Source organism: Budorcas taxicolor, chromosome X, assembly GCF_023091745.1.
Source record: "Budorcas taxicolor isolate Tak-1 chromosome X, Takin1.1, whole genome shotgun sequence".
Lineage (NCBI taxonomy): Eukaryota > Metazoa > Chordata > Mammalia > Artiodactyla > Bovidae > Budorcas > Budorcas taxicolor.
In genome coordinates this window covers 27,234,817-27,378,995 of record NC_068935.1, presented here as the reverse complement: position 1 = coordinate 27,378,995, position 144,179 = coordinate 27,234,817, and the positions used below count along the sequence as shown (strand labels likewise).

At 41.4% G+C, this 144,179-nt stretch overlaps 2 protein-coding genes across 4 annotated transcripts; one reads left to right on the top strand and one right to left on the bottom strand.

Annotated features, from left to right (window-relative positions):
• Positions 1-39,472: 39,472 nt before the first annotated feature.
• On the bottom strand, positions 39,473-135,748 carry LOC128069825 (dedicator of cytokinesis protein 11-like). Of its 3 annotated transcripts, none has more exons than XM_052663012.1 (4): positions 135,613-135,741; positions 61,732-61,854; positions 51,247-51,385; positions 39,473-39,699 (listed from the first exon to the last, which is right to left on the bottom strand). In XM_052663012.1, exons 2-4 carry the CDS (start codon positions 61,752-61,754, stop codon positions 39,577-39,579), a joined length of 285 nt encoding a protein of 94 aa, XP_052518972.1. In that variant the 5' UTR covers positions 61,755-61,854; positions 135,613-135,741; the 3' UTR covers positions 39,473-39,576. The 3 variants fall into 3 exon arrangements, 2 of the variants coding, with proteins under 2 accessions (XP_052518972.1, XP_052518971.1); XM_052663011.1 differs by lacking the exon at positions 135,613-135,741 and adding an exon at positions 76,800-76,908; XR_008201576.1 differs by lacking the exons at positions 39,473-39,699; positions 51,247-51,385; positions 61,732-61,854 and adding exons at positions 127,254-127,360; positions 130,542-130,664 and having other exon boundaries at positions 135,613-135,748.
• LOC128069824 (60S ribosomal protein L23a-like) lies at positions 118,858-119,335 on the top strand. The gene has a single exon (XM_052663010.1). It carries the CDS (start codon positions 118,859-118,861, stop codon positions 119,333-119,335), a length of 477 nt encoding a protein of 158 aa, XP_052518970.1. The 5' UTR covers position 118,858.
• Positions 135,749-144,179: the final 8,431 nt, after the last annotated feature.

Here is a 144,179-nt window from a genome sequence, read left to right as displayed (position 1 = left end):
AAAATCTGTGATAAGACTTTGGTGTGAGATTCCCAGCCCTGTTTTATTTTAAAAGTTCAGTCTGAGACTCTATAAATGTTTTAGCAAAATAAAAAGCCTGTGATCAATTATGGTTATAAAAGTCATCAGACCAAAATCAGTGAGAACAGACCTATTTTGCAAACAAACTAGCCTTAATTTGGTTATATTTGATAAAAATGAGGGTAACTTTAAGGAAAAAAAGATATTTCAAAATGTTAAATACCAGTTTGTTAATGGTGGTCTGCATCTAGTAAGACTCATCTCTTAGTTCTTTGCTGTTATGTGATGTTAATGTAAAATTTAATTGAATTCTTAAAAAAACACTCTGTTTGTTTCTGAAGCTTATCTCAGTAATCTATCTTTGGATGAAGATCAGATGCCTCATGACCTGCAACCAGGACTGGAAAAAGACATAATTTAAGAGACTGTCTCCAACCTGGATGGAAGGACTTTTTTTATCAGGAGAAACTACAGTACACCAGGATGAGAAGACAACGACATCAGAGGTAGACAGCTTCCCCGAGATGCTGGACCTGATTCGTATGATAATTTGTTTTCTTGGCTTCTTAGACCTTTGCATATAAGTCAAATGCTTTTCTATCATAGGCCTGATCCTATGCTAGTTTTAAAAATCAGTTGTTGGGTTTGTGGCCAATTACCTGTGTCTAGTTCTGGGTTACCTTGGTAAATTTCTCTACTACCAGACTCTAACTGGTTGGCCCTGAAAAAATTTACTTAAAAATTATAGTCATATTCAGGTCACTATGGTATTACTAGATAGGATCCCCTCACTGGGCCAATTAATAATGCCTGCTCTGACTCTGGCTATAAGTTTGAGCTTTTTTCTACTACCCAAGCTCAATCAGAACAAGAAAAGTTTCCACAAAGAAGGGAAAAATCTCCCACAATTATGGGATGGATTTATATAGATAATACCAGGCTACAATAATTTAGGTTTAAAGTCTCTGTTGGAAAAAATAAATAAATAAATAAATCATACTAAAGATAATCAGTCTAGTAACACTAAAAAAAACTGGGCTATGTGCCTTATAGATGGTGCCAATATATAATTTCCCTAAAAGATAAAGATTCTACAGGGCAGACTAAGTCAGATGACCTGAAGATATACTGGGCTCCATCTAATGGAAGTTCTTAACATAAGTCTTACTTGTGACTTTACTAATACTGCTGGCTATGTTATTTGTATCTCCCCTGTCTTACAAAATTGCTGTTTCTTACACTGTCCAATATGTGTGTGAGGCCTCTAATAGAACAATATATAGTCCCATATGAGATCGATGATGGTAACAGTGGAACTCTAGATATGGCAAAAAGCAACAAGAGGGAATATTTTCCTGGACCAAAAAGCTAGTAAGACAGGTCCAGAGAATTTTAGATACTGTTTTATGGCCTAGTCCAGTAACAGCACATTGAGTGGCCTGTTTACCTGAGAATGGACACTCTCAGCACCACGAGATAAAATAGTCATGAAGTGGCCCCCCTCATAATCATGGTCAAGTTTATGAGCAAAATGGGGCTCTGCCAACTGAAGACTGACACTCGCCATCTGCATCTATGAAGATTAAATCATGGCCGCTGCAACTGCTGACTTTGAACGCCCCTGAAAGGAGTTCAGGGTGAAAATCAGGAATGAGGCACTCTGTGCTCTGAGAAAAACTGGCAGAACAGGCCTTCAGATAATTAGATCTTTTCAGGAAAAGATTTTGTGAGTCCCAATTCTTGTATCTTCTCATACCTAGAGAAACACTGACATCATTAACGGTAAAATCTGCTTTGGCTATTAAAGAAAAATTTACAATTAAAAGTCAAAATAGAGTAGCTATGGTTCAGATATCCTGGAAAATAACTAAGTGATGCTATGGGTGTACTTTCAGATTAGACCTTGTATTGCTAAACACTTGAGTTTTCTGAGTCGTGTCAGGCTTGGATGCCACCATTTTCAAAACAATGTCTGCTGGAAGCTACTAACCTTACTTTTTATAAAACTAGGCAACTGGCTACATGGCTACAAGTCTCCCTGAAGTGCCAGGTCCAGACTGGGTTTCAGGCCTATTCTTCTAAAAAGAAATGAGCCAGTTATCACTCCTCCAACTACTTCTAATTGGGTCTGTTACACCAAAATGGCAAACCAAGGGATTAGGATTTTAATCATACAAGACTCAGATCTAAAACTTGGAACTCAGAAATACTTCCGATTCAGTGTCTATACTCCAAGCTGGGGCAGTCCTATGCCCCATTTTGACAGGAAGTTATCACAGTCATAGTTGCCTAGTTCCCTAAAATTAAAACTGAGCCGGACTCTGTGGGGCTCTGGAGTACAGATCTGTTCTGTGTTCTCCTTTTCTTATCTATACGATATAGACTTGGTTCAGCCTCCTTGGCCTTCCCTGAATTCCAAAACATGGATTCAAACAATTGCTAATCAGGGAAGGGAGGGGATACAAAAACAGAAACAATCAAAGGTTGGTACAGCCTCCAGACAGAGTCCTGGTTCCTACTCAAAGAAATATGCATAACAATGTCTTTGAGCCCCCACCCAGGTGGAAGATGGTAACTTCAGACTGAACACAAGATTCCTGGAGCACAGCTCTGTTGCCTCACCACCAACCCATCAGAAGGGGTCACAAAGCCTGCAACCCTCACCCCACATGTTGCCTTCTGTTTCTGGGGACCAGAGACAACCATCCTGTTAGGTCTCCTGTTTGGCCCTTGTCTATTTCATCTCTGAGAGGGGCCAACTAAATTGTTACTACAAAGGTAAAAGCTGGTTTCAGATGTGAAAAACCCCAACTTAGATCAGGTAGAGAGAGACTTCTGCTCTATTAGGCAGGCCTACGCCCATGCACAGCAGGAAGAAGTTACAGAAGAAAGAGACCTCCGCCCCAATTCCCAAAAAGTATCTTGAGTATGAAGTCTCTCAGGGGGCTTATGTACTGCGTTAGGGGAAAAACGTTGTTTTGATGTAAATCACTCAGGGGTAGTAAAAAAAATCTATGGCCAAAGTAAGGAAAGGGCTAGCCCAACGAAAAAGAGAGCAAGAGGCCCAACAGAGATGGCTTGAGTCCTGGTTCCAACAGTCCCCATGGTTAACAACGCTGATTTCCACCTTGGTGGGCCCTCTCATAGTGCTACTACTGATTCTCACTCCTGGCCCCTGTATCCTAAATAGACTTATCACATTTGTTAAGAAGCACATCAGTACAGTCCAGGTACTAGTACTGAGGCAACAGTATCAGGCCCTGCCCCCAAATAAAGAGGAAGATTCCTCTATGTAGCTGAAGACAGGGGGGAATGTTAGGACCAAACTGGAGCCAGGACAGGCCCTAAGGGGCAGGCTAGGCCTGAGGTTTAGTCTCTAGGAAGGCTGAGGCACTGGAAACTCCCGCAGGCAGTGTAGCTCGACCAATCAGAAAAATCCCTGTAGCCCCCCCGCCCGCGCCAGACCCGAGCCAATCCAGACAGGGATGCGAGGTTTAAAAGTCCTGCGTGTGTGTACGGTTTAACCCATCAGCTATGCTGTTACAGGAACAAAGAACCATCTGTATAAAAGTAGATGTGATTCAGAGCTCGGGGCTCTTGTCGGATTCCACTGTGCTGGATGAGACCTGGGCCCTAACTCGAGCTAGCAATAAACCCCTTTATGCTTTTGCATTGCTGTGGACGTCTTATTCTCTCAGTTTTGGGGACTCGGACTCTGGGCATAACACTCTGTCCATGTGGATTCTCAGGCGAGGGTACTGGAGTGGGTTGCCACGCACTCCTTCAGGGGATCTTTCTGACCCAGGGATTGAACCCTCTTCTCCTGCATCTCTTGCTCTGGCAGGCAGGTTCTTTACCACTAGCAACACCCAGAAAGCCCTTGAAGACCCATAGCACTTGACACATTTCCTCTACTGTAGCAAATAATAAAGAGGTTTGTGGGCATGTCCACTTCTCTCACTGGATTCAGGTTTCTCTAGGCCAGAGACTGTTCAGAGTGATTCCAGGATTTCCACCTAGAAGGAGCTTAGGGCCAGCAATCTGACTGGAAGGGATAACAACCAGGGGCTTCTGAGTTTATTTGTGATGTCTGGAGGGAATACAACATGTGGCACCACAGAGAATATAAAGATGGATGTAGCCTGATCAGTCTGGGTTTAATTGACTCATAGTTTCTTTGCTCTTCAGCAAGTGGTTTTCTTCTAGAAATCTTGTGGGGGTGCACTCAAGGTAGTGCTGTTTACACAAGAGGCCTGTGATGGGATCCTCTGAATTTAACCTAAGGCAGGCTGCAGTCCATGGGGTCACTAGGAGTCAGACACAACTGAGCAACTTCACTTCCAATTTTCACTTTCATGCATTGGAGAAGGAAATGGCAACCCACTCCAGTGTTCTTGCCTGGAGAATCCCAGGGACGGGGGAGCCTGGTGGGCTACTGTCTATGGGGTCACACAGAGTCAGACACAAATGAAGCGACTTAGCAGCAGTAGCAGCAGCAGAGTAGCAGGGTTCTGGGTGAGTCTCCATCAATTTCCTGAAACCCATTGACCTCTACATCTTCACACTTGACAGTAGTGGTTTAAATTGACTCTTTTTAAAAAAAAAAATATTAATTGGGTTATAATTTACCATGCTGTCTTAGTTTCAGGTGTACAGCAAAGTGAATCAGTTATATGCACTCTTTCTTAGCTTCTTTTCCCGTATAGGCCATTACAGAGTGTATGCAGCCAAATATGGAGAAGCTCTATACAGTCAACAAAAACAAGACCAGGAGCTGACTGTGGCTCAGATCATGAACTCCTTATTACCAAATGCAGACTCAAATTGAAGAAAGTAGGGAAAACCGCTAGACCATTCAGGTATGACCTAAATCAGATCCCTTATGATTATACAGTGGAAGTGAGAAATAGATTTAAGGGACTAGATCTGATAGATAGAGGGCCTGATGCACTATGGAATGAGGTTCGTGACATTGTACATGAGACAGGGATCAAGACCATCCCCATGGAAAAGAAATGCAAAAAAGCAAAATGGCTGTCTGGGGAGGCCTTACAAATAGCTGTGAAAAGAAGAGAGGCGAAAAGCAAAGGAGAAAAGGAAAGATATAAGCATCTGAATGCAGAGTTCCAGAGAATACCAAGAAGAGATAAGAAAGCCTTCTTCAGTGATCAATGCAAAATATTAGAGGAAAAAAAACAGGATGGGAAAGACTAGAGATCTCTTCAAGAAAATTAGAGATACCAAGGGAACATTTCATTCAAAGATGGGCTCGATAAAGGACAGAAATGGTATGGACCTAACAGAAGCAGAAGATATTAAGAAGAGGTGGCAAAAATACACGGAAGAGCTGTACGAAAAATATCTTCACGACCCAGATAATCATGATGATGTGATCACTAATCAAGAGCCAGACATCTTGGAATGTGAAGTCAAGTGGGCCTTGGAAAGCATCACTACGAACAAAGCTAGTGGAGGTGATGGAATTCCAGTTGAGCTGTTTCAAATCCTGAAAGATGATGCTGTGAAACTGCTGCACTCAATATGCCAGCAAATTTGGAAAACTCAGCAGTGGCCACAGGACTGGAAAAGGTCAGTTTTCATTCCAATTCCAAAGAAAGGCAATGCCAAAGAATGCTCAAACTACCGCACGATTGCACTCATCTCACATGCTAGTAAAGTAATGCTCAAAATTCTCCAAGCCAGGCTTCAGCAATATGTGAACCATGAACTCCCTGATGTTCAAGCTGTTTTTAGAAAAGGCAGAGGAACCAGAGATCAAATTGCCAATATCCGCTGGATCATGGAAAAAGCAAGAGAGTTCCAGAAAAACATCTATTTCTGCTTTATTGACTATGCCAAAGCCTATGACTGTGTGAATCACAATAAACTGTGGAAAATTCTGAAAGAGATGGGAATACCAGACCACCTAACCTGCCTCTTGAGAAATCTGTATGCAGGTCAGGAAGCAACAGTTAGAACCGGACATGGAACAACAGACTGGTTCCAAATAGGAAAAGGAGTACGTCAAGGCTGTTTATTGTCACCCTACTTATTTAACTTCTATGCAGAGTACATCATGAGAAACGCTGGACTGGAAGAAACACAAGCTGGAATCAAGATTGCGGGGAGAAATATCAATAACCTCAGATATGCAGATGACACCACCCTTATGGCAGAAAGTGAAGAGGAACTAAAAAGCCTCTTAATGAAAGTGAAAGAGGAGAGCAAAAAAGTTGGCTTAAAGCTCAACATTCAGAAAACGAAGATCATGGCATCTGGTCCCATCACTTCATGGGAAATAGATGGGGAAACATTGGAAACAGTGTCAGACTTTATTTTGGGGGGCTTCAAAATCACTGCAGATGGTGACTGCAGCCATGAAATTAAAAGACGCTTACTCCTTGGAAGAAAAGTTATGACCAATCTAGATAGCATATTCAAAAGCAGAGACATTACTTTGCCGACTAAGGTCCGTCTAGTCAAGGCTGTGGTTTTTCCTGTGGTCATGTATGGATGTGAGAGTTGGACTGTGAAGAAGGCTGAGCGCCAAAGAATTGATGCTTTTGAACTGTGGTGTTGGAGAAGACTCTTGAGAGTCCCTTGGACTGCAAGGAGATCCAACCAATCCATTCTGAAGGAGATCAGCCCTGGGATTTCTTTGGAAGGAATGATGCTAAAGCTGAAATTCCAGTACTTTGGCCACCTCGTGGGAAAGTTGACTCATTGGAAAAGACTCTGATGCTGGGAGGGATTGGGGGCAGGAGGAGAAGGGCACGATTGAGGATGAGATGGCTGGATGGCATCACGGACTCGATGGATGTGAGTCTGAGTGAACTCCGGGAGATGGTGATGAACAGGGAGCCCTGGCGTGCTGCGATTCATGGGGTCGCAAAGAGTCGGACACGACTGAGCGACTGAACTGAACTGAGTAGAGTTCCGTGTACTGTACAGTAGGTCCTTATTAGTTGTCTATTTTATATATAGTAGTGTATATTTGTCAATCCCAATTTTCAATTTTATCCCTCCCCTTACCTCCCAGTAACCATGTGTGTAAGTATTTTTGTTTTGTAGATAAGTTTGTTTGTAGCCTTTTACTTTTTCGATTCCACATATAAGCAATATTATACGATATTTTATTTTCTCTTTATGACATCCTTCACTCTGTATGACAGTCTTCAGGTCCATCCAGGTCTCTGCAAATGGCACAATTTCATTCCTTTTTATGGTCGAGTAATAGTCCATTGTGTACATGCGTCACATCTTCTTTATCCATTCCTCTGTTGATGGACATTTAGCTTGCTTCCATATCTTGGCTATTGTGAGTAGTGCTGCAATAAATACTGGGATGTATGTATCTTTTTGAATTATGGTTTTCTCCAGATATTTGCCCAGGAGTGGGATTGCTGTATCTCAGAAGCAATAAGGATTCTTTCATGAGCCAGGTGGTAACATACATAATAAAAGTGATGTATCTTCTAAAAGATCTTGTGGTCTAAGATGAATCATCAAGAGTTCCTTCATTCTTGCCTAGAGGGAAGAAGGTGGAGGAAGGATGATTTGAGGTTTTGGCAGTCAGGGACAGAGTCAGCCTGTAGGCAAACTGCGGGCTCCACCATCAGATCCCAGGGGCCTGGAGGCTGATTTATCCCTGGGCTCTGCTATAAAGAGTACATGGCGGGGGTCCTGGCAACCCTACTCTCTCTCTCTCTCTCCCCTTGAGAGCATTCAATATCCTCTTCAGGGGCTTCATGGCCTCACTTCCTTCAGGACACAAACCCTTCCTCTATGGAACTGACCCTCTTCTGCTTTCTGACTCTTTGGAAGAAGGGCCTCTGTGCCTCGTTGTTAATCCAAGGCTCCTCCTTTGGCCTCAGATTGGGGTGCTGTCACTGGGGCTACTAGCCCAGGTCTCAGCCAGGAACCCTGCCACCTTCTCACTGTACTCTCCACCCTAGAGGTAAGCCCTGTTCAGGTCCTGCCCCTTCCCGGGCCCAGCTATGACCAGTCTACACACCATCAGGCCCAGCCTTCCACAGCCCCATCTGTGCTGGTGCCTCAGGGCTCAGGACTCTTCAGTTTAAACATTCAAACACATCATTTGCATGTTAGTTGCCTGCAGCTTCTGGCCCTGAAAAGTCTTCATTGTTTGTCTAGAATATGTTGGATAGTTACTATTTACATTTGAACACAGAAATTTCTAGTCCCTCATGCCTCTTTGTCTCTTCTCTGCCCCCTCTATCCAAGATGCCTCCCTCTGGTGGGGGCTCTTTGCATTACTGTGACACTGCCCCCAGGCATCAGTGTGCTAATTTGCACTTCCCAGAGGTCACTTTGCCTATCATGCTGTTTGACATTTCCTTCAGCAAGCAAGGAATGGAAGTCTCACTATTCAAGTGGAAAACACCAGGCTTGGGGGAGGGCAGGGGAGCAGCAACACCTATCTTGGTTTGAAAGTGAAAGTGGAGTCCCTCAGTCATGTCCGACTCTTTGCGACCCCATGGACTGTAGCCTACCAGGCTCCTCTGTCCATGGAATTTTCCAGGCAAGGGTACTGGAGTGGGTTGCCATTCCCTTCTCCAGGGGATCTTCCTGACCCAAAGATAGAACCTGGGTCTCCCGCATTGCAGGCAGACGCTTTACCGTCTGAGCCACCAGGGAAGCTAGTTCCCCAAGTTAATGACAACATATCACCCACAGCTTCTTACCCGGATTGCCCTTTCTGACTCTGCTACTTAAAGCAGCATGACTGCAGCTAGACCACGTAGTGGGTCACATTCCTGGTGCTCGGCCATGGTTGTGAGCACTCTGGTTTAGCCTCTCCAATTCTCAGTCACAGAAACCAAGGCCAGAACTTAACTCCTTTTCATCCTCACTTCTCAGGATGGTACCAAGCCTTGCAGATTTGATTAGGTTTGCTTTATGACACAATGCATAGTTGGTATTTGTAAATGTTCCATGAGTGTTTGAGGAACAATTCTCCAATTATGGAGCACAATGTTATGTGTGTTTACATTATATCAAGTTTGTTGGTTGTGTTGGTCAAATCCATGCACTTGCTGAGTTTTTTTTTTCTTATTGAACCTGCCAGTCACTAAGACATGTTAAAATCTCCCACTATGATACTCTGATGGCGGATCTATCAAGCTCTCCTTATAATTCTGTTCATTTTTGCTTTACAAAGATGTATTGTTGAAGCTATTTCATCAGAGGCATGCAAATCTAGAACTGTTATAGCCTCATAGTGAACCATCGAGGGCTTCCTCAATGGTAAAGATTCTGCCACTACTGGTAAAGAATCTGGCTGCCAATGCAGATTCATGGATTCAATCCCTGGGTTGGGAAGATCCCCTGGAGGAGGGCATGGCAACTCACTCCAGTATTCTTGCCTGGAGAATCCCATGGACAGAGGGGCCTGGTGAGCTACAGTCCAAAGGGTCACAAACGACTGCATACGACTGATGGATTGAGCACAGAGAGAACCAAGTTATTAATCACTAAGTTGTAATTTTCATTAATGTATGAATGCTTTTGGCCTCAGGGTCTGTTTTGACTAATATTAGTCAAACTTCATAAGCTTTCTTTTGGTTAGTAGTGTGTACCTTGTATGTTTCCACACATCCTAACTTTCCTGTCTCTGCTATTATGTTTTAGATGTGCTCTTGGAAACAACATACAGTACAAATTTCTTTCTTTTATATCCCAAAGGCAATCATTGTCTTTTAACTGTAGAGTTTAGTTCAGTATGTTTAAATTTATTTCTACCATCTGGTTTTGTGCTTTCTGTTTGTCCCATTTTTTTCTGTTTCTTTTTATTGTCTCCTCTTTTGATTTCTTTTAAATGTTTTGTGTGTGTGGCCAGGAGGCTTTTCATTGCAAGAGCATGTTTTATTTTTTTGTAAAATATGCTTACCACAGGCTTTCTTGTCAGGATTAAATGAGATGAAGAAACTCATATGAAATATTTATCCAGTGCTTAACACAGAGTAAGCACGGCTAAATGGGAACTATTATTAGAGATTCTAGTACTCTTTCATCTGTAGTTTTCCCTTGTCTCTTGCAGTTCCACTTCTGTTGTTCTCCTTTCTGCTGACAATATCCCATTTGTTGTCAGTCCCTTTTCTTTCACTTCTCCTTTCCAGGCATTTGATTTCCTGTTTCGGCTCATTCTTCAATCCCTAAGGCAGCTCGGTGGTGTAGCCCTTCGGGGAGGAGTCTGTGTGCTGCGGCTCTGTGGCACAGTAGGTGCGGGAGAAGACAGTGGCACCTTGACTGAATCCCATTCCACAAGGTGATGGAGGTCCCCCCCAACACGGGGCTGCATTTGCGTGTCATTCTAGGCTGGCCACGGTGAAACTGAATCTGCTGCGATCATCAGTTTCTATGAAATGGGTATAAGGTCCGAGAACCCACCAGCCAAGAAACAGTTTAATTCTTTGTGTCTTTTCCTAGAGAGGATGGCCAGATCCTGGCTGACTGCTCTTAAGAAGTTGTCCCACTGTGAGAGTGTGGGTGTCACCATACTAGGAATTTGTGTATGTACTAAGCAGAGCCTGGAAAGAGGAACCATTTGTACTCAAACACTTGGTGGTCAGAAGAAAACTTTGTCATCATTGTAAAAGAACTGCAGCTAAATTTAGCAAGCTACATATTTTGTGTGTGTGCCTGTGTATGTGTGTGATGCCTGGAGAAAGTAACACATTATGTTTCCAAAAGCAAAAACTCCCCAGACCGAAAAGAAAACCTTCTTCTCACCTGGTATTTGATTGCCATGATGATTCCTCACTCCACTTACTTCATATATTTGCTTTTTCTGTGTCCTGTGTTAAGTTCAGTCTTTCAGTTGTGTTGGCTTCCCTGTCCATCACCAACTCCCGGAGCTTGCTCAAACTCATGTCCATAAAGTCGGGGATGCCATCCAACCATCTCATCCTCTGTCATCCTCTTCTCCTCCTGCCTTCAATCTTCCCCAGCATCAGACTCTTTTCCAATGAGTTAATTCTACGTATCAGGTGGCCAAACTATTGGAGTTTCAGTTTCAGGAACAGTCCTTCCAGTGAATATTCAGGACTCATTTCCTTTAAGTTTGACTGATTTGATCTCCTTGCAGTCCAACGAACTCAAGAGTCTTCTCCAACACCACAGTTCAAAAGCATCAATTATTTGGCACTCAGCTTTCTTTATAGTCCAGCTCTCACATCCATACATGACTGCTGGAAAAACCATAGTGTTAACTAGATGGGCCTTTGTTGGCAAAGTAATGTCTCTGCTTTTTAATATGCTGTCTAGTTTGGTCATAGCTTTTCTTCCAAGAAGCAAGCATCTTTTAATTTCACGGCTGCAGTCACCATCTGCAGTGATTTTGCAGCCCCCCAAAATAAAGTCTATCACTGTTTCCATAGTTTCCCTGTCTATTTGCCATGATCTGATGGGACTGGATGCCATGGTTTCAGTTTTCTGAATGTAGAGTTTTAAGCCAGCTTTTGCACTCTCCTCTTTCACTTTCCTCAAGAGGCTATTTAGTTCTTCTTCACTTAGCATGACATTCTTTCAAGAGAAATTATGTCATTAGGGGAACACTGGAACTTGGTAGAGTTTTGGGTGTTTTTTTGTTCTCTGTGGTTTTTATTCTTGGATTGAAATAAACTGAGGTGTGAACATCCATATTTTGAATGAGCTTCCCAAGATATGAGTATCTAATATTTTTTCTTAATTAATTTTAATTGGAGGAAAATTATGATACTGTGATGGGTTTTGCCATACATCAACATGAATTGGCCATAGGTATTGCATGTTCCCCCCAATCCTGAACCCCCTTCCCACATCTCTCCTTACCCTATCCCTCTGGGTTGTCCCAGAGCACCAACTTTGGGTGCCCTGCTTCATGCATAAAACTTGCACTGGCCATCTATTTTACATATGGTAATGTACATGTTTCAATGCTATTCTCTCAAATCATCCCATAATCTTTTGATAGTGATTTAAGAAAATAATTAATTTATTTTAGTTGGAGGCTAATTACTTTACAATATTGTAGTGCTTTTTGCCATTTTGTATGTACCCCGGTGGCTCAGAGGTTAAAGCGTCTGCCTGGAATGTGGGAGACCCGGGTTCGATCCTTGGGTTGAGAAGATCCCCTGGAGAAGGAAATGCAACCCACTCCAGTACTCTTGCCTGGAGAATCCCATGGAGGGAGGAGCCTGGTAGGCTACTAGTCCATGGGGTCGCAAAGAGTCAGACACGATTGGGTGACTTCACTTTCACTTTCACTTTATTCTTCACAATATGCATTAAATAGATGCTGTCAGTATTTTTTGAAATTTGTTCCAAAATTGCAATATCAACTTACAATGTCAATGAGATGCTATACATCCCTGTTAGCATGTACGGTAACAAAAGGCCTCTCTGGGATTCACATATTCTAAAAATACAAACTATATATAATGTATTATAACTATCTTCACCAAAGAGAATGCTTCTGCCAGTGTGGAAAACAGGAGCAGTTTAATTTCTTGAAATCCACAGAAAAGATGTGGAGAAGAAGGTGAGATAAACATATGCTGGAGGGGCTTCCCTGGTGGTCCAGTGGTTATGAATCTTCCTTCCAGTGAAGGGAACATGGTTTCCATCCCTGGTCGGGGAACCAAGATCCTATGTGCCCTAAGGCAACTAAACCCGCATGTTGAAATGAAGACCCAGTGCAGCCAAAAACAATAAAACCCCAAAATATATGCTGGAGACCTGGTGCAGAGTGAAACCCACCTAGAGATGTGAGATAGTTTTAGGAAAAAGTAGGAAAAGGAATGGAGGAGAGAGAGGGAAGAAATGGGAGAGTGGGTATTAGAATTTTTTTATATTTTTAGGTGCATCAAGTTTTAGTTGCACATTTGGGATCTTTGACCTTCATTGTGGCATGCAGCTTTTTTTGTTTGTCTTTTTATTTTAGTTGCAGCAGAAGGATCTAGTTCCCTGACCCGGGATTGAACCCGGAGCCCCTGCATTGGGAGCATGGAATCTTAACCACTGAACCACCAGGGAAGTCCTGGGTCTTCCAGGTGTAGTAGTCAGGTAGGAATTTGATTTGAAGTGACTCTGAGGGGGTTTTACCTCCCCTAATATGTCCTAGGCCTGTAGCTCTCAAATTTTTTGATCTCAGGTCTGCTTTAAACTCTTAAAAATTCATTATTCACTGAAAGGACTGATGCTAAAGCTGAAACTCCAATACTTTGTCCACCTCATGCGAAGAGCTGACTCATTAGAAAAGACCCTGCTCATGGGAAAGATTGAGGGCAGAGGAGAAGAGGATGAGAGAGGATGAGACGGTTGGATGGGATCACTGACTCAATTGACCTGAAAGTGAAATCGTGTCCGACTCTTTGTGACCTCATGGACTGCAGCCCACCAGGCTCCTCCTTCCATGGGATTCTCCAGGCAAGAATACTGGAGTGGGTTGCCATTTCCTTCTCCAGGGGATCTCCCCGACCCAGGGATTGAACCCAGGTCTCCTGCATTGCAGGCAGACGCTTTAACCTCTGAGCCACCAGGGAAGCCCTGGACATGAGTTTGAGCAAACTCCTGGAGATTGTGAAGTACAGGGAAGCCTGGCATGCTGCAATCCATGGGGTCGCACAGAGTCGGACACAACTGAGCGACTGAACAACAACAACCACCTTAAAAATATTAAGCTAAGTGAGAGAAGTTAGTCACACAAAAACCACGTATTGCAAGATGTCTGGAAGATGCAAGTCCTTAGAGACAGAAACTAGTTTAGTGCTTGCCTAGGGCTGGGAGGAGATGTGGGAAGGAAAGAGGAAAGGCTGCAAAGTGGTGTTAATGGACACAGGGTTTTTTGAGGCAGAGTGATGGTAAGGTTTTAAGTTGATTGTGGTGATGATCATACAACTCAATGGCAATACTGAAAATCATTAAATTCACTTTATATCTCAATAAAGCTTTTGTTAACAAAAGAATTAATGAAAACCAGAATCATAGAAAAGTTTCTTGAGGAATATCTTTCCTGATTGACCTAGGAAATTAACCTTTTACGCCTCCATGTGGAAAGGTTCATGAATTTTCTTGTATTTCCCTTCAATAATTCAGTAAATATTTATTGACAATATTCTGTGGGCAAATAACTATTGAATGACATAGTGATCTACAAAAAAATATTGTCTTAAAACATGGTGTCTGCCTTTCAGAAGCTTTCTCTCTGATTAAGGAGACAAGCCATAAACACACAAAATGAAATTAATTAAGGCAGTGCTACATTGGAGTTCAGTTATTGACTCATGTCCATTTGCCACACACAACAAACTGAAAGCATTATTATTGTAAAATTAGCGATACTGAAAATAAGATTTCACAGTGGTTAAGAGCAAGGGCTCTGAGCCAGACTGTCTGGTCTGAATCTTGGCTCCATCATTTACCAACTGTGTGACCTTGTACAAGTTAGTTAACTTGTCTGTGCCTCAGCATTCTCCTGTTGAAAATGGGGATGATTATGATAATAACAGCACCTACTTCAGAAAGTGATTGTTAAGACTAGATATGTTAATATAGATAAAGTGCTTAGAACAGACCCTCACACATAGTAAATGCTCAATGAAAGTATTAGTTACTGCTATTTCCAGAAAACTGTGGGTAACCTCTTTGATGAATATGGAATATTTGTGCAGTGAAAAGCTTTAAACCTACATTTTAAAGATACTTCTTAACGAGCTGAAACACTTTGCTGGAGATTTTGGCAAAACGTATGACAGGGTATCATTCAGGATATTATGGTCTTATTGACTCCGGGCATCTACAATGTCCCATATCCTGACTGAGCATGAAGTACAGGCTCAATATAAATATCAGAATTCAAAGAAAATTTTAGATTAAAATGTTAACATTTTGGATGAGGCAATTATGTCAATTTTTAGCCATTTTCTAATTTTTTTTCTCAAAATGACTGGACTACTTTTCAGTTCAGTTCAGTTGCTCAGTCATGTCCAGCTCTTTGCGACCCCATGGGACTGCACCACGCCAGGCTTCCCTGTCCATCACCAATTCCTGGAGCTTGCTCAAACTCATGTCCATCAAGTTGGTGATGTCATTCAACCATCTCATCCTCTATCATCCCCTTCTCTTCCTGCCTTCAATCTTTCCCGGCACAACGGTCTTTTCCAATAAGTCATTTCTTCACATCAAGTGGCCAAACTTGGAGTTTCAATTTCAGCATCAGTCCTTTCAATGAATATTCAGGACTGATTTCCTTTAGGATTGACTGGGTTGATCTCTTTGCAGTTCAAGGGACTCTCAAGAGTCTTCTCCAACACCACAGTTCAAAAGCATCAATTCTTCAACACTCAGCTTTCTTTATAGTCCAACTCACATATTCATACATGACTACTGGAAAAACCATGGCTTTGACAAGTTGGACCTTTGTTGTCAATATCTCTGCTTTTTAGTATGCTGTCTAGGTTGGACATAACTTTTTTCCCAATGAGCAAGCGTCTTTTAATTATATGGCTGCAGTCACCATCTGCAGTGATTTTCGAGCCCCCGCAAATAAAGTCTCTCACTGTTACCATTGTTTCCCCATCTATTTGCCATGAAGCGATGGGACCAGATGCTATAATCTTAGTTTTTTGAATGTTGAGTTTTAAGCCAGCTTTTTCACTCTCCTCCTTCATTTTCATCAAAAGGCTCTTTAGTTCTTCATTGCTTTCTGCCATAAGGGTGGTGTCATCTGCATATCTGAGGTTATTGATATTTCTCCCGCCAATCTTGATTCCAGTTTGTGCTTCACCCAACCCTGCATTTCCCATGATGTACTCTGCATATAAGTTAAATAAGCAGGGTGACAATTTATAGCCTTGAGGTATTCCTTTCCCAATTAGGAACCCGTCTGTTGTTCCATGTCCGGTTTCTAACTGTTGCTTCTTGATCTCCATACAGATATCTCAGGAGGCATGTCAGGTGGTCTGGTCTTCCCATCTCTTTCAGAATTTTCTACAGTTTATTGTGATCCACACAGTCAAAGGCTTTGGCCTAGTCAATAAAGCAGAAATAGATGTTTTTCTGGAATTCTCTTGCTTTTTCTATGATCCAACAGATATTGGCAATTTGATCTCTGGTTCCTCTGCCTTTTCTAAATCCAGCTCGAACATCTGGAAGTTCATAGTTCATGTGCTGTTGAAGCCTGGCTTGGAGAATTTTGAGCATTATTTTGCTAGCATGTGAGATGAGTGCAATTGTGCAGTAGTTTGAGCATTCTTTGAGATTGCTCTTCTTTGGGATTAGAATCAAAACTGACATTTCCAGTCCTGTGGCCACTGCTGAGTTTGCCAAATTTGCTGGCATATTGAGTGCAGCACTTTCACAGCACCATCTTTTAGGATTTGAAATAGCTCAACTGAAATTCCATCACCTCCACTAGCTTTGTCCCTAGTGATGCTTCCTAAGGTCCTGTTGACTTCACATTCCAGGATGTCTGGCTCTAAGTGAGTGATCACACTATCGTGGTTATCTGGGTCATGAACATCTGGTTTGTATAGTTCTGTGAATTTTTCCTACCTCTTCTTAATATCTTTTGCTTCTGTTAGGTTCGTACAATTTCTGTCCTTTATTGTGCTCATCTTTGCATAAAATGTTCCCTTGGTATCACTAGTTTTCTTGAAGAGATCTCTAGTCTTTCCCATTCTATTGCTTTCCTCTATTTCTTTGCATTGATCACTGAGGAAGGCTTTCTTATCTCTCCTTGCTATTCTTTGGAACTCTGCATACACATGGGTATATCTTTCCTTTTCTCCTTTGCCTTTCACTTCTGTTCTTTCCATAGCTATTTGTAAGCAATCCTCAGACAACCATTTTGCCTTTTTAGATTTCTTTTTCATGGGGATGGTCTTGATCACTGCCTCCTGTACAATGTCATGAACCTCTATCCATGGTTCTTTAGGCACTCTGTCTATCAGATCTAACCCCTTGAATATATCTGTCACTTCCACTGTAAGGGATTTGATTTATATCATACCTGAATGGTCTAATGGTTTTCCCTACTTTCTTCAATTTAAGTCTGAAGTTGGCAATAAGGAGTTCATGATCTGAGTGACAGTAAGCTCCCAGTCTTGTTTTTACTGACTGTATAGATGGTCTCCATCTTTGGCTTCAAAGAATATATCAGTTTGATTTAGGTATTGACCATCTGGTGATGTCCATGTGTAGAGTCTTCACTTATCTTGTTGGAAGAAGATGTCTTCTACGACCAGTGGGTTCTCTTGACAAAACTCTGTTACCATTTGCCCTGCTTCATTTTGTACTCCAAGGCCAAATTAGCCTGTTACTTCAGGTATCTCTTGATTCATGGACTTAACTTTCCAGGTTCCTATGCAATATTGCTCTTTATAGTGTCAGACTTTACTTTCATCACCAGTCACATCCACAATTGGGTGTTGTTTTCACTTTGGCTCTGTCTCTTCTTTCTTTCTGGTGTTATTTCTCCATTCTTCTCCAGTAGCATATCGGGCACCTACTGACCTGGGGAGTTCATCTTTCAGTGTCATATCTTTTTGCCTTTTTGTACTGTTCACTGGGTTCTCAAGTCAAGAATACTGAAGTGGTTTGCCAGTCCCTTCTTCAGTGGACCACGTTTGGTCAGAATCTCCACCATGACCTGTCCATCTTGGGCAGCCCTACATGGCATGGCTCATAATTTCATTGAGTTAGACAAGGCTGTGGTCCATGATCAGTTTGATTAGTTTTCTGTGACTGTGGTTTTTATTCTATCTTCCCTCTGTGGGATAAGGATAAGAGGCTTATGGAAGCTTCCTGATGGGAGAGACTGACTGTGGGCAAACTGGGTCTTGTTCTGATGAGGAGGGCCATGCTCAGTAAATCTTTAATATAATTTTCTGTTGATGGGTGGGGCTGTGTTCCCTCCTGGTTGTTTGATCTGAGACCAAACTGTGGTGGAGGTAATGAAGATAATGGTGCTCTCCTTCAAAATGACCCATGCACACACTGGCCCACTCAGTGCCCCTGACCCTGCAGCAGGCCACTGCTGACCCACGCCTCTGCCAGAGACTCCTGGACCCTCACAGGCATGTCTGGCTCAGTCTCTTGTAGGGTCATTACTCCTTTCTCCTGGGTCCTGGTGCACACAAGATTTTGTTTGTGCCCTCCAAGAAATCTGCTTCCCCAGTCCTGTGTAAGTTCTGTAGTCAAATCCCTCCAAAGTCAAATTCTCTGGGGGTTCTCAGTTGCTTTGCCAGATCCCCAGGTTGGGAAATCTGTAGCGGGTCCTAGGATTTTCTTAACAGTGTAAGAATTTCCTTGTTATATGTTGAGCAGTTTGTGGATCATCTGCTCGGTGGCTCCATGGTGGGGTTAATGGCGATCTCCTCCAAGAGGGCTTATGCCACAGGCTGTATGACCCAGGACTGTTTTTATTTGTTTATATACTTTATTGTTAATATTTCAAGCCTATGGAAATATATAGAGACTAACATGGTGAGTGCACATATACCCATTACTTAGCTTTGTTAAACTGTAAGCCTAGGAACTTCCTTGGTGGTTCAGTGGCTAGGACTCTGGGCTCCCAATGCAGGGAACCAGGGCTCAATCCCTAGTTGGGGAATTAGATTCCGCATGCCAAATCTAAAAGTTCAAAGGCCACAGCTAAAAAATCACACATGCCACAACTGAGGATCCTGCATTGCACAACTTAAAAGAAAGAAAGAAAAAGATCCCTTCTGCTGCAATGAAGACCAGGCTCAGCCAAATAAATAAATTTGAAAATCTTTTTCAAATACAATAAAAAGTATGGCTGGAGCTTTTAAATAAAATCAACTTATAAATAAAAGGCCACTTTAAATAAATAAATAAAAATAAACTGTAAACCTGTGCCTTATTTACCTGAGTTTCCTTTCTTAAGAATTAAAATGTTATAGAGTTGACAGCCTGTATGCATGTTTCCCAGTCTCTCAGATACCATCTCTTCCTAGAAGTGCTGTTATCTTGAGCACTTTTATATTACTACTGCAGTGAGGGTATTCATAAATAATATAGAGGTTTTTTTTGCATATTTTAAACTATATACACAGAGAATGAACTTATGCTTGGAAGGGATAGTTAGGGACTTTGGGATTGGTATGAACATACTGCTATATTTAAAATGAGTAACCAACAAGGACCTACTGTATACATGGAACACTATTCAGTGTTATGTGGCAGCTTAGATGGGGGGAATGGAGTTTGGATACATGTGTACATATGGCTGAGTCCCTTTGCTGCTCACCTGAAACTATCACAACTTTGTTAACTGACCATTCCTCAATACAAAATAAAAAGTTAAAAAGAAAACTATATACAAATGGTAACCTGTACATATATCATTCTGAAACACCTTTTTCACTCAGCATTTTCTGAGACTTCTTCATGTTGATACATGTGTCACACTGATACATTTTTCTTTCTGTAGAGAATTCCAGAGTGTGTATGTTTACTTATCCTTTCTCTTAATAAAGGACATTTATATCCTTTACATTTTTTCCCTATTCCAAATGGGATTGCTCTGAAAATTCCTGGGCATCTGTATAGATTTCTTTAAATGTCCATCTAGAAGAGATATCTGCATCTTCAACTTGACCAGAAACTGCCAAATTGCTCTGTAAAGTACTTCTATTCTCACCAGGAATCCATGGAAGTTTCCATTGCTTCAATCTTTGCCAAAAATTGATATGTGTTGTGCTTTTAAATGTTTTTCCAGTTTGATGGATGTAAAATGATATCTTATGTAAAGCACTTAGAATGTTGCCTGGCACATAGCAAGGTCTCAGTAAGGGTGAGTTACTATTTTAATGACCATATCCATAATCAGTACGATAATCAATATGGGTTGGGCACCTTTTCATTTGTTTGTTTGTCATTAAAAGTTTTCTGTAAGGTACCTCTTCATCTTTTTCCCATTGTTCTACTAGATTGCCTTTTTCTTATTGATTTATAGAATTCTTTTTATTTTTCTTGCATGAATCCTTTGTTGCTTATGTATTCTGTGGCATGTCTTTAACTTCATTTATGGTGTTTTTAGTCATTCAGAATTATGTTTTTAAATTTAATATACTCATATTTATAATTTCTCCCTTGGGGTTGTGCTTTTTATATACTATTTTTAAAAATCCTTCCCTATTAGTGGGGCCTACCAGGTGGCTAAAGTGGTAAAGAATCCACATACCACTGTGGGAGACACAAGAGAAGAGGGTTTGATCCCTGGATCAGGAAGATCCCCTGGAGAAGGAAATGGCAATTCACTCCAGTATTCTTCCCTATTAGTGGTTATGAATTCCCAAGGGAACTCTATTTTTCTGGACAGAGCCCAGGTCCAGGTAGGCAATCCTTCATTTAGTCTCCTCTGCCAGTGGACACATGGTTTTCCCTAATTTTCCATTTCACTAAGGGAATAACTAATTAATGGTCCAAGGCTAGTATGAGGGTCTTGGTCCCAAAGCCTTGGCTCCTCTCTCTGTATGTACATTGAACTGATTAGTATTAGGCTCAGCTGAGAGCTGAACCTGATACTCCAAAATAATAGAGACATTGATAAGAGCAAAATTGTCTCATATATCAGTCCAGAGAAAGGCAGTCCACACTGGCATAGAGTGTTTCTCTTCACCATGTCCTCAGGTACCCAAGCTCTTTCTATCTTGTTGTGCCAGTCTATGTCTCCTCTGTATCTGAGGTCACTTCATAGTCCAAGAAGGCCCTAGCTTTCACGTTTACATTCCAGCCAGCAGAAAAGAGCAAGAGGTCAAGAAAAAGGGACATGGCAGCTATCTTTTAAGGAAGATTCTCAGTAGCTTCCAAATGACATTTTCTTTAATATCCCATTGGTCAGAACTTAGTCATGGTCGTCTTTATTCTGGGTGACTGTGTCTAACTGAAAAGTAAGGAGTTCAGATTTATATACAGAGGAGAATGGATATTGGGGACCTAAGTCTTGGCCACAGAGATCTAATCTCAAGTCATTAGATGACAAGTTTCCCATATACTACTCTAGTTTTTAGTTCTCTCATCCTTTCTGGTACCTTATTTTCTTGTACTCTCAACTGTGTCTTTCAGACAGTCATTCAATAATTATTTATTGAGCATCTACTGTGAAGCCAGGAACTGTTTTCAGAGCAAGACTTACACCAGTGAAGAAGACAAAACCCCTGCCTACATGATGCTTACATTCTAATTGAGGGAGGCAGACCACAAGCAAACCAGAAAATGCAATACCATAATGTCAGAGGGTATGAATTGGAGAAAAGTAAAGCATGTTTACTAAGGGGATGAGGACTGCTGGGAGTGGAGTGAGTGGTTATTATTTCAGGGAAAGCTGACATTTGGGTAGAAACCCTAATGAGATGAGGAAGAAAGCTATGGTGTTATTTTGGGTGAGAGCGTTTCAGGCAGAGGTAAGACCAAATGCCCTGAGGTGTAAGTGGACACTCTGTGTTCAAGGAACAGCAAGAGGGCATGTGTGGCTGGAGCATGGCAGGAAAGTGGAGAGAGAGAGAGAGATCAGAGGTATACCAAAGATGACAAAGCACCAGATCAGCCAGAGCATAGCAGGCTTTTGCTTTTATTGGAGTGAGAAGAGAGATCATTGGAGGGTTTAAACAGAGGGGAATGCCATGATTTGACTGGTGTTTTATTTCTTTACTTTGGCCTCACCATGCCTCATGTGGGATCTTAGTTTCCCAACCAGGGATTGAACCTGCACCCCCTGCAGTGGAAAAGTGGAGTCTTAACCACTGGACCACCAGGGAAGTCCTTGTCTTAAGTTTTATGAAGACCACTTCAGCTGTAGAGTTGAGAATAGACTCTAAGGTAGTAAATGGTAGAAGGGGGGAGATAAGCGAGAAGACTACTGTGGTTGGCCAAGCAGAAGATGAAATTCACTCAGATGAGGATGGTAGTAATGAGGTGGCATTCCTGGTGGCTCAGTGGTAAATAATTTGTCTGCAATGAAGGAGACAGGAGGCCCGGGCTCAATCAGTGGGTTGGGAGGATGCCCTGGCAGAGGCCATGGCAACTCACTCCAGTATTCTTGCTCAGAGAATCCCATGGACAGAGGATCCTGGCAGGCTACAGTCTGTTGGGTCCCAAAAAGTTGGACACGACTGAAGTGACTGAGCACAGCACAGCACAATGGAGGAGACAAGAAAGGGTAAAATTAGAGGTATATTGTGAAGGTTCAGCCAAAAGTATTTGCTGAAGTATCAAGACAAGGTGTGTGTGAGACAGAGAGAGGGGGTAGAACCAAGTCTTATGTTTCTGGCTTGAGCAAACATTGAGTGGTGATGTCATTTACACAGAAGAAGAATTCTGGGAAACAAACAGGTTTCGGGGATGGAAATCAAGAGACCTGGTTAAATTTGAGACACACAAGGAGAGACATCATGATACATTTGACCATAGCATTTGCAAGTTTAGAGATATCTGGGTTGGAAATACACCCATGGGAGTCATCGGCAGATACATGGCCACGAGATGGGAGAAGATCAGGAGGAAATGCATCATGGAATTTGGGAGAGCTGGTAGCAGGGAATATGGGAAATCCTCTTCGGATTCGTATTTTTTCAGTGAAATCAAGAGAAAGATCATTTGCTGACAGTGGTAGAGAAGAAACTGGAGGTTTGAGGACAGGGGAAAGTGAAAGTGAAAGTCTCTCAGTCGTGTCTGATTCTTTGTGTCCATGGACTGTAGGGTGCCAGGCTCGTCTGTGCATAGAATTCTCCAGGCCAGAGTACTGGAGTGGGTAGGCATTCCCTTCTCCAGGGGATCTTCCCAGTGTGAAATATCTATGTGTGATGTTATATTTTATACAACATTTCTAGATGTTTCTTGTGGGAGGGAGTTTTGTGTTATCCAAGGAGCAGTTTGCTGTCATAGCTCACTTTTATAAAGAGAGGAAAAGGTCATTTTAAAAGACATGTAGACACCTTAAAAGACATTCTAATCATCCTATCTATCCTTGGCAATATAGAAAAAAGAATCAGAAATCGAAAATGTTTCTTACATACTTTCAGTTGCCAAGAGGGAGTGGGCTGCGGGAGGGAAGTTTGGGAATTAGGGATTAGCAGAGGCAAATTACTATATATAGCATGGATACACAACAAATTCCTACTGCATAGCACAAAACTATTTTCAGTATCCCATGATAAATCGTGTGCAAAAGAATATGAAAAAATATATATTTGTGTGTATAACTGAATCACTTTCCTATATAGCAGAAATTAACACAACATTGCAAATCAATCACACTTCAATAAATATTTTTTAATGTAAAATGCTTCTTAAATTCCAGCAAATGAATAATATCAACCAAAACCAAGCTTCACCCAAGAGCCAGCAAGTTCCAGTACAAGATACATCATGCTAATTCTCCAGCAAAACAGGAACACAACTCTGAACATTAAAAGGTGGGTTGCCCAAAGCCATGCTAAACCAATAAGCACCCCAAAACACACTACTGGACACTTTATTGTGCTCCAGTGAGAAAAGATCTAGTTCCACTCACCAGAACACAGACATAAGCTCCCCCAACCAGGAAACCTTGACAAGCCATTAGTCCAACCCCACCCACAGGGAGCAGACTCCACAATTAAGAGGAACCATGAACTCCCAGTCTTCAGAAAGGGCACCCCAAACACAGCAATTTAAACAAAATAAAAAGGCAGAGAAATACTCAGCAGGTAAAGGAACATGATGAAAACCCACCAAACCAAACAAAAGAGGAGGAGATAGGGAGTTGACCTGAAAAAGAATTCAGAATAATGATAGTAAGATGATCCAAAAACTCTTGAAAACAAGATGGAGTTACAGATAAATAGACTCAAGACAGAACTGAGGAGATGCAAGAAATGTTTAACAAAGGACCTAGAAGAAATAAAGAAGAATCAATCAATCATGAATAATGCAATAACTGAGATCAAAAGCACTCTGGAGGGAACCAACAGTAGAATAACAGGCAGAAGAGAGGATAAGTGAGGTGGAAGATGCTGCTGCTGCTGCTAAGTCACTTAAGTCGTGTCTGACTCTGTGTGACCACATAGACGGAAGCCCACCAGGCTCCCCCGTCCCTGGGATTCTCCAGGCAAGAACACTGGAGTGGGTTGCCATTTCCTTCTCCAATGCATGAAAGTGAAAAGTGAAAGTGAAGTCACTCAATTGTGTCCGACTCTTCGTGATCCCATGGACTGCAGCCTACCAGGCTCCTCCATCCATGGGATTTTCCAGGCAAGAGTACTGGAGTGGGGTGCCATTTGTGGAAATAAATGAAGCAGAGAGGAAAAGAGAAAAAAGAATTAAAAGAAATGAGAACAACCTTAGACCTCTGGAACAATGTTAAATGCCCCAAAATTTGAATCATAGGTGTCCCAGAAGAAGACAAAAAGAAAGGGCATGAATAAATACCTGAGATAATAGTTAAAAACTTCCCTAATATGGGGAAAGAAATAGCCACCCAAGTCCAAGAAACTGAGAGAGTCCCAAACAGGATAAACCCACAGCAAAACACCCCAAGACACACATTAATCAAGCTGCTGCTGCTGCTGCTGCTGCTAAGTCGCTTCAGTCGTGTCCAACTCTGTGTGACCCCATAGACGGCAGCCCACCAGGTTTCCCTATCCCAGGGATTCTCCAGGCAAGAACACTGGAGTGGGTTGCCATTTCCTTCTCCAATGCATGAAAGTGAAAAGTGAAAGCGAAGTCACTGAGTCCTGTCTGACTCTTCGCGACCCCATGGACTGCAGCCTACCAAGCTAACAAAGATCAAACACAAAGAGCAAATATTAAAAGTAGCAAAGGAAAAGCAACAAATAGCACACAAGGGGATCCCCATAAGGATAACACCTGATCTTTCAATAGAAAATCTTCAGGCCAGAATGGAATGGCAGGACATACTTAAAGTGATGAAAGAGAAAAACTTACAACCAAGATTACTCTACCCAGCAAGGATCTCATTCAGATATGAAGGAGAAATCAAAAGCTTTATACAAGCAAAAGCTGAGAGAATTCAGCACCACCAAACCAGCTCTTTGAAAGTGAAAGTGAAAGTGAAAGTGAAGTCGCTCAGTCGTGTCTGTCTCTTTGCAACCCGTGGACTGTAGCCCGCCAGGCTCCTCCGTCCATGGGATTCTCCAGGCAAGAATAATGGAGTGGGTTGCCATTTCCTTCTCCAGCTCTTTAGCAAATGCTAATACGTGAACCGTGAACTTCCTGATGTTCAAGCTGGTTTTAGAAAAGGCAGAGGAACCAGAGATCAAATTGTCAACATCTGCTGGATCATGGAAAAAGCAAGAGAGTTCCAGAAAAACATCTCTTTCTGCTTTATTGACTATGCCAGAGCCTTTGACTGTGTGGATCACAATAAACTGTGGAAAAATCTTAGAGAGACGGGAATACCAGACCACCTAACCTGCCTCTTGAGAAATCTGTATGCAGGTCAGGAAGCAACAGTTAGAACTAGACATGGAACAACAGACTGGTTCTAAATAGGAAAAGGAGTACATCGAGGCTGTATATTGTCACCGTGCTTATTTAACTTATATGCAGAGTACATCATGAGAAACGCTGGACTGGAAGAAACACAAGCTGGAATCAAGATTGCCAGGAGAAATATCAATCACCTCAGATATGCAGATGACATCACCCTTATGGCAGAAAGTGAAGAGGAGCTAAAAAGCCTCTTGATGAAAGTGAAAGAGGAGAGTGAAAAAGTTGGCTTAAAGCTCAACAGTCAGAAAATGAAGATCACGGCATCCGGTCCCATCACTTCATGGGAAATAGATGGGGAAACAGTAGAAACAGTGTCAGACTTTATTTTTGGGGGCTCCAAAATCCCTGCAGATGGTGATTGCAGCCATGAAATTAAAAGACGCTTACTCCTTGAAAGAAAAGTTATGACCAATCTAGATAGCATATGCAAAAGCAGAGACATTACTTTGCCGACTAAGGGCCATCTAGTCAAGGCTATGGTTTTTCCAGTAGTCATGTATGGATGTGAGAGTTGGACTGTGAAGAAGGCTGAGTGCCGAAGAATTGATGCTTTTGAACTGTGGTGTTGGAGAAGACTCTTGAGAGTCCCTTGGACTGCAAGGAGATCCAACCAGTCCATTCTGAAGGAGATCAGCCCTGGCATTTCTTTGGAAGGAATGATGTTAAAGCTGAAACTCCAGTACTTTGGCTACCTCATGTGAAGAGTTGACTCATTGGAAAAGACTCTGATGCTGGGAGGGATTGGGGGCAGGAGGAGAAGGGGATGACAGAGGATGAGATGGCTGGATGGCATCACTGACTCGATGGACGTGAATCTGAGTGAACTCCGGGAGATGGTGATGGACAGGGAGGCCTGGCGTGCTGCAATTCATGAGGTCGCAAAGATTCGGACACGACTGAGCAACTGAACTGAATAGTCATGTCCGACACTTTGGAATCCTATAGACTGTAGCCCTTCAGGCTCCTCTATCCATGGGATTCTCCAGGCAAGAATACTGGAGTGGGTTGCCATACCCTCCTTCGGGGATCTTCCTGACCCAGGGATGGAACCCACGTCTCTTATATCTCCGGCATTGGCAGATGAGTTCTTTACCACTAGCATGACCTGGGAAGCCAGGTATGCAGGAACACAAGTGGGTAAACAGTTGCAGTTGAGGTTAAAAAGTCCATAGTAGGAAAGAGATTTCCCAGTGGACTTACAGATGGGAAGACAAGCAAAAGGGTCCTTGAGGAAGAACCAGCTGGTGGAGCAGCATTCAAGGAGTCCAGTGAGGCAGGCGGTAGCGCAACTTCTGCACTCCTGACCTTAGAGGCCAGGTATATTTTTGTTGTGGGTGGCTGCCTGTGCACAGTAGGGTGTATAGCAGCATCTCCAGTCCCTATCCCACTTCCCAAAATGTCTCCAGTCATTGCCAAATGTTTTCCTGGGGAGGTGGGCAGGGAGGGTCAATTCCAATTAAGAACCACTGTTCTAAGATCTAAGGGACCAAGGAGCAAAGGAATAATCAAAGAAGTGAGCATGTGTGAAGTCGGCCAGCAGGGTGATGGTGGGGAAGGTCAGGGTCTAGGCAATGCAGTCTTGGCCTGTTGGGCTCCTGGAAAGACGAAGTGCAAGATACCCACCCCACTCTGCTCCCTCCTGGAAGAGGGGGTGGGATGATGAGGTAGCTGACTTCCTAGGGATGTCCCAGCATCGGATCAGGGGGAGGAAGCAGAGCAGGGCCAGGGACTGATTTGCTGAGAGCCATCCAAAGGAAGAAATCCATGCTGCAGAATACCTGGCCGGGAGGGAGCCTGAGGGTAGAGAGGTATCCATCTGCGAGATAAATTTCAGATTTGGGGTAAAGAGAGGGAAACTACAGCCAGTTCCATCTCAAGACATTTTCCTAGTGCAGGCTTCTCAGATCCTGACTAACTAAATGTCAGTTTCCCCCAAGTTGCAGTGGCTGCAGAAACTTGCTGAAATGCCCTTCAGTGAGATGAGCTGGAGTTATGGGTCACGGTGCGGGAACTGGTTCATCCAGACAGCGAGCACTGAGCAGCTAGTGTGAGGAGAGCACACAGCACAGGGGGGTGGGGAGCTCTTGGGGAGAAGAAGAGACTGAGCAGAGGAGGACAGGACCCAGGAGGCCCTGGGAGGGAGGGGCCAGCACTCGCCGCTAGACACAGAGACTGCAGACCTCACTCCAGGTCCCATCACCCAAAGTGAGGATGAGATGTCTTTAAACAAGATTGGTTGGGCAAATTTTCCCCTACAGGATTTCTATAGCTGCAGAGAAATGGGTAGGAAATGGGGACAGAAATTGAAAACTTTTTCATCTTTTTTAAGAGAGCTGGTGATCTGTGAATGTTGACAGAAGAAATCCAAATGAGAAACACACATTAAATTCAACTGAAGGAGGCTATGGCTTTAGAGACTCTCCAGAGTGGAATCCTGAGGGAGTAACTCCTATCAGTTCAATCACAAATCGAAAACCACTTCTGTGTAATTCTGATAGTGGAAGGAAGACAGAGGAAGTAAGCAGAGGGGCCCAAGAGTTTGGGGGCATAAGGGATGGATGGTCGATGCTCAGATGTGTGTGGAAGCTAAAACGATCAATAACTGGCTACTGTTCAGGAAGACAGACACAGGGCAGGGTTCATATGCAGTCAGCATGTGCCAGTATGGCAGCGTTGATTGCTATCAGCCGGCAGCTTTGTATGTTTTGCCGGTGGCTTCCGTGGTGGCTCAGATAGGTAAAGAATCTGCCTGCAATGCAGGAGAGCCCGGTTCGATCCCTGGGTAGGGAATGTCCCCTGGAGGAAGGGATGGCAATCCACTCCAGTCTTTTTGCCTTGAAAATCCTATGGACAGAGGAGCCTGGTAGGCTATAGTCCATTGGGTCGCAGAGTCGGACATGACTGAGTGACTTTCACTTTCCACAACAAAGGAGGATGTGGTGGTGCTGGTGGTGGAGGGATTACCCTATTTTCAAAACCAAAACATTCTGTGTAAATACCCCAGATTACCTCTTTGAACATAATTTCTCTTGCATGTGACCTGACTTGTATTCAGCTGACCCTGTACCTACTTGGGGTTCCGGTGGAACAAGTGCAGCCTAGTTTCCTCCCAGAAGCCTTTCACTTTCACTGTACTTGTTCTGGTAGGGATAATTCTGTCAGATCAGCCCTTTCCCTTCACTCAACCTCTTTCATTTTGTGTGTTTGTCTATCTAGATTTAGTTTCAGCTATGGAGGGAAGATCTAGTACTATCTCCATGATACAGTGCCTCTGGAAGCATCGCAGATCTTGACTATGGCAAGGAAGAATTATGAAATAATTCAGTGCAGGAGCACTATAGGACCTGGTCAGCTTTGCACTGAACAGAACTCCACGTCTATATTAGCTGTGCTTTTGCTTCTCAGTATCAAACATCCAAATATAACAGTGCTAGCCACTATTACTTACATCTCTCAAACGGATACAGAATCGAGAAGACCCAGTCCAGTTAATGACAGAGAAAGGCCACCCTTGGAACAGCTACTGGATTATAATTATAATCTCTTACCTGTATATCCCAGGTGGCTCAGTGGGTGAAGAATCTGCCTGCAATGCAGGAGACACAAGAGTCTTGGGTTGGGTCCCTGGGGTGGGAAGATCCCCTGGAGGAAGGGATGGCAATCCACTCCAGTCTTCTTGCCTGGAGAATCCCATGGACACAGGAGCCTAGCAGGCTACAGTTCATGGGGTCGCAGAGTCGGACACCACTGAAGTGACTGAGCACGCACCTGTGTATCTACCCGCTGAATACAGCCTTGATCGTCTGTATAGCTGGCTTACAATGGAAGATCAAAAAATTGTGATAGATGGTCGACAATTCCCAGATTACAGCCCTCAACAGTTCATATGATAGCTTTCCTTGGTTTCCTATTCGAGGCACACACTCAGCATGCCAGATGAGGAGTCCAGAGCCTGTAAGACTCTCAGCCCTAGGCGATCTACAGAATTGGTGATTATTACAAAATGCTGCAATACACAAAGAATACAAAATGCTGCAATACACAAAGAACAAGACTTGTTGCTCAGAATTTGACCGAGGTTGGCTTCAAAATTTTTCTAACCTGGGGACCAAGCAACTAGAGTGCAAATGTACTGACAGAAAAAAAAAAAAAAAGCTGCTTTCCTGAGTTTGAGTCTAAGGCAAAAGGATAAGGAGGTCAGAAGAACAAGATACTGTTACCTGCTTTTATATGCAGGTAACATATCATTTATTTTTATTATTTATTATTTATCTATTATTATTTGTCCTTTGCATGGCTCTTATTCTAGTGATCGGTTCTAAGGGTCAGTGTTCATTTAATAGTTACAATGAAGTTTTTAACTACCTTGCCTAAGGTCCTTCCTTAACACACACATGCTGGTTACCCATCCCTCAAGGCTGTCGTCTTTCATGAAGCCTGTTTTGTTCTACATCTAAAAAAGCTCTGCCTGTTCAAGCACTTGTCATGACCACTGATTTGCTATTATCAGACCTTCTCTTATCTCCTTATGTGACTGTGTCTTATCTTCCTCAACCACAAGCTCTTTGTGGGCTGGGGGATTTTTCACACTGCCTTGCCCATACTAAAAGCTCTAGAAGGATCTGCTTATCTAAACTGGCTTTCTTGAGACTGCTCAAGTGCTTATTCTTTGGCAGGTGCTTTTATGTTTCAGGGAAACAGAGACAAAAAATCAGAAGAGACTCTACCTTTAAGGGGCTTACCTTCTTAGTAAAAAAGTGGAAGAGTAGAACGTTTTCGGGTGCTGTTTCTGCATCTATTTGCCATGAAGTGATGGGACCAGATGCCATGATCTTAGTCTTCTGAATGTTGACTTTTAGGCCAGCTTTTTCAGTCTCCTCTTTCACTTTCATCAAGAGGCTCTTTAGTTCTTCTTTGATTTCTGCCATAAAGGGTGGTACATCTGCATAGGATGCTGGTCCCATTGTAGGTATAATTATGCAAAGCTAAGAATCCAGGAAAGACTTGCAAGAGAAGGAATTAAAATAAGATTATATATGAAAGTGCCCATCTTGATCCTGAAAGAAAACAAATCAGTGGCAGCAGCAGCAACTGAGCATAGGAAACAACTCTCTTCAGTGTGAACAAGGCTGAGATCAACTTCAGAAAACATTTTATGTACCATAAGACTTGCAATTTGTAAATAAAGTATGGGTAGGTAGTCAAATACAAAATTAATTTAAACTCAAAGAAAATTAGGTATAAATCTCCATGACCTTGGTTAGGCAATGTCTTCTTAGGTACAACATCAAAGCACAAATGACAAGAAAACATAGAGAAATTAGACTGCAACAAAATTAAAAACTTTTGTTTCAATGAACACCATTACAAAAGTAAAAAGTTAACCACAGAAATGTATGGAAATCATATAGCTGATAAGAAACTTGCATCTAGAACATATAAAGAACTTTTTAACTCAACGATCAAAAGACAAACCAGTGTTTAAAAATGGGTAAAGAATCTGAATAGACGTATTTCCAAAGAACGGATAAGAATGGTCAACAAACACATAAAACAATGCTCAACTTCATTAACCTTTGAGAAATGCAAACAAAAACCCCAATGAGATACCACTTCACACCTACTAGGAAGGTATAATCAAAGAGGCAGAAATAACAAGTGTTGTTGAGAATATGGGGAAATTGGAACGCTTATTTAGTGCTGCTGGGACTGTTCAGTTCAGTTCAATTCAGCCGCTCAGTCGTGTCCGACTCTTTTGCGACACCATGAACCGCAGCACGCCAGGCCTCCCTGTCCATCATCAACTCCCAGAGTCCCCCCAAACCCATGTCCATTGAGTCAGTGATGCCATCCAACCATCTTATCCTCTGTCGTCCCCTTCTCCTCCTGCCCTCAATCTTTCCCAGCATCAGAGTCTTTTCCAATGAGCCAGCTCTTTGATTCAGGGGGCCAAAGTATTGAAATTTTCAGCTTCAACATCAGTCCCTCCATTGAACACCCAGGACTGATTTCCTTTAGGATGGACTGGTTGGATCTCCTTGCTGTCCAAGGGACTCTCAAGAGTCTTCTCCAACACCACAGTTCCAAAGCATCAATTCTTCAATGCTCAGCTTTCTTTAGAGTCCAACACTAACATCCATACATGACTACTGGAAAAACCATAGCCTTGAGTAGACGGACCTTTGTTGGCAAAGTGATGTCCCTGCTTTTGAATATACTGTCTAGGTTGGTCATAACTTCCCTTCCAAGGAGCAAGCGTCTTTTACATTCATGGCTGCAGTCACCATCTGCGGTGATTTTGGAGCCCCAAAAAATAAAGTCAGCCACTGTTTCCACAGTTTCCCCGTCTATTTGCCATGAAGTGATGGGACCGGATGCCATGATCTTAGTTTTCTGAATGCTGAGCTTTAAGCCAACTTTTTCACTCTCCTCTTCATAGTGCAATTACTGTGGAAAACGGTCTGGCAGTTCTTCAAAAGGTTAAACATCGTTACCATATGACCCAGTAATTCAACTTCTAGGTATATGCCCAAGACAAATGAAAACATATCCATAGAAAAACTTGTACGCAAGTGTTCCTAGCAACATTATCAACAATAGCCAGAAAACAAAAATAACGCAAATGTTCATTAACTGATGAACAGACAAAATATGACATATTCATACAAAAGGAGTTATTATCCAGTCATAAGGAGTGAAATTCTGATACAAGTTAGAACGTGGATGGACCTTGAAAACATGCTAAATGAAAGAAGCTAGTCACAAAAGGTCACACAGTATGTGATTCCATTTATATGAAATTGCGGGGAGCCAGCACAGGAGATCCCACCCATGACAAGGTCATGTGGAAGAGACCTGACGAGCAAGGTGGATCAGGACTCGTGGGACCACCTGGACCTGCTCGAGCATCTACCCCAAAACCAGAATCTGTCTGTCTTACTATTTTATGCCTTTCATCAACTCTTCTGACATTAACAGGGGGCTATCCCCGACCACCTTTTTTCTGGAGACAATCAACTTATGGCTCTAGCTAATAAGTCTCCTGGACATGAAAGGAGTATTTTAAACCAAACCACTCTGATGGCTTTCTAGCTTGTCTGACAGGTATATCCAGACTCTTGCAGCTATGCATGTGATTATTCACAGCCTCCCAACTGTGAGAGGCACGGGAAGCCTAAAACATTCTAAAATATATAGAGCCTGTTGAAGAGTTAAAAACTATTAGAGTAGTCCTGGTGTAGGATTTCATTGCTGAGCCAATGCTTGCTGCCAAGTTCCCATATCTCTTATCCACTGTGCACCTGGGAGTGCAATAGTTAATGTAGTTGGAATATAAGAAAAACAAGTAATAGCCTTGGAATTAACCACATCAGACCTTTGAGCTAATTGGTTCTTTCTTTGTTGTAACTCACTGCACCTTTGCTCCGTGAGAATGTAACTCTCTTTAATACTTTCTGAGGCTGACACAGATTAGAAATATAAAGAAAAAACATTTCAAGGGAAAATAAGTTTTCTGGTTGGGCAGCCTTTATCAAAAGAGGGTCATAAAATGTCCACAGGCCTCCAAGGCCAGAAGATAATGTACACAACATTGTTTATGGGAAAGGTATGCAGAAAAAAATCCTGGTTTCCATAAAGACAAAACAGATGTAATGTTTGGGCTGACTCTGCATGACTTTGCATCTTTCATTTCCCTCCATGTACAAGTCAAGGTGTAAAAGTTCCTTTGGAAAATAAAGTTACAGGCCTCACTTACTGAAGCTTGGTCTCCCCGTGTCAGTCATTCTTTCTTTCTCTCTCTTTCTCCCTTTCTCCCTCTCCCTCCCTCTCTTTTTCAGGCTGATCCCTTGGAGCACAGAGGCTCTCTGTGTTCACTTTCCTGCCTGGGCTTCTAAGACCGATCCAGAAGGCACTCTGCGTCTTCATTCTGGGGAGAGGGCGCCTGCGGCCTCCGTGAACAGAACAAGTCTCTTGTCTGGGGCTTAACTGGCTTTCTATGTAAACCAAGGAATACTAGCCTCTATTCTTTCTTCTCTCCCCTCCCCCCTCGCCAACGCCTTCCATCCTGAGGGTACCCCTGGATCGTGCTGGGGCTGGACCCTGGCATGAAATGTCTAAAATACTAATCTATAGATACAGAAAGTTGATTACTGATTGTCAGGGGCTGGGGGCTGGTTGGTGGGCAACAGAGAGTCACTGCTTATGAGTATGGGATTGTCTTTGGAAGTGATGAAAATATTCTAAAATGAATTGTGGTGATGGTCACACAACTGTGAATATACTAAAACACACTGAATTGTGCATTTTAAATGGGTGAGTAGTATGGTGTACAAATTACAGCTTAACAAAGAGGAAAAGAGAAGACAAGAAAGTATGTTGGAAAAAGTCTTAAGATGCCATACACAGAGGCACAATCTTTGAAGAATTTAGTTGCAGCATCAATCCAGACTTGGATGAATGTACATATACACTTTTCTTAGAGGAACCATTATGTGGCTAGGGACTAGAAAGAAAGCATTGTCACTGGAACAAGATGAACAGAGCACTCTTACTGGCCACTTCCCAGGACAGGGGAATAGGCCTGTGGTACAGACCCATCCCCACCGCTAATCGTCTTTTATTCTACTCCTCTCCCTGTGTTTTGATAGCTGAAGTAGTGTACTGTTAGTAGAAGACTGAAGGTGGCCCACCATTTTGTGTATGAGAAGCCTGAAATATGTATCTCATTATTAAGGTTTTCAAGAGTTAGGAAATTCCTAAGATTTCAATACATTGCTCAGGTTCTGCATTACAGATAAACTAGTATTTATAATCACAGGCTTAGGTCTTTATGATGCTGACCTATTTAGTTTGTTAACCAGTGAGTCATCTCTAGTTCTAGGATATGTTGGTTATGGTTCCAAGGCTGTTGCTACTACTGCTGTTTTCTGTTTCATTTTAAAAAAGATGTTTCAGTTCAGTTCAGTCACTCAGTTTGTGTTCAACGCTTTGCAACCCCATGGACTGCAGCCCGCCAGGCTTCCCTGTCCATCACCAACTCCCGGAGTTTGCTCAAACTCATGTCCATAGCAGATCAGTGATCCATCCAACCATGTCACCCTCTGTCATCTCCTTCTCCTCCTGCCCTCAGTCTTTCTCAGCATCAGGGTCTTTTCCAATGAGTCAGTTCTTCGCATCAGATGGCCAAATTATGGGAGTTTCAGCTTCAGAATCAGTCTTTCCAATGAATATTCATTTCCTGTAGGATGGACTGGTTGGATCTCCTCGCAGTCCAAGGGACTCTCAATAGTCTTCTCTAACACCACGGTTCAAAAACATCAATTCTTCGGTGCTCAGCTTTCTTTATAGTTCAACTCTCACATCCATATACGACTACTGGAAAAACCATAGATTTGACTAAATAGACCTTTGATGGCAAAGTAATGTCTCTGCTTTTGAATATGCTGTCTAGGTTGGTCATAGCTTTTCTTTCAAGGAGCAAGCATCTTTTAATTTCATGGCTGCAGTCACCATCTGCAGTGATTTTGGAACCCAAGAAAATAAACTCTGTCATAGTTTCCATTGTTTCCCCATCTATTTGCCATGAAGTGATGGGACCACATGCCATGATCTTAGTTTTCTGAATGTTGATTTTTAAGCAAACATTTTCAGTCTCCTCTTTCACTTTCATCAAGAGGCTCTTTAGTTCTTCTTTGGTTTCTGCCATAAAAGGTGGTACATCTGCATATCTGAGGTTATTGATAATTCCCCAGCAACCTTGATTCCAGATTGTGCTCTATCCAGTCTGGCGTTTCACATGATGTACTCTACATATAAGTTAAATAAGCAGGGTGACAATATAGCCTTCACGTACTCCTTTCCCGATTTGGAACCAGTCTGTTGTTCCATGTCCAGTTCAAACTGTTGCTTCTTGACCTGCATAAAGATTTCTCAGGAGGCAATTCAGGTGGTCTGGTACTCCCATCCCTTGAAGAATTTTCCACAGCTTGTTGTGATCCACACAAAGGCTTCGACATAATCAATAAAAAGAAGTATATGTTTTCCTGGAATTCTCTTGCTTTTTCTATGATCCAATGGATGTTGGCAGTTTGATCTCTGGTTCCTCTGCCTTTTCTAAATCCAGCATGAACATCTGGAAGTTCACCGTTCACATGCTGTTGAAGCCTGGATTGGAGAATTTTGCTCATTACTTTGCTAGCATGTGAGAGGAGTGCAATTGTGCGGTACTTTGAACTTTCTTTGGCATTGCCTGTCTTTGGGATTGGAATGAAAACTGACCTTTTCCAGTCCTGTGGCCACTGCTGAGTCTTCCAAATTTGCTGGCATATAGAGTGAAGCGCTTTCACAGCACCATCTTTTAGGACTTGAAATAGCTCAACTGGAATTCCATCACCTCCACTAGCTTTGTCTTAGTGATGCTTCCTAAAGCCCACTTGACTTTGCACTCCAAGATGTCTTGCTGTAGGTGAGTTATCACACCATCATGGTTATCTGGGTCATGAAGATCTTTTTTGTATAGTTCTTCTGTATATTTCTGCCACCTCTCCTTAGTATCTTCTGCTTCTCCTTTGCCTTCAGCGTCTCTTCGTTTCTCAGCTATTTCTGAGGCCTCCTCAGAGGACCATTTTGCCTTTTTGCATTTCTTTTTCTTGGGGATGGTCTTGCCCACTGCCTCCTGTACAATGTCACAAACCTCTGTCCGTAGTTCTTCAGGCACTCTATCAGATCTAACCCCTTGACTCTGTCTGTCACTTCCACTGTATAATTGTAAGGGATTTGATTTAGATCATACCTGAATGGTCTAGTAGATTTCCCTAGAAATTTCCATTAAAAGGTACAGTATTTATATATGCAATCAATTCCTATAAATATGGTAACAATAACAAAGCAGCTATAGACTTGATGCCATTGGTGCATTGGTTACTCAGAAAATCTGCATGGAATTGCTTACTTTCTCTATGGGTTCTCATTGTCGTGATAAACTAATACTACTAATGGTGACCTTATTCACATTTTACAAGCTGTTCAAAGACTATCAAAACAGTAGTTTCCAGGGAAACCTGGAGTCAAGCTTAATTGCAAAAATAATCAGTATAGCAGACATGTATTCTTTGATATGAATTCATCTGTAGAGGCCAAATCAATTCATGAAATCTTTATTTTTTTAAAATTTATTTTAGTTGGAGGCTAATTACTTTACAATGTTGTAGTGGTTTTTGCCATACATTGATATGAATCAGCCATGGGTTTACAATGTGTTCCCCACCCTGAACCCTCTTCCCACCTCCCTGCCCATCCCATCCATCTGGGTCATCCCAGTGCACCAGCCATGAAATCTTTAAACTTTATAAACAGTAATAGCTAACATACACAGTGTTTCAAGGCCTACTTAGCTGGCTTTCTCTAGTCTAACCCACCTTGTTCTCTCTATATACACTTCTGCCCTCAGTTTGGAAGCTGGTGAAAAAATCCTAGGGAAATTGTGCCATGACCTGGAGGCCTGTGGCCACAGGACACAAAATTCTCTTTACTTTTTCCTTTTCTCTCCTTGGCCATCAATGAATCATGTCCAATCTTTCCACATAGTATCTCTTGCACTTGTCCTTTCTTCTCCATTCTTGTTCACATCTATGGGCTTATGGACTCATAATTAGATTACTACAATATCTATCTAACTGGTTTCCATATATCCATCTCTCTTGGACTCAAAAGCTTCTGGCAGCCATATAAAAGATTACATTCATAAAAGTAACGTTTAGTCAAGTAATCTCTCCATTCACAAACCTTGACTGGTTTCCTTCTGTTTATTGAGTAACGTCCAAATGCTATTGCTGCTAATGCTAAGTCGCTTCAGTCGTGTCTGACTCTGTGCGACTCCATAGACGGCGGCCCACCAGGCTCCCCCGTCCCTGGGATTCTCCAGGCAAGAACACTGGAGTGGGTTGCCATTTCCTTCTCCAATGCATACAAGTGAAAAGTGAAAGTGAAGTCGCTCAGTCATGTCCGACTAGTAGCGACCCCATGGACTGCAGCCTCCTCTGTCCATGGGATTTTCCAGGCAAGAGTACTGGAGTGGGGTGCCACTGCCTTCTCCGCCAAATGCTATTCTCCTGGTATTGAAGGCCTTCCAAAATCTAGGTGTGAATTTTCTTTCTAGATTCAGAATCCATTACTCCCTTAAACAAAACTGGCCTCTTCACCATCCCCTGAACTTTTACACATTATTTCTGCACCTTTGCTTGTGACGGTCCTCCTGCCTAGAATAGCTTCTCATCTTTGAAAGCCTGTTCAAGGCTTTCTTTTCCCCATGAAGTCATCCCTGAACATTAACACTCACAGCAGCTTCTCATCCCTTGAATGTGATATGAGTTTTGGACAGCGTCATTCATCTGGCAGTCCTCAGAGACAACTTATCTTGTCTTATATTGTTAATTCTTGTATTATTTATTTTTGTGTCTATCTTGCCTCCTCAACTAGACTGCAACTTCCTTGAGGGCAGGGGTCATTTGTTCTACTTTTTAAAATGACCCACAGGGCACAATGCCATGCTGGGGGATAAGATAGGGACTGGTCATTGACAAAAGAGCACTCACGTGTCCCTAAGACGCCTCATTCTCAGAAGGCAGCACTCTCTCTGGGTGATGATTTTTTACACATATGTGCCAAATACAATAGTTTTAAAGGTGAAACTAACTTTTCACGTTACTCCAAGATATTAAGGAATTACCAACTGCCTCTGGAATTTCTGAATCCCTTATTAAAATACAAAATTAACCTTTCATAAGTAATTTAATGTTCCCCTGAACGCTTACAAATAACATGTAAAGAAAAATGGCCAAGCCAGGTGCATAATAAGCTCTAAGATTTACTTAATCACAGAGTATTAAAAAAGCCAAAGCTCCATGCAATCCACTTATATTTCAGTGTCTGTTTTTTCCTTTTTTGTCGATAAAATAGGCTAAACTACATATGAACAATAAATCGAGGACTTAATGTTTACAAGAAAGGCAGCCAAAATTTTATGGATAGTTCAAGGTAAAAATGTCCTTCACATCTTGGTTTCTCCTGAATTATTTAGTTAATCTGAAGTTTCTTCATAGTTAGAGATGTAATCCTTAGCCAGAAACTGCTAAATACGTGTTATATACTGACCCAAGGAATGCTGTGATCATCAAGTTCTATCAAAATACTTACTAACCTTGTAAACTGAACAAATCATTATTACAAAATCCCTACCCTCAGATTCTGCTGCTAAAACTTTGAAGTAACTGCAAATCTCAGAGATGTTTGTTTAGCTTTATGGACAGCCTCAAAGGATGAAGCTTCGGCAACAAATGCTGCTTGCTAGGCAAACATAGGCCAGAAAGGAATCCCTTGCCTAGTATGTTAGAGAGACCACTGACTGGAATACCTAGCATAATTGGATCAAAACTTGAAAGATGGGGAAGCCTGGTATTTGTATATATTTGTCCTTTCTTTGTGAAAATTTCCTTGTTTACATAATGGTTTTGTTTCCTTTAGCTCAGTCTAGACCATTGGTAGGCAAGGTTTCAAATGATCTCAGTTGGAAGTATCCATGTTTCAAGAAAAATTTTTCATTTTTTTTTCCTCAAAGGACTAGTATAATAATGAATTTAGCTTCCTGTCAGGAAAAATGCTAAGTTCAAAGTATTATTTCCTTCTCTTCTAATTATAAAGAAGTTTTACTTTTATTGAGTGCCATTATACAATTTTACACAGTGCCATTAATATTTTAAGTAACAATTAAGCAAATCAAATGAAAGTTTTTGAGCTCTACTCTTCAGTATATAGATCTACCTTAAAAAGTACAAACTAAGCACAGTGGTGCAATTTTCCAGGCACTTTCAAGTTGCTTAAATATTTACAAATATGTAAGCACCCTGTATGAAAGCATGAAAGTTTTGGTGTCAGGAAGAAACACTCCGTGTATAACAAATCTTTAAATTTTAAACATTTGCACAGCTCCAAATATTCCTGAGATGTTCAGTCTTGTTGTCACTTGACATCTGCATGTCCTCATATTTCAGCAGTGTATGTTGGGGAACCATAGTTTCGGTCCCTTGACGTACCACTAATTGCACAAAATACACGTAATGTGTTGCTCATCCAGGGAGAATGCATTGGGTCTTCTTGTATTATCTAAAACGAAAGAAATGGCATGTTTATCACAAAGCAAAATAGCCATGGCCAAAAAAGTATGTGTATACAAAATCACAGGCATATTCCAATTTATCAGTGACATTTAGCTAGTTAAAATGATGTAAAGCAGAAAGAGCCAAGAAAAACATTACCGACTCAAGTCTTCAAAGCTGTATTACAAAGGCAGCATATCAAAAAAGCAGAAAAGATCTGGTTACTCATTAAGAAAAATGAAAGGTTGTAAAATGCAAAATTCAACAGAAAATGAGAGGTAATAAAATGTTTAAAATTTTTTTTAATAGATGGTCAGAAAAGAGCCTCAACAGTGAACTTTTTGATATGAGTTTACAGATCATCTTCTAAGAGTGGTTCTCAAGTTCCCTTGGGGGCTATTCAATATGCAGATACCCATGCCCCTTTCCTGGAGACTTGGGAAATAATTTTAAGTGAAGAGAAAATAAGTCAATATTTCCAAATATACACCATAATTATGTAAATTAATTGATGTAAAAAGTTTTTTAATGAAGAACTTCACAAATGTATTAATAATTTTATAACCTATAAGCATAGAAACACATATATTCACAATAGTATAGACATTTTAAAAATTATCCGTTTTGTGTGATCAAAGGCAACAGATATCTCATGCATGGATTAGATGAAAGAATAGCATACCAAACTCTTTACTGAACAATCTCAACTTAGCTTTCGAGCTTTCAAGACTAGGTTCTCAAGTTAGCTCTGAAACTTCAGTAGGAAGCCTGCAAACGGCTTCTGGTGGCAGTAATGGGTCATATCATCTGTATTGCTACAAATCACATCTCTATTATAAAGTACATAATAGAAGAATTTCCTCTTATAAAAGCATGAAGAAGTTTTAAAAGGACTTCATATTTTGATATAGTGTAACAGATAACACTAAAAAGGGCTGAGGAATATCCAGGCCATATCTTTTTGTCAAGTCATCATTTATGGAGCTAAACAGATAATTGAGATTTCAATGCACAGCTATATTTTATCTTATTTTATATTATTGTATTTACCTTTGGGAGATAATAAATTTCAAATTTTGTGACTAAAAATAGTTATTATATATATATTTCTATTATTTTATATATATATTTGTGTATATATATATGTATTTGGAAATACTGATTTATAAAACTTCACTAAAAACTCAACATTTGCCTAAACTAAGGTACACCTAAATATGATACATCACGACCATACAGCTTTCATAAATATAAACCAATAGAAAGCAAGATTTTCTTGGTTAGCTATAAATATATTATATATAATATATGATAGAAGAATGCTTAACATATAATGTATAACATATAATGCCAAGGGTTTATTTTATTATTTTTTTTTTTTTAATTTTTATTATTTTTTTTTAATTTTAAAATCTTTAATTCTTACATGTGTTCCCAAACATGAACCCCCCTCCCACCTCCCTCCCCAATTTGGTCTCTAGAACTAAATATAAGAGTCATGGTTTATAGACATTAAATGAGAAAGATAGGTGGGAAATATGACAGCAGATTCATAAAACCCAAGTTTGGGGTGTTAAAAAAGAGACAAGGAACTTCCCTGGTGGTCCAGAGGATGGGACTCTGCTCAGGGGAGTAGTGGGATCAGCCCCTGCTCAGGGAGCTGGATCCCATGTGCCACAGCTAAGACATGGTGCAGCCAAATACATTTTTAAAAAGAGAGAGAGAGAGATAAGAGGCCCAAAGCGGAGTCACTTGTGCTAAACCCACATCACCTGAGTTATAATATATAGCCTAATTGTAGTTTTGGCCTTTTTCAGGTAGGTAAACTTAACTAGTCAAAAATGTACATATATTATTTTCAAGTCTGGAATTTCCTGGTCAGCACTAGTGAGGTAATCCAACTGACAGACACTTGCTGTGCTCCAGAGGAAGGTGACCTTGTCTGAAACAATCAGGTCTCTTTTAGAATAACTTCCTTGACCGGACTCCTTCTACCTGTACAAGGCTTCCATTTTCTATGGCTCTTCAGAGCTCCTTTCAGTCTGCTACATGGGATCCTGCTGGACTCGTGAATCACTGAATAAAGCCAAAAGCTTTAAAACTGACTCACCTGACTCTGAATAAAAAGCAGAGACATTACTTTGCTGACAAAGGTCCATATAGTCAAAGCTATGGTTTTTCCAGCCTTGGACCAAAAAGAAGGCTAAGTGCCCAAGAATGGACACTTTCAAACTGTGGTGTTGGAGACGACTCTTGAGAGTCTCTCGGACTGCAAGGAGATCCAACCAGTCCATCCTAAAGGAAATCAGTCCTGAATATTCACTGGAAGGACTGATTCTGAAGCTGACACTCCAATATTTTGGCCATCGGACTCAAAGAACTGACTCACTGGGAAAACGCCCTGATGCTGGGAAAGATTGAAGGCAGGAGGAGAAGGGGATGAGAGAGGATGAAATGGTTGGATAGCATCACTGAATATGTGGACATGTGTTTGAGCAAACTCCAGGAGATGGTGAACGACAGGGAAGCCTGGTGTGTTGCAGTCCATGGGGTTGCAAAGAGTTGGACATGACTGAGCAACTGAACAACCACAGTTGAATTTTGTTTGCTAACAAGGAAAAAAGAACTGTATAGAAAGCTCTAAATAACTTGATCATCATAATAGCAGTAAATTGAATAATTTGCTTTCAATTTGAATAATTTAGAGTTCAAGGCTAGGTGATACACTTGCATGCAATTTCTATAACTGTAATATATATTGCCTTAAAATGCTATAATTGTTTTATATTTTTGTAAAGGAGGAGTTTTGCTGTTTTCTCCTATGGACAATGGAGAACAGAACCCCGTAAACTGGACAGTTTCTAGGAACAAATTATGTAGTCTACCTGATTAAAGTACTCCCCAGATGGCTCAGATAGTAAGGAATTCACCTACAATGCAGGAGACCTGAGTTTGATCCCTGGGTTCAGAAGATCCCCTGGAGAAGGAAATGGCAACCCACTCCAGTATTCTTGCCTGGAGAATTCCACAGACAAAAGAGCCTGGTGAGCTACAGTCCATGGGGTCACAAAGGGTCGGACATGACTGAATGACTAACACTTTAACATACCCCAGAAGAGTGAGGGTGAACAGAGGCATGTCCCCACTGTACTCAGGGGCTGAACCGGAGCTACAGACAATAAAGGAAGTGGAATGATTCCCTGCCTGCCTAGTCCTGATCACCAGACTGCTTTGGCAAGGAGACAAAAACAGACCTCGGAAAACTGAGCTGCAAAGGTATGCCTTGGACGGTTTACACTCATGCCTAATTGGGCTAACAGAAGTCAAGATGACAAAAAGAGGAAACAGATCACGGAGTCCAGACTCCTCAGGCCGGTGAGAGTCCCTGTCACGAGAACAGGAGAGGAGACTGGGATGACTCACTCACTGAAAGATGGGATGAGGAAAGGCTAGCTGCCTGGCTTCTCCATGCTGAGAAGATGACCATGGTCAGAGAATTGGACTCCTGGTCATGCAGTGCAACTTTGGACTAACTGTAATAGATTTCCCATAGTCCTTTCTAACAGAAAGCATACAAGATACCATGAGAAAGAGAGCTTGCAGTCAACTAGCTCTTGTTTTCCTTGAAATCTCTCTTCTGCCCCTTCCCACCATTACACTGCAGTCCTTTGGCACTAACCATGGTCAGTCTATTTGTAAGGACACCCTCCATGTGATGGTCTCACCCAGGGAAGTGTCTTCAGGCAAGCAGTGAAATGCTCATACCAGGACAGAGGAGGCTCTCCTTTCTGGAACTAGCAATAAGAATGTGTTCTCTAAAGGGCTGTAGTGATCCTTGTTTCTTTTAAGGGGTCTGAATTTCATAAAAAATTGAGAGTCTGAAGAGTTTCTGAAGCAAATATTGATCTTATTGGATGTTTTCCTTTTTAAGGAAAGCAAAGAGACATTAGGTAAGCTCAATAGGGCTCAGGCACTGAGGGACCAGACCATCAAGCCATGGCTTTTACATCTGTGGTGAAGACGTTAAAACAGTCAAGTGACAATCCATGTACAGAGTGGTTGTAAACACAGATTTCAGGAGCCTAATATAGGAATGACATTTACCAGGATAATTCAGGAGTACTCTGGTTTTAAGGTAAGTAGATGTATAAAAGTCTTAACTACTTAATTATGACATAATTTGGCTGTCAGTGGTGAGCACATCTTTGCTTCTATATGTTTCACATTGTGGACTAGATAACTTAGTTATAACTGACATTAACAGTCAGTCAAACATTAGAATGCTAGGTATTATGAAACAAGAGTTTTGCAGGCTGTTTGGGTATTAAGAGCTAATACAATGTAAATGTTATGTAAATAGCTGCCTACATGCAGGAAATACAAGTTTTACTTTTTTGGAACTTTCTGGAAATTTTTTTCAAATATTTTCAATCTGCAGTTGGTTGAATCCCTGGATATGGAAGCTGCAAATATGGAAGGGCAACTGTAACTAGTTTCTTACAGCTAAAACAGAGATATTCATTTAGGGATCTGGCTACTGAGCCAATCATTTCACTTCTCTAGGACTCTTCTTGAGAGACTCTCAGCCATGCTCACAGTAGATCAACTCAGACTTGCACAGCTACTCACTTCTTATGGCACAGTGGTGCAAAGATCAAAATAGTTTACTACCTGAACAACTGCTAAAGCAACTGTCAGTAATTGCTTCAAACCTGATTTGCGGTGTAGAACAAGATGGCAGAGGAGTAGGTGGACGCGGAGTACATCTCTCTCCATGGATACATCAAGACTACCCATTCAGACACAGAAGTGTTTGCCGAACACCAGCTGAGAGCAGACGGGAGCACCCGACCACTGGAAGAGTGTATAGAACCATGCAAACACTCGGTAGGACAAAGAAACTAGGGGGAAGAGCAGGAGTGTTACTAGGACTGGACCTGCCCTCGGTGGGTGCTGGAACTGAAGCAGGGGTCCAATCCCCACACTGGGGCAATCGTCTGGGTCAGAGGAGAAACATTTGAGGCTGAGAGTGAAACAGCTGATCTGTGGCAGACTAAATGGAGTGAGAATCAGACAGCCCTTGCCACAGCCATACATACCCTGGACAGGGAAGCAGGACCCCTGCAAGGCACAGCAGCTGGAAGCTGGAGCACCGGGATTGTGGAGCAATTCCAGGGTGAGGGCTGCTGTCGACTGTGGCAAGAATGACCTAGGAGATGTGAGGGAGGTAATTGTGTTGGAAAGTGCCTGTGGCAGAAAGCCAGGCAGCCATGGAAGCCAGACGATACTGCTGGAGCCATCACCATAGCCTCTCTCTCCCCACAGGCCAGCACTGGCAGCTGAACAATAGAGACGCTGACCCATCAAACCCCTGACTGCACTGAACTACAGAGCAGGACCCCATCCAGGGTGTTCCTCGAAGTGACTGATGTGCTGAACTACAGAGTAGGACCCTCGGCTAGCAGGGCCTCTCTCTGTGCCTGACACGCTGAACAACAGTGAAGGACCCCAGGCAAGGGAGATCGCTAAGTGCCTGAATGTGTGGAGCTACAGAGAAACACAAGTCAAAGAGATCTTCTGATCGCCAGCGACCAGAGGCTCAAAAAAGATTCTGATAGGGCAGTAACTCCTACAGCAGAGGCAGTCCGTATCCCTGAACACTTGGTGCCGCCATGGTTCCTGTGACCCAAGCAGCTGCGCCACCTTCATGCTCAACCCTCACTGGGGCAGAGCTGCCACAGGCAAAAAAAAAAAAAAAAGAAAGAAAAATCTTGCATCTATTGACATGGTGTTGCTTCAGTTGTGTCCAACTCTGTGACCCTGTGGACTGTGGATTGCCAGGCATCTTGGTCAGGGGGGTTCTCCAGGCAAGAATATTGGAGTGTATTGGCAAATATTGGTTGCCATACCCTTCTAGAACACTGTATTTATTGCTGCCCTAGCTTCCAACTATCCTGAGTACTCGGTGCTGCCAGAAACCCTGTGACCCAAGCAGCTGTACCACCTCCACAGCTGGCCCTCACTGGGGCAGACCCAAGGCCTCCAGGGTAGCCTCAGGAACAAACCCAAGTGGACGACCCATGTACAAAGGTGGAAATAAACCACAACTGAAACCCAGGGGCAGTGTGGCTAAGAAAGAAGACCCAAAGCCTTCCCACTAGCTGTACAAGCTGCAGATTAAATCCACATGATCAACTAGGCAGACTCTGTGTCTATGGGAGATATAAAAGGACACTGAGCGCTCCCACCAAAAAAAAATGCACTATTTCCTATAGCTGTGTACATTGGAGGCAAGAACACACAGAAGTAGGACCAGATTAGAGTCTGAGTTGCCCCCACAGCAGGCCCAGAGACCAGCACAGTGTTGGAAGGCACCCCAGGAGGGCGAGGTGGACTGTGACTCCCAGCGATGGAAAGGACACTGACAGCACTGACTCAGGAAAAATATTTACTCTTCTTATATTTTGACTTTTTCTGCAGTTTCTTTTGGAATTTTTCTTTTTCTTTTTTTCCCCCTCTACTGTAGTTGTCGATTTTATTAGCTCTATGAAATACAATTAAATTTTTAAGGTTTTTTTTTTCAGTCACACTTTTTATTGTTGCTATAAATCTCTACCTCTACATTGGCCTTCTGCAGTTTTGTGGAGTTTTCCATTCTTTTTTTTAATCGCTTTTTAAAATTTTAATTAAAAAATTTAAACATTATTATATTTTTCTATATTTATTAATTTGCTTGCATTTCCTACTTTACTTTTCCTCTTGCAGTTAATCTTTAATGAATATATACTTTCCTTATCTACCTTTATTTAACTTTGCATATCTTTTCTTTCTTTTCTTTATTTCCTTTCCTCTCAACATGTTTATTAGTTTTGTTTTCATTGCTTTACTCCCCACATGGCACGTTGCTTTAGTTTCGTTTTTTCGTTTGTGCTTTAGTTAGTTTGATCTTAACAGAAGTCCAAATAAATGAAGAAGAAATAGGCAAACTACCTGAAAAAGAATTCAGAATGATGACAGTAAAGATGATCAAAAACCTTGAAAACAGAATATAGAAAATGCAAGAGTCAATTAACAAACACCTAGAAGAGTTAAAGAATAAATATACAGAGACAAGAATACAATTACTGAAATTAAAAATACTCTAGAAGGTATCAATAGCAGAATATCTGAAGCAAAAGAATGAATGAGTGAGCTGGAAGATAAAATGGTGTAAATAACTGCTGAAAGCACAATAAAGTAAAAAGAATTAAAAGAACTGAGGAAAGTCTCAGAGACCTCTGGGACAATATTAAACACACCAATGTTTGAATTATAGTGGCCCTAGAAGAAGAGAATAAGAAAGGGTATAAGAAAATTCTTGGAGATTATATTTGAATATTTCCCCAACATGAAAAAGGAAATGGTCAATCAAGTCCAAGAGTTTCAAAGAGTCCCATACAGCATAAACCCAAGGAGAAACACACCAAGACACATACTAATCAAACTAACAAAGACTAAACACAAAGAAAGAATATTAAAAGCAATGAGGGAAAAGCAACAAGTAACATACAGGGAAACCCCATATGTTTAAGAGCTGATCATTCAGCAGAAACTCTGGAGGCCACAAGAGACTGGCAGGATATTTTTAAAGTACTGAAATGGAAAAATCTACAACCAAGATTACCTGGCAAGGATCTCATTCAAATTTGATGGAGAAATCAAAAACTTTGCAAACAAGCAAAAGTTAAGAGAATTCAGTACCACCAAACCAGCTTTACAACAAATGTTAAAGGGACTATATAGTCAGGAAATACAAGAGAAGAAAAAGTTCTACAAAAAGAAACCCCAAACAATTAAGACAATGGCATTAGGCATATATCAATAATTCCTTTAAGTGCAAACGGATTAATTGCTCCAACCAAAAGACACAGACTGGCTGAATGGATACAAAAACAAGACCCATGTATATGCTGTCTACAAGAAACCCATTTCAGACCGAAAGATACATATAGACCAAAGTGAGAGGATGGAAAAGTATATTCGATGCAAATGGAAAGCAAAAGAAAGCTGGGGTAGCAATCCTCATATCAGAAAAAGTAGACCTTAAAATGAAGAATATTATAAGAGATAAGGAAAGACTCTACATAATGATCAAGGGATCAATCCAAGAGGAAGACGTAACAATTGTAAATATCTATGCACCCAACATAGGAGCACCTCAATACATAAGACAAGCACTAACAGACATAAAAGAAGAAACTGACAGTAACACAATAAGTAGGTGACTTTGACTCCCCACTCGCACCAATGGAAAGATCATCAAAAGAGAAAATTAATAAAGAAACACTAGTCGTAAATGATTCATTAGATGAGATGGATCTCATTGACATCTTCAGGACATTCCAGCCACCTGCAGAAGCACACACCTTCTTCTCAAGTACCCTTGCAACATTCTCCAGGATAGACCACATCTTGGGTCACAAATGAAGCCTCAGTAAATTTAAGAAAATTGAAATCACATCAAGCATCTTTTCCAACCACAATGCTATGAGACTAGATATCAATTATGAGGAAAAAAACGTAAAAAGCACAAACACAAGGAGCTTAAATAGTACATTTTAAAATAACAAAAAGATTATTGAACAAATAAAAACGGATATCAGAAAATTCCTAGAAACAAGTGACAATGAAAACACAGCAACTCAAAACCTATGGGATGCAGCAAATGCAGTTCTAAGAGGAAAGCTTATAGTAATACAACCTACCTCAAGAAACAAGAAAAACATCGAACAGACAACCTAACTTTACACCTAAAATGTAAAAAGAAGAACAGAAAAACCACAATTAGTAGAAGGAAAGAAATCATCAAGATCTGAGCAGAAATAAATGAAAAAGAAATGAAAGAAACAACAGTAAAGATTAATAAAATGAAAAGGCGGTTCTTTGAGAAGATAAAATTGACAAACCATTAGGCAGACTCATCAAGAAAAAAAGAGAGAAGAATCAAATCAACAAAGCTAGAAATAAAAAAGGACAGGTTACAACAGACAATGCAGAAATACAAAGGATTATAAGAGAGTATTGTGAACAATTATATAGCAAGAAAATGGATAACCTGGAAGAAATGGACAGATTCTTAGAAAAGTTTAGTCTTCAAAGAGTGGATAAGGAATAGAAATTATGAACAACCCAATTACAAGCACTGAAATTGAAGCTGTGATCAAATTTCTCCCAAAAAACAAAAGCCCAGGACCAGATGGCTTCACAGGAGAATTCTATCAAACAGTTAGAGAAGAGCTAATGGCTATCCTTCTAAAACTCTTTCAAAAAACTGCAAAGGAAGAAAAACTTCCAAACACATTCCATGAGACCACCATCACCCTGATACCAAAACCAGATAGAGACAACACAAAAAAGAAAACTACAGGTCAATATCACTGATGAACACAGATGCAAATATCCTCAACAAAATTTTAGCAAACAGAATTCAACAACACATTAAAAAGCTCATACACCATAATCAAGTTGAGTTTGTTCCAGGGATGCAAGGATTCATCAATATACACAAATCAATCAATGCGATACACCATATTAAAAAACTGAAAGATAAAAAACCATATGATAATCTCAATAGGTGCAGAAATATCATTTGACAAAATCCAGCACCCATTATGCTTAAAACTCTTCACAAAATGTAATCAATACTATACTACCAAATGTAATCTACAGATTCAATGTGATCCCTATCAAATTACCAATGGCATTTTTCACAGAACTAAAACAAAAAATTTCACAACTCATATGGAAACACAAAAGACCTTGAATAGCCAAAGCAGTCTTGAGAAAGAAGACTGGAGCTGGAGGAATCAACTTTCCTGATTTCAGATTATACTACAAAGCTACAGTCATCAAGATAGTATGGTACTGGCACAAAAACAGAAATATACACCTATGGAACAAGATAGAAAGCCCAGAAATAAACTCACGCACCTGTGTGTACCTTAGTTTTGACAAAGGAGGCAAGAATGTACAATGGGGCAAAGAGAGCCTCTTCAATAAATGGTCCTGGGAAAACTGGACAGCTACATGTAAAAGAATCAAATTAGAACACTTCCTAAGACCATACACAGATAAACTCAAAATGGCTTAAAGATCTCTAAATGTAAGACCAGAAACTATAAAACTCTTAGAGGAAAATATAGGCAGAACACTCAATGACATAAATCAAAGCAACATCCTCTATGACCCACCTCCTAGAGCAACAGAAATAGAAACAAACGTAAACAAGTGGGACCTGATTAAACGTAATAGCTTTATCACAGCAAAGGATATTTTAAGCAAGGTGAAAAGACAACCCTCAGAATGGGAGGAAACAATAGCAAATGAAACAACTGACAAAGGATTAATTTCCAAAATATACAAGTAGCTCATACAACTCAATACCAGGAAAATCAAACAATCCAATCAAAAGGTGGCAAAAAGACCTAAACAGACATTTCTCCAAAGAAGACATACAGATGGCTAACAAACACATGAAAATGAGCTCAACGTCACTCATTATTAGAGAAATGAAAATCAAAACTACAATGCGCTATCATCTCACTCCACTCAGAATGGCCATTGTCAAAAAGTCTACAAACAATAAATGCTGGAGAGGGTGTGGAGAAAAGGGAACGCTCTTGCACTGTTGGTGGAAATGTCAATTGATACAGCCACTATGGAAGATGGTATGGAGGTTCCTTCAAAACCTAGGAATAAAACCAACATATGACCCAGCAATCCCACTCTTAGGCATATACCCTGAGGAAACCAAAATTGGAAAAGACACATGTATCCCATTGTTCATTGCAGCACTGTTTACAATAGCTAGAACATGGAAGCAACCTAGATGTCCATCGACAGATGAATGGATAAAGAAGTTGTCATACATATACACAGCCATAAAAAGGAACACATTTGAGTCAGTTCTGATGAGGTGGATGAACCTAGAGCCTATTATACAGAGTGAAGTAAGTCAGAAAGAGAAAGTTAAATATCATGTACTGATGCATATATACCGAATCTAAAAGTTGGTATGGAAGACTTTATTTGCAAGGCAGCAATGGAGAAACAGACATAAAGAATAGACTTATGGACACGGGGAGAGGGGAGAGGGGAGGAGAGGGAAGATTTATGGAGAGAGTAACATGGAAACTAACATCACCATATGTAAAATAGATAGCCAAGGAAATTTGCTATATCTCTCAGGAACCTCAAAAAGGGGCTCTGTATCAATCTACAGGGGCAGGATGGGGAGGGACGTTCAAGAGGGAGGAATTATGTATAGCTATGGTTGATTCATGTTGATGTGTGACAGAAAATAACAAAATTCTGTAAGCAATTACCTTTATATAAAAAATAAATAAATTTTAAAAACTCTAATTTTCATTACATCATTTAATGGTTAAAGAATATACAAACAAACTAAAATAACAAACTTGATTTCAATGTAACACCATTTCAAACTAACAGGTTTGCTAAGTAACACTTTAGGGACCCAGATCATGTTTTCATTTTCATTCACTCTAATACTTGCCTGTTCATAAATAACGTCAGACAATTCTTTCACCATGTCTTCGAAATTTGATGTGAGCTCTTCATGGTATTCAATCTGATCCTCTTTCATTAACCACTCATTTAGTTCCAGTGCAATGCTGCATGCTTGGATGACCTTCCTGTAGATGAAGAGCAAAGATAAAGTGTTTGTTACTTATTACTCAAAAGTCTCACTGATCATTTATATTTACTTTAACCACGGCTTGCCTAGAAGGAAGATTAGAATCCCATATTTTCTCAGTGTGTTTTTTCTAATGCCATCTCCCAAGTCTGAAATATCCGTTCTTTTCCATCTTTGCTTCTGGTTTCTTATCTCTTTCAAAACCTAGCTCAAAATATATAACCTCTAGGAAGCCTACCTGCTTAGTCATTTACTTGATATGATATCAGCTATGGTTGTGCTCACAGTAGTTTATCTCTGTAGATAATGTCATTTATTCAAAAATAGCTAATTTGGGGCTATGTACCCAGTACAGTGTTATAGGCATGAAGTATCTGCCCTGGGTTGGTAAGAGTGGCGACAGGGAGTTGATGACTTATCATAAGAATATTTTTCCATTATTTCATATGTTTATGTTTAATGTCCATAATTAGAATGCAAAACTTGGGGGACAAAGTACCTCACTGACCATTTGTTCTGTATCCCTATGACAGCAACTAGTAGAATCTTTTCGTACATGCCAGGCGTTAATACGGAGAAGGCGATGGCACCCCACTCCAGTGCTGTTGCCTGGAGAATCCCATGGATGGAGGAGCCTGGTGGGCTGAAGTCCATGGGGTCGCTAAGAGTCAAACACGACTGAGCGACTTCACTTTCACTTTCACTTTCATGCACTGGAGAAGGAAATGGCAAACCACTCCAGTGTTCTTGTCTGGAGAATCCCAGTGAAGGGGGAGCCTGGTGGGCTGCCATCTACAGGGTTACACAGAGTCGGACACGACTGAAGCGACTTAGCAGCAGCAGCAGGCAGTAATAAATATTGAATGAAATGGGAAAGTATGGCCCTTTCAAACAGAAAAATAAACCAATAGACAGTATCACTGATCTCCTAGAAAAAGACATTAAAACAACACTATTCATGATCAAAGAACTAAAAGAAGTGGTGGGAAAAGTCAAGGAAATTATCTATCAACAAAATGCTGATATCAATAAATAGCTAAGAAAATCTAAAAGGAAACCAAAACCTTTTTCTTTCAGAGCTGAAAAATACAATAACTGAAATGAAACATCACCAGAGGGATTCAAAGACACATTTCAGCAGTGTAGCCAATGTGAAGATAAGACAATGTCAATGATGGATCAGAGGAACACAAAGGAAAAAAACTGAAGAGGGACAGAGGCTATGGAACCTGAGGAATATCATCCAGCAGGTGAACATGCACACTATGGGAGTCTTTGAAGGAGAAAAGAGAGAGAAAGGGGCAGGGAGACTATCTGAAGAAATAATGGGTGAAAACTCAAATCTCATGAAAGACACAAAAGTCAACAAACTCCAAGCAGGGTAACTCAAACAGATCCATGCTGAGACTTATTAAAATCAAATGTCAAAAGTCAAAGCCAAAGAGAGAATTTTTTCTTTTTAAAAAAATTAATGTTTTTTAATTGAAGGCTAATTACTTTACTATGGCAAAGAGAGAATTTTGCAAGAAGCGAGAGACAAAGACTTGTCACATACAAGGGATCCTGAGTAAGAGGGTCAGATTTCTCATCAAAACTTTGGAGGTCAGAAGGCAGTGGACTTTAAAGAAAAAACAAATCTATTAACCAAGAATTCTATATCTTGCAAAACTGTTCTTAATAGTGAGGGAGAAATTAAGACATTCCCAGATAAAGAAAAGCTGAAGGAGGTCATTAGCACTCAGTTTACTTCAGTTACTCATCGAGTCCTACTCTTTGCGACCCCATGAAATGCACCACGCCAGCCTTCCCTGTTCCTCACCAACTCCCAGAGCTTGCTCAAAATCATGTCCATTGAGTCGGTGGTGCCATCCAACCATCTCATCCTTTCTCATCGCTTCTCCTCCTGCCTTCAATCTTTCCCAGCATCAGGGCCTTTTCCAATGAGTCAGTTCTTCACATTAGGTGGCCAAAGTATTGGAGTTTCAGCTTCAGCATCAGTCCTTCCAATGAATATTCAGGGTTGATTTCCTTTAGGATGGACTGGTTGGATCTCCTTGCAGTCCAAGGGACTCTCAAGCATCTTCCCCAGCACCACAGTTCAAAAGCATCAATTCTTCTGTGCTCAGTTTTCTTTATAGTCCAACTCTTACATCCATACATGACTACTGGAAAAACCATAGCTTTGACTAGATGGACCTTTGTCAGCAGAGTAATGTCTCTGCTTTTTAATATGCTGTCTAGGTTGGTCATAGCTTTTCTTCCAACAAGCAACCGTCTTTTAATTGCATGGCTGCAGTCACCATCTGAAGTGATTTTGGAGCCCAAGAAAATAAAGCCTGTCACTGTTTCCAATGTTTCCCCATCAATTTGCCATGAAATAGTGGGATGGGATGCCATGATCTTCATTCTTTGAATGTTGAGTTCAAGCCAGCTTTTACACCACTAGGCTTGCCCCATATGAAACACCAAAGGGAGTCCTGCTGGTCACAATGAAAGAACATCAGACAGTAATTCAAACCTGTATGAAGGTCTTGGTAAAGGTAAATCCGTGGGTAATTATAAAATCTAGTATTATCATAACAATAGCAACATATTTCTGTTTTTTGATTGCCACATGATTTAAGAGACTTTACATTAAAATATTGTTAGTCTACAGAACTTTCCTGGTGGTCCCGGTTGTTAAGAATCCTCCATCCATTGCAGGGGACGTGGGTTCAATCACCGGTAGGGGAACTAAGATCTCGCTGCAGGACGACTAAGCCAGGGCACCACAACTAAAAAAGCCCCTGTACCACAACTACTGAACCCATGTACTCTAGAGCCAATGCTCTGCAACAAAAGAAGCAATACACTGCATTAACAGAATGAAGGAAAAGAAAAACACGATCATCTCAAACAATGCAGAAAATGCATTTGACAAAATCTACACCTTTTCATAATGAAAACACTCAACAAACTAGGAATACAAGGAAATGACTACAATCTGACCAAGGGCCACTGTGGAAAACCCATAGCAAACACTGTATTCAGTCTTGTGACAAGGGATGGAAATTGTCTTAGCAGCTTTTAAAACTTCTCCAAAAAGCTTATATTCAAAAATTCTTTCTTTTCTTTCCCATTAAATATCTAGATTTCTCCAGAGAAACCTAAGGAAATAGTTGAAGTTAATTATCTGCCTAAGACAAAACATAGAAAAGAAATAAAAAAGAGGTCAAGACTGATTTTAACCTTATAAAAATAAAGTATATGGTAAAACATTCAAGCAGTACATGAGGCTACACTTGAAAAATAAATGTTTTTCTTCTCCGGAAGACTCTAGTCTATCTCCTTAGGGATAACTATTAACACTTTCGTATCATTCCATCTATGGCTGATTCATACTGAGGTATAGCAAAAAAAAAAAAACCCACAATATTGTAAAGTAATTATCCTCCTATTAAAATGAGTAAATTAAAAAACAACTTTGTATCATTCCAGAAATTTCCTAAGCAGACACAAGTGAGTGTATGTAAATATCAGTTTTCACAAATGTAATCATCCTGCCCATAATGTCTGCATCTTACCTTTTTCTCTCAAGAATGTATCTTGGTTGGTTCATATCAATACTTATACATTTTTTAAGTAGTTTACCTATATCCATCGTGAGGGTAGTACCATTTCCTTAATAGTATGGACACAGATTGTTTCCAGGTTTTTGTTATATAAACTTTACAGCAATAAACATCTTAAATGTACATCTTTCTGTACATTCACAAGATAAAATCTTAAATGCAAAATTATTGGGTCCAACAAAACATACGTTTAAAATACTGGAAAATATTGCCCACTGTGTTTAAATTGTTTGTGCCCTTAAGCAGATTTTGTTCTTTGGCAAGTAAAAGAGTGTTTTAAATTTTTAACTTCACATATTAACAAAGAAGAAGGATTTTAAAAGTAGCAACTGCTTCTTTTCTCCGTTGCCTATGAAGAGTGACTGAAATATTGTGTTTACAAAGAGGGTCAGGAGTCCAGCTGCCTGATGGTGGTTTCTCATTAGTGCCTGTTGGCCAGGTTTTCAGAGGCAGCATAATGTAGAAAACTGCATGTTTTTCTGCAAGCCTGGCTTTCTAATAACTTTCCATTTATACTATCGGTAGTGTGGTAGCAAGCCTAAAACTTGCTGGCTACAAAAGAGAAATTTCTCTATGGTCTTAATTCAATAAAACAACACAGAAGGCGGAAACTGATAAGAAGCAGAGAGGTTTTGCCAAATATTAGTGAATTCTGGGCCTGTCAGTATACCTACTTTTAAACGTCCAAGGCATATGTTCAAGGAAAAATCATCTCCATAAGATATAGCTAAATTTACAAAGTGAAGAGATCATTTCCATGGTAGAAAATGAAGTGTCTTTACCATCGCCAAGGGCTTTTCACTCTGGCAATGCTGCAAGTGTTTTGCAGAGCACCATGCACATCACAGTCACTCGGTACGTATTTCTGGGGCCTGCAGATCTTGCACTGTATTAAAGGTCTTTCCTACCTTAAAAATCAGCTCTCATCCTGAACATGCCCATGGTGACTAAGGACAATCAGTCATTCCCATCGTGCTCTTCCGCAATTCTGTCTATCTGGAACTATGCGTTTCTAAGAAACAGCCTCTCTTGCTGGAACCTTTCTCATCCTTGCCTTGGCAGGGTCTAGTGGGATGGATCATCTTTAGATCAAGGCATCTCTCCTAAACCTACATCACTGCAAATATAACTACTGAACTAAGGCTATCTTAAGAGTGAAAGGTGTGTCATAAAATGATATTTCTTTTAAAAATCGCATTTATTTATTTTTATTTTTGGCTGCATTTGATCTTCTTTGCTGCGGTGTGTGGGCTTTCTCTCATTGTCATGAGCTGGGAGTACTCTCTAGTTGTGGTGTCCGGGATCCAGAGCGCAGGCACAGTAGCTTGGCGCACAGGTTTAGGTTCCCCACAGCATGTGGAATCCTCCTGGACCAGGGATCAAACCTGTGTCTCCATCATTGGCAGGCAAACTCTTGCCCACTGGACCACCAGAGAAGTCCCACCTGAGATGTTTTTAATCATAAAGTATGAAATTGACACTCATGTGGCACAACAACATTAACAATAATGGCTAACTTCTATTGAGCATGCTAGTTTCTATGTTATTATCAAATGCCTTCCTATATATCAGGAACTCTAATCACTTTCTATACACTGAATAATTTAATCCCTACAGCTATCAAGGATGTACACTGTCACCCTGCTTATTTAACTTATATGCAGAGTACATCATGCAAAATGTCAGACTGGATGAAGCACAAGCTGGAATGAAGATTGCCAGGAGAAATATCAGTAACCTCAGATATGCAGAGGACACCACCCTTATGACAGACAGTGAAGAGGAACTAAAGAGCTCTTGATGAAAGTGAAAGAGGAAAGTGATAAAGTTGGCTTAACACTCAGTATTCAAATAATGAAGATCATGGCATCCTGTCCCACTACTTCATGGCATATTGATGGGAAAACAATGGAAACAGTGACAGGCTTTATTTTCCTGGGCTCCAAAATCACTGCAGATGGTGACTGCAGCCACGAAATTGAAAGATGCTTGCTCACTGGAAGAAAAGCTATGACCAATCTAGACAGCATATTAAAAAGCAGAGACATTACTTTGCCGACTAAGGTCCATCTAGTCAAAGCTATTGTTTTCCCAGTAGTCATGTATGGATGTGAGAGTTGGACTATAAAGAAAGCTGATGCTTTTGAACTGTGGTGCTGGAGAAGACTCTTGAGAGTCCCTTGGACTGGAAGGAGATCGAACCAGTCCTTGCTAATGGAAATCAAACCTGAATATTCATTGGAAGGACTGATGCTGAAGCTGAAACTCCAATACTTTGGCCACCTGATGCAAAGAACTGACTCATTGGAAAAGGCCCTGATGCTGGGAATGATTGAAGGCAAGAGCAGAAGGGTTGACAAAGGATGAGATGGTTGGATGGCATCACTGACTCAATGGACATGATTTTGAGCAAGCTCTGGGAGTTGGTGAGGAACAGGGAAGTCTGGTATGGTGCAGTCCATGGGGCTGCAAAGAGTAGGACACGACTGAACTGAACTGAATTCATGCAACAACTTTATGAGGAAGGCACTATTATTCAGTTCATTTTACTAATGAGAACAATGACGCCCAGGGAGGTTAAGTATATTCCCCGTGGTCACACAGCTAGTAAGTGGCAGAGAATGGAGATCTGAATCCTTCTCTCTGATTCCAAAGCCCCTGTCCTTTCTTTTAGGATCTGGAAAGACTCTATTTCCCATTCTTCTCCACCACCAGCTAAAAAAGGAAAAAGTCAGAAGCAATGTGCCACATCTGGAACTAATAATGATTTCAAAATGCAGGGCAAGTTACCTTGTCTAAATCCTGAATTCTTTTGACATTCTCTGTACCAAATTTTTCACCATAAAGTTTAACAAGTCTCAGGGAAATCTCTGAGAAGCTGATGAGCTTTGGCTCTTTATAGATGTACTCCTTTCAGTCCTCTTCTTCAAAAAAGACTATTATACAATTAAACATAGAATACTTTATAAACATTATGAGCAAATGCAGCATTTAGAGAACATCTACTAAGTAATCAGAAATAATGTATTTGCTAGATTTTAAATAATAGTTCTAGAAGCCATATGCATATATTGTACCTGAAATAAATGAGAACGTTCAAACTAACCGTCATATGAGCATGTCATTGGCCTGAAGGATTTTACACTCGATTTTTCATCACTTGCATACTTACCTGATTTTTATTTGAAAACTTTCAGTACTAGGTATTAAAGAAACATTTAAGAAGCTTGAATGAAACTGAAACTGAAGGAAACGTTCAAATCTTATATGCTGTGGTCTGCCCTCGTGGACTAAATGTGGAAACTAAAGTGAACATTACAAGAGAAAAGTGTCACACCTGCTGTTGGGACAGGTGCTTTACCCAGACAGAACCCTAGAACCAGTAACTGCTGCTATGGTAACCTAATAATTCAAGGTGAATGTTTAAAAAGGAAAGCAACTTGATGAACGACAGTATACTTACTGGGCCATAAAAGGCAACTCTGAAGAAGGTGCCTCAAAGTCTTTTCTTTGCGTGCATAACCTCCAAAATTTTTGTGTAAGCTCCATGAAGAGTTCTATAAACTTAAGTTTCCGAAAATATGAGAATTAACAAATTAGCTTTATCTTTTGGTTAGTTATGAAATGTCTACAATAGATGCATAAGGGGAAAAAAGCAACCCCATTTCCTTTTCAAAATGGTTTTGGTGGGTCACTCGCACTCCCTTCGCCCATGGTCACAGAAAAAATGCCTTAACAAATTTAGGTGAGAGGGTAGAGCTTAAAATGGTCAAATAACACTATAATTCTAAATATCATGCTTCATGTCATTCATATCTCAATGGCAGCATATACATTAAAAGCACTGTGTTATTGACTACTTTTTTCTTTATGTCTGAATTGTTGTAACTGAAAAAGAAGCAAAATGCTTTGCTTGAGCCCTAAGGTGGAAAGATGCGGATAAACAATCATGCAAACACTTTAGGAGAGGAAAGTAAAATGCAGACACAAAAATAACAGCAAAAGCCTGAGTGGGGAATGCTTTTATAACAAGTTCACAGACACTTCCAAAAATTATATTCTTCTACACACCCAGAAAAGGGAACGTACTCTGCAAAGAACATTATCTCGAATGTGAAAAGACACCATACAGACCAGGAGAAAATGTTTGCAAATCACATATCTGATATTTTCTTATCCAAAAAATATAAGGAACTCTCATAGTTCAACATCAATGACAAACAACCCAATTTAAAAGTGAGCAAAGGACCTGAAAGATATCTCTCCAGAGACTATATGAAAATGGCCAACAAAGACATGAAAAGCTGTTCAAAATCGTGAGTCATTAAGGAAATAGAAAGTAAAACCACAATGTGACACCATTTCACATTCACTAGGTTCTAAGAAGAAGCCTCAAACACAAGTGCCAATCAGCTCTGCTGGTGGGAAGGTAAAAGGGATAACAATTTGGTGGTTTCTCAAAAGTTAACAGAATTACTCTGTGACTCAGCAATTCCCCTCTTAGGTATTTATCCAAGATAAACAAAAACATGCCCACACAGAAACTTACTCATAACTGTTTAGAACAGCTCTGTTTGTAAGAGCCAAAATGTGGAAACAACCCAAACATACAAACAAATTTTGGCGTAGCCATACCATGGAATATCATTCAGCCATGAAAAAGGAATGAAGTTCTGATCTAAGTTACAACTTGAATGAATCTCTAAATATTATGCTAAGTAAAAGAAGCCAGACACAAAAGGTCACATCTTGCATTCATCTTTTTTATCACACATCCGGAACAGGCAAATCCATAGATGGAAAGCAGATTAGTGGTCACCAGTGGGGTGAGGGAGGGGGTGAAGAGTGATTCCTGGAAGGAGACAGAGATTTTCCTGGGAAGATCAAAATGTTTTGAAACTACAGACAGGTGGTTGGAGCATAATATTAAGACTGCGCTAAATGCTACTGAACTGCAAACTAGAAAACGGTTCATTGTATGCTGGTGAATTTCATTTCAATGCTAAAAGGGGAGCCCAGAAGCAGATGTTCTTTCTTTCACATTCTTTCCATACTATCTTGTGCAGTTGAAGCCAATTTGAGGGAAGTGTTCCTCCCTTTATGGCTACTGTGGTTGACACTTTTCAGCCCATCCCATAAAGAACATTGAAGAATTACTTCATCCCATCTAGGATGCTTCAGGATCTATTCAGATGCTTGCCTCTCTACAAGGAAATAGGAGTAGTTCCCCAATAGAAACTATTGTTTCCTTTAATGTGTAGGGAAGACATATTTTTCTTTTTTCCCTATCAAGTGAGTAGCAAAATGTTCTCTGGGTTTCTAATAACCTGGTCTTCACCTTAAGAGTAAGAGAGTAGGTACTTTGCCACTTTTACAAAGGTTCTTAGGAGGCAATGCTTTGACAGAAAGAGCAATGCCAATTCTTGTCTTGTCTCATAAGTTATTCTTTGTCATCAGCATGACATAGATTTAATTACTTAACTCATTTTTAATATAATCACTTGAAATCCACTATGATTTTTCAGCCATGTCCCCATATACAGCAAAAGCAGGGCAAAGAGTAGGAAGACCCAGAACCCAGGAAGAAAAAGTGAGTTTGATAAGAGCCAATTTTGAAAAGAGATTAGAACGCTACACAGATGACATTAAATGTATTTTTTCACTCTGGGACCCTTCAACAATGAAAGGCTACTTGCTACATATATTTAAGGAGAAATTGCTTTGCTTTTAAAAATGGCTTGAGTCTTACATCACCCCTTTCCAGCATAGCAGGGGTAGAAAATTATGATATAGACTCAGATTCTTGAATATAAAAAGTCCTGTTGAGTGCTGGTGGCAACAGCTATACTACTGTTCTTTAGTAATTCCCCTTGATCAAAGATTTATGTGGCAGACAAAACTGGAAAAGCTCCTCATAAAAGGGTAATTCCTAGTAACTTATTATCTCCACTACTGTCATCTGCTAGCAACTTTAGTCTCAACATCAAATTGCAAAGCATAGAATTACACCTATATCTCCTCCCAGACATCATGGAAATCCAGTAACTTTTTGTTTTTCATGAGGACAACATGGATTATTCTCTGCCATGAGTGGAGAAGATTGCTGGTAAAAATGCTGTAGGAACAACTGGCATAATGTTAATTCCAATACAGATTTGGAACATTGTATCCTTAATTTCACTTGGTTTTTCCAGTGGTCATGAGTGGATGTGAGAGTTGGATTGTGAAGAAAGCTGAGCACCGAAGAACTGATGCTTTTGAACTGTGGTGTTGGAGAAGACTCTTGAGAGTCCTTTGTACTGCAAAGAGATCCAACCAGTCCATTCTGAAGGAGATCAGCCCTGGGATTTCTTTGGAAGGACTGATGCTAAAGCTGAAACTCCAGTACTTTGGCCACCTCATGCAAACAGTTGACCCATTGGAAAAGACTCTGATGCTGGGAGGGATTGGGGGCAGCAGGACAAGGGGAAGACCGAGGATGAGATGGCTGGATGGCATCACAGACTCAATGGACGTGAGTCTGAGTGAACTCTGGGAGCTGGTGATGGACAGGGAGGCCTGGCATGCTGCGATTCATGGGGTCGCAAAGAGTCGGACACGACTGAGAGACTGAACTGAACTGAACTGAAGGAAGGACTGTAATTTTAGGACATTTCTGCGTTTTTTTAAGGATAGCAACTTAAAACCAAAATAAAATATATAGGTGAATGATGCAAACATATCAGTTACTTACCTCAAACTCTCGATGATTCTCATAAATTGGAATGATCAACTTGGAAATTTCAGAAATTCCTTCGTAACGCTCTGCTTTCCATAAGCCATCCACACCATGTTCCAGCAACTCCAGCAAAACTTCCTGCATTGAGAAAAAATGGAATGAGGAATTATTGATACTTTTAGAGCTTTGGGCAAATGTAGTTTGAACTATTTCAAATAAATAAAAAACAGAATGTACTACATTTAAGGAAATGTACAGGAGGAGTATTGTTGTGTGATTATATTTTCTAAATGACATACACGAAGTATTTGGTATTGAACCCACATTCTTAAAAGTATGAAAAGAATACTGACAATAGTAAACTACTATTTGCTTGGTTTTGCATATTATCAAGATGTTAACCACAGTTACACATGGTAAAATGTTCAGAAGTATTTTCCAAACTGAGGATATTAAATGTCTAGCAGGGTAAATTCCACTAAACCTATAAAAGTCCATGAGTTTTGCTTTCTACTAAAATTATGCTTACACACAGTTAATATGAGTCTTAAGGGAATTTCACAATATTCAAGCTGCTGCATCAGTGACATCAGTGTTCATTAACATGATGTGATTTTGGTCAACAATGCTTCCTTCCTAACTGTAGGTTCTAAAACTAGTGAGAATGATAATATAATACCTCAAGATAGAGATCTCTTTGCCATAATAACAGCTTCTATAAAACAACCATCATCTCATGTTCTCAACAATGAAAGGATGATGCCAATTACTCATACTATCCATAAGTCTTAACAGTTTGTTTCTATCTTAAAGAGATGAATTTCAGACCTATAGAAGTGACTGCTACAATGCCTCTTAAAGTATGTCCTGTAGTTAATTCTGAATTCATCTTTTTTCTAAACTAGCTCTTTCCCTTGCACTTCCTATCTAGCCAGGGGTCATATCCTATAGACTCTGAACTAGAAAACTAAAAGCAATTTTGACTTTACTCTTTGTTGTAAGTTGAACTGTGTCCCTCACAAAGATATGCTGAAGCCCTAACTCCCACTGCCTCCGAACGTAACCTTATTTGGAAATATCACTGGTGATAATGGTGAGAGAAGTTGATGTCATACTGGAGTGACTTACTTGCAGCAGTGATTTACTGGGTGAGCCTTACTCCAAAAGGACAGAGACAAACAGGGAGAGCACCATGTGACTACAGAGGCAGTGACTGGAGTGATGTCGCTACGAGCCAAGGAAATCCAAGACCAACAGCTACCATCAGAGCTAGGAGGCGGCAAGGAAGGCTGCTACCCAGAGTCTCAGAGGGAACAGGGCCCTGCTGACACCTTGATTTCCAACCTCTGGACTCTAGAACTGTGAGACAATAAAGTTCTATTGTCTTAAATCACCCAGTTTGTGTACGTTGTTATGGCAACTCTAGGAAACTAATACACTCTCAGTCTTGACTCATCCTCTAATCAGTTCATCGTCAAGTTCTGCCACTTTCACTTCCTAAATATTTCTCAAATCTGACCCTTCCTCTCCATTTCTACTCTCATTGCTAAGGTTCCAGATGTCATTATTGTTTTCTAACAGATCTTCCTGCCTCCAGCCTTGGCACTTTCAAATCTATCCTCCACACATCTGCCAGAGGGTTTTGATTAAAATCCAAACCAGACTACATCCCTCTTCCCTTGTGATCTCATGGCTCCCCATCATTTGCAGAACTAAGGACAAATTCCTTCATTTGGCACACAAGGTTTGCAGCGATCTGGCTGATAGTTTATGAAATCATCACTCCTCAAGCTAGCCTTGTACTTTATGCTCCAGCAGTGATGAACTCTATTAGTTTCTCGGAAGCACCATGGTGTTGTCTTAACTTTGTGCCTTTGTCCATTCTGTACCCTCGTGTCCTTTAATCCCTTTCACTTAGTTAACCCTGTAAGGAAAGTCAGATTTCACCTCTTCCAGGATCCTTCGCCTGATTAACACAGAGCAGCGCCACAAGAGGCCTATTTTTCTTACTATGATACTGCATTGGGTGGATATTTATCACTATATTTGCCCGTTATATACGTATCTGACTTTACAAGTAGGCTGTGACTCTTTACGTGTAGGGACAACATATTTATTATATTGTATTTTTCAGTCACTAGCAGGGTGGTAGTAAATAGATGTTCATTAAATGTTGCTACTTGAATAACCTATATATTAACATTTAATAGCTAAATTTTCTATAAACAGTAGAAAGGAGGAAGTCCGGTGAAATTAAAAAAAAATCTATTAAAAACTAGTAATGTTTGTCCCAGGAATGTAAAGTTGGTTTACAATTAGGAAAAACTCCAATGTAAACAGAGAGAGCCATGTAAACAGAATAAAAGAGAAAAACTGTGACACCTAGCAATAGTTGCAAAAAAAGAATTTGAAAATATTCCATATCCCTTCGTAATGTTAAAAAAGAATCCACCCAGAATAGGGAATCGAAGAGATTGTTCTCAATCCGATAAAGAGCATTTATTAAAAACCTGCAGCCTGAACACTCTTCTCCTCAATTTGGGAACAAGTCAAACTGTCTGCTCTTCATTTCTATTCAACATTGTGCTAAAGGTGCTAACCAGCGTAATAAGGCAAGAGAGAAAGAAAGAGAGAAGGGAAAGAGATCAGGAAATGTGAAACTATCTTTCTGTGCAGATGACATGATGGTGTATGTAGAAAATCCTAAGGAATATACAAACTACTGAAACAAGTAAGAGGATTTAGCAAGGTTGCAGATCATAAGATCACCATATAAAATCACTGTATTTATGTATGCTGTTGCTGCTGCTGCTGCTGCTAACTCGCATCAGTCGTGTCAGACTCTGTGCGACCCCACAGTCGGCAGCCCAACAGACTCCTCTGTCCCTGGGATTCTCCAGGCAAGAATAGTGGAGTGGGTTGCCATTTCCTTCTCCAATGCATGAAAGTGAAAAGTAAAAGTGAAGTCGTTCAGTCGTGTCTGACTCTCAGTGACCCCATGGACCAAGCTTACCAGGCTCCTCTGTCCATGGGATTCTCCTGGCAAGAGTACTGGAGTGGGTTGCCATTGCCTGTTCCAATTTATGGATACTAGCAACAACAAATTGAAAAATAAGATTAAAAGCCCAAACAATACTATTTCCAGCAGCATCAGAACATCCATTATCTAACAAAATATCCAGGAAAGGACTTCTACTCTGAAAAAGCACAAAATATTGCTGGGTGAAATTAAAAATCTAAGTAAGACTTGATTGAAAGACTCAGTATTGTTCAAGCTATCCATTCTCCGTGTAGTGATATATAAATGTAACAAAAGCTCGACAAAGCTTCTAGCAGGCTATTTTGAGGAAAGAGAAAAGATGATCTGAAATTCTATATGGAAATCAAAGGATGCAGAATAGCCAAAGTGACTTTGAAAAAGAACAAAGTTGAAGGACTAACACTATATTATTCCATAACTGACCAGCTTGCAGCAATCAAGACAGTGTGATATTGGTATCAACATGGTCAAATAGATCAGTGGCACAAAACAGAGTCTAGAAATAGATCACAAACATATAAAGAACTGAAATTTAACTAAGGTGCCAAAGCAATTCAGCAGGGGTGAAAGAAGTTTTATTTCTCCGCAAATGGTGTGGACAATGTAAAATACCTATCTACAAAAAATGAATCTTGACTTCTATCTCATTATATGCTGAAAAATGATATCTAAAGAGATTATAGACCCAAACATAAAACTCAGGAACAAAGTTCATAGCAGAACATGTCAGGCAATATCTTCACAGTTTTGAGGTAAGAAATGATTTCTCAGACCAAATATACACACCAACACACTCCCCCCCCAACACACACACACAAATAAACCATTAAAAAAGAGTCAATTGGACTTTATCAAAACCAAAACTTTCCGCTCAATAAAAGACTTAGTGAAGAAAATACATAAACGAATCCAACACTGGTAAATACTCTGCAGCACATATATCTGACGATGGACTTATATGCAGAATATAGAAATAACCCCCATAAAACAACAACAACAACAAGAATAATGTAATTTCTAAAATGCGCAAAAGAATTGAACAAACATTCCACAAAAGACAAATGAAAGACAAAGACCGCGTGAAAAATGCTCAACACCATTAGGCATTAGAGATATACAAATGAAAACACAGTCAGATACCACTTCCTGTCTACTAGGATGGCAAAAATAGGAAAAGATTAGCAACAGCTAATGGTGGGGAGGAAGTGAAGCAGCTGGAACTCTCATCCATTGTTGGTGGGATATAAAATGGCCCAACCTCTTTTAAAAACTGACAGTTTCATATAAAGTTACATAGAAAACTTCCCGAGGAACCAGCAAGGTATGTACTCAAGAAAAATTAAAGCATATGCCCATAAAAGGTCACAGATAAGAATGTTTAAAGCAGCCTCATTGATAACAGTCCCAAACTGGAAGCAATCCAAAATCCTTCCACTGGAGAATGGGTTTTAAAATATTATATCGAGAGAATAGAATATTTAGCCATGAAGAAGAACTTATGATTTACTCCACAACATGGATGTATCTCAAAAAATTTCTGCCAACCAAAAGAGGCAGATACAAAAGGTAGACACTGAATGATTTCATTTTTATGACACCAAATACTGTTAAAACCAGTCTACATCAGATATTGGGGCCGGGCAGACTGACGGGAAATGGGCGCAATGGAACTTTCTGGGCTAATGCACATGTCCTACTTTTTGGTTTCTCGTGATAATGTGGTACCACGGTGTTATATGGGTGTAGACAACTGTCAAAATCCATCAAGTTGTCCACCTAATATGTGTGCATTTTACTGTATGTTAATTTATCTTTAAAACTACTTCAACTCAAAAGTCAGAAATGCAATCTTAAAAACAAATTAAATTATTAATGGGTTAATTCACCTACTTAAAGAAGCCACTAAATGAACAATAGTTTGTATCTTTCATTTCAATAAAACTTGTAAATCAGTGGGAGTTATTTTCCATTGGCTAGGGCACGAGGAGGGAGAAGGCAATGGCACCCCACTCCAGTGCTCTTACCTGGAAAATCCCATGGGCGGAGGAGCCTGGTGGGCTGCAGTCTATGGGGTCGCTAGGAGTCGGACATGACTGAGCGACTTCATTTTCAGTTTTCACTTTCATGCATTGGAGAAGGAAATGGCAACCCACTCCAGTGTTCCTGCCTGGAGAATCCCAGGGACGGGGGAGCCTGGTGGGCTGCCGTCTCTGGGGTCGCACAGAGTCGGACACGACTGAAGCGACTTCACAGCAGCAGCAGCAGCAGCAGGGCACGAGGAAGAAGCCCTATTATATAAACCGAAACATAAAATGGCACTATGGAGAATATGATTCTATCTGTATGCCTGAAATGAAAAGCACATATAAATTATTACTGTAGAACACAAAAGAGTTCCAACAAATGTGTTTACACAAGAAACTGATTATAGTTCTTGACTAATAAATATTACTACTTTCCGTTAGAGCACAAAAAAGGGTCAGGCTTAAGACCACTTCTATGACGAAGCTGAAGCTGCTGTTTGGAAAAAAGGACATAACTGCAGTTGTGCTAATCCATTTATCTCCCGTGAACTCCCTGGAATCTTCCTGCTCTGAGCCTACACAAACTGGAGATCTTACACGAAAATCATCTAAGTCTAACTAAAACCCCCAAAATGAATTAATTTACCCCAGGCTTCACAGTCAAGCAATGAACTGGGATTAAAATTCAAGGATCTGATTCTCGGTTATGATTAATTGATCCAGCAAACACGTTTTAAACATCAAGTCTTCTAAGTTCTGGGAGTGAAAGCCAAGTTTACTATCAGGTTGGTCAGTGATAAAGCCTGACATTTACGTAGCACCTAATGACTTATAAAGAATCTTCATGCTTATTGTGAAGTGATAAGGATAGTATTATTATCTTTATTATTTTTCACTTAAGAAATATCTATTGATTTCATACTATGCGCTAATCATTTGGGGCTTCCCTGGTGGTGCAGATGCTGAAGAATCTGCCTGTAATGCAGGCGACCCAGGTTTGATCCCTGGGTCGGGAAGAGACCCTGGAGAAGGAAATGGCAACCCACTCCAGCATTTTTGAGGCTAGACGGGCTCCTACTGTTATGAATCTTTTTTTTTTTAATTGGAGGATAATTGCTTAAACAATGTAGTGTTCATTTCTGGCACACAACATGAGTCAGTCATTAACTGTGTGTGTGTGTGTATGTGTGTATATACATACCCTCTCTCTTGAGCCTCCCTCCCACCCCCAGTTCCTAGCCCTCTAGCTCATCATGGAGCACTGGGTTCAGCTCCCTGTGTATACAGCAACTTCCCACTAGCTATCTATTTTACATATGGTCAGGTATGCGTTTTAATGGTACTCTTTCAATTCATCCCACCCTCTCTTTCCCCCGACTGTGTCCACAAGTCCGCTCTCTACATCTGTGCCTCTAGTTATACTGCTGAGGAGACTCATAGAGAAGTAGTAGGCAAAAAACAAGAGGTAGGAGGTAAAGCTTCTAGGCATAGATCATGTTAGCGAAATGAACCAGAGCTAGCTTGAAATTGCTTATATTTAAAAAATACAGTTCATAGAGTACAAAGTGTGTCTCTATCACTTTAAACTGCTGCTTTTTATGTTTCTTAGTAGTTTGTCGCTCAGTCCTGTCTGACTCTTTGCGACCCCATGGACTGTAGCCTACCAGGCTCCTCCCTCCATGGCATTCTCCAGGCAAGAGTACTGGAGTGGGCTGCCATTTCCTTCTCCAGGGAATCTTCCCAACCCAGGGATCGAACCCGGGTCTCCCGCATTGCAGGCAGACGCTTTAACCTCTGAGCCAGTACTACCTTAAAAAAATTCATTTCTGTGGGCCTGCAAGCACTTCAGTCGCCCTCCTTTGGTTGTTTCTCTGTTTGGTCTTCACATTCCTTAAATGTGAACGTCACTGTGATTCAGTTCTTGGTTCTCTGGTCTTCACTTGCTATATTATCTCCCATTATCAGTGTGCTTTGCTTCTCACACAGCTATGACTTCCAGATGTAGCTCCCCAACCCTGATCTCTCTCTTTAGATTCAGTTCTTAATGTCTAATGACCTGATGTTGTTTCCATTTCAATAACCTTCTACTGATACTTCAAATTCAACACTCATCAAAACATGGAATTCATCACCTTCCCTGTAAAATCGTCCATCCATCATTTCTCTATAAATATCCAAACCTGAAATCTCAGTGCTACTTTTGACTCTTCTCCTGCATAGCCAGCAAGTCTTCCTCTTTTCCTCAGTGGTCCCTGAACCTGTCACAAGCTGGGTTTAGGTCTGGCTTCTTCACATTTGGACACTTAGGGCAGCCCACATTCCAGCCTCTGCCCCCAGCCGCCATCCATCGACCTCCAATACATTTCCCACATTACCACCAACTTAAACTTTCCTCCTCCTTGCTTACATCTCGTTATTATTCTGCTCAAAAAGTCTTTGACAGCAACTCAACATTCTAATCAATAAAATCCAGACATTCAGTTTCTCAAAATCGGACCTCCACTACTACTCTTCCCTATGCGAACCCAATGGCTTAGCCAAAATGATCCATTCACTCTGCCTCCTAAAATATGCCTTACACTTTCCCACTGCTTAACTTTTAACCCTGCTATCCTCTGCTGCTGAAATGCCTTCAGGGCATCCTCATTCTTTAAACCTCTCTCTAATCCTAACTCTCTTCAGCCCAAAGTTATCGCTTACCTTTGATTCTGCAGGGAACACACTGTCTGTATCATTCAAATGGCACTGTCTGTCTTCTCTCTATTTTGTGTAGGTGGGTAGTCTCTTTCGGTAGACACTGGAGGTCAGGGAATCAGCATATCTAATTACTTTATAGCTCTTCTATCACCAAGTCCAAAGCGTTGCTCATGAGTCAGTGCTCAACAAATATTTATTGACTGAGTGACAACTGCAGCAGTTTACTATCCATCTGAAACTCAGAGCAGAAATTCTTCATCTTTAAAACATCTTTAAAAGAGGAGAAGTTGCCTCCTCTCCTTAGCTGTTACATTGTTAACTCGATTTTTTACGGAGATGTCTCCAGAGTATTGTGACTGCGGTCTGGTTCTGGGAAGGTGATTGGACGATGATATATGGTATATTTCTAAAACTAGACAGTAAGAACTGTTGCAGAGATAGGGCTGCACATTCCAAAAAGGGACATCTGTTACCCCGGTAGTTTTAATCCTTACAGTTCATCAACCCTTAGTTACCTTTCAAATTAAGTTAGCTGTAATAATTTCTTAATTTTAAATATGTTAAAAGAAGTTACATTTATCTAACTGGCAATGGAGGCCCTGGAGTCTTACTTCACTATAATGGACATCCAACATTCCAGCATCCTCTATTCATTGCTCCTTCTTCATCAGTGTTGGGAGCAATATTCTTGAAGGCTGAACATCCATTAAGGAATAATTCTGTGTGAATAAAACGCAGTGAAATAAATATACTTTTTAAAGTGTTTTGTAAATGAAAGACTTGCATTCATTAGTTATCCTTAAAAATATACACATATTTTTGGTAAGGAACATAGCCATAAGTGTAATGTGCAGTTACAAACCACCCCCCAACCCGCAATTTTAACAATTCTCTTGCTCTGCTCTACCTCCAACCAGTCTTTTCCCCAAACATTGAGCTCAAGGTACTTACAAATAAGTGTCATTCTCTGACTATGCCTCATCTGCAATGCCTACTATAGTAAATGTTTTCCTAATGTGATCTAAAAATCGTTAGTAGCACTTTGATCCTGTGTATGTTTATCATCTATTGCCTAAACAAAAAGGCATGGACTTTTCAGGTAAACAGTGATGAGCTTTTGTAATCATCTCTAGTTCCTTGTTTTACTGAATAATTGGAAAAGTGGCCTAGGACTTGTAAAGAGAGGCAGGAAATAAAATTGATGCCAGGGATGAAGCATCCTCGGACGGGGCACTGGAAGAACTAGAGTTTTTGGCGTTAGATAGACCCAGTTCTATCATTAACTGTGTGATTTTAAATATGTTTATCTCTCTAGGACTGTATCTGTAAAACAGATGGCAACTTCTTGTAAGAATTTGACGAAATGTAAAGAATTCCATGAAATGAACAGTACCTAACATAAAACAAGTACCTAACATACAACAAGTATTCAATGAATTAGTTTTACCAAAGCTACCATCAAGGAAACTAGGTGTCTCGAGATAAAATTAAATAATTGCTAGCAGTTGGTATAGTAAGTGACTGCAGTTGGACTGCTGGGACGGAAGAAGTGAGCTCAAACTGAGAACAGCTGCTGTAGGATTGTGGACCAAACTGTTACCATCAAACAAGAGTCTGGGGATAGAAGGCCACATGGTTGCCCTACAGATTTTGCACTTAGGAACATGTCCCAACACTCTTGCTATGCTTGCATTTACCCCTATATAAGTGGGTTGTCACTTTCAAGGAAAATTCAGTCTCCTGATAACAGAAGCTGCTAGTCAGTAGAAAGTCACTGGTTGCAAAGGGGACAAACAGCTTTTGCCATCTACTGTTCTACAATCTAATAGTGATGCTTAGAAATGATGATGTTCTCACGACTAAATATTTGGTAAGCTTCCTGGTGTTAGAGGCTGGAGAAGGAAGAAGGCAGGTTTAAGAAAGCCAAACCTCATGCTGAGATTTCTCAGCATTGGGATCATGCATCATGTCTTGGTCTATGGGACACTCATTGAGTAGCAGTGCACTGAGAGAACTTTTTGAAATTTAGAAGAAAATATCCCACTTGATTACCTTTATAAAGTGAAGAGTTAGGCAGTTAAGGATAAGGGCCCAAAACTTGAGTGAACACATAAAGAATATAGTCCTTAACAAAGAAAAGAGTCAACCTACTGGGGCCTCAGGCAGCTACATCCATGACTGGGGGAAAAATTCTGTCTACTCTGAGGATCGTTTATTCTAAAAGATTCCCACATCCAAGGGTTCTTCAGAAGCCTGGGATTTAGGAGAGGACAAAATGGGGCCAAAGCATCTTGGGAAAGTTCTTTTGGTGTGTATCTCACATACAGGGAGGGTAATTATGGTTCCTCTCAGAAACAAACAGGTAAAGAGTTACTGCAATCCATTCTTCTTGCTAAGGGCATTATCTTGATTCCTATGCCTGATGATGCATCTCCAATTAGAGATCATCTCCTGTGTGTATATATATACATATATACAGATATATATATATACATACTGCCCTTGCCGCTCAGCTGGTAAACAATCTGCCTGTTTTGCAGGAGACCTGGGTTAGATCCCAACACACACACACACAAACACACAAACACACACAGATATATATGAATATATATATACATACACTCACCAAACTATCCAATGATAAGAGGACTCTTTTTTGTGGGTCTTCAAAATGCCTGGGGAAAACTTTGATTCCCTTTAGTCTTGTTTCAGACGAAACAAGTTACTAAATCTAGGCCAGTGTATACCTGTGTGAGGGCTCTTCTCCAGCCCTATGGAGCATTATGTCACATGGTCTTGAAGAGTCTGCTTTGAATCTTTCTGGTATGTGGCCTGGATTCCTGATTCTGCCCTTCAGAGCTGTGGCTTCTGTTTTCCTGATGTTATCCTAGGGCAAGCAAGATGCAAAGTGTCCAACTAGACCACTACCTTGAGCACGAAGGGTCCCGTGAACAAAGTGGAGGAGAGTTTGGAGGGTGGGAAAGCTACCCGTGCTAAAAGAAGACTGCTAGTTAGAAGAGGATTAGCACATAAGAGCCCCAGGCGGAGGGCTAAAGGGGAAAGGCTGTAACTGGGAAGGAACCGAGGAAAGGAAACGCTACGCAGAACGGAAGCTGTCAGATCCCGGGTGTAGAGACTTGGGAAAGGGACCAACATTACCCTATAAGGCATGACAAGAACAGACTCTATGGGAAAGGAGATTCCATTTCCTGGGGTGATGGGGGAGCTCTACAGGCCTGAAGCTTTGCTGAATCTCAGATGGTCTGTGGTGGGGAAGAGTGCACATTTGATTCTTGTCTACCCTGGGGGAAACAGCTGTGCACTGTCTCAGGAAGACAAGAGGAAGAGGTACAGGAGGCTAGTCTCCAGAGAATGACACCTCGAACATGTTGAGGTTTGCAGACAAAGTAGAAGTAAGGAAATTTAGATCTGTTTTTTGATCATGTATTTTGGGGACTGGGAGTAACTAACACCTCCTATCACCGCTTAGAGGTAACTTAGGAAAAGAGAAGAAAATGCGATCCCTGAGATCTCTGGTACAAAGAGCCAGAGCTCTGGCTGAAGGAAGTCTGCGGGTGGGGGTGAGGCAGGGCGCGCTGCGCCTCTCTCCCCACCTTGCCTTTCAGTTCAGCGCCTGAAGCCTGAGAAGCAGGAGCCAGAAATGGCCATGCTCTGCTGATCTGCGGTCCCCTCGGGATGCCCGGGGACCAGGCCTTTGCTCACTCAGCCCACCACCCAATGGCACAAACTGGTTTTTCCCTTAAAAATTCTAAACAGGCAAACATCTGTCTCCAATGCGTCAGCTGTAGCGTTTCATTCCATCTTGATGAAAAAGAAAGCTTTATGATGACTTCAACAGAAATGGCATAGAACTTTGAGAAAACTGAAAAATTTTGGCAATTGATATGTCAGAGATTTTCTTTTAATCACAGAAGGTTATTTAAGAGGAAGCAAAGGGTTCTACAATTGCTCTATTATTTTTGATAAATAAGTTTGTCTTAAGTGTAAATGGAGATTTTTCTGTCAGTCCTGCACTCAAATGTACTTTTATTTACTCTGAATATCCAGGTCTTACCTAGGTTATGGATTTCTCAGACTGGAAGACAGGCTAACAGATTAAGATTTTAACTTGTGTTTTAACACTAGTGGTTACCTTGGCATGACTATGATACTTTAATTACAAAATTTACAAAATCAGGTGTTTCAGATCATTGGAATCAAAGAGGCTAAGGGAGAGAAACACTAAGGATTTACTACTGCAACAATTTCAGAATAAGATTTTCTAGTTTAAGTGAGTAGAATTTTCCAGGCTTAAAAATAGATGGTACCTATAAATAAATATGTAAATTTCTAAATTTAACATTCAGTTCAGTTCAGTTCAGTCGCTCAGTCATGTCCGACAATTTGAGACCCCATGAATCGCAGCACGCCAGGCCTCCCTGTCCAACACCATCTCCCAGAGTTCACTCAGACTCACATCCATCGAGTCCATGACGCCATCCGGCCATCTCATCCTCGGTCGTCACCTTCTCCTCCTGCCCCCAATCTCTCCCAGCATCAGAGTCTTTTCCAATGAGTCAACTCTTCTCATGAGGTGGCCAAAGTACTGGAGTTTCAGCTTTAGCATCATTCCTTCCAAAGAAATCCCACGGCTGATCTCCTTCAGAATGGACTGGTTGGATCTCCTTGCAGTCCAAGGGACTCTCAAGAGTCTTCTCCAACACCACAGTTCAAAAGCATCAATTCTTTGGCACTCAGCCTTCTTCACAGTCCAACACTCACATCTATGCATGACCACAGGAAAAACCATAGCCTTGACTAGACGGACCTTAGTCAGCAAAGTAATGTCTCTGCTTTGAATATACTGTCCAGATTGGTCATAACTTTTCTTCCAAGGAGTAAGCGTCTTTTAATTTCATGGCTGCAGTCACCATCTCCAGTGATTCTGGAGCCCCCAAAAATAAAGTCTGACACTATTTCTACTGTTTCCCCATCTATTTCCCATGAAGTGACGGGACCAGATGCCATGATCTTCGTTTTCTGAATGTTGAGCGATAAGCCAACTTTTTCACTCTCCGCTTTCACTTTCATCAAGAGGCTTTTTAGCTCCTCTTCACTTTCTGCCATAAGGGTGCTGTCATCTGCATATCTGAGGTGATTGATATTTCTCCCAGCAATCTTGATTCCAGCTTGTGTTTCTTCCAACCCAGCATTTCTCATGGTGTACTCTGCATAGAAGTTAAATAAGCAGGGTAATATACAGCCTTGATGTACTCCTTTCCCTATTTGGAACCAGTCTGTTGTTCCATGTCCAGTTCTAACTGTTGCTTCCTGACCTGCATACAGATTTCTCAAGAGGCAGGTCAGGTGGTCTGGTATTCCCATCTCTTTCAGAATTTTCCACCGTTGATTGTGATCCACACAGTCAAAGGCTTTGGCATAGTCAATAAAGCAGAAGTAGATGTTTTTCTGGAACTCTCTTGCTTTTTCCATGATCCAGCGGATGTTGGCAATTCGATCTCTGGTTCCTCTGCCTTTTCTAAAACCAGCTTGAACATCAGGGAGTTCGCGGTTCACGTATTGCTGAAGCCTGGCTTGGAGAATTTTGAGCATTGCTTTACTAGCATGTGAGATGAGTACAATTGTGCGGTAGTTTGAGCATTCTTTGGCATTGCCTTTCTTTGGAATTGGAATGAAAACTGACCTTTTCTAGTCCTGTGGCCACTGCTGAGTTTTCCAAATTTGCTGGCATATTGAGTGCAGCACTTTCACAGCATCATCTTTCAGGGTTTGAAACAGCTCAACTGGAATTCCATCACCTCCACTAGCTTTGTTCCTAGTGATGCTTTCTAAGGCCCACTTGACTTCACATTCCAAGATGTCTGGCTCTAGATGAGTGATCACACCATCATGATTATCTGGGTCGTGAAGATCTTTTTTGTACAGTTCTTCCGTGTATTCTTGCCACCTCTTCTTAATATCTTCTGCTTCTGTTAGGTCCAGACCATTTCTGTCCTTTATCAAGCCGGTCTTTGCATGAAATGTTCCCTTGGTATCTCTAATTTTCCTGAAGAGATCTCTAGTCTTTCCCATTCTGTTGTTTTCCTCTATTTCTTTGCATTGATCGCTGAAGAAGGCTTTCTTATCTCTTTTTGCTATTCTTTGCAACTCTGCATTCAGATGCTTATATCTTTCCTTTTCTCCTTTGCTTTTTTAAAAGTAATTTAACATTACTTTTGTTAAAATGCAAAACATCCTTTTTTCCTACACAGAGAAGTGCTCTTTGATTTCTACGAAGGATAAATTCAGAAACAACAACAACAAAAAAACAACAACCCTTGAAGGTTTTGTAAAATAAGTATTTCAATGATCGGTTAAAAGCACTGTTTCCATTTCTTGAAACATGTCATATTGTTTGCTGTTCAGGCTGGCCGCCTCAAGCTAATGTCTAAAAAAATTCACAGCAAATTTATATATTTCAGTTCCTATCTTCTCCAATCCTATAGTTATAATTCTAAAGCTTAAGAACTGATAATGGAGAGAAATAATTCCTGATATTTTCTAGTTTGAAGGTTTTTGCCCCTCTGAAAATATTCTAAGGAAATACTTTAATATAGTTAACTATCTTCAGTATCTAATGGGTGTAGGTTTCTACTTAGTAGACATAAAACTCTTATTTCAAATTTCTACTAATTGAAAAGATGAGATAATATTCAGCTAATATATCTGAAAGACACACCTAAAACCTTAATTAGTTGTGTTTCAGTTCAGTTCTGTTCAGTTCAGTCGCTCAGTCGTGTCCTACTCTTTGCGACCCCATGAATCGCAGCACGCCAGGCCTCCCTGTCCAACACCAACTCCTGTTGTTCACTCAGACTCGCGTCCATCGAGTCAGTGATGCCATCCAGCCATCTCATCCTCGGTCGTCCCCTTCTCCTCCTGCCCCCAATCCCTCCCAGCATCAGAGTCTTTTCCAATGAGGGGTTTCATATCTGTTCGTTTAACTGCAGGTGTGTAATTTCAGTATTTGTTTTTCTGGCAATTTCACAGGCATACCAGTGATGTAGGGAAAAGAAGCCTCAAACAAGGCCTTCTTTTGATACTTAATCTTCTTCTCCACTTTAAAAGCACATATTGTACTAAAAAAATTACTGCTGCTGCTGCTGCTGCAAAGATGCTTCAATCCTGTCCGACTCTGTGCGACCCCATAGACGGCAGCCCACCTGGCTCCCCCGTCCCTGGGATTCTCCAGGCAAGAACACTGGAGGGGGTTGCCATTTCCTCCTCCAATGCATGAAAGTGAAAACTGAAAGTGAACTCACTCAGTCGTGTCCAACTCTTAGCGACCACATGGACTGCAGCCTACCAGGCTCCTCCGCCCATGGGATCTTCCAGGCAAGAGTATTGGAGTGGGGTGCCATTGCCTTCTCCGTCTGTAAAGCAATTATCCTGTAATTAAAAAAAACATTAGAATGAGATCTAAAAAAAAAAACCAAAACAATATGCAACTTGTAACAGATTTATTGGTAACGATGATAGAATCCCGGGATGGTGCTCCATCTGTCTGGCTTTTTCCTTAGTCTACTTTTTTAAAGGAATGGGGTAGTGTTTAGAAGCATGGACTCTTATGATAATTGGCAAGATCAGAATCCGGATCTGTTACCAACTAGCTATGTGACATTAAGATCCCTGTGAGCTTCACTTCTCTCACTTTAAAATGGGAAACATAGAGATGTCCCTGGTGGTCCATTCGTTAAGACTCCGCACTGTCAACGTGAGGGGCCTAGGTTCAAACCCCAGTCAAGGAACTAGATCCCACACGCTGCACCTAAGAGTCTGCATGCCACAATGAAAAGATCCAGCATCCCGAGAAGATCAAAGGTCCTGAGTGCTGCGACTAAGACCCATGGAGCTAAACAAGGAAAACAAAAATTAATGGGAAAAATAACAGCATCTACATCGCAAAGCTAGTGTGAGAATTAAAGGTCAGTTCCCATTTGTACTTTTACTTTGACTGAGGTTTTATTTACATACAACAAAATTTACCGATTTTAAATTAATCATTCAATGATTTTTAGTAAATTTACGGAGTTGTCCATGTATTACAATCTAGTCACTCCCATCATCTCAAAAAGATCCGTGGTGCCCATCTGCAGTCCCCTTTTCTATCTCCAGTCCCACAATAAAAAATGAGCGAATATTTCTAAAACACTTAGGAGAGTGCCTGTCATCTACCAAGAGATGTATGTTACATCAATAAGAAATGTCTGAACAGGACGAAGAAATACAATGCAAACCATGAAACCAAATGTCTTATTTACTGGCATAATAAAAAATGAATTTGGGTTGCATTTTCATCAGAATAAACTTAATTCTTCATATAAAGATACTGCAGCTTATTTCTGATTAGTATCTAATTTAGTTTTCCCTTATAAGCCTCTTTGAAAAGCACAGGCCTGGTTTCCATAGTAAATCTGGAGGCTTGAGCAATTAACTGAATTACTTTGAGAAAGGGAAAGAAAAGAAAAAAATCTGTGTAACTCAGATGAAAAGCCAGCAAGACTTTTCACTTTTGACTTCTCCCACTACTGTTACCTCACATTATGGTTATATGGGCTCCCGTGGTAGCTCAGCAGGTAAAGAATCCTCCTGCAATGCGGGAAACCTGGGTTCAGCTCTCAGTTGGGAAGATCCCCTGGAGGAGCAAATGACAACCCACTCCAGCATTCTTGCCTGGAGAATCCCAGGGACAGAGGAGCCTCTTGGGCTACAGTCCACGTGGTCCCAAAGAGTCAGACACGATGGAGCAACTCAGCAAAGCACATAGTTATATAGTGTTTCTTCAAAGCTCTCTAACATCCATTATCTCATTTTACACCTTCAACAACCCTGCAAGATAACTGCTTTCAATTTCTTCTTCTTCTATTTTTTTTTAATCCTAGCAATGATGCTTTCCACTGAGAGGCAAGCATCTGAGTAAAACCAACAAGCACCTGACAAGGGAAGCCAGCCAGCCAGCCTGCCTGGACATCGTCTGGCTTCACAAGACACCTCATTTCAATAGGTATTTGGATAAACGGACTCAATCATAATTTGGGCTAAAAATGACTGGATATTTTCATAAAAGTATGAAAAAACCCTGTTTTTAAACACAAAAATAACAGAGAAGGAGAATAAGGAACAAATTATTAACAGTCCAACTCTCTCATTATAAGGCTGAGTCTCTGTGACTTCCTGAGGTCACACTAGGTCTGCCACCCAAGTTTCCTGACTGCTCACTGGGGGCTTTTCTACTGTACTAAGCTTCATCTGCCTAGTTGACTTTTGTGTATTTTCTTTGCAATGATACTGACTAAATTCTACCTTTTCATTTTTACCTTGAAACACTGAGTGAAAAATGATATGGTATCTAACACTGTTAGGGAAACTTCGGTAGCAGTATTTCCTTCAAGAAGTGCCTGATGGAAATGCTTCAGTTGTTGTAGAATGTGAGATTTTTTTAAAAAAGGAAATTAAAACTGTATGACACAGGGATTCACATAACAGTTTGGAATGACTTTCTCTCCCAAAGACTGAGAGAGAGAGATAAGCAAAAAGACACCAGGCTCTCAGTACCTGCAGACTTAATGAGTTTCGCTGTATTTACTCCTTAATCAAATACGATCTGGGTTAATCAATTCTGCTATTGTTTACTTCAGCTCTGTATCAACAGCTCTGTAGCTAATAAATAGGTGCCTACTTCTTTGCAGACAAGATGTGAGTGATGATCTAGGTATGTACCTAAGAAATAACGTGGGAGGCATTTTAGGCTGTTCTGCTCATTATATGTGCAAAAATGAGAAATCATAGAAAAGCAGCTACGTTATGTACAGGGGTTCCCTATGGCCTGATGTTTTCAATGATGCCAGTGGTGTGAGACTTGTTTCTAAATCAGAAGGAAAACAAAGCATCTGGGCCAACTGAAAGACACAGGTTCAATACATTGTTACAAGAGACAAAGAGCAAAGCTGAAGGCTGTAGCCCTCCCATTTGTTTTTTGAAAGGTCCTGAGTCTAGTAGCTCAGCATCCATCTGCTCGAGACATTTGTGTTTATTAGTAGTCCAAATCGCAAAGCCAGTTCTGCTTGCTTCCTCTTATGCAACCTCTAAAGGACTGTCTGGTAATGAACATTCTCTCACTCTTTGACTTTTTATTAAGATTTGCTTTCAGAGAATAGCTTTCATTTATATAACCCTCTAGCTTCCTATTGAACTTGTTAATATTTTCAACCTGTGTGAAATATGGCTGTGTCAAAATAGCATTTACCTCTGCAGACAGCTCAGCATGGGTAACCCCTGAATAAATCACTAAATGAAAAATAGTCATTCTAAACAAATATTATATATACTATTTTATTCAGATTCATTATTTTCATTAAAGTACAGATAAAGGATATTGACTGTAAAATCACATAATTATAATAGTTCTATGAGAATATTAATCTCCTTCATATTAAACTAAGAACTCACTATTAACTAAAATTGCCAGAAATAATCCATGCATATTTGATCTTATATTCACATATGATGAAATGACTACAGAAACAGATATGCAAATGTATCAATGTATGTAAAATGATCTCCAGCTGTACTGGTGATTTAGGTTAAATAGTATTAATGCCTGTTTCAAATGAGTACCCTACCTACATTTTGCACTGACTGTGATTAAGTGTAAATAAACTTTCCAGGCTATTAAGATGCTGAAGCCTGGCCTGCATTATTCCTGATCTGTTTCACAGAGCTGGCATGGTTTGTGATTTTCAGGTTACTCCAAAGTGTTTTGACAGCCAGGCATTATGCACCCTAAAATAAAGGTTAAAGTTAGGAAATGAAGTTCTTTAATACTGTATCTCAATGTTAGATTAACTAATAAATGACTAGATTTCCACATAAACACTGTGCTACGCTCAATATCCTACCATCTGTTACTCAGCTTAAATGAGACATCACTGGAAACTGTATGATGCTTACCATGTATTTAAAATAGCTTATGCTACAAGAATACAAGTAAGGAATTTAGAGAAATTTCTTACTTTCCTTCCTCTCCTCAAAAATATCAGAGTAGAGTGGACAATACTCCAATAATTTTCCATCTTTTTCTCAGGAGATAAGGAAAGGCAAGAGTCAGAGAAAACAGTGAGAGGGACACTCAGAGACACAGGTTGCATGCAGGGGTGGGGGGTGGTTTCCTGAAGTTAGATGTTTAAGAATGAGGCCGATCTAATCTGTCTCTGGGCCGGAGTTAAACTTGGATCAGAACGTTTTTACTCGATAAACATGTTTATTCCCACATTTTTATTTTGTTCTCCTTGAATTTTAGGGTTTCATTAAAAAATTAACAACTGGGTAATACAAGCACTGAGGAAAAAGCCTTTGTCCATCCTCTACTAAACACAGAGCGCAGGTCAGCAGAATCTTAGTGATTAAGATTGATGGTGGTAGTTACCATAGCAGTTTCCAACCAGTTCCCAGTGCTGGGGAGACACTAGAAATTGTCATCTGAATTATTAGGATGTCCCAGAGACTCAGCAATAAACCCCATCCAAATTGCCTCTTTAGTTTTTCCAAGTGCTATGAAAGTTATTTTAAAAAAGAAAAGAAATCTATTTAACTTCCTTTAATGACTAACTACCTCTGACACCTATCTATTCCAAATAAGCAAGCAATCTTTTCCTTAGGGTCGCACAAACGTTTCCTTAAGTATTTATTCCACTAAGACTTACACAGCAAAAAGAAGAAAGAAAGAACATATAGCATCTGTCTCAATTGCTGTTGGGGATTTCTGTTTACATTAGTAACTGAAGTGAGTATCGATAGGTTGTAAACAAAAGTACTGCCGCTGCTGCGTAGCTTCAGTCCTGTCCGGCTCTGTGTGACCCCCATAGACGGCAGCCCGCCAGGCTCCCCCGTCCCTGGGATTCTCCAGGCAAAAACACTGGAGTGGGTAACAAAAGTACAGACCTGACAGTTGTCGTCACTTGATGATTTCCTGCCTTCCCCTGGATCTAGCCCTTTCTCACGAGCTTCAGTAGAGACAAGCAACTGTTCTAGGATTAGACCGGAAACTGTGCACATCAGTCTAACCATTACCTTCTGGAAAACTTTTAAAAATGTATCACTTCCCATCAGGTTAATTTCAACTTTGAGTTGAGAAGCATTCGATAAATCATGGGTATCTTAAGGCTAACTCAAAAGGAAGCATCTAGGTTTTGCATGGCATGATTAAGACTGCCCTCTGTTGGAGGAGAAGAAAAAAAGAGGAAATTGCAGTGCTATGGGAATTACCTTGCTATGATTCTTTGCCCCATGTATCTAAAGTGAAACAAACACACTCTAGGAAGAAAAAGAGTAGCATCTTAGTCCTATATTACCATACTTTGCATTTTAACAAATAATATTTGAAAATTCATGTGTTAGGCTCTTCTATCCCTGGAATTCTCCAGGCAGGAATACTGGAATGGGTTGCCATTTCCTTCTCCAGGGGATCTTCCCGATCCAGAGTTTGAACCTGGCTCTCCTGCATTACCTACTGAGCCACCAGCAAAGCTCTAGCATGGGTGGCAACACTAAACAGTTACAGAATTGCCAGTCTCCCGAGAGACTCCAAATCTAGGAATGGATGACTAAGCAATGTTGCCTAGACGGAGGGGTGACAGGGAGGAAAGAGTGCATGGCTTTTGACTTTACGTCCAACTTGCTAATGACCATGGGTATTTGTGCTTTTCCATGATTATAAAATACTGACTGTCAGGAAGAAAGATGCTAAAATTGGGTCAAATTAATTTGTTTCAAAAATAAACCAAGGGGTAAGTTTCAACACCCCAACCCCCACCCCCGCCTTTTGGGATGCACTTCAGCTCCGTGGGGCTTTCCCAGAAGTCATTGCGTTTCCGGTCTCTCGAGTCTCCGGTCCGGCACAGGGTGCCTTGAAGGCGCCATCTTCCCTTCCATGTGCCTTCGCTCTTCTCCGCAAAAGGAGGCTGGTGGCTCCTTCCAGGCCCCCAACCGTGCCCTCCTGTCCACCCCGAGCCATCTTCGATCCATCCTCTTGCCCGCCCGATCGCCCACCCAGTGCCCTGAGGCCGCTTCACAGGTCTGTAAAAGAGTTTAAACTGTCATCCCGTCTGGGGCCCTTCCGCCATTTTTTGGTGGTGCCTGTCTCCACTGTTTCCCAACCCCAGTGAGGGAATCAAGATGAAGGCAGGGGACGTGGGTGAAGAAGACAGGGAAAGTGGGCAGAACTCTTCCGAAGGAGATAAAATACAGATTAGACTCTGTGATGTGTCTTCTGAAGATTTAAAAAAAACCTGGCAAACACTAAAAGAGCTCCATGACAGAGAGCCATGCGGACTGCAAGGGAAAGGAACCAGTTTGAGGAAAGAGCAAGTGTCAGATGGGAGGTGGACAGGCTCCATATCCAGAATTAAAGAGTCTACGGAGCAGCGGAGAGCCCTGAATGACCCTATCCATGACCTGCGAGGTCAATTAAACGCCAAATTATGTGATCGCTCTACAGGAAACGAAACGGACAGAAATACGCTACAGCAAGAATCTTATGATATCCAACAACAAAATCTGAAATTTACTGGTGAACTCACAGCAGAAAGGAATAAACTAAGACAAGAAAAGAAGCAGCTTTCGGCTAGGCTCAAGAGGAAAACGCCACAGTGCGAGTCAGTTATTTCGATCAGGGACCCTCCACCCGGACCTGAGAGGTATGTGGCTGTCAAACTGATAACGGAAACAAATACCAAACAGATGAAATCTAGAGGGAAAAAGAAACAGCCACACAGTTCCGAGCTTCAGGTTCCATTTTACAGTCAGGACGTCTTTGAGGTGCCAGAGCACCCTCAGGAGATTTCCTCTAACAGCAGTAAGACGATCACAATAAGCAGTGGCAGTCAGAAGTCGTCTAGCACTGTTCCTTCAGCGCCTACACTCGGCCCTCAAACAGTGGATGGATTTCAAGATGACTCCAGCCTTCCCGATGCCAGGCTTGGCCATCCACAAAGCCAATCCATTTTTACACAGAGGACCTCCCCACAGAGGCTCTCCACACCAAAGCATGAAACTGAGATTGATTTCCCTTGGAGCCTTTCCATTATTTCTCCAGGAGAAGACCTACCTACTGAAATATTAGCTGAAACTTCAGAGGAAAGTATGATTGATTATACCAAATGCATATTTTCTCCTTCTACACAGAGAGATGAAATCACCACTTTACACCTATTTCCTTTAGACTCTACTTCAAGTGCTAATGTGAAAAGACCATCATTGGGTGTGTTTCACGTTTCAATGAGAGAGAGCAATAGCCAGACACCTTGCAGTGAACAGTCCACAGCAAGCAAGAATACGAATGGAGCTACAGCTGCAGCCCATGATGCTGATAAGCCACAAGGTGAGACTGAGGCTTGCACTTCGCATCTTCAATAAAGAGAAAAGTCAAGATACAATTAGAAAAAGGGGGGAAGTAGCTATTGCTCCATCTCTCTCTTAAGGAGACTGCTTTGCTTTTCCAAGAGGACAGTCTTCCTATCGATTCAGACTATTTAACATTTGCATTCAGACTATGTACCTGATAATTCCTGACTTTGATTCTACTTCCCAGAATATAATATACAGACAATAAAAAGTTGGGCAAATGACTAAGACTTTGAAACAGTGACTTATTGCCAGTTAATAAAATTCAGCTAGAAAGAGACTTAGTTTTCAGAATGCCTATACTTCTATATAAAAGTGTAGAGGTCTATCATCTTTTTGTTGAAATTAAGCTGCTAGTGTCTGTGAGTCAGTGTGTGCCATGCTGAGTTGGTTTAGTTGTGTCCTGGTTTTTGCAACACTATGGACTGTAGCCTGCCAGGCTCCTCTGTCCGTGGGATTCTCTAGAAGAATGTGGCAGTGGGTTGTCATGCCCTCCTCCTGGGGATCTTCCCATCCATCCAGTCTCTTAGACTCTTGCATTGGCAGGTGAGTTCTTTATTACTAGTGCCACTTGGGAAGCCCTTATGAGTCAATAAGAAGGCTTAAGAAAAAGAAAGCCAAGAGAACACCTAAAAGGCCTGGACTGTAAGAGTTCAACCCTGTAATACTTGTGAAATACTTACTTGACTTGACAAGGTAACTATAATACTTACACTGAGAAAGCTTCAGAAGCAGATATTTTTCAGAATAAAATGAATATGACTTTACAGATACCACAGAGCATGACTTAAATTAGAGAAGAGAAGATGTGACACAGGCTGTATACTAGTTATTAAAATTTGCATTTAAAAATCAAAAAGTGAGAGCAGAAGAAGGAAAAACCTCATTAACAAAGACCAACTATTTAGCAAGCAAGGTCAGCATTTATAAGATCAGGAGACCTTGTCAAGAAACAGAGCAGTATGGTTTTCTCCGTAACAGAACTCAGCCAGTTGCTTGTCCCTGGTTATCACTGTGTGTGTGTGTGTGTGTGTGTGTGTGTGTGTGTGTGCCCGTGTGTGTGCGTGTGTGTGCGTGTGCCTGCGTGTGTGTGTGCATGTGCGTACATGTGCAAGTGTGTGCACATGTATACTGAATGGAGGAGGGGAGAACTAGTCAGCGATGCATGTCGCTCTCCTTCCTCTCTTCTGTCCTCCCCCTACCACCCTCCTTACTTTCCCTGGGCCGTGGTGGTATTCAACTCCTTTTTTCTTTACAGTTTTTTTTTCCCCGATGTATCCTTGAGCATGTAGAAAAAAACAAAGTTATTGAGTGAATCCATGTGCCATAAAACTCACCCTTTAAAATAGAGTACAATACAGTAGTTTATATGGTATATTTTAAAACTTGTAAAACCATCACCACAGTTTTAGAATATTTTCATCACCCTTTAAAAAAGCCCATACATAATAGCAGTCACTTTCTGCATTCCCCCACGTTTTAGCTTGTGGGGAGACAAAAACAGTCCGCTGTGGTTGTGGTTGTTAATTTGATTCAATATCTCTTGGAATGAAGTACCACCAGGGTTGAATATTATCTCCCTTTACATATTTCTTTCCCAAAACATGGAGGCTTATAACATAGCATCAATAATCTTTGACTTTTACTCTAAATCATACATTCTAAGTAGTTGAAGTTTGTGGTTATTTAAAACTGTTTTATTAACGTACTTTAGAATTCATATCTAGCTTTTGATGTGTTTCAATCTCTCTGGCAAGTTAACTATCAACTTATTTTATGTTTTTATATCCTGCATTATGACAAAATATTTAAAATATTTACTAAAAACAAAATGGAAAAGAAGTAAAATTTACTGTATTATGATTTGACTTTTACTGTAAATCATACATTCTAAGTACTTAATTCTAGTTATTTAAAACTTTTATTAATGTACTGTAGAATTAGTTATTCATATCTAACATTTGATGTGTTTCAATCTCTGGCAAGTTAACTATCAACTTATTTTACGTTTTTATATCCTGCATTACTAGAAAAAATGTTTAATATTACTAAAAACTAAATAGAAAATAAGTAAAATTTACCTACTGTATTATGCTGATCAAAACCCAGGTACTTTCATGTTCTTCATGCTGTTTGCCTTTTTTTAAGTATTTTTTTTTTTAATTTAGCTTCATGGGGGTCTTAGGTTCAGCATGTGGGATCTATTTCCCTGTCCAGAGACTGAACCCAGGACCTCTGCATTGCCAGTGCAGAGTCTTAGCCACAGGGAAGTTCCCAGGGATTTTGCTTGTTTTGTTTTCATGGTGGGGGGGGGGGTGTTTTTGTGTGTGCTTTATTTATTTTTTTTTTAGCAAAAGTAGAAAAAAGAAAGGGGAAGGAATTGTGTAAACAAGTGTGGTACTGGGAATGAGTTAACCTTCTGATTGTACTTCCAGAGGACATACAGTTTATGAAAACCCTTTGCTTGTATTCTATCATATATAGTAAAGAGGAAATGGTAAATTGTAAATAATACAATTATACATCAAGGTAAAGAGAACAGAGTCTGGAAAAGAACCTGACACCATACAAAACTGTATAATGGTCCTGTGAAGACAGCAACAGCATTCCTTACTCTCAAAGAACCCTTCCTGTCTTTTTCTTTCCTTTGACTTTGTAAATCCTGGGTCAAATAAAAGCTGCAATGTTAAATATGACTCTTGGATATTATTATTTTCTTCTGTTTACCTTGGTCATTTAATGTATTCTGTGCTCTGCTATGAAAAAATACTTTAGCACTTCTAAAACTATTGCCTGACTTTAAAAACTAATTTTTTTGTCTTTTTAAAAAATCCTGTTATTAAAAATAAATTTTGATAACCTTATTTCTTTTTACAAACCCTTGTGTCGAGGGCTGACTTTCAACAGATTGAAGCAAGAGAGCTGCTCTGCTACATGCAAAACCCCAAGCCAGAAACAGGTCATCTAGGAATGGTTTCGCACCAGGTTCCCCCAGGCTCCCCACAATTGAGTGGTGCAGTGTTGGGCAACGGGGCTGCTGCCTTTCTGGTCGCGTGCGTGTTCCAGGATGAAGAGTTCTCTGTACTGGACCCGGTCCCAACACGAACAGGGGCGTGCCACGCCATGCCCCAAAGGACCTAGGCAGTGGCCCCATGGTGGGGGACTGGTTATCTGAGGCCAACCGAGGCTCCCGTGGCATTGCCAGAAACTAATTCTTAAAATTATTTCAAAGGCTCAAATCTGTATGCTGGAAATAAGTTTAAGTTAAAATATAGGAACATTCTAAGGTCAAAGTCTACCAGCTACCGTCCCCATGTCCAGCAAAAATCAGCGAGAGAGGAATGCTAAAACTTCAGTCCTTGACCGCTCCCTTCCCGGATCTAGCCTACGTAGTTTGCCCACTCCACCGATTAGCCATGCAGTCACTTAGATGCAGTCAATCATAAAGGAACTCAATCATGAATAGTCACTGGAAGGACTGATGCTAAAGCTCAAACTCCAGTACTTTGGCCACCTAATGCAAGGAACTGACTCATTGGAAAAGACCCTGATGCTGGGCAAGGTTGAAGGCAGGAGGAGAAGGGGACGTCAGAGGATGAGGTGGTTGGATGGCATCACCGACTCAATGGACATGAGCGTGAGCAAGCTCCAGGAGATGATGACTGACAGGGAAGCCTGGCGTGCTGCAGTCCCTTGGGTGGCAAGGAGTCAGACACAACTGAGCGAATGAACAACAACACTTAGTTGGGAAACCACCTCTCAGATCTACTCTTCCCCCATCCTCACCTGCAGTGATCTGTTCAGGTCCTTATCGCCTCGCTCTTATAGGTCACGTCTGTGCCTGTGTGCTGTGTGCTAACTCGCTTCAGTCCTGTCTGACTCTGCAACCCACTGGATTACAGCCCACCAGGCTTCTCTGTCCATGTGGATTCTCAGGCGAGGGTATTGGAGTGGGTTGGCACACACTCTTTCAGGGGATCTTTCTGACCCAGGGATTGAACCCTCTTCTCCTGCGTCTCTTGCTCTGGCAGGCAGGTTCTTTACCACTAGCGACACCTGGAAAGCCCTTGAGTACCCATAGCACTTGACACATTTCCTCTACTGTAGCAAATAATAGAGAGATTTGTGGGCATGTCCACTTCTCCCACTGGATTCAGGATTCTCTAGGCCAGAGACTGTTCAGGGTGATTCCGGGATTTCCACCTAGAAGGAGCTTAGGGCCAGCAATCTGAGTGGAAGGGACAATAACCAGGGGCTTCTGAGTTTATTTGTGATGTCTGGAGGGAATACACCATGTGGCACCACAGAGAATATACAGATGGATGTAGCCTGATCAGTCTGGGTTTAATTGACTCATAGGTTCTTTGCTCTTCAGCAAGTGCTTTTCTTCTAGAAATCTTGTGGGGGTGCACTCAAGGTAGTGCTGTTTTACACAAGAGGCCTGTGATAGGATCCTCTGAATTTAACCTAAGGCAGAGTAGCAAGGTTCTGGGTGAGTCTCCATCAATGTCCTAAAACCCATTGACCTCTACATCTTCACACTTCTAGCACAAGATCCCATTCTAATTTCGAATGAATACGATCAATGCTGTCTCTAAAGGCTTAACTCAAAAGCTTGTGCTCTCTCTCGTTCAGTCACAGGAGCTGGCAGAAGCATGCATATGTCAGGAAAAGTCAAGGACATCACGAGTCATACGTGAGCCATCCATCTCCTTCCTTTACATCTTAATCATCAACCTCTTTCAGTGCTTTCCTTGCAACACCTCTCTTAGTTATCCTGATCATGCTCAGGTGCTCTGCTGGGTCTCGTGAGGCAGGCAGACATACAGCAGTTAGGCCCGAGCCTGGACAGAAGGCACGCATGACCCATCTTTCTAGGGGCCACCTCCAATTCTAGATGCCTGTGGAGCTTTGCAGTCTGCTGAGTCCCCCCTCCCTCCAGCCAGTTCTCCCTGTTGACTTCTCCTCCAGTGTCATTACCCTCCCTCTGCACCCCAACTCAGCTTCAAGGGCAAATGAAGCCCTTCTGCCTTGACTGCTTTGGCCAATGCACCCTCCTGCCACACTGGACTCCTCCTTGAGCCCACAGGGGCACCACTACCATTACTTCTTGGCCTCTGCTCCTGCTCGCCTCCCAAAATGGGAATAACTTCTCCTCCACCAACTCAAATGTCACCCACCCTAAAAGTCTAGCTCAAATTTCAGTTCTTCCTCAGAATTCCCAGCCCTCAGTTTCCCCTCTTCTGAATGCCTATGGTACTTATTGTTTGGACTACACAGTCTGGCAGTCATAAAGCAAGTCTCCAGTACATGATCATTCGCTTTCTACCAATGGCCTGTACATACTTGGGTGAATGCCCACCAGTCCTGCCCTGCTGCTCTGGGAGACGCCCAGCTCCCCTCTCAGCCAAGGACTCCCCTCCTTTCTGCAGAGAGAGGCAATGAATGCAGTGGTTAGGGGCATGGTCTCTGGAAGCGACTGCTGGGGCCAGCAGCCTAGTTCCCTCCTGCAGTCTACCACCTACGAGACTCTGGGCAAGCCTCTGGGCCTTGCCGTGCCTCAGTTTCCTCCTGTACAAAACAAGAATGGTAACAGCACCAACAGGAGAGGTTCTGTGGAAGGATGAAATAGGTCAAGTGGAAAACTTAGAACACTGCCCGGCATAGAGTAAACACTATAGAAGTGCTACTTGTTATTAAGAATGCCACAATGTGGGCTTACCAATCTAAACAGACTAAACCTAAGCTGGTAACCTAATCATTTTTCTAAACACTCAAAACATTAGAGCTGGAGGAGCCCTTGAAACTCATGGAGTTCAGTCTCCTTTCACAGAGAACACTGTTGCACAAGGGAGGGAAATGACCAGTCCTGAAGTCCCACAGCTGGGTAAGCTCAGACCATTATAAGAGTCAGGTCTCCTGTTTTGTTTTGCTTTCCCCCCCCAAATATCTTAATGCAATTGTATCAATATTTCCAAAGGGAAAAAGTTTCTGTATTTCTAAGTAACCAAGTCACCAATGAACCTCTGTGACACACCTGGTGAGTTGGGGATTGCCAGTATTAGCTAGGGTCAGCTGTTTGTTGTTCCAGGGGTGAGGTGTGTGGGAGAGGGAGTCTGGAGGAGGGAGGGGGCTGGAGTGGCACTGTGAAAATCAGGGGACTAAGGACATGGGTGGCTTCCCTGCTGGCTCAACAGTAAAGAACCCACCTGCAATACAATGTAATGCAGGAGATGCGGGTTTGATCCCTGGGTCGGGAAGATCCCCTGGAGAAGGATATGGCAACCCACCCCAATATTCTTGCCTGGGAAATTCCCATGGTCAGAGGGGACTGGAGGGCTACAGTCCATGGGGTCGAAGAAGAGTCGGACGCGACTGAGTCACTAAATGACAACAACCAAGGGGATGGGTGACCCCCCTCCCTTCTCTGGACTGTAGCTGCCCCATGATTATGGAAATCAGATCCCCCCAAGTGAACTAGGAGCATGGGGGGCACAACGATTACACAGTATACTCTAAGGCTCTAAGCCAATGCACAAGACCTGGCTCAGTACTGAAGAAGGCAGGCACTTGAATGAATGACTGACAAACTACAAACTTCCCTCAAGTCTCTACTCAAACGCTGCCTTTTCAGTGGCAGTCTACGTAGTCCACCCTATTTACAATGGCAACCCCTGGACTGCTTTTTCTCCATAGTACTTACTGCCCTCTAACATACCTCATATTTTACTACCCCGCCCCCCCCCCCTTACTCTGACTCTAGCAATAGCATGCCAGCTCCAAAGGGCAAGCACTTGATCTGTTTTGCTCACCACTGTATTCTCTGCGCCTAGAACACTGCCTGGCACAGGGCACGCAGAGTGGGCATAGGTTTTGTTGACTGAATCAATAGAGGGCATCCGAGTTTCCTAATCAACCTTTCAACTTGGCTTTCAAAGCCCAACGCACTGGCTGAAAAAGCAATAAACAAATTGTGGGTGTCTGTGTCAACCGGACACTAAAACCTATCAACTTTGGAGCTACTATCGTCACCAAAAAAACGTCCAGAAGGTCGCTCAGGCCAAAATCTGTCCCTCAGGAATTCATTAGCGCCCCTCCCCCCAAGTTTTCACACTAACTCTGCTTGATTAATTTAAACGGCCGCACCAGGTGAGGAGTAAATGAGAGCTCGCCTCTTTGCAACTTTTCTGTAAATCGAAAGTTATTCCAAAATATAAAGGTTACTAGAGAAAAAGGCATCCACGCGGATGGTGCTCCGGATTTGCCATGGATTTCTTGTACGCCAGAGGAGACCCGTCCTTTGCTACAGGGAGGGACTAGGCGCTTCAGAGGTTCCCTTCGACTGCCGCCACCTCGCTGGACCCGCCGCGCAAGGAGCCTCGGCGCGTCACCCGCACTCCCGGACCTTGGTCGCCGGCCCCGCGGGCTCCCGGCCCCTCATCCCCTCTCCGGGCCACGGGCGACACTCCCGCCCCCGACCCCGCGAACTCCTTTCGGGCCCCAGGCCGTGGCGCCAGGCTCCTCGGCGCTGCCCGACGGCCAAGGGAAGTGCGGCGACAAGTCGTCGTCCTCCGGCCCCGCCGCCCCCGCCGCCCCCGCCGCCCGGGATCCCGGAAAGCCCGGGCGCCCCGGGTCCCCCAAGCTCGAGCCGGGCGCGGGAGGCGCCTGCCGCCGCGGCCGCGGGATGTCCCGAAGAGGGCCCTCGACCCCCACTCCCGCCGCGGCCCTCGGCCCCAGGCGCCCCGGCGGGCCTCTCGGCCGCGATTCCCGCTGCCCCGGCCGGGGGACCGTACTCACCCGCGGGCGCAGCCACGCCGCCGCGGCCGGCGTAGAGCAGCAGCGCCCACAGCCCGCAGAGCCGCGCCGGCCGCTCCATGTAGCCCTCGCTCGGAGCCCGGCCGGGCTGCAGCCGCCGCAGTCTCCGCCTCTTTCGCTCCCTCTCCCACTTCCCGGCTCCGCCGCCCTGGAGGCTGGCGGGGGGGCCGGCGCAGACGGGAAGGGCCGTCCCGCCCACCGGCCGCAGGTAACCCCGGGGCCAGCGCCGGCGGAGGTTCCGGGCGCCCGCGGCTCCAGCAGGGGCTTCCGAGGGGCGACACCTGGCCCCGCGGCAGCCGAGCCTCCGTCGCGCCCCGGGAGTTCGATCGCCGCCCAGGCAGAGCGGCCTCGACCTCGTCGCGTCCCGGCTCCGGCGCCGCCGGGCTCAGTGCGAATGGTGTGCAGCCAGGAGGAACCGTGGACATGCCCAACTGAGCACCCGGGCAGAGCAGGGCGGCCTCCGGGAAGGAGCCTTGAGCTGGCCTTCTGGAGTCCGAGCTTGCAGGCGCTGGCCTCTGAGCCCTTGTTTCCTAAAACTCTGACTCCAGGGTTAGAAGTCCCAGGCCTGACTTCACAAGGTGCACTTGGAAGACCAAAGAGGGCACTTAGTGGGAGCGTGCTTTGTGAATGCGACGGAAGGTATATTTGAAAGCTGGTGATACATAATAATAAGTTGAACATAGAAGAAAGGAAAAAGCTACATTTTAAATACGAGAGACAGTGCCATACTGGGCTTCCCTGGTGGCTCAGTTGGTAAGAATCCCTCTGGAATGCAGGAGACCCAGGTTCCATCCCTGGGTGGGAAGATCCTCTGGAGGAGGGCATGCAACCCACTCCTGTATGCTTACCTGGGGACTCCCATGGACAGAGAAGCCTGGCGGGCTACAATTCATGGGGTCGCAAAGAGTCAGGCAGGACCGAGCCTCTGAGCACAAGAGAGCACCATACTATGTCCTTGGATTTTTCCAAACTCACAGCCAACTTTCTACACACTTCTTTTCCATAGATATATATTGGGAGATGGAAGGTGAGCTGAAAATGTAGGCACTGAATACGTTGAAAGTGGGTGATTGTGAGGATTAAGGATGATGAGGATGGAGGAAGAACGCTTTAGTTTTCCTGTGGCTGCTGTAACAAATTATCACAAATTTAGTGGCTTTAAACCACCCATTTTACTTTATTCATATTAGAATTCTGTAGGTCAGAAGTCTCACTGGACTAAAATCAAGCTGTAGGCAGACCTGTGTTCCCTTCTGGAGGTTTTGAGGGTGAGTCCATTTCCCTGCCTTTCCCTGCTTCTAGAGACCGCTACATGCCTTGACTGGTTCCTGCACCACTCAGACCTCTGCTTCCCTTGTCACATCTCTTTCTCTGACTCTGACCCTCCTGCCTTCCTTTTTCATTTATAGAAATCCTTGTGATTTGATTGGACCCACCAGCTATAGAGAAGCTAGTGGTTGGGGTAGGGGAATGGCAGGTACAAACTACTGGGTGTTAGGTAGGTGGCAAGGAGGTATTCTACAACACCAGGAATATAGCCAATATTTTGTAAGAACTGTAAATGGAGTGTAATCTTTTAAAATTTGTGTACAAAATGTTTTTAGTGTAAAAGGAAAAAATATATAGGACCTACCAGATAATCCGTGATCATCTTCCTATCTCACAATCTTGATTTCTATTAATATAAAGCTACTGTATAGCACAGGAAACTACTCAATACTCTGTAGTGAGCTATATGGGAATAGAATCTTAAAAAGAGTGGATATACGTATATGTATAACTGACTCACTTTGCTGTACAGTAGAAACTAAAACAACATTGTAAATCACCTATATGTCCATAAAAATTAGTTTTTGAAAATCATTGATATAATCACACCTGCAAAGTCACTTTTGCCATATAAGGTAACAAACATATGCACAGTTGTCTGGGATAAGGTCATGGAACCATTGGGAGGGGATTATTTTGTCATTGTGTGCTAGGTGCTTAGTTGTATTCAAGTCTGTGACCTCTTGGACTGTAGCCAGCCAGCCAGGCTCCTCTGTCTATGGAATTTTCCAGGCAAGAATACTGGAGTGGGTTGCCATTTTCTTCTCCAGGGGATCTTCCTGACCCAGGGATCAGACCCCTTGCTATTTTTTTGGAATTCTGCCTTTAAATGGGCAAATTTTTCCTTTTCTCCTTTGCCTTTAGCTTCTCTTTTTTTTCTCGGTTATTTTTCTCTCAGGTTTTCTCTTCTTTTCTCAGGGATTCTGTGCCTTATTGATCGGAGAAGGCAGTGGTAACCCAATTCAGTACTCTTGCCTGAACAATCCCATGGGTGGAGGAGCCTGGTAGGTTGCAGTCTATTGGGTCACTAGGAGTGGGACATGACTGAGAGACTTCACTTTCACTTTTCACTTGCATGCATTGGAGAAAGAATTGGCAACCCACTCCAGTGTTGTTGCCTGGAGAATCCCAGGGATAGGAGAGCTTGGCGGGCTGCCATCTATGGGGTCGCACAGAATCGGACACAACTGAAGCGACTTACCAGCAGCAGCAGCAACTGTGACTCATTGTTAGTCCAGGGCTTCTCCTTTGGCCTCAGATCAGGGTGCTGTCATTGGGGCCACTAGCCCAGGTCTCAGCCAGGACCACTGCCACCCTTCTCACTATGCTCTCCACGCTGGAGGGAAGCCCTATTCAGGTCCTGCCCCCTTCCCTGACCCAGGCAGGGCCAGTCTGTACACACCATCAGGTCTTCAACAGCCCCATCTGTGCTGGTGCCTCAGGACTCAGGACTCTTCCCTTTAAAGATGCAAATACATCATTGGCATGTTGGTTTCCTGCAGCTTCTGGCCCTGAAAAGCCTCCATTGTTTGTCTAGAATGTGTTATGCTTTACATCTGAACACCAAACCTCCAGTCCCTCCTGCCTCTTCTCCATCCCCTCTATCCAAGGTGTTTCTCTGAGGAGGGGGCTCTACATAGCTGTGACACTGCCCTGGGCATCAGTGTGCTAATTTGTACTTCCAAAGAACAGAAGGAAAAGGCAAAGGAGAAAAGGAAGGATATACCCATTTGAATGCAGAGTTCCAAAGAATAGCAAGAAGAGATAAGGAAGCCTTCCTCAGGGATCAATGCAAAGAAAGAGAGGAAAACAATAGAATGGGAAAGACTAGAGATCTCTTCAAGAAAATCAGAGATAGAAAGGGAACATTTTAGGCAACGATATGCACAATAAAGGACAGAAATGGTGTGGACCTAACAGAAGCAAAAGATGTTAAGAGGTGACAAGAATATATAGAAAAACTATACAAAAAAGATCTTCATGACCCATACAATCGAGATGGTGTGATCACTCACCTAGAGCCACATCCTAGAATGCGAAGTCAAGTGGGCCTTGGGAAGCATCACAATGAACAAAGCTAGTAGAGGTGATGAACTTCCAGTTGAGCTATTTCAAATTCTAGAAGAGGATGCTGTGAAAGTGCTGCACTCAATATGCCAGCAAGTTTGGAAAACTTGGCAGTGGCCACAGGACTGGAAATGGTCCGCTTTCATTTCAGTCCCAAAGAAAGGCAATGCCAAAGAATGCTCAAACTACCACATGATTGCATTCATCTCACACGCTAGCAAAGTAATGGTCAAGATTCTCCAAGCCAGGCTTTCACAGTACGGAAACAGTGAACTTCCAGATGATCAAGCTGGATTTAGACAAGGGAGAGGAACCAGAAATCGAATTGCAGACATCCCTTGGATCATCAACTAAGCGACAGAGTGCTGGGAAAACATCAACTTATGTTCTATTGACTATGCCAAAGTCTTCATTGTGTGGATCACAACCAACTGTGGAAAATTCTTCAAGAGATGGGAATACCAGACCACCTGACCTGCCTCCTGAGAAATCTGTATGCAGGTCCAGAAGCAACAGTTAGAAGTGGACATGGAACAACATACTGGTTCAAAAATCGGGAAAGGAGCAGCTCAAGGCTGTATATTTTCACCCTGCTTATTTAACTTATATGCAGAGTACATCAAGAGAAATGAAGATCCTGGCATCCGGTCCCATCACTTCATGGCAAATAGATGAGGAAACAATGGAAACAGTGACAGACTTTCTTATCTTGGGCTCCAAAATAACTGCAGATGGTGACTGCAGCCATAAAATTAAAAGAAGAAAAGCTCCTTCGAAGAAAAGTTATGACCAACCTAGACAGCATATAAAAAAGGGGAGACATTGCTTTGCCAACAAAGGTCCTTCTAGTCAAAGCTTCGGTTTTTCCAGTAGTCATGTATGGGTGTGAGAAGTGGACTATAAAGAAAGCTGGGTGCCAAAGAATTGATGCCTTTGAACTCTGCTCTTGGCGATGACTCTTGAGAGTCCCTTGAACTGCAAGGAGATCCAACCAGTCCAACCTAAAGGAAATCAGTCCTGAATGTTCATTGTAAGGACTGATGTTCCATCTGAAACTCCAGTGCTTTGGCCACCTGATGCGAAGAACTGACTCTTTTGAAAAGACCCTGATGCTGGAAATGATTGAAGGTGGGAGGAGAAGGGGACGAGAGAGGATGAGATGGTGGGATGACACCACCGATTCAAACAGTCATGAGTTTGGGTAGGCTCCAGGAGTTGGTGATGGACAGGGAAGCCTGGCATGCTGCATTTGGTGCGGTCGCAAAGAGTCAGAGCGACTGAACTGAACTGAACTTAGAGGTCACTTTGCTTATCAGGCTGTTGGACATTTGCTTCAGCAAGCAAGGAATGGAAGTCTCACTATTCACGTGGAAAGCACCAGGCTTGGGGGAGGGTGGGGGACCAGCAACACCTATCTTGACTTAGTTCCCCAATGAAATGACACCATATCGCCCACAGCTCCTTACCTGGATTGCTCTTTCTGACTCTCTGCTACTTAAAGCAGCATGACTGCAGCTAGACCACGTTGTGCGTTGCATTCCTGGTGCTGGGCCGTGGCCTTGGGCTCTCTGGACCAGCCTCCCCACTTCTAAGTCACAGAAGCCAAGGCCAGCACTTAACTCCTCTGCATCCTCACTTCCCAGGATGGTACCAAGCCTTGCAGATTTGATTCGGTTTGCTTCATGACACAATGCATAGCTGATATTTGTAACTGTTCCACGAGTGTTTGAGGAACAATTCTCCGATTATGGAGCCCAGTGTTCTGTGTGTTTACATTATATCAAGTCTGTGGGTTGTGTTGGTCAAATCCATGCACTTGCTGAGTTTTTTCTGTTCTTTTTGAACCCACAGTCACTGAGACATGTTACAATCTCCCACTATGATACTCTGATGGTGGATCTATCAAGCTCTCCTTACAATTGTGTTCCTTTTTGCTTTACAAAGATGTATTTTTGAAGCTATTTCATCAGAGGCATGCAAATCTAGAACTGTTATAGCTTCATAGTGAACCATCGAGGGCTTCCCCAATAGCTTAGTGATAAAGAATCTGCCTGCCAATGCAGCAGACACGGGTTCGACCCCTGGGTGGGAAGATCCCCTGGAGGAGGGCATGGCAACTCACTCCAGTATTCACTCACTCTTGTCTGGAGAATCCCATGGACAGAGGAGCCTGGTGAGCTACAGTCCAAAGGGTCACAAACAACTGGATATGACTGATGGATTGAGCACATAGAGAACCGAGTTATTAATCACTAAGAAGTAGGTTTCAGTAATCTGAATGTTATTGGCCTCAGGTTCTGTTTTGGCTAATATTAGTGTAATTCATAAGCTTTCTTTTGGTTAGTAGTGTGTACCTTGTACCTTTCCACACATCCTTACTCGCCTGTCTCTGCTATGTTTGAGATGTGCTCTTGGAAACAGCATAGAGTGCAAATCACTTTGTTTTCTATCCTATAGGCAATCATTGTCTTCTAACTGTAGAGGTTAGCACTAGTATGTTTCAACTTATTTCTACCATCTGGTTTTGTGTTTTTTGTTCGTCGCATTTTTTCTGTTTCTTTTTATCACCTCCTCTTTCGATTTCTTTAAATGTTGTGTGTGTGGCTGGGGGCTCTTCATTGCAAGAGCATGTTTTATTTTCTGTAAAATATGCATACCACAGGGTTTGTTGTCAGTATTGAATGAGATGAACAAAGTGACATGAAATGCTTATCCAGTGCCTAACACAGAGTAAGCCCTCCTAAATGGGAACTATTATTAGAAGTCCGAGTACCCTTTCATCTTTAGTGTTCCCTTGGATCTTGCGGTTCCGCTTCTGTTGTTCTCCTTTCTGCTGACAATATCCCATTTGCTGTCAGTCCCTTTTTTTTTCATTTCTCCTTTACTGCCATTTGATTTCCTGTTTCTGCTCAGCCCTCCATCCCCAAGGCAGCTCGGTGGTGAAGCCCTTCGGGGAGGAGTCTGTGTGCTGCGGCTCTGTGGCACAGTAGGTGCGGGAGAAGACAGTGGCACCTTGACTGAATCCCATTCCACAAGGTGATGGAGGTCCCCCCCAACACGGGGCTGCATTTGCGTGTCATTCTAGGCTGGCCATGGTGAAATGGAATCAGCTGCGATCATCAGTTTCTGTGAAATGGGTATAAGGCCATAGACCCACCAGCTAGGAAACAGTTTAATTCCTTGTGTCTCTTCCTAGAGAGGATGGCCAGATCCTGGCTGTCTGCTCTCAAGAAGTTGTCCCGCTGTGAGAGTGTGGGTGTCACCATACTAGGACTTTGTGTATGTACTGAGCAGAGCCTGGAAAGAGGAACCATTTGTACTCAAACACATTGTGGTCAGAAGAAAACTTTGTTATCATTGTTGTGACAGAACTGCAGCTAAATTTAGCAAGCTGCGTACTTTGTGTGTGTGCCTGTGCACATGTGTGATGCCTGGAGAAAGTAACACATTGTTTCCAAAAAGCAAAATGTCACCAGACCAAAAAGAAAAGCTTCTTCTTACCTGGTATTTGATTGCCATGACCATTCCTCACCCCACTTACTTCATATCTTCGCTTTTTCTCTGTCCCGTGTAGCATGACATTCTTTCGAAAGAGATTATATCACTAGAGGAACACTGGAACTTGGTGGCGTTTTGGGTCTTTTTCTGTTCTCTGGTGGTTTCTGTGCTTGGATTGAAATAAACTGAGGTGTTGAGCATCTGTATTTTGAATGGGCTTCACACAAATATGAGAGTCTAATCTCTTTTTAAATTAAGTAATTTATTTTAATTGGAGGATAATTACAACAGTGTGATGGGTTTTGCCACACATCAACATGAATCAGAAGCCCCTTACCACCTCCCTCCCCACCCTCTCCCTCTGGGTTGTCCCAGAGCACCGGCTTTGGGTGCCCTGCTTCATGCATGGAACTTGCACTGGCCATCTATTTTACATATGGTAATGTACATGTTTCAATACTATTCTCTCAAATCATCCCATAATCTTTTGATAACAATTTTGTATATACTTTTATTCTTCCTGGTAAGCGGTAAATAGATGCTCTCAGTATTTTTTGAAATTTGTTCCAAAATTGCAATATCAACTTACAATGTGAATGAGATGCTATACCTCCCTGTTAGCATGTACAGTAACAAAAGGCCTCTCTGGGATTCACATGTTCTAAAAATACAAACTATATATAATGTATCATAACTGTCTTCACCAAAGTGAATGCTTCTGCCAGTGCGGAAAATAGGAGCAGTTTAATTTCTTGAAATCCACAGAAAAGATGTGGAGAAGAAGGTGAGATAAACATATGCTGGAGGGGACTTCCCTGGTGGTCCAGTGGTTATGAATCTTCTTTCCAGTGCAGAGAACATGGTTTCCATCCCTGGTCGGGAACCAAGATCCTATGTGCCCCAAGGCAACTAAACCCACATATTGAAATGAAGAGCAGTGCAGCCAAACACAATAAAACCCCAAAATATATACCGAAGGCCTGGTGCAGAGTGAAGCCCACCTAGAGTCGTGAGACAGTTTTAGGAAAAGTAGGAAAAGGAATAGAGGAGAGAGAGGGAGGAAATGGGAGAGTGGGTATTAGAATTTTTTATATTTTTAGGTGCATCAAGTTTTAGTTGCACACTTGGGATCTTTGATCTTCATTGTGGCATGCAGTTGTTTTTTTTTTTTTTTTTTTTTTAGACGCAGCATGAAGGATCTAGTTCCCTGACCCAGGACTGAACCCAGAGCCCCTGTATTGGGAGCATGGAATCTTAACCACTGAACCACCAGAAAAGTCCTGGGTTTTCCAGGTGTAGTAGTCAGGTAAGAATTTGATTTGAAGTGACTCTGAGGGGGTGTTACCTCCCCTAATACGTTCTAGGCCTGTGGTTCTCAAATTTTTTGATCTCAGGACAACTTTAAACTCTTAAAAATTTTGGGAACTGCAATTCACCTTTGTTTCCCCGTCTCCCACAGGTGTTCATCCCAAGGGCACTCCTTCCTTAACAGCCTGCACTCTGAACTACCTCAGAGTTCACTTCCTGGGAAGATTAACCTATGACAAGTGTCTAGCCCAGGAACTTCCATATTTATGCAATTTACTTTCCACAGTAAGGGATATACGTGACTTCAAATAACTAAGTTTAATAATATGTGTGGGGATTATTTGTGTTATAAACAATTTTTTTAAAATCTCCTAAGGTAGTTCTTGGATACTATAGCTTAGGAAAATATGGCATAATCATTAGGGAAATGCAAATCAGAACCACAATGAGGTACCTCTTCCCACTCATCAGGATGACTATCATTTTAAAAAGAAAGGAAAAGAACAAGTTTTGACGAGGATCTAGAGAAGTTGGAATGCTGGGTCACTGCTGGTAGGAATATAAAATGATGAAGCTCCTGTGGAAAACTGGCTGCTGTGAAAGTCTGGCAGTTCCTCAAAAAGTTAAACAGAGTTGTCATATGATCCACACATTCTACTCCTAGATATATATCTAAAAGAATTGAAAGCAGTGACTTTAACAGGCATTTGTACATCCATGTTCATACCAGCGTTTTTCACAACAGCTGAAACATGGGAGCAGCCTAAACATCCCTTGACAGGTGGATGGATGATCAAAATGTAGTGGAATATTATTCAGTCTTAAAAAGGAAGGAAATTCTGACAATGCGAAAACAATGATGAAGACTGAAGACTTTATGCTACATGAAATAAGCCAGTAACGAATGGACAGATACTGTATTGTTGCTCTTATCTGAGTTATCTAGAAGAGTCACATTCATAGAAACAGAAAGAACAGTGGTGGTTGCCAGAGGCTAGAGAGGAGGGAAGAGTGGGGAGCTTTACTTAATTCACACAGCATCTCAGATTGGGATGATGAAAAAGTTCTGGAGATGGATATTAGTGATGGTTGCACAGCAAGGTGAATAGTCTTAATGTCAATGAATTGTACACTTAAAATGGAAAAATTTGTGTTACAAATATTTTATTACCAAATACTTTTTAAAAACTAAGTATAAATATGTCTGGAATCTTGCAATCCATTAGTAAGTTGGTTGCATAAAATAGTTAATGAGTCATTCCTTTTCATTGCCAAATAATAGTTCATTGTAGGGATATTCATTGGAAGGACTGATGCTGAAACTGAAGCTCCCAATACTTTGACCACCTCACGTGAAGAGCCAACTAATTGGAAAAGACCCTGTTCCTGGGAAAGATTGAGGGCAGAAGGAGAAGGGGATGAGAGAGGATGAGATGGTTGGATGGCATCACCAACTCAATGGACATGAGTTTGAGCAAACTCCTGGAGATTGTGAAGTACAGGGACGCCTGGCATGCTGCAATCCATGGGGTCGCACAGAGTCGGACACAACTGAGCGACTGAACAACAACCACCACCTTAAAAATATTAAGCTAAGTGAGAGAAGTTAGTCACACAAAAACCACGTATTGCAAGATGTCTGGAAGATGCAAGTCCTTAGAGACGGAAACTAGTTTAGTGCTTGCCTAGGGCTGGGAGGAGATGTGGGAAGAAAAGAGGAAAGGCTGCAAAGTGGTGTTAATGGACACAGGGTTTTTTGAGGCAGAGTGATGGTAAGGTTTTAAGTTGATTGTGGTGATGATCATACAACTCAATGGCAATACTGAAAATCATTAAATTCACTTTATATCTCAATAAAGCTTTTGTTAACAAAAAGATTCATGAAAACCAAAATCATAGAAAAGTCTCTTGAGGACTATCTTTCCTGATTGACCTAAGAAATTCACCTTTTATGCCTCTGTGTGGAAAGGTTCATGAATTTTCTTGTATTTCCCTTCAATCATTCAGTAAATATTTATTGCCAATTTTCTGTGGGCAAATAACACTATTGAATGACATAGTGATCTACAAAAAAATATTGTCTTAAAACGTGGTGTCTGCCTTTCAGAAGCTTTCTCTCTGATTGAGCCAAGCCATACAGACACGAAATGAAAATAATTAAGGCAGCGTCACATTGGAGTTCAGTTATTGACTCATGTCCATTTGCCACACACTATAAACAGAAAGCATTGTTATTGTAAAATTAGTGATACTGAAAAGAAGATTTCACAGGGGTTAAGAGCAAGGGCTCTGGACCAAGACTGTCTGGTCTAAAATCTTGGCTCCATCATTGACCAACTGTGTGACCTTGTGCGAGTTAGTTAACTTGTCTGTGCCTCAGCGTCCTCCTGTGGAAAATGGGGATGATTATGATAATAATGGCACCCACTTCAGAGAATTGTTGTGAGGATTAGATGTATTAATACAGATAAAGTGCTCAGAACAGATCCTCGCACATAGTAAACGCTCAATGAAAGTATTAGTCACCGTTATTTCCAGAAAACTGTGGGTGACCTCTTTGATGAATATTGAATATTTGTGCAGTGAAAAGCTTTAGACCTACATTAAAGATACTTCTTAATGGAGCTGAAACCCTGTGCTGGAGATTTTGGCAACACATATGGCACGTGTCATTCAGCATGTCATAGTTTTATTGGTTCAAGGCATCTACAATGTCCCATATCCTGAGTGAGCGTAAAGTACAGGCTCAATAAATATTAGAATTCAAAGAAAAAACTTGGATTAAAATGTTAACATTTTGGATGATGCAATTATGTCATTTTTTAGCCATTTTCTAATTTCTTTCTCAAAATGACTGGATTACTTTTGTTTATATATTTTATTGTTAATATTTCAAGTCCACAGAAATGGACTCCATAGAGACTAACATGCTGAGCCCTTATGGCAGAAAGGGAAGAAGAACTAAAGAGCCTCTTGATGAAAGTGAAAGAGGAGAGTGAAAAAGTTGGCTTAAAGCTCAACAGTCAGAAAACAAAGATCATGGCATCTGGTCCCATCACTTCATGGCAAATAGATGAAGAAACAGTGGAAAGAGTGTCAGACTTTATTTTGGGGACTCCAAAATCACTGCAGATGGTGACTGTAGCCATGACATAAAAAGACACTTACTCCTTGGAAGAAAAGTTATCACCAACCTAGACAGCATATTAAAAAGAAGAGACATTACTTTGCCAACAAAGGCCTGTCTAGTCAAGGCTATGGTTTTTCCAGTGGTCATGTACAGGTGTGAGAGTTGGACTGTAAAGAAAGCTGAGCGCTGAAGAACTGATGCCTTTGAACTGTGGTGTTGGAGAAGACTCTTGAGAGTTCCTTGGACAGCAAGGAGATCCAACCAGTCCATCCTAAAGGAAATCAATCCTGAATGTTCACTGGAAGGACTGATGTTGAAGCTGAAACTCCAATACTTTGGCCAACCTGATATGAAGAACTGACTCATTTGAAAAGATCCTGATGCTGGGAAAGATTGAAGGCGAGAGGAGAAAGGGATGACAGAGGATGAGATGTTTGGATGGCAGCACCGACTCAATGGATAGGAGTTTGACTAAACACTGGGAGTTGCTGATGGACAGGGAGGCCTGGCATGCTACAGTCCATGGGGTTCCAAAGCGTCAGACACCACTGAGCAAGTGAACTGAACTGAACTGAACATGCTTTGCACACATACACCCGTTACTTAGCTTTGTTAAACTGTAACCCTAGGAACTTCCTTGGTGGTCCAGTGACTAGGACTCTGTGCTTCCAGTGCAGGGATCAGGGTTCGATCCCTGGTCAGGGAATTAGATCCCACATGCCCCAACCAAAAGTTCGAATGCTACAACTAAAAAATCACACATGCCACAGCTGAGGAGCCTACATTCACAGCTTCAAAGAAAAGAAAGGAAGAGATCCCTTGTGCTGCAATGAAGACCAGGCTCAGCTCAATACATAAAATTGAAAAAATTTTTGAAATATAATAAACAGTATGTCTGGAGCTTTTAAATAAATAAAAGCAACTAGTAAATAGAAGTTCACCTTAAAAAAGAAGTAAAAATAAACTGTAACCCTAGGCCTTGTGTACCTGAGTTTCCTTTCGTAAGAATTAAAAGGTTACAGAGTTGACACCCTGCATGCACCTTTCTCAGTCTCTCAGACACCATCTCTCCCTAGAAGTGCCCTTGAGTATTTGTATACTACTACCACAGTGAGGGTATTCCTAAATAATATAGGGTTTTTGCATATTTTGGAACTATATACACAGAGAACAAACTTGTGGTTGGAAGGGATAGTTAGCAGTTTTGAATGGGCATGTACACGCTGCTGTATTTAAAAAGAATAACCAACAAGAACCTACTGTATAGCACATGGAACTCTGATCAGTGTTATGTGCAGCTTAGATGCTGGAGGCTGGTGGGGGACGTTTGAATACATATGGCTGAGTCCCTTTGCTGTTCACCTGAAACTATCACACCATTGTTCACTGACTATACCCCAATACAAAATAAAAAGTTAAAAACAATTATACACAAAGGGTAATCTGTACATGTATCATTCTGAAACACCAGTTTCATTTAGCACTTTCTGAGACGCCTTCATGTTGCTACCTGTAGCTCTAGTTCATTTTCGCTGTTGTAGAGAATTCCAGAAGGTCTGTTTATTTATCCTTTCTTTGGATGGAGGACATTTATATCCTTTCCATTTTTTTGCCTATTACAAATGGGGTTGCTCTGAAAATTCTTGGGGATATGTAGAGATTCCTCTAAATGTCCATCTAAAAGAGATATTTGCATCTTCCACTTGACCAGATATTGCTAAATTGCTCTGTGAAGTACTTGTATTCTCAACAGCAGTGCCAGTTAGTTTCCATTGCTTCACATCCTTGCCAAAAGTTGATATGTGTTGTGCTTTTAAAAGTTTTGCCAGTTTGATGGATGTGAAATGATATCTTATGGAAAGCACATAGAATTTTGCCTGGCACATAGTAGGGTCTGAGTAAGGGTGAGTTACTATTTTAATGACCATATCCACAATCAGTACGATAATCAATATGGGTTAGGCACCTCTTCATTTGTTTGTTGGTCATTAAAAGTTTTCTATAAGGTACCTCTCAGGTCTTTTTCCCATTGTTCTACTACATTGTCTTTTCTTTTCTTTCTTTTTTTGATTTAGACTGTGTTTACATAAACGCTGAAGATGGAACCAGGCCCCAGTTGAAAAGCAAATGCCTTGTTTACTAGAAAGATGTTGGCTGTTCATTACAAATAGATATCAGATCAAGCAATCAAATACATGAATGTAATTTTTCCCTGATATGAAACAGGTTGGACAATGAGATGTTATATTTCATTGTTTAATTGACCTGTTTGGGGATTTGTCTGAATACAGGTCAAATTTTAACAGTGTCAAGTATTTATAAACTGAGCAAGCACACTTTGTTTTAACAACAATTACATTCAACTCAATTATGCTTACAAACATAGCATGTTTTTACTCATATAAGATAGTGCATCAAAATTCTACATTTCCAAGACCCTGTTTAACATATTTGAAACAGTCATAGAAATTGGTATACATTGCCTTTTCTTAGTGGTTTATAGGATTCTTTATGTTTTCTTGCACTAATCCTTTGTTTCTTATGTATTCTTTGGCGTGTCTTTAACTTCATTTATGGTGTCTTTTGTCATTCAGGATTATGTTTTTTTACTTTAACATCCTCAGATATATCATTTCACCCTTTGGGTTGTGCTTTTTAGGTCTTATTTTAAAAAACCCTTCCCTATTAGTGGGGCTTCCCAGGTGGTGACAGTGGTAAAGAATCCACCTGCCAATGTAGGAGACATGAGATGCAGATCTGATCCCTGGATCAGGAAGATCCCCTGGAGAAGGAAATGGCAATTCACTCCAGTATTCTTCCCTATTAGTGGTTATGAATTCCCAAGGGAACTCTATTTTTCTGGACAGAGCCCAGGCCTAGGTAGGCAATCTTTCATTTAGTCTCCTCTGCCAGTGGACACATGGTTTTCCCTAATTTTCCATTTCACTGAGGGAATAACAAATTAATGGCCCACGATTAATGAGGGTCTTGGTCTCAAAGCCTTGGCTCCTCTCTCTGTATGTACATTGAACGGATTAGTATTAGGCTCAGCTGAGAGCTGAACCTGATACTCCAAAATACTTCAGACATCGATAAGAGCAAAATTGTCTCATATGCCAGTCCAGAGAAAGGCAGTCCTCGCTGGCATAGAGTGTTTATCTTCACCATGTCCTCAGGTACCCAAGCTCTTTCTATCTTGTTGTGCCAGTCTTTGTGGCCTCTGTATCTCAGGTCACTTCATAGTCCAAGAAGGCCCTAGCTTTCACGTTTACATTCCAGCCAGCAGAAAAGAGCAAGAGGTCAAGAAAAAGGGACATGGCAGCTATCTTTTGAGGAAGATTCTCAGTAGCTTCCAAATGACCTTTTCTTTAATATCCCATTGGTCAGAACTTAGTCATGGTCGTCTTTATTCTGGATGACTGCCCAACTGAAGATTAGGAGTTTGGTTTTAGATACACAGGAGAATGCATACTGGGGGCTAACAGCCTTGGCCACAGAGATCAAATCTCATCAAATCTCAAGTTGCCCATATACTACTCTTGTTTTAGTTCTCTCATCCTTTCTGGTACCTTATTTTCTTGTACTCTCAACTGTGCCTTTCAGACAGTCATTCAATAATTATTTATTGAGTGTCTACTATGAAGCCAGGAACTGTTTCAGAGCAGGACTTAGACCAGTGAAGAAGACAAATGCCCTGCCTGCATGAAGCTTACATTCTAATTGAGGGAGGCAGACCACAAGCACACCAGAAAATGTAATACCGTAATGTCAGAGGGTATGAATTGGGATGGAGAAAAGTAAAGCATGTTTACTAAGGGGATGAGGACTGCTGGGAGTGGAGGGAGTGGTTACCAATATTTGGGTGAGAGCATTTCAGGCAGAAGTAAGACCAAGTGCCCTGAGGTGGAAGTGGACTCTGTGTGTTCAAGGAACAACAATAGGGTGTGTGTCGCTGGGGCATTTGGGAAAGCGAAGAGAGAGAAAGAGATCAGGGGTACACCAAAGATGCCAAAGCACCAGATCAGCCAGAGCATAGCAGGCTTTTGCTTTTATTGGAGTGAGAAGAGATCCACTGCAGGGTTTGAACAGAGGGGCATGCCACGATCTGACTGACGTTTCATTTATTTATTTGACCTCTCCACACTGCATGTGGGACCTTATTTTCCCAACCAGGGATCAAACCTGTGCCCCCTGAAACAGAAGAATGGACGCTGAACCACTGGATCACCAGGGAAGACCTTGGCTTAAGTTTTATGAAGACCACTTCAGCTGCAGAGTTGAGAATAGAGTCTAAGGTAGTAAATGGTGGATGGCGGGAGATAAGTGAGAAGACTACTGTGGTTGGCCAGGCAGGAGATGAAAGTCACTCAGATTAGGATGGCAGTAATGGAGGTGGCTTCCCCAGTGGCTCAGTGGTAAAGAATCTGCCTGCACTGCAGGAGACTCAGGAGACCCAGGTTCGATCCCTGGGTCAGTAAGATCCCCTGGAGGAGGGCACGGCAACCCACTCCAGTATCCTTGCTTGAAGAATCCCAGACAGAGGAGCCTGGCTGGCTACAGTCTATTGGGCTGCAGAGTCAGACATGACTGAAGTGACTTAGCATGGGACAGCAGAATGGGGGTGACAAGAAAGGGTAAAATTACAGGTATATTGTGAAGGTTCAGCCAAAAGTATATGCTGAAGGGTCAAGACAAGGTGTGTGTGAGACAGAGAGAGGAGACAGAACCAAGTCCTTGGTTTCTGGCCTGAGCAAACATTGAGTGGTGATGTCATTTACAGAGACGAGGAATTCTGGGAAATAAGCAGGCTTGGGGGATGGAAATCAAGAGACCTGGTTAAATGTGAGATACGCAAGGGGAGACATGATTCAGTTGGGCATAGCATTTGCAAGTTTAGAGATATTTGGGTTGGAGATATGCCTGTGGGAGTCATCAGCATACACGTGGTCATGAGATGAGGGGAGATCAGGAGGAAAGGCAGCATAGAGTTTGGGGGAGTTGGCAGCAGGGAAGATGCGGACATCCTCTTCTGATTCCTATTTTTTCAGTGACATCAGAAGAAAGATCATTTGCTGCGAGTGACATGGTAGAGAAGAAACTGGAGGTTTGAGGAGAGGGGAGCCAGTGTGAAATATCTATGTGTGATGTTGTATTTTATACAACATTTCTAGGTGTTTGTTTTCGAACAGAGTTTTGTGTCATTCAAGGAGCAGTTTGCTGTGGTAGTTCACTTTTACAGAAAGGAAAAGGTCATGTTAAAAGACATGTAGTTACTTCTAATCATCCTATCCTTGGCAGCATAGAAAGAAGAAACAATCAGAAATCAAAAATGTTTCTTACAGATTTCCAGTTGCCATGAGGAAGCAGGGTGGGGGAGGGAAGTATTGGGAGTTTGGGATTAGCAAATGCCAACTATTATATATACCATGAATACACAACAAGGTCCTACTGCATAGCACAAAAAGCCATTTTCAGCATGCCATGATAAACTGTGTGGAAAAGAATATGAAAAAATATATGTGTGTGTGTATACTGAATCACTTCACAGCAGAAATCTGTGTACAACAAATCTTTAAATTTTTAACATTTGCACCCCTCCAAATATTCCTGAGAAGTTCAGTCTTGTTGTCACTTGACATCTGCATGTCCTCATATTTCAGCAGTGTATCTTGGGGAACCATAACTTTGGTCACTTGACATACCACTAATTGCACAAAATACACGTAGTGTGTTGCTCATCCAGGGAGAATGCATCGGGTCTTCTTGTATTATCTAAAATGAAAGAAATGGCATGTGTATCACAAAGCAAAATAGCCATGGCCAAAAACAGTATGTGTACACAAAATCACAGGCATATTCCAACTTTTCACTGACATTTAGCTATTTAAAATGATGTAAAGCAGAAAGAGCCAAGAAAAACATTACCGACTCAAGTCTTCAAAGCTGTATTACAAAGGTGGGGTATTAAAAAAGCAGAAAAGATCTGGTTACTCATTAAGAAAAACGAAAGGTTGTAAAATGTAAAATTCAACAGAAAGTGAGAGGTAATAAAAGGTTTAAAAATGTTTTTTAATAGATGGTCAGAAAAGAGCCTCAACAGTGAACTTTTTGATATGAGTTTGTAGATCATCCTCTAAGAGTGGTTCTCAAGTTCCCTTGGGGGCTATTCAATATGCAGATACCCATGCCCCTTTCCTGGAGACTTGGGAAATAATTTTAAGTGAAGAGAAAATAAGTCAATATTTCCAAATATACACCACAATTATGTAAACTAATTGATGCAAAAAAGTTTTAATGAAGAACTTCACAAATGTATTAATAATTTTATAACCTGCAAGCATAGAAACATATATATTCATAATCATATAGACATTTTAAAAATTATCCATTTTGTGTGATCAAATGTAACAGATATCTCATGCATGGATTAGATGAAAGAATAGCATACCAACCTCTTTACTGAACAATCCCCAATCTCAACAGCTAAAAGCTTTTGAGCTTTCAAGACTAGGTTCTCAAGTTAGCTTTGAAACTTCAGTAGGAAGCCTGCAAATGGCTTCTGGTGGCAGTAATGGGTCATACCATTTGTATTGCTACAAATCACGTCTTTAATATAAAGTCCATAATGGAAGATTTTCCTCTTATAAAAGCTTGACGTTTTAAAAGGACTTCATATTTTGATATAGTGTAACAGATTACATTGAAAAGGGCCAAGAAATATTCAAGGCCATATCTTTTTGTCGAGTCATCATTTATGGAGCTAAACATAATTGAGATTTCAATGCACAGATATATTTTATCTTATTTTATATTAATATCTTTACCTTTGGGAAATAATAAATCTCAAATTTTGTGACTGAAAATAGTTATTTTATAAGGGACTGTATTTGGAAATATTGATTTATAAAACTTCACTAAAACTCAACATTTGCCTAAACTAAAGTACACCTACATATGATACATCATGACTGTATAGCTTTCATAAATATAAACCAATAGAAAGCAAGATTTTCTTGGTTAGCTATAAATATATTATATATAATGTATAAGATAGAAGAATGCATAACATATAATATATAATATCAAGGGTCTAATATTTGGTCTCTAGAACGAAATATAATAGTCACGGTTTATAGAAATAAAATGAGAAAGACAGGTGCAGATTCATAAAACCCAAGTTTGGGGTGTTAAAAAAGAGACAAGGAACTTCCCTGGTGGTCCAGAGGATGGGACTCTATGCTCAGGGGAGTAGTGGGATCAGCCCCTGCTCGGGGAACTGGATCCCACATGCCACAGCTAAGACATGGTGCAGCCAAATACATTTTAAAAAAGAGAGAGAGAGAGAGAGACAAGAGGTCCAAAATGGAGTCACTTGTGCTAAACCCACATCACCTGAGTTATAATATATTAATTGTAGTTTTGGCCTTTTCCAGGTAGGTAATCTTAACTAGTCAGAAGAGTACATATATCACTTTCAAGTCTGGAGTTTCCTGGTTAGCACTAGTGAGGTAATCCAACTGACAGACACTTGCTGTGCTCCAGAGGAAGGTGACCTTGCCTGAAACAATCAGGTCTCTTTTAGAATAACTTCCTTGACCTGACTCCTTCTACCTGTACAAGGCTTCCATTTTCTATGGCTCTTCAGAGCTCCTTTCAGTCTGCTACATGGGATCCTGCTGGACTCGTGAATCACTGAATAAAGCCAAAAGCTTTAAAACTGACTCACCTGACTCTGAATAAAAAGCAGAGACATTACTTTGCTGACAAAGGTCCATATAGTCAAAGCTATGGTTTTTCCAGCCTTGGACCAAAAAGAAGGCTAAGTGCCCAAGAATGGACACTTTCAAACTGTGGTGTTCGAGAAGACTCTTGAGAATCTCTCGGACTGCAAGGAGATCCAACCAGTCCATCCTAAAGGAAATCAGTCCTGAATATTCACTGGAAGGACTGATTCTGAAGCTGACACTCCAATACTTTGGCTATCTGATGCAAACAACTGACTCACTGGAAAAAGCCCTGATGCTGGGAAAGATTGAAGGCAGGAGGAGAAGGGGGTGACAGAGGATGAAATGGTTGGATAGCATCACTGAATACGTGGACATGTGCTTGAGCAAACTCCAGGAGGTGGTGAACGACAGGGAAGCCTGGTGTGTTGCAGTCCATGGGGTTGCAAAGAGTTGGACATGACTGAGCAACTGAACAACCACAGTTGAATTTTGTTTTCTAACAAGGAAAAAAGGACTGTATAGAAAGCTCTAAATAACTTGATCATCATAATAGCAGTAAATTGAATAATTTGCTTTCAATATGAATAATTTAGAGTTCACGGCTAGGTCATACAGTTGCATGCAAATTCTATAACTGTAATATATATTGGTTTAAAATGCTATAATTGTTTTATATATTTATAAAGGAGGAGTTTTGCTGTTTTTTCCTAAGGACAATGGAGAACAGAACCCTGTAAACTGGACAGTTTCTAGGAACAAATTATGTAGCCTACTTGATTAAAGTATTCCCCAGATGGCTCAGATGGTAAAGAATTCACCTACAATGCAGGAGACCTGAGTTTGATCCCTGGGTTCAGAAGATCCCCTGGAGAAGGAAATGGCAACCCACTCCAGTATTCTTGCCTGGAGAATTCCACAGACAAAAGAGCCTGGTGAGCTACAGTCCATGGGGTCACAAAGGGTCGGACATGACTGAATGACTAACACTTCAACATACCCCAGAAGTGTGAGGGTGAAGAGAGGCATGTCCCCACTGTACTCAGGGGCTGAACCGGAGCTACAGACAATAAAGGAAGCGGAATGATTCCCTGCCTGCCTAGTCCTGATCACCAGACTGCTTTGGCAAGGAGACAAAAAAGGACCTCGGAAAACTGAGCAGCAAAGGTATGCCTTGGGACGGTTTACACTCACGCCTAAGTGGGCTAACAGAAGTCAAGATGACAAAAAGAGGAAACAGATCACGGATCCAGACTCCTCAGGCCAGCGAGAGTCCCTGTCACGAAACAGGAGAGGAGACTGGGATGACTCACTCACTGAAAGATGGGATGAGGAAAGGCTAGCTGCCTGGCTTCTCCATGCTGAGAAGATGACCATGGTCAGAGAATGGGACTCCTGGTCATGCAGTGCAACTTTGGACTAACTGTAGTAGATTTCCCATAGTCCTTTCTAACAGAAAGCATACAAGATACCATGAGAAAGAGAGCTTGCAGTCAACTAGCTCTTATTTTCCTTGAAATCTCTCTTCTGCCCCTTCCCACCATTACACTGCAGTCCTTTGGCACTAACCATGGTCAGTCTATTTGTCAGGACACCCTCCATGTGATGGTCTCACCCAGGGGAGTGTCTTCAGGCAGGCAGTGAAATGCTCATACCAGGACAGAGGAGGCTCTCCTTTCTGGAACCAGCAATAAGAATGTGTTCTCTAAAGGGCTGTAGTGATCCTTGTTTCTTTTAAGGGGTCTGAATTTCATAAAAAATTGAGAGTCTGAAGAGTTTCTGAAGCAAATATTGATCTTATCGGATGTTTTCCTTTTTAAGGAAAGCAAAGAGACATTAGGTAAGCTCAATAGGGCTCAGGCACTGAGGGACCAGACCATCAGGCCATGACTTTTACATCTGTGGTGAAGATGTTAAAACAGTCAAGTGACAATCCATGTACAGAGTGGTTGTAAACACAGATTTCAGGAGCCTAATATAGCAATGACCTTTACCAGGATAATTCAGGAGTACTCTGGTTTTAAAGTAAGTATGATGATGATGAAGTTGCTCAGTCATGTCCGACTCTTTGCAACCCCATGGACTATAGCCCACCAGGCTCCTTGGTCCATGGGATTTTCCAGGCATGAACACTGGAGTGGGTTGCCATTTCCTTCTCCAGGGGATCTTCCCAAGCTAGGGATTGAACCCAGGTCTCCCACATTGTAGGCAGACGCTTTACCATCTGTGCTACCAGGGAACTTAAGGTAAGTAGATCTATAAAAGTCTTCACTATTAATTATGACATAATTTGTCTGTCAGTGGTGAGCAGATCTTTGCTTCTATATGTTTCGCATTGTGGACTATATAACTAAGTTAGTTATAACTGACATTAACAGTCAAACATTAGAATGCCAAGTATTATGAAACAAGAGTTTTGCAGGCTGTATGGGTATTAAGACAATTCCTGAGTTTTGGAATCCGCTCAGGATCTCTCCTAAATGATCATACAGTTGTCCCTCAGTATCCCCAGAGGATTAGTTCCAGGACCACTGTGCCCCTTCCCCCATGGATATTAAACTCTGAAGATGCTCAAGTTCCTTATATAAAATCACACAGTATTTGCATATAACTTTTGCATATCCTCCCCTGTACTTTAAAATCATCTCTAGCTAATGTATAATAGCTAATACAATGTAAATGTTATGTAAATAGCTGCCTACATGCAGGAAATTCAAGTTTTGCTTTTTTGGAACTTTCTGGAAATTTTTTTCAAATATTTTCAATCTGCAGTTGGTTGAATCCCTGGATATGGAAGCTGCAAATATGGAAGGGCAACTGTAACTAGTTTCTTACAGCTAAAACAGAGATATTCATTTAGGGATCTGGCTACTGAGCCAATCATTTCACTTCTCTAGGACTCTTCTTGAGAGACTCTCAGCCATGCTCACAGTAGATCAACTCAGACTTGCACAGCTACTCACTTCTTATGGCACAGTGGTGCAAAGAACAAAATAGTTTACTACCTGAACAACTGCTAAAGCAACTGTCAGTAATTGCTTCAAACCTGATTTGCAGTGTAGAATAAGATGGCAGAGGAGTAGGTGGACGTGGAGTACACCTCTCTCCATGGATACATCAGAACTACCCATTCAGACACAGAAGTGCTTGCCGAACACCAGCTGAGAGCAGACGGGAGCACCCGACCACTGGAAAAGAGTGTATAGAACCATGCAAACACTCGGTAGAACCAAGGAACTAGGTGGAAAAGCAGGAGTGTTACTAGGACTGGAACTGCCCTCGGTGGGTGCTGGAACTGAAGCAGGGGTCCAATACCCACATTGGGGCAATCGTCTGGGTCAGAGGAGAAACATTTGAGGCTGAGAGTGAAACAGCTGATCTGTGGCAGCCTAAATAGAGTGAGAATCAGACAGCCCTTGCCACAGCCATACATACCCCAGACAGGGAAGCAGGTCCCCTGCAAGGCACAGCAGCTGGAAGCTGGAGTACCGGATTGTGGAGCAATTCCAGGGTGAGGGCTGCTGTTGACTGTTGAAGAACGACCTAGGAGACCTGAGGGAGGTAATTGTGTTGGAAAGTGCCTGTGGCAGAAAGCCAGGCAGCCATGGAAGCCAGACGATACTGCTGGAGCCATCACCATAGCCTCTCTCTCCCCACAGGCCAGCACTGGCAGCTGAACAATGGAGAGGCTGACCCATCAAACCCCTGACTGCACTGAACTACAGAGCAGGACCCCATCCAGGGTGTTCCTCAAAGTGACTGATGCACTGAACTACAGAGTAGGACCTCCAGCTAGCGGAGCCTCTCTCTGTGCCTGACACGCTGAACAACAGTGAAGGACCCCAGGCAAGGGAGATCACTAAGTGCCTGAATGTGCGGAGCTATAGAGAAACACAAGCCAAAGAGATCTTCTGATCGCCAGCTACCAGAGGCTCAAAAAAGCTTCTGATAGGGCAGTAACTCCTACAGCAGAGGCAGTCCGTATCCCTGAACACTTGGTGCCGCCATGGTTCCTGTGACCCAAGCAGCTGCGCCACCTTCACGCTCAACCCTCACTGGGGCAGAGCTGCCACAGGCAAAAAAAAAAAAAAAAAAAAATCTTGCATCTATTAACATGGCGTTGCTTTGCTCGTGTCCAACTCTGCGACCCTGTGGACTGTGGATTGCCAGGCATCTCTGTCAGGGGGGTTCTCCAGGCAAGAACATTGGAGTGTATTGGCCAATATTGGCTGCCATACCCTTCTGAAGATGAAGTCGCTCAGTCGTGTCCCACTCTTTGTGACCCTATGGACTGTAACCTACCAGGCTCCTCCGCCCATGGGATTTTCCAGGCAAGATTACTGGAGTAAGTTGCCATTCCCTTCTCCAGGAGATCTTCCCGACCCAGGGATTGAACCCGGGTCTCCCGCACTGTAGGCAGACGCTACAGGGTGTAGGCAGATGCTATACCCTTCTAGAGCACTGTATTTATTGCTGCCCTAGCTTCCAACTATCCTGAGTACTCGGTGTTGCCAGAAACCCTGTGACCCAAGCAGCTGCACCACCTCCACTGCTGGCCCTCACTGGGGCAGACCCAAGACCTCCAGGGCAGCCTCAGGAACAAACCCAAGTGGACGACCCATGTACAAAGGTGGAAATAAACCACAACTGAAACCCAGGGGCAGTGTGGCTAAGAAAGAAGACCCAAAACCTTCCCACCAGCTTTACAAGCTGCAGATTAAATCCACACGATCAACTAGGCAGACTCTGTGTCTATGGGAGATATAAAAGGACACTGAGAGCTCCCACCAAAGAAAATGCACTATTTCCTATAGCTGTGTACATTGGAGGCAAGAACACACAGGAGTAGGACCAGATTGGAGTCTGAGTTGCCCCCACAGCAGGCCCAGAGACCAGCACAGTGTTGGAAGGCACCCCAGGAGGGCGAGGTGGACTGTGACTCCCAGCGATGGAAAGGACACTGACAGCAGTGACTCAGGAAAAATATTGACTCTTCTTATATTTTGCCTTGTTCTGCGGTTTCTTTTGGAATTTTTCTTTTTCTTTTTTTTCCCCTGTATTGTAGTTCTCGATTTTATTAGCACTATGAAATACAATTAAGCTTTTGATGGTTTTCTTCTCAGTCACACTTTTTATTGTTGCTATAAATCTCTGCCTCTACATTGGCCTTTTGCAGTTTTGTGGAGTTTTCCATTCTTTTTTTTAATCCCTTTTTGAAATTTTAATTTAAAAAGTTTAAACATTATTATATTGTTCTACATTTATTAATTTGCTTGCGTTTCCTACTTTACTTTTCCTCTTGCAGTTAATCTTTAATGAATATAAACTTTCCTTATCTACCTTTATTTAACTTTGCATATCTATTCTTTCTTTTCTTTATTTCCTTTCCTCTCAACATGTTTAGTAGTTTTGTTTTCATTGCTTTACTCCCCACATGGCACATTGCTTTAGTTTCGTTTTTTAGTTTGTGCTTTAGTTAGTTTGATCTAAACTGGCAGATATCATTTTCAGTTCCTTTTGTTCACTAGGTCAATCTATTGTACTTTATTTTTGTGGGACTGTTTTCATTTTGTTTATAGGTGTATATGTGTATGTGTCTGGGCTTCCTCTGCCCACAATGCGGGAGATCTGGGTTCAATCCCTGGGTCGGGAAGATCCCCTGGAGGAGGAAATGGCAACCCAATCCAGTATTCTTGCCTGAAGAATCCCATGGATGGAGGAGCCTGGTGGGCTACAGTCCATGGGGTCGCAAACACTCGGAGAAGACTGAGCAACTTCACTTCTTCTTCTTCTATGTGTATGTGTATATTCCATTAGTTTAATTATTATTTGTCTGATTCTGAAACTGCCATTTGTCTGGGGTTCATCTTTGGTTTCTCCTGTTTGGGTATTGATTTTAATCTCACTTAATGCCATAACAAACCACTTGTAGAATCTTTGTTCCTGGCCAGAGATCAAGCCCTGAGCCTTTGGAATGGGAGCACTGACTCCAAGATCCTAGATTACCAGAAAATTCCTAACACTAGAGAGTATCAAATAGAGAGAACTCTCACAAAAGAAACCACTTGAATACAAGACCCAGCATCACCCAACCACCAGTAGTACCAATGCAAGATGCCTCCTCCAAACAACAAAGACAAAAATACAAACCCAGTCATCAACAGACAAGATTACCACCTCACTAGCCCTGCCCAACAGAGGAAAAAAAAAAAACTCAGCATAAATCTCACCCCATAGGAAGCTTACGCAATCCACTGGACCAACCTTAGGAGGGCAGAAACCAAAAGGAAGAAAGAGTTCAACCTTGAAGCCTGGAAAAAGGAGACCTCAAACACAATAACTTTCAAAAAATAATGAAAAGGCAGAGAAATACTACACAAATGAAGGAACAAACTAGAAACACAGAAGTCCAAATAAATGAAGAAGAAATAGGCAAACTACTTGAAAAAGAATTCAGAATGATGAGAGTAAAGATGATCAAAAACCTTGAAAACAGAATGGAGAAAACACAAGAATCAATTAACAAAGACCTAGAAGAATTAAAGAATAAATATACAGAGACAAACAATACAATTACTGAAATTAAAAATACTCTAGAAGGAATCAATAGCAGAATATCTGAAGCAGAAGAATGGATGAGTGAGCTGGAAGATAAAATGGTGTAAATAACTGCTGAAAGCACAATAAAGTAAAAAGAATGAAAAGAACTGAGGAAGTCTCAGAGACCTCTGGGACAATATTAAACACGCCAATATTCAAATTATAGGGGCCCTAGAAGAAGAAGAGAAAAAGAAAGGGTATGAGATCACACATTTCCTCACTACGTAAATACCATTAGAAGGTAACTTAAACGTTATAAAGGGAACCAATAAGTTTTTTAGAGGGACATTATTTGGTGAATATTTTGGTTTCACTTAAGAAGACAATGGAGTAAAAAAAAGAAATAGTGGTCTGAACTGAAAACTACAAAGCACTTACCTAAACATGTCTTTCAACGCATTTACTTTTTTGGGTGGATACTTGCTAGTTTGACTGTCATTTAAGACAGCCCTGGCATATGCTAATGGGCCTGCATTTACCTAAATTACAAAAGGAGAAAAATGAGAGTTGTCAGAATGTAATTAAAAAGTAATTTTTGCATTTCTCTTTTTAAAAAGAATACTATATTAAAGATCCATACCTGAGAAACATATTTTCTATCTTCATATAAATTTATTTGAAAAAGATTAACTAAAGCAAATCATCTGCAAAATTTATACTCTAACAAGGTAGTGAACACTTTCTGCTATCTAAATATAGGACTTGGCTCTAGTCAGAGGGATTTACGTTAAAGCTCTCTGACATAACACAAAATTTATAGAAACTGAACATAATGTCTTTATTAAATTAATAAAAAATGTAGAGGTTTTTGCACCCAGTCAGAGTATAAGACAATTACAATTAGTGCTTGTTCTGTGCCCTTATGAAAGCAAGAGGAACAACAAGAAACACTTAATACACGGTTAGCAACCAACATACCTGCACTCAAACACAGCCCTGCAATTCAAGTTGGAGCTGAATCATGTCCCCGTCAGCAGAAGAGCAAAGCTTTTGCAGCTCTGCAGCTTTCTTTTATCCGTGGCAACATCAATTGGCTTTAAATGAATCTGCTGTTCACAGTTTATAGAAATCCTCTTCTTCACATATGGAAATGAGTTTGAAGCTATGAAAGATTAAGATTGACAGATGAGTTTGTAAGATAGTAAATCAAACAGCCAAATTAAAAAAAAATCTATTGTGCTTAATTCTCCTCATATTTTCTCTGGAAAATCCCTTAGAGACCAAATAGGTCCCTTATTACTTCAGGACTGAAGGAGAAATTCTCTCTGAGACGACTCAGACTAAGCATGAATTACCTAATTACATACGGCAAAGGAATGGTTTATAACATAGCATGTTTGTGGAAGTGAGTGACTGAACGGCAGGACAATAAACGATTAAAATTTCAATTACATTTTCCTGCTGACCAGCTGCTGCTTGTATTGTCAAAAAACATCATGTCAGCCTTTTCATGAAGATGGCGCCGAAGGCGAAGAAGGAAGCCCCTGCCCCTCCTAAAGCTGAAGCCAAAGCAAAAGCTTTGAAGGCCAAGAAAGCAGTGTTGAAAGGTGTCCACAGCCACAAGAAAAAGAAGATCCGGACGTCACCCACCTTCCGGCGGCCCAAAACACTGCGGCTCAGGAGGCAGCCCAAATATCCTCGGAAGAGCGCCCCTAGGAGAAACAAACTTGACCACTATGCTATCATCAAATTCCCCCTCACCACCGAGTCAGCCATGAAGAAAATAGAAGACAACAACACACTGGTGTTCATTGTGGATGTCAAGGCCAACAAACACCAAATCAAACAGGCTGTGAAGAAGCTCTATGACATTGACGTGGCCAAGGTCAATATTCTGATCAGGCCTGATGGAGAGAAGAAGGCATATGTTCGACTGGCTCCTGACTGTGATGCTTTGGATGTTGCCAACAAAATTGGGATCATCTAAACTGAGTCCAGCTGGCTAATTTCAAATATAAAAGTTTTCACTATAAAAACAAAAAAACAAAAAAAACACATCATGTCAAACAAAAAAGTTATGCCAAGTCCTACTTACTAGTCAAGATTGTATGGCCTTTGCACTGTTCCTCCATACAACTTTGCTTTTTGCCTGACAATGTATAAGGAGCCTCAAAAACAAATCTGTTGATATTATGGTTTCTTTCAAACTCAGTTTTTCTTTCTGTGAGTTCTTTATCATCAAAGTAGGGCTTCACATAACTGACTTGGATATGAGCATATTTGGGGTCAAACTCTTTTGACATTTACCTAGAAAGTAAGAAAGTTTTGTTTTTTATTCAACAGAAGGGAAAATGGGGAACAGGTAAGCTACTAACACCTCTGAGATCAACTGAGGAACAGTCATTGAATACACTGTGAGATGAATACACACTTGGAAGAGGTCTTTGCTCTTTCTTCAAGGATTGTTTCCTTCTGATTATTAAGAAGTTACAGAAGCCTATTTGGAGATTATAGAAATGTAGACAAAAAAACTGCAATGCTACCACTCAGCAATGACCGTCATTTACATTCTCATATATTTCCTTGTAATCTTTTTTTCTATGCATATATATTTATTGACAAACCAGAGATCATGCTGAGCATTGCTTTATCATTTGCTTTTTTAAAAAATTTACTTTTATTTGCTTTTATGTTACATTCAATTTCTTTTTTTAAATCTTTATGTATTTTTATTTTTTAAATTTTTTAAATATCAATTTATTTATTTTAATTGGAGGTTAATTTCTTTACAATACTGTACTGGTTTTGCCATGCACTGACTTGAATCCACCATGGCTGTACATGTGTTCCCCATATATTAAAATGGCTAACTGCACATTTGAATTCCACCTCAAAAAATACCTATTACAGAGAGGATTCTCAGAAGATGGCAGAGCATCAGACATCTATCTCCTTACAGAGACAATAGTTACACATCATTACCTATCTGATGGAACAATTTTGGAACTCTGGAGTCTGTTGAAGACTTGCAACTTCCAGGGGAAGATTTGGACAGAAAATTACCTTAATTTTCAGTTTGTTCAGTTTTAACTCTGGGCACAATGGCAGCAACCCGTACCTCATCCCTGAGGTACTACGGCAGATAGCTGTGTGCATATTCCTAGAACAGCTTGTAGGAGCCAGGATGAACAAAGACCCTGTCTTCCAAATATTGTGAATCTGTGCTATGACTGCTGACTGCTGCTCCTGAACACAGGGGGACAGTCAAGGAGGCTGTGGCCATTATTATACCACCTCTTCCCTTTGTTGCAATGCCCTCCCCCTCTGCCTAAAATGACTTTCAGGGGATTTAACAGACCAGCACTTTTCCTCTCCTCTCCTCTTCATTTTCCTCTCCATCCCCTCTTAGGAGCTGGACATCCAATACTAGACTGTTCAAAGGTAACTGCATAAATGAGGGTGACTAGAAAGTCACTGCGCATGCTCAGGGGAAGGCACAGGCTCAGAAAAGACTAGAGAAGACCCCAAATTTACACCTCAGGCTGATTCTTGGGACAGACACAGCTTACAATAATTCAAAACAAAAACAAAACCCAGGAAACTCTGGGACAGGGACAGAATCTGATTTCCAGAGAGATCACAATATTAAATTTAATGTCCAGTTTTCAGCAACAAAAAAAATGCAAGGCATACAAAGAAATAGGAAAGTATGGCCCATTCAAAACAGAAAAATAAACCAATAGACATTATCACGGAAAAAAGTGATAGCAGATCCCCTGGAAAAAGAGATTAAAACAACAGTATTCATGATCAAAGAACTAAAAGAAGTTGTGGGAAAAGTCAAGGAAATTATGTATCAACAAAATGCCGGTATCAATAAAGAGCTAGAAAATCTAAAAGGAAACCCAGACCTTTTGTTTCAGAGTTGAAAAATACAATAACTGAAATGAAACATCACCAGAGGGATTCAAAGACACATTTCAGCAGTGTAGCCAATGTGAAGATAAGACAATGTCAATGATGGATCAGAGGAACACAAAGGAAAAAAATTGAAGAGGACAGAGGCTATGGAACCTGAGGAATATCATCCAGCAGGTGAACATGCACACTATGGGAGTCTTTGAAGGAGAAAAGAGAGAGAAAGGGGCAGGGAGACTATCTGAAGAAATAATGGGTGAAAACTCAAATCTTATGAAAGACACAAAACTCAACAAACTCCAAGCAGGGTAACTCAAACAGATTCATGCTGAGACATATGAAAATCAAATGTCAAAAGTCAAAGCCAAAGAGAGAATTTTTTTCTTTTTTTAAAAATTAATGTTTTTTAATTGAAGGCTAATTACTTTAAATGGCAAAGAGAGAATTTTGCAAGAAGTGAGAGACAAAGACTTGTCACATACAAGGGATCCTGAGTAAGAGGGTTGGATTTCTCATCAAAACTTTGGAGGTCAGGAGGCAGTGGACTTTAAAGAAAAAACAAATCTATCAACCAAGAATTCTATATCTGGCAAAGCTGTCCTTAATAGTGAGGGAGAAATTAAGACATTCCCAGATAAAGAAAAGCTGAAGGAGTTCATTAACACTCAGTTCACTTCAGTTACTCAGTCGTGTCCTACTCTTTGCAACCCCATGGAATGCACCATGCCAGGCCCCCTGTTCCTCACCAACTCCCGGAGCTTGCTCAAACTCATGTCCATTGAGTCGGTGATGCCATCCAACCATCTCATCCTTTGTCATCCCCTTCTCCTCCCACCTTCAATCTTTCCCAGCATCAGGACCTTTGCCAATGAGTCAGTTCTTCGCATCAGGTGGCCAAAGTATTGCAGTTTCGGCTTCAGCATCCGTCCTTCCAATGAATATTCAGGGTTGATTTCCTTTAGGATGGACTGGTTGGATCTCCTTGCAGTCCAAGGGACTCTCAAGAGTCTTCTCCAGCACCACAGTTCAAAAGCATCAATTGTTCTGTGCTCAGCTTTCTTTATAGTCCAACTCTCAAATCCATACACGACTACTGGAAAAACCACAGCTTTGACTAGATGGACATTTGTCAGCAAAGTAATGTCTCTGCTTTTTAATATGCTGTCTAGGTTGGTCATAGATTTTCTTCCAGTGAGGAAGCATCTTTTAATTTCATGGCTGCAGTCACCATCTACAGTGATTTTGGAGCCCAGGAAAATGAAGCCTGTCACTGTTTCCATTGTTTTCCCATCAATTTGCCATGAAGTAGTGAGACGGGATGCCATGAAGTAGTGAGACGGGATGCCATTATCTTCATTCTTTGAATGCTGAGTTTTAAGCCAGCTTTTACACCACTAGGCTTGCCCCATATGAAACACCAGAGGGAGTCCTGCTGGTCACAATGAAAGAACATCAGACAGTAATTCAAACCTGTATGAAGGTCTCGGTAAAGGTAAATCCATGGGTAATTATAAAATCTAGTATTATCATAACAATAGCAACATATTTCTGTTTTTTGATTGCTACATGATTTAAGAGACTTTACATTAAAATATTATTAGTCTACAGAACTTTCCTGGTGGTCCAGTTGTTAAGAATCCTCCATCCATTGCAGGGGACGTGGGTTCAATCACCGGTAGGGGAACTAAGATCTCGCTGCAGGATGACTAAGCCAGGGCACCACAACTAAAAAAGCCCCTGTACCACAACTACTGAAGCCATGTACTCTAGAGCCCACGCTTTGCAACTAAAGAAGCAATACACTGCATTAACAGAATGAAGGAAAAGAAAAACACGATCATCTCAAACAATGCAGAAAATGCATTTGACAAAATTAACACTTTTTCATAATGAAAACACTCAACAGACTGGGAATACAAGGAAATGACTACAATCTGACCAAGGGCCACTGTGGAAAACCCATAGCAAACACTGTATTCAATCTTGTGACAAGGGATAGAAATTGTCTTAGCAGCTTTTAAAACTTCTCCAAAAAGCTTATATTCAAAAATTCTTTCTTTTCTTTCCTATTAAATATCTAGATTTCTCCAGAGAAACCTAAGGAAATAGTTGAAGATAATTATCTGCCTAAGACAAAACATAGAAAAGAAATAAAAAGAGGTCAAGACTGATTTTAACCTTATAAAAAATAAAGTATATGGTAAAACATTCAAGCAGTACATGAGGCTACACTTGAAAAATAAATGTTTTTCTTCTCCATAAGACTCTAGTCTATCTCCTTAGGGATAACTATTAACACTTTCGTATCATTCCATCTATGGCTGATTCATACTGAGGTATAGCAAAAAAAGCCCCACAATATTGTAAAGTAATTATCCTCCTATTAAAATAAGTAAATTAAAAAACTACTTTGTATCATTCCAGAAATTTCCTAAGCATACAGAAGTGAGTGTATGTAAATATCAGTTTTCACAAATGTAATCATCCTGCCCATAGTGTCTGCATCTCACCTTTTTCTCTCAAGAATGTATCTTGGTTGGTTCGTATCAATACTTATAAATTTTTTAAGTAGTTTACCTATATCCATCGTGAGGGTAGTACAATTTCCTTAACAGTATGGACACAGATTGTTTCCAGGTTTTTGTTATATAAACTTTATAGCAATAAACATCTTAAATGTACATCTTTGTGTACATTTACAAGATAAAATCTTAAATGCAAAAGTATTGGGTCCAACAAAACATACATTTAAATACTGGAAAATTTTGCCCACTGTTCTTTAAATTGTTTGTGCCCTTAAGCAGATTTTGTTCTTTGGCAAGTAAAAGAGTGTTTTAAATTTTAACTTCACATATTAACAAAGAAGAAGGATTTTAAAAGTAGCAACTGCTTCTTTTCTCTGTTACCTATGAAGAGTGACTGAAATATTGTGTTTACAAAGAGGGTCAGGAGTCCAGCTGCCTGATGGTGGTTTCTCATTAGTGCCTGTTGGCCAGGTTTTCAGAGGCAGCATAATGTAGAAAACTGCATGTTTTTCTGCAAGCCTGGCTTTCTAATAACTTTCCATTTGTAGTATCAGTAGTGTGGTAGCAAGCCTAAAACTTGCTGGCTACAAAAGACAAATTTCTCAATGGTCTTAATTCAATAAAACAACACAGAAGACGGAAACTGATAAGCAGCAGAGCGGTTTTGCCAAATATTCATGAATTCTGGGCCTGTCAGTGTACCTACTTTTAAACGTCCAAGGCATATGTTCAAGGTAAAATCATCTCCATAAGTTGTAACTAAATTTACAAAGTGAAGAGATCATTTCCATGGTAGAAAATGAAGTGTCTTTACCATCGCCAAGGGCTTTTCACTCTGGCAATGCTGCAAGTGTTTTGCAGAGCACCATGCACATCACAGTCACTCGGTACGTATTTCTGGGGCCTGCAGATCTTGCACTGTATTAAAGGTCTTTCCTACCTTAAAAACCAACTCTCATCCTGAACAAGCCCATGGTGACTAAGGACAATCAGTCATTCCCACTGTGCTCTTCCGCAATTCTGTCTATCTGGAACTATGTGTTTCTAAGAAACAGCCTCTCTTGCTGGAACCTTTCTCATCCTTGCCTTGGCAGGGTCTAGTGAGATGGATCATCTTTAGATCAAGGCATCTCTCCTAAACCTACATCACTGCAAATATAACTACTGAATTAAGGCTATCTTAAGAGTGAAAGGTGTGTCATAAGATGATTTTTCTTTTAAAAATCGCATTTATTTATTTTTATTTTTGGCTGCATTTGATCCTCTTTGCTGCGGTGTGTGGGCTCTCTCTAGTTGTCGTGAGCTGGGAGTACTCTCTAGTTGTGGTGTCCAGGATCCAGAGTGCAGGCACAGTAGCTTGGCGCACAGGTTTAGGTTCCCCACAGCATGTGGAATCCTCCTGGACCAGGGATCAAACCTGTGTCTCCGTCATTGGCAGGCAACTCTTGCCCACTGGACCACCAGAGAAGTCCCACCTAAGATGTTTTTAATCATAAAGTATGAAATTGACACTAATGTGGCACAACATTAACAATAATAGCTAACTTCTACTGAGCATGCTAGTTTCTATGTTATTATCAAATGCCTTCCTATATATCAGGAACTCTAATCACTTTCCATACATTGAATAATTTAATCCCTACAACTATCAAGGATGTACATTGTCACCCTGCTTATTTAACTTATATGCAGAGTACATCATGCAAAATGTCAGACTGGATGAAGCACAAGCTGGAATGAAGACTTCCAGGAGAAATATCAGTAACCTCAGATATGCAGAGGACACCACCCTTATGACAGACAGTGAAGAGGAACTAAAGAGCTCTTGATGAAAGTGAAAGAGGAAAGTGATAAAGTTGGCTTAAAACTCAATATTCAAGTAATGAAGATCATGGCATCCTGTCCCACTACTTCATGGCAAATTGATGGGAAAACAATGGAAACAGTGACAGGCTTTATTTTCTTGGGCTCCAAAAGCACTGCAGATGGTGACTGCAGCCATGAAATTAAAAGATGCTTGCTCCACTGGAAGAAAAGCTATGACCAACCTAGACAGCATATTAAAAAGCAGAGACATTACTTTGCTGACAAAGGTGCATTTGGTCAAAGCTATGGTTTTTCCAGTTGTCATGTATAGATGTGAGAGTTGGACTATAAAGAAAGCTGAGCACAGAACAGTTGATGCTTTTGAACTGTGGTGCTGGAGAAGACTCTTGAGAGTCCCTTGGACTGCAAGGAGATCCAATCAGTCCATCCTAAAGGAAATCAACCCTGAATATTCATTGGAAGGACGGATGCTGAAGCTGAAACTGCAAATCTTTGGCCACCTGATGTGAAGAACTGACTCATTGGCAAAGGCCCTGATGCTGGGAAAGATTGAAGGCAGGAGGAGAAGGGGATGACAATGGATGAGATGGTTGGATGGCAGCACCAACTCAATGGACATGAGTTTGAGCAAGCTCCGGGAGTTGGTGAGGAACAAGAAAGCCTGGAGTGGTGCACTCCATGGGCTCGCAAAGAGTAGGTCACAACTGAACTGAACTGAATTCATGCAACAACTCTATGAGGAAGGCACTTTTATTAAGTTCATTTTACTAACGAGAACAATGAGGCCCAGAGAGGTTAAGTATATTCCCCATGGTCACACAGCTAGTAAGTGGCAGAGAATGGAGATCTGAATCCTTCTCTCTGATTCCAAAGCCCCTGTCCTTTCTTTTAGGATCTGGAAAGACTCTATTTCCCATGCCTCTCCTCTACCAGTTAAAAAAGGAAAAAATCAGAAGCAATGTGCCACATCTGAAGCTAAGAAATACTGATTTCAAAATGCAGGGCAAGTTACTTTGTCTGAATCCTGAATTATTTTGACATTCTCTGTACCAAATTTTTCACCATAAAGTTTAACAAGTCTCAGGGACACCTCTGAGAGGCCAGTGAGCTCTTTATAGATGTACTCCTTTCCACCCCCTTCTTCAAAAAAAGACTATTATAAAGTTAAATATACAGTACTTTACAAGCATTATAAGCAAATGCAGCATTTAGAGAACATCACTAAGTAATCAGAAATAATGTAGTTGAAATAAATGAGAACTCTCAAACTAACCGTCACATGAGCATATCATTGGCCTGAAGGTTTTTACACTTGATTTTTCATCACTTGCATACTTACCTGATTTGTATTTGAAAACTTTCAGTACTGGATATTAAATAAACACATAAGAAGCCTGACTGAAAATGAACCTGAAGGAAATGTTCAAATCTTATATGCTGTGCTCTGCCCTCGTGGACTAAATATGGAAACCAAAGTGAACATTACATGAGAAAAGTGTCACACCTGCTGTTGGGACAGGTGCTTTACCCAGACAGAACCCTAGAACCAGTAGCTACTGCTATGGTAAACCTAATAATTCAAAGGTGAATGTTTAAAAAGGAAAGCAACTTGATGAACTACAGTATACTTACTGGGCCATAAAAGGCAACTCTGAAGAAGGTGCCTAAAAGTCTTTTCTTTGCGTGCATAACCTCCAAAATTTTTGTGTAAGCTCCATGAAGAGTTCTATAAACTTAAGTTTCTGAAAATATGAAGATTAACAAATTAGCTTTATTTTTTGGTTAGTTATGAAATGTCTACAATAAATGCATAAGGGGAAAAAAGTAATACCATTTCCTTTTCAAAATGGTTTTGGTGGGTCACTCGCACTCCCTTCGCCCATGGTCACAGAAAAAATGCCTTAACAACTTTAGGTGAGAGGGTAGAGCTTAAAATGGTCAAATAACACTGTAATTCTAAATATCATGCTTCATGTCATTCATACCTCAATGGCAGCATATACATTAAAAGTACTGTGTTATTGACTACTTTTTTCTTTATGTCTGAATTGTTGTAACTGAAAAAGAAACAAAATGCTGTGCTTGAGCCCTAAGGTGGAAAGATGCGAATAAACGATCATGCAAACTTTAAGAGAGGAAAGTAAAATGCAGACACAAAAATAACAGCAAAAGCCTGAGTGGGGAATGCTTTTATAACAACTTCACAGACACTCCCAAAAAATATATTCTTCTACACACTCAGAAAAGGGAATGTACTATGCAAAGAACATTATCTCGAATGTGAAAAGACACCATACAGACCAGGAGAAAATATTTGCAAATCACATATCTGATGTTTTCTTATCCAAAAAATATAAGGAACTCTCATAGTTCAACAACAAAATGACAAACAACCCAATTTAAAACTGAGCAAAGGACTTGAATAGACATCTCTCCAGAGACTATATGAAAACGGCCAACAAAGACATGAAAAGCTGTTCAAAATCGTGAGTCATTAAGGAAATAGAAAGTAAAACCACAATGTGACACCATTTCACATTCACTAGGATGCCACATTCACTAGGTTCTAAGAAGAACCCCCAAACACAAGTGCCAATCAGAGGAGCTGGTGGGAAGGTAAAAGGGACAACAATTTGGTGGTTTCTCAAAAGTTAACAGAATTACTCTGTGACTCAGCATTTCCCCTCTTAGGTATTTATCCAAGGTAAACAAAACCATGCCCATACAGAAACTTGCTCATAACTGTTTACAACAGCACTGTTTATAATAGCCAAAATGTGGAAACAACCCAAACATACAAACAAATTTTGGCATAGCCATATCATGGAATATCATTCAGCCATGAAAAAGGAATGAAGTTCTGATCTAAGTTACAACTTGAATGAATCTCTAAATATTATGCTAAGTAAAAGAAGCCAGACACAAAAGGTCACATCTTGCATTCATCTTTTTTATCACATATCCAGAACAGGCAAATCCATAGACGGAAAGCAGATTAGTGGTCACCAGTGGGGTGAGGGAGGGGGTGAAGTGTGATTCCTGGAAGGAGACAGAGATTTTCCTGGGAAGATAAAAATGTTTTGAAACTAGAGACAGGTGGTTGGAGCATAATATTAAGACTGCACTAAATGCTACTGAACTGCAAACTAGAAAATGGTTCATTGTATGCTGGTGAATTTCATTTCAATGCTAAAAGGGCAGACCGGAAGCAGATGTTCTTTCTTTCACATTCTTTCCATACTATCTTCTGCAGTTGAAGCCAATTTGAGGGAAGTGTTTCTTTCTTTATGGCTGCTGTGGTTGACACTTTCCAGCCCATCCCATAAAGAACACTGAAGAATTACTTCATCCCATCTAGGATGCTTCAGAATCTATTCAGATGCTTGCCTCTCTACAAGGAAATAGGAGTAGTTCCCCATTAGAAACTATTGTTTCCTTTAATGTGTAGGGAAGATATATTTTTCTTTTTTCCCTCTTAGTCAAGTGAGTAGCAAAATGTTCTCTGGGTTTCTAATAACCTGGTCTTCACCTTAAGAGTAAGAGAGTAGGTACTTTGGCACTTTTACAAAGGTTCTTAGGAGGCAATGCTTTGACAGAAAGAGCAATGCCAATTCTTGTCTTGTCTCATAAGCTATTGTTTGTCATCAGCATGACATAGATTTAATTACTTAACTCATTTTTAATATAATCACTTGAAATCCACTATGATTTTTCAGGCATGTCCCCATATACAGCAAAAGCAGGGCAAAGAGTAGGAAGACCCAGAACCCAGGAAGAAAAAGTGAGTTTGATAAGAGCCAATTTTGAAAAGAGATTAGAACGCTACACAGATGACATTAAATGTATTTTTTCACTCTGGGACCCTTCAACAATGAAAGGCTACTTGCTACATATATTTAAGGAGAAATTGCTTTGCTTTTAAAAATGGCTTGAGTCTTAAATCACCCCTTTCCAGCATAGCAGGGGTAGAAAATTATGATATAGACTCAGATTCTTGAATATAAATAGTCCTGTTGAGTGCTGGTGGCAACAGCTATACTACTGTTCTTTAGTAATTCCCCTTGATCAAAGATTTATGTGGCAGACAAAACTGGAAAAGCTCCTCATAAAAGGGTAATTCCTAGTAACTTATTATCTCCACTACTGTCATCTGTTAGCACCTTAGTCTCACCATCAAATTGCAAAGCATAGAATTACACCTATATCTCCTCCCAGACATCATGGAAATCCAGTAACTTTTTGTTTTTCGTGAGGACAACATGGATTATTCTCTGCCATGAGTGGAGAAGGGGAGATTGCTGGTAAAAATGCTGCAGGAACAACTGGCATAATGTTAATTCCAATACAGATTTGGAACATTGCATCCTTAATTCATTTGGGTTTCCAGAGTCATATACGGATGTGAGAGTGGGACTGTGAAGAAAGCTGAGCACCGAAGAATTGATGCTTTTGAACTGTGGTGTTGGAGAAGACTCTGGAGAGTCCCTTGGACTGCAAGGAGATCCAACCAGTCCATTCTGCAGGAGATCAGCCCTGGGATTTCTTTGGAAGGACTGATGCTAAAGCTGAAACTTCCGTACTTTGGCCACCTCATGCAAAGTGTTGACTCATTGGAAAAGTGTCTGATGCTGGGAGGGATTGGGGGCAGGAGGAGAAGGGGACGACCGAGGATGAGATGGCTGGATGGCACCACTGACTCGATGGTGTGAGTCTGAGTGAACTCTGGGTGTTGGTGATGGACAGGGAGGCCTGGTGTGCTGCGATTCATGGGGTCACAAAGAGTCGGACACGACTGAGCGACTGAACTGAACTGAACTGAAGGAAGGACTGTAATTTTAGGACATTTCAGCGTTTTTTAAACATAGCAGCTTAAGACCAAAATAAAATATATAGGTGAATGGTGCAAACATATCAGGTACATACCTCAAACCCTCGACGATTCTCATAAATTGGAATGATCAACTTGGAAATTTCAGAAATTACTTTGTAACGCTCTGCTTTCCATAAGCCATCCACACAATGTTCCAGCAACTCCAGCAAAACTTCCTGCATTGAGGAAAAAAATGTAATGAGGAATTAGAGATAATTTTAGAGCTCTGGGCAAATGTAGTTTGAACTATTTCAAATGAATAAAAAACAGAATGTACTACATTTAAGGAAATGTACAGGAGGAGTATTGTTGTGTGACTATATTTTCTAAATGACATACTTGAAATATTTGGTATTGAAACCACATTCTTAAAAGTATGAAATGAATATTGACAATAGTAAACTACTATTTGCTTGGTTTTGCATATAATCAAGATGTAATCCATAGTTACAAATGGTTAACATGTTGAGAAGTATTTTCCAAACAGAGGATATTAAATGTCTAGCAGGGTAAATACCACTAAGCCTATAAAGGTCCATGATTTTTGCTTTCTACTAAAATTATATTTACACACAGTTAATAGAGTCTTAAGGGAATTTCACAATTTTCAAGCTGCTACATCAGTGACATCGGTGTTCATTAAATGATGTGATTTTGGTCAACAATGCTTCCTTCCTAACTGTTGGTTCTAAAACTAGTGAGAAACACATGTAAGAATTAAAGATTTTAAAATTAAAAAAATAAAAAACTATAAAAAAATAATAATATAAAAAAAAATAAAACTAGTGAGAATGATAATATAACACCTCAAGATAGAGCTCTCGTTGCCATAATAACAGCTTCTATAAAACAACCATCATCTCATGTTCTCCACAAGGAATAGATCATGCCAATTACTCATACTATTCATAAGTCTTAACAGTTTGTTTCTATGTTAAAGAGATGAATTTCAGACCTATAGAAGTGACTGCTACAATGCCTCTTAAAGTATGTCTGTAGTCAATTCTGAATTCATCTTTTTTCTAAACTAGCTCTCTCCCTTGCATTTCCTACCTAGCCAGGGGTCATATCCTATAGACTCTGAACTAGGAACTAAAAGCAATTTTGACTTTACTCTTTGTTGTAAGTTGAACTGTGTCCCTCACAAAGATATGCTGAAGCCCTAACTCCCACTGCCTCCGAACGTAACCTTATTTGGAAATATCACTGGTGATAATGATGAGAGAAGTTGATGTCATACTGGAGTGACTTACTTGCAGCAGTGATTTACTGGGTGAGCCTTACTCCAAAAGGACAGAGACAAACAGGGAGAGCACCATGTGACTACAGAGGCAGTGACTGGAGTGATGTCGCTACGAGCCAAGGAAATCCAAGACCAACAGCTACCATCAGAGCTAGGAGGCGGCAAGGAAGGCTGCTACCCAGAGTCTCAGAGGGAACAGGGCCCTGCTGACACCTTGATTTCCAACCTCTGGACTCTAGAACTGTGAGACAATAAAGTTCTATTGTCTTAAATCACCCAGTTTGTGTACGTTGTTATGGCAACTCTAGGAAACTAATACACTCTCAGTCTTGACTCATCCTCTAATCGGTTCACCGTCAAGTTCTGCCACTTTCACTTCCTAAATATTTCTCAAATCTGACCCTTCCTCTCCATTTCTACACTCATTGCTAAGGTTCCAGATGTCATTATTGTTTTCTAACAGATCCTCCTGCCTCCAGCCTTGGCACTTTCAAATCTATCCTCCACACATCTGCCAGAGGGTTTTGATTAAAATCCAAACCAGACTACATCCCTCTTCCCTTGTAATCTCATGGCTCCCCATCATTTGCAGAACTAAGGCCAAATTCCTTCATTTGGCACACAAGGTTTGCAGCGATCTGGCTGATAGTTTATGAAATCATCACTCCTCAAGCTAGCCTTGTACTTTATGCTCCAGCAGTGATGAACTCCATTAGTTTCTCGGAAGCACCATGGTGTTGTCTTAACTTTGTGCCTTTGTCCATTCTGTACCCTCGTGTCCTTTAATCCCTTTCACTTAGTTAACCCTGTAAGGAAAGTCAGATTTCACCTCTTCCAGGATCCTTCGCCTGATTAACACAGAGCAGCGCCACAAGAGGCCTATTTTTCTTACTATGATACTGCATTGGGTGGATATTTATCACTATATTTGCCCGTTATATACGTATCTGACTTTACAAGTAGGCTGTGACTCTAAGTGTAGGGAAAATATATTTATTATACTGTATTTTTCAGTCACTAGCAGGGTGGTAGTAAATAGATGTTCATTAAATGTTGCTACTTGAATAATCTATATATTAACATTTAATAGCTAAATTTTCTATCAACAGTAGAAAGGAGGAAGTCCAGTGAAATTTAAAAAAAATCTATTAAAAACTAGTAATGTTTGTCCCAGGAATGTAAACTTGGTTTACAATTAGGAAAAACTCCAATGTAAACAGAAAGAGCCATGTAAACAGAATAAAAGAGAAAAAATGTGATGTCTACCAATAGTTGCAGAAAAAGAATTTGCAAAAATTCAATATCCCTTCACAGTGTTAAAAAAGAATCCACCCAGAATAGGGAATCGAAGAGACTGTTCTCAATCCGATAAAGAGCATTTATTAAAAACCTGCAGCCTGAACACACTTCTCCTCAATTTAGGAACAAGTCAAACTGTCTGCTCTTATCATTTCTATTCAACATTGTGCTGAAGGTGCTAGCCAGTGTAAGAAGGCAAGAGAGAAAGAAAGAGAGAAGGGAAAGAGATCAGGAAATGTGAAACTATCTTTCCGTGCAGATGACATGATAGTGTATGTAGAAAATCCTAAGGAATATACAAACTAGTAAAACAAGTAAGAGGATTTAGCAAGGTTGCAGGTCATAAGATCAACATATAGAATCACTGTATTTATGTATGCTGCTGCTGCTGCTGCTGCTGCTGCTGCTGCTAAGTCACTTCAGTCGTGTCTGACTCTGTGTGACCCCACAGTCAGCAGCCCAATAGGCTCCTCTGTCCCTGGGATTCTCCAGGCAAAAATACTGGAGTGGGTTGCCATTTCCTTCTCCAATGCATGAAAGTGAAAAGTAAAAGTGAAGTCGCTCAGTCGTGTCCAACTCTCAGTGACCCCATGGACCACAGCCTACCAGGCTTCTCCATCCATGGGATTCTCCAGGCAAGAGTACTGGAGTGGGTTGCCACTGCCTTCTCCATTTTATGGATACTAGCAACAACAAATTGAAAAATAAGATTAAAAACCCAAACAATACTATTTCCAGCAGCATCAGAACATCCATTATCTAACAAAATATCCAGGAAAGGACTTCTACTCTGAAAAAGCACAAAATATTGCTGGGTGAAATTAAAAACCTAAACTAGACTTGATTGAAAGACTCAGTATTGTTCAAGCTATCCATTCTCCACGTAGTGATATATAAATGTAGCAAAAGCTCAACAAAGCTTCCAGTAGGTTATTTTGAGGAAAGAGAAAAGATGATCTGAAATTCTATATGGAAATCAAAGGATACAGAATAGCCAAAGTGACTTTGAAAAACAACAAAGTTGAAGGACTAACACTATATTATTCCATAACTGACAAACTTGCAGCAATCAAGACAGTGTGATATTGGTATCAACATGGTCAAATAGATCAGTGGCACAAAACAGAGTCTAGAAATAGATCACAAACATATAAAGAACTGAAATTTAACTAAGGTGCCAAAGCAATTCAGCAGGGATGAAAGAAGATTTATTTCTCCCCAAATGGTGTGGACAATGTAAAATACCTGTCTACAAAAAATGAGTCTTGACTTCTATCTCATTATATGCTGAAAAATGAATTCTAAAGAGATTATAGACCCAAACATAAAACTCAGGAACAAATTTCATAGCAGAACATATCAGGCAATATCTTCACAGTCTCGAGGTAAGGAAGGATTTTTTAGACCAAATATACACCCCCACCCACACACACACAAATAAACCATAAAAGAGTCAATTGGACTTTATCAAAATCAAAACTTTCTGCTCAATAAAAGACTTAGTGAAGAAAATACATGAACGAATCCAACACTGGTAGATAATCTGCAGCACATATATCTGATGATGGGCTTATATCCAGAATATAGAAATAACTCCCGTAAATCAACAACAACAAAAAGAGTAATGCAAGTTCTAAAACGGGCAAAAGAATTGAACAAACATTCCACAAAAGATAAATGAAAGACAAAGACCACGTGATACCACTTCCTGTCTACTAGGATGGTAAAAATACGAAAGATTAGCAACAGCTAATGGTGGTGAGGAAGTGAAGCAGCTGGAACTCTCATCGACTGTTGGTGGGATATAAAATGGTCCAACTACTTTTAAAAACTGACAATTTCATATAAAGTTACATAGAAAACTTCCCGAGGAACTAGCAGGGTATTTACTCAAGAAAAAGTAAAGCATATGTCCATAAAAGGTCACAGATAAGAATGTTTAAAGCAGCCTTATTCATAACAGTCCCAAACTGGAAGCAATCCAAAATCCTTCCACTGGAGAATGGGTTTTAAAATGTTATAGCGAGAGAATAGAATATTTAGCCGTGAAGAACTTATGATTTACTCCACAGCATGGATGTATCTCAAAAAATTTCTGCCAACCAAAAGAGGCAGATATAAAAGGTAGACACTGAATGATTTCATTTTTATGACACCAAATACTGTTAAAACCAGTCTACATCAGATATTGGGGCCGGGCAGACTGACGGGAAATGGGCGCAATGGAACTTTCTGGGCTAATGCACATGTCCTACTTTTTGGTTTCTCGTGACAATGTGTTACCATGGTGTTATATGGGTGTAGACAACTGTCAAAATCCATCAAGTTGTCCACCTAATATGTGTGCATTTTACTGTATGTTAATTTATCTTTAAAACTATTTCAACTCAAAAGTCAGAAATGCAGTCTTAAAAACAAATTAAATTATTAATGGGTTAATTTACCTACTTAAAGAAGCCACTAAATGAACAATAGTTTGTATCTTTCATTTCAATAAAACTTGTAAATCAGTGGGAGTTATTTTCCATTGGCTAGGGCACGAGGAGGGAGAAGGCAATGGCACCCCACTCCAGTACTCTTACCTGGAAAATCCCATGGGCAGAGGAACCTGGTGGGCTGCAGTCCATGGGGTCGCTAGGAGTCGGACATGACTGAGCGACTTCACTTTCAGTTTTCACTTTCATGCATTGGAGAAGGAAATGGCAACCCACTCCAGTGTTCCTGCCTGGAGAATCCCAGGGATGGGGGAGCCTGGTGGGCTGCCGTCTCTGGGGTCGCACAGAGTCGGACATGACTGAAGTGACTTTGCAGCAGCAGCAGGGCATGAGGAAGAAGCCCTATTATATAAACCGAAAAATAAAATGGCACTATGGAGAATATGATTCTATCTGTATACCTGAAATGAAAAGCACATACAAATTATTACTGTAGAACACAAAAGAGTTCCAACAAATGTGTTTACACAGGAAACTGATTATAGTTCTTGACTAATAAATATTACTACTTTCCGTTAGAGCACAAAAAAGGGTCAGGCTTAAGGCCACTTCTATGACGAAGCTGAAGCTGCTGTTTGGAAAAAAGGACATTGCAGTTGTGCTAATCCATTTATCTCCCGTGAACTCCCTGGAATCTTCCTGCTCTGAGCCTACACAAACTGGAGATCTTACACGAAAATCATCTAAGTCTAACTAAACCCCAAAAATGAATTAATTTACCCCAGGCTTCACAGTCAAGCAATGAACTGGGATTAAAATTCAAGGATCTGATTCTCGGTTATGATTAATTGATCCAGCAAACACGTTTTAAACATCAAGTCTTCTAAGTTCTGGGAGTAAAAGCCAAGTTTACTATCTAGTTGGTCAGTGATAAAGCCTGACATTTACGTAGCACCTAATCACTTATAAAGAACCTTCATGCTTATTGTGAAGTGATAAGGATAGTATTATCTTTATTTTATTATTTTTCACTTAAGAAATATCTATTGATTTCATACTATGTGCTAATCATTTGGGGCTTCCCTGGTGGTGCAGACGCTGAAGAATCTGCCTACAATGCAGGAGACCCAGGTTTGATCCCTGGGTCGGGAAGAGACCCTGGAGAAGGAAATGGCAACCCACTCCAGCATTTTTGAGGCTAGACGGGCTCCTATTGTCATGAATCTTTTTTTTTAATTTAATTGGAGGATAATTGCTTTACAATGTAGTGTTCATTTCTGTCACACAACATGAGTCAGTCATTAAGTGTGTGTGTGTGTGTGTGTGTGTGTGTGTGTGTGTGTACCCTCTCTCTTGAGCCTCCCTCCCACCCCCAGTTCCTAGCCCTCTAGCTCATCACGGAGCACTGGGTTGAGCTCCCTGTGTATACAGCAACTTCCCACTAGCTATCTATTTTACATATGGTCAGGTATGCGTTTTAATGGTACTCTTTCCATTCATCCCACCCTCTCTTTCCCCCGACTGTGTCCACAAGTCCGCTCTCTACATCTGTGCCTCTAGTTATACTGCTGAGGAGACTCATAGAGAAGTAGTAGGCAAAAAACAAGAGGTAGGAGGTAAAGCTTCTAGGCATAGATCATGTTAGCGAAATGAACCAGAGCTAGCTTGAAACTGCTTATATTTAAAAAATATAGTTCATAGAGTACAAACTGTGTCTCTATCACTTTAAACTGCTGCTTTTTATGTTTCTTAACACTACCTTAAAAACATTCATTTCTGTGGGCCTGCAAGCACTTCAGTCGCCCTCCTTTGGTTGTTTCTCTGTTTGGTCTTCACGTTCCTTAAATGTGAACGTCACTGTGATTCAGTTCTTGGTTCTCTGGTCTTCACTTGCTATATTATCTCCCATTATCAGTGTGCTTTGCTTCTCACACAGCTATGACTTCCAGATGTAGCTCCCCAACCCTGATCTCTCTCTCTTTAGATTCAGTTCTTAATGTCTAATGACCTGATGTTGTTTCCATTTCAATAACCTTCTACTGATACTTCAAATTCAACACTCATCAAAACATGGAATTCATCACCTTCCCTGTAAAATCGTCCATCCATCATTTCTCTATAAATATCCAAACCTGAAATCTCAGTGCTACTTTTGACTCTTCTCCTGCATAGCCAGCAAGTCTTCCTCTTTTCCTCAGTGGTCTCTGAACCTGTCACAAGCTGGGTTTAGGTCTGGCTTCTTCACATTTGGACACTTAGGGCAGCCCACATTCCAGCCTCTGCCCCCAGCCGCCATCCATCGACCTCCAATACATTTCCTTTGCTTTTCGCCTCTCTTCTTTTCACAGCTATGTGTAAGGCCTCCCCAGACAGCCATTTTGCTTTTTTGCATTTCTTTTCCATGGGGATGGTCTTGATCCCTGTCTCCTGTACAATGTCACAAACCTCTGTCCATAGTTCATCAGGTACTCTATCTATGAGATCTAGACCCTTAAATCTATTTCTCACTTCCACTGTATAATCATAAGGGATTTGATTTAGGTCATACCTGAATGGTCTAGTGGTTTTCCCTACTTTCTTCAATTTCAGTCTGAATTTGTCAATAAGGAGTTCATGATCTGAGCCACAGTCAGCTCCCGGTCTTGTTTTTGTTGACTGTATAGAGCTTCTCCATCTTTGGCTGCAAAGAATATAATCAATCTGATTTCAGTGTTGACCGTCTGGTGATGTCCATGTGTGGAGTCTTCTCTTGGGTTGTTGGAAGAGGGTGTTTGCTATGACCAGTGCATTTCTTGGCAAAACTCTATTAGTCTTTGCCCTGCTTCATTCCCCATTCCAAGGCCAAATTTGCCTGTTACTCCAGGTGTTTCTTGACTTCCTACTTTTGCATTCCAGTCCCCTATAATGAAAAGGACATCTTTTTTGGGTGTTAGTTCTAAAAGATCTTGTAGGTCTTCATAAAACCATTCAACTTCAGTTTCTTCAGTGTTACTGGTTGGGGCATAGACTTGGATAACTGTGATATTGAATGGTTTGCCTTGGAGACAAACAGAGATCATTCTGTCATTTTTGAGATTGCATCCAAGTACTGCATTTCGGACTCTTCTGTTGACCATGATGGCTATTCCATTTCTTCTGAGGGATTCCTGCCCGCAGTAGTAGATATAATGGTCATCTGAGTTAAATTCACCCATTCCAGTCCATTTGAGTTCGCAGATTCCTAGAATGTCGACGTTCACCCTTGCCATCTCTTGTTTGACCACTTCCAATTTGCCTTGATTCATGGACCTGACATTCCAGGTTCCTATGCAATATTGCTCTTTACAGCATCAGATCTTGCTTCTATCACCAGTCACATCCACAACTGGGTATTGTTTCTGCTTTGGCTCCATCCATTTATTCTTTCTGGAGTTATTTCTCCACTGATCTCCAGTAGCATATTGGGCACCTAATGACCTGGGGAGTTCCTCTTTTGGTATCCTATCATTTTGCCTTTTCATACTGTTAATGGGGTTCTCAAGGCAAGAATACTGTAGTGGCTTGCCATTCCCTTTTCCAGTGGACCACATTCTGTCAGGCCTCTCCAGCATGACCCGCCCGTCTTGGGTTGCCCTGCAGGCATGGCTTGGTTTCATTGAGTTAGACAAGGCTGTGGTCCTAGTGTGATAAGATTGACTAGTTTTCTGTGAGTATGGTTTCAGTGTGTCTGCCCTCTGATGCCCTCTTGCAACACTTACCACCTTACTTGGGTTTCTCTTACCTTGGCGTGGGGTATCTCTTCACGGCTGCTCCAGCAAAGCACAGCCGCTGTTCCTTACCTTGGATGAGGGGTATCTCCTTACCGGCGCCGTTCCTGACCTTCAACGTGGGATAGCTCCTCTAGGCCCTCCTGTGCCTGGGCAGCCACCACGCCTCGGGTTGCTTCTCCAGGTGCCAGCCCTGGCCTTGGGCATGGGTGGCTCCTCCCAGCTGCCTCCCCTGGCCTCGGGCTCGGGGTGGCTCCTTAAGGTCACCGCCCCTGGCCTCAGGCGTGAGGTGGCTTCTCCTGGCCGCCCCTGATCTCGGATGTGGGGTGTCTCCTCCTGGCCGCCACTGGCCTCGCACACGGGGTAGCTCCTCCTGGCCGCCGCCCTGACCTCGGACACGGAGTGTCTCCTCCCGGCAGCCACTGACATCGGACGAGGGGTAGCTCCTCTCAGCCACCGGCCCTGACCTCGGACGCAGGGTGTCTCCTCCTGGCCGCCGCCCCTGACCTCAGATGCGGGGTAGTTCCTCCCAGCTGCTGCCACTGACCTCGGATGCAGGGTAGCTCCTCTCAGCCGCTGCCCCTGACCTCGGACGCAGGGCAGCTCCTCTCGGCCGTCCCTGCGCCATCGCAGCCCGGCACTCTAGGCCGCTGCCCCTGACCTCGGACGTGGGGTAGCTCTTCTCGGCCGTGCTTAGTGAGTCAGCTCACAACCGCCTGCGCTTAGGGAGCCGGCTCGCAGCCGCCTGCACTTAGTGTTCAGCCCAAAGTTATCGCTTACCTTTGATTCTGCAGGGAACACACTGTCTGTATCATTCAAATGGCACTGTCTGTCTTCTCTCTGTTTTGTGTAGGTGGGTAGTCTCTTTCGGTAGACATTGGAGGTCAGGGAATCAGCATATCTAATTACGTTATAGCTCTTCTATCACCAAGTCCAAAGCGTTGCTCATAAGTCAGTGCTCAACAAATCTTTATTGACTGACAACTGCAGCAGTTTACTATCCATCTGAAACTCAGAGCAGAAAATCTTCATCTTTAAAACAGGAGAAGATGCCTCCTCTCCTTAGCTGTTACATTGTTAACTCGATTTTTTATGGAGATGTCTCCAGAGTATTGACTGCGGTCTGGTTCTGGGAAGGTGATTGGACGATGATATATGGTATATTTCTAAAACAAGACAGTAAGAACTGTTGCAGAGATAGGGCTCCACATTCGAAAAAGGGACATCTGTTCTCCAGGTAGTTTTAATCCTTATAGTTCATCAACCCTTAGTTACCTTTCAAATTAAGTTACCTGTAATAATTTCTTAATTTTAAATATATTTAAAGAAGTTACATTCATCTAACTGGCAATGGAGGCCCTGGAGTCTTACTTCACTATAATGGACATCCAACATTCCAGCATCCTCTTTCATTGCTCCTTCTTCATCAGTGTTGGGAGCAATATTCTTGAAGGCTGAACATCCATTAGGGAATAATTCTGTGTGAATAGAAAGCAGTGAAATAAATATACTTTTTAAAAGTGTTTTGTAAATGAAAGACTTGCATTCATTAGTTATCCTTAAAAATATATACGTATTTTTGGTAAGGAACATAGCCATAAGTGTAATTTGCAGTTACAAATCACCCCCCACCCCGCAATTTTAACAACTCTCTCTCTCTGCTCTACCTCCTACCAGTCTTTTCCCCAAACATTGAGCTCAAGGTACTTACAAATAAGTGTCATTCTCTGACTATGCCTCATCTGCAATGCCTACTATAGTAAATGTTTTCCTAATGTGATCTAAAAATCGTTAGTAACACTTTGATCCTGTGTATGTTTATCATCTATTGCCTAAACAAAAAGGCATGGACTTTTCAGGTAAACAGTGATGAGCTTTTGTAATCATCTCTAGTTCCTTGTTTTACTGAATAATTGGAAAAGTGGCCTAGGACTTGTAAAGAGAGGCAGGAAATAAAATTGATGCCAGGGATGAAGCATCCTCGGACGGGGCACTGGAAGAACTAGAGTTTTTGGCGTTAGATAGACCCAGTTCTATCATTAACTGTGTGATTTTAAATATGTTTATCTCTCTAGGACTGTATCTGTAAAATAGATGGCAACTTCTTGTAAGAATTTGACGAAATGTAAAGAATTCCATGAAATGAACAGTACCTAACATAAAACAAGTACCTAACATACAACAAGTATTCAATGAATTAGTTTTACCAAAGCTACCATCAAGGAAACTAGGTGTCTCGAGATAAAATTAAATAATTGCTAGCAGTTGGTATAGTAAGTGACTGCAGTTGGACTGCTGGGATGGAAGAAGTGAGCTCAAACTGAGAACAGCTGCTGTAGGATTGTGGACCAAACTGTTACCATCAAACAAGAGTCTGGGGATAGAAGGCCACATGGTTGCCCTACAGATTTTGCACTTAGGAACATGTCCCAACACTCTTGCTATGGTTGCATTTACCCCTATATAAGTGGGTTGTCACTTTCAAGGAAAATTCAGTCTCCTGATAACAGAAGCTGCTAGTCAGTAGAAAGTCACTGGTCGCAAAGGGGACAAACAGCTTTTGCCATCTACTGTTCTACAATCTAATAGTGATGCTTAGAAATGATGATGTTCTCACGACTAAATATTTGGTAAGCTTCCTGGTGTTAGAGGCTGGAGAAGGAAGAAGGCAGGTTTAAGAAAGCCAAACCTCATGCTGAGATTTCTCAGCATTGGGATCATGAATCATGTCTTGGTCTATGGGACACTCATTGAGTAGCAGTGCACTGAGAGAACTTTTTGAAATTTAGAAGAAAATATCCCACTTGATTACCTTTATAAAGTGAAGAGTTAGGCAGTTAAGGATAAGGGCCCAAAACTTGAGTGAACACATAAAGAATATAGTCCTTAACAAAGAAAAGAGTCAACCTACTGGGGCCTCAGGCAGCTACATCCATGACGGGGGGAAAAATTCTGTCTACTCTGAGGATCGTTTATTCCAAAAGATTCCCACATCCAAGGGTTCTTCAGAAGCCCGGGATTTAGGAGAGGACAAAATGGGGCCAAAGCATCTTGGGAAAGAGTCTTTTGGTGTGTATCTCACATACAGGGAGGGTAATTATGGTTCCTCTCAGAAACAAACAGGTTAAGAGTTACTGCAATCCATTCTTCTTGCTAAGGCCATTATCTTGATTCCTATGCCTGATGATGCATCTCCAATTAGAGATCATCTCCTGTGTGTACATATATACATATATATATATATATATATATATATATATATATATATACACACATACATACTTCCCTTGTGGCTCAGCTGGTAAACAATCTGCCTGTTATGCAGGAGACCTGGGTTAGATCCCAACACACACACACACACACACACACACACATATATATGAATATATATATACATACACTCACCAAACTATCCAATGATAAGAGGACTCTTTTTTGTGGGTCTTCAAAACGCCTGGGGAAAACTTTGATTCCCTTTAGTCTTGTTTCAGACGAAACAAGTTACTAAATCTAGGCCAGTGTATACCTGTGTGAGGGCTCTTCTCCAGCCCTATGGAGCATTATGTCACATGGTCTTGAAGAGTCTGCTTTGAATCTTTCTGGTATGTGGCCTGGATTCCTGATTCTGCCCTTCAGAGCTGTGGCTTCTGTTTTCCTGATGTTATCCTAGGGCAAGCAAGATGCAAAGTGTCCAACTAGACCACTACCTTGAGCACGAAGGGTCCCGTGAACAAAGTGGAGGAGAGTTTGGAGGGTGGGAAAGCTACCCTTGCTAAAAGAAGACTGCTAGTTAGAAGAGGATTAGCACATAAGAGCCCCAGGTGGAGGGCTAAAGGGGAAAGGCTGTAACTGGGAAGGAACCGAGGAAAGGAAACGCTACGCAGAACGGAAGCTGTCAGATCCCGGGTGTAGAGACTTGGGAAAGGGACCAACATTACCCTATAAGGCATGACAAGAACAGACTCTATGGGAAAGGAGATTCCATTTCCTGGGGTGATGGGGGAGCTCTACAGGCCTGAAGCTTTGCTGAATCTCGGAGGCTCTGTGGTGGTGGAAGAGTGCACACTTGATTCTTGTCTACCCTGGGGGAAACAGCTGTGCACTGTCTCAGGAAGACAAGAGGAAGAGGTACAGGAGGCTAGTCTCCAGAGAATGACACCTCGAACATGTTGAGGTTTGCAGACAAAGTAGAAGTAAGGAAATTTAGATCTGTTTTTTGATCATGTATTTTGGGGACTGGGAGTAACTAACACCTCCTATCACCGCTTAGAGGTAACTTAGGAAAAGGGAAGAAAATGCGATCCCTGAGATCTCTGGTACAAAGAGCCAGGGCTCTGGCTGAAAGACGTCTGTGGGTGGGGGTGAAGCAGGGCACACTGCGCCTCTCTCCCCACCTTGCCTTTCAGTTCAGCGCCTGAAGCCTGAGAAGCAGGAGCCAGAAATGGCCATGCTCTGCTGTTCTGCGGTCCCCTTGGGATGCCCGGGGACCAGGCCTTTGCTTACTCAGCCCACCACCCAATGGCACAAACTAGTTTTTTTTCTTAAAAACTCTAAACAGGAGAACATCTGTCTCCAACGCATCAGCTTAGCGTTTCATTCCATCTTGATGAAAATAAAGCTTTATGATGACTTCAACAGAAATGGCATAGAACTTTGAGAAAACTGAAAAATTCTGGCAATTGATTTGTCAGATTTTGACATATTTTGTCTTAATCAGATTTTGTCTTAATCATAAAAGGATATTTGATAGAAAGCAAAGGGTTCTACAATTGCTCTATTATTTTTGATAAATAAGCTTAAGTGTAAATGGAAATTTTTCTTTCAGTGCTGCACTCAAATGTACTTTTATTTACTCTGTGAATATCCAGGTCTTACCAAATTCAGACTCAAATTGAAGAAAGTAGGGAAAACTGCTAGACCATTCAGATATGACCTAAATCAAACCCCTTATGATTATACAGTGGAAGT

Coding starts and splice junctions, on each gene's coding strand:
- LOC128069825 (XM_052663012.1), bottom strand. CDS start 61,754: ATGAGAATCATCGAGAGTTTGAG. Junction 51,386..61,731: donor AGAATCATCGAGAGTTTGAG/GTAAGTAACTGA, acceptor CTTCATCTACAG/GAAGGTCATCCAAGCATGCA. Junction 39,700..51,246: donor CTGACGTTATTTATGAACAG/GCAAGTATTAGA, acceptor CTTTCGTTTTAG/ATAATACAAGAAGACCCAAT.
- LOC128069824 (XM_052663010.1), top strand. CDS start 118,859: ATGAAGATGGCGCCGAAGGCGAAGAAGGAAGCCCCTGCCCCTCCTAAA.